We start from the raw sequence: 140,416 nt of genomic DNA on the forward strand, positions 1-140,416 counted from the left end.
ACTAGGATGCTGGGGACAGTTTGGAATTGGGGAGAGGTGCATTTTTGATGGCAGGGGTCAGGGAGGCTCCTAGGATGGTGGAAGAAGCCCCGGCATGGGGCTAAGGAGTTCATTTTGCCTTGTGGATGCTAAGGAGTGGCTGGAGGTTTCTGAGCCAGGGCTCTGCTGGACTGGGGGAGGCGTTGCTAGTGAATGGCATGGACTGGAAAAAGCCAGACAGGAGGTGGGGGCAGGGCCAACTATGGAACTAGACTGTAGGTGAAGCAGGAGGCGAGGAGTTGGCAAGAAGGCCCGTGTGCCCCCAGGTGATGTGAAGGCCATGAGCACTGCAGCCAGGTGAGGTGGGAACAAGTTTGAGGAGGGGAAGGCAGGCAGACAAAGCTCTGGTGCAGGTCCAAGTCTGGACCACAACAAATGTAGCAGAAGTCCGCAGTTGGGCTGAGGAGGGATTTGAATTCCTAACACCCAAGTTTATCCCTCACCTGCCCCTTGAGGAACGCATAGTTTCCTCCCGAGGCTCATAGTAGATACTGGCTGCCTTTGCCAGTTGCATTCCCCTCTTCTTCCAGTAGGGGTCCTCCTGACCCACTCTCAGCCCCAAGAGTGGCTGGGCGATCTGGGTCCGTCTCCCTGGCAACTACGATTGGTTCAAGGATGATCACCTGGCCCAATGAGAGTCAGCCCTGGAATTGTTGTGGGACCTGTTGGGAAACACTTCCCCTAGAGTGTTGGCTGGAGTTGTTAAGTGGAGCTGCTGGAGCCACTTTCACTCCAAGGCAGAGAGAAGCCTGCGGGGAATGAAGCCAACACAGGTGAGACAGGAGAGAGTTGAAAGACGGTGAGTGTGAGCTTCCTGAGAGCAGCACCTGGACCCAAAGTGTTAGTCACTCAGTCGTGTCCAACTCTTTGTAACCTCATGGACTGTCGCCCACTGGGCTCCTCTGTCCGTGGAGTTCTCCAGGCAAGAATACTGCAGTAGGTTGCCATTTCCTTCTCCAGTTAAGTTGCTCAGTCGTGTCCGACTCTTTGTGATCCCATGGACTATAGCCTACCAGATTCCTCTGTCCATGGGATTTTCCAGGCAAGAATACTGGAGTAGATTGCCATTTCCTTCTCCATATTATCTTCCCAGCCCAGGGCTTGAACCCAGGTCTCCCACACTGCAGGCAGACTCTTTACTGACTGAACCACCAGGGAAGTCAACAGCCGGCCCTGAAACCAGCCCTCCTGAACTTTTCAAGTTCTTGAGCCAGTAAATGCCTGTGATAGTTTAGGTTAGTTTTCACTTGGTCTTTCCGCTACCGGAGCCCCTACCCACTCCATCCAAGAGCTTGGAGGGTCTCCTGGACAAATCCAGAAGGAGGGATGGTTGTTGAGATGGTAGCTCTGACCCTGTTTTTCTCTTGGAAGGACTGTCTCTTTCCTCCTGACTTTGTTTTTTCAATGCTCCCACGTGACAGGGACTTGGAAGTTTCACAGCTGAGCACAAGGAAATAAAGGCTAACATAGACCTGATTTGGACTTTGGAAGCAGACTTTTCTAGAATCCTCAGAGCTCCAACACTTCAGAGCTGTGTGACCTCAAGTAAGTATCTTAACCTCTCTGGGCCCCAGCATCCTCATCTGTAAAATGGAAAGAATAATGGTGCCTCCTCAGGTTGTTGTGAGGATTAATACATGTGAATTACCGAATACATGTAAAGTGCTCCGGACAGGCCCTGAAAGTGAATGTGTCCGTTGCTCAGTGGTGTCCGACTTTGTGACCTCATGAACTGTAGCCCGCCAGGCTCCTCTGTCCATGGAATTCACCAGGCCAGAATACTGGAGTGGGTTGCCATTCCCTTCTCCAGGGTATCTTCCTGACCTAGGGATCAAACCCAGGCCTCCCGTGTTGAAGGCAGATTCTTTACCGTCTGAGCCACCAGGGAAGCCCATGGCACATAGTAAATCTCAATAAATGGTGACTGCTCTTGTTACTGCCATTATTAGTGTAGTTATCCTCAAGCACTTCTAGACCCCAGAGCTCCAGTTGCTAGACCATGAAGCACCAGGAAAGGCAGAATCACCCAGCCGCAGCTGCTTTGGGCTTGCCCTCTGAGTTACACTTTGCTCCCTGAAGACTCGCCTCTCCCCCAAATGAGACCGACACTGGAGGTACCGCCCAGCTTGCCCCAGACGATCTGGAGCCTGAGTGGTGCCTTGTGGAATGACTAGAACCCCACCCGGAGACAGGCAAAGGGAAGACATTCCTGGCCAAGGCAAGGGCTTGAGTAAAGAGCTGCGATGTGACGATGCATCCCCGCTGGGGGCGTGTATGTCAGGCCCAAGAGGGACCTTCAGGCAGAAGAACAGCTCACTGGAGGCTCATTTTTCCAGCCTCTCTCCTTCATCATTGCCCTGCCTCTACAGGCCCTAGGGGAAAAGGCCTCTAGGAGGCAAGCACCAGGATGTGGTACCAGGCCTGTGGGTCCTATCTCCCTCTAGGGTACCCCTGGGACAGACACTTGTAGCCATGGATGCCCTGGGTGACTTGGGAGTCAATGGCTTTCTCTCTTTAGACTTGACCAGAGATAACAATCTGCTTTGCATCAAAGAATCTCAAGAGACTTAAATTCCGCTTTTCTCCCTCAGGGCTCTCTCAAAAGTATGAGCTCATTTGAACTCTTTGTCACCCTAAATGGTAGTTAGAGCAGGGATCAACCTCCCCATCATACAGATGAGAAAACTGAGGCCAGGGAAGTTGCTGAACAGGGTTCTGCAGGTTCTCAGTGAAGAATGCTTTGGAACCCAGCCTGTCTCCCACTAGACCCAGTGTCAGCAGATCCAGCCTGCCAGCTGTTATTATAAATAAAGTTTTATTGGCACACAGCCATGCTCATTCACTTACATTGTCCCTGTGTCTGCTTTCACAGTTGGGAGAAGGCAATGGCAACCCTCTCCAATACTCTTGCCTGGAAAATCTCTTGGACCGAGGAGCCTGGTAGGCTGCAGTCCATGGGGTCGCTAAGAGTCGGAAACGACTGAGCAACTTCACTTTCATTTTTCACTTTCATGCACTGGAGAAGGAAATGGCAACCCACTCCAGTGTTCTTGCCTGGAGAATCCCAGGGATGGGGGAGCCTGGTGGGCTGCCGTCTATGGGGTCACACAGAGTCGGACACGACTGAAGTGACTTAGCAGCAGCAGCAGCAGCTTTCACAATACAACAGCAGAATTGAGTAGTTGCTATAGAGATTGACTTGCAAAGTTGAAACTATTTACCATCTGGCCAACTGCTGCACCTGACCACACTTCCCTGTTGAAACTTTGTGGTTGAAAGAATATGATAAAAAATATTGACACTAATGGTAATAACAATAATAATTGCCTACTATGTGCCAGGGGCTTCCCAGGTGGCACTAGTGTTAAAGAACTTGACTACGGAATGCAGCTAGATGTAAGAGATGTGGGTTCAGTCCCTGGGTTGGGAAGATCCCCTGGAGGAGGGCATGGCAACCCACTCCAGTATTCTTGCCTGGAGAATCCGATGGACAGAGGAGCCTGGTGGGCTACAATCCTTAGAGTGGCAAAGAGTCAGACACTACTGAAGCGACTTTGCACGCATGCTCAATGTGCCAGGTACCATGCAAGACTTCCCTGAATTTTTTATTGATATGAAAGGGTGTTGCTCAATGAATTTTCACTGAGTACACCTGCAAAACCAGCACCTGGATCAAGAAACAGAATAATACTTATTCTCTGGATGCCCCCTGCCCACCCCTTGCAGTCACTGCCCTCTGAAGAGTAATTACTATCCTGACGTCTCTCCGCAAACATGTTTTCTAAATGTTTGTAACATTTTCTGAACTTTCTATTCATGGAATCATACAGAATGTGCCCTTTTGTGTCTGGCTTCTTTCACTTGGTAAGATGTTTGTGAGATTCATCCATATTGCATGTCAGTGGCGTCACGACACGCTTCTGCTGGTGGGCGTCTGGTCTGTTTCCAGTCTCCATGGAGTTTTATGAATATGCAAGATACTGGACCCCATTTCACCCCAGCTCCAATGTGAGAGGGGGACCAATTAGCCTGCTGTGCAGATGTGAAGAAAAAGGTTAGGTACTGTGGTGCCCATGAAGTGGCACAGCAGGTAGGAAGGGCCACGAGCGCAGGTGTCCCTGGCGTCCTGGCTCTCTGACTTCCTCATTAGTTTCTGGCTTGACATCCCACCGTGACTAACGACTGTTGTGGCCTCATTTATACGAAGACATTTCTAGAAAAAGCAAAAGTATGGAGACAAGGTAGAGGCTGAGTTGTCTAGGGCTGGGAGCAAAAGATTGACCATAAGGAGGTCGAAGGGAATGATTTGAGGCACCTGGGTTGTGGGGATAATTATACAACTGTGTGTGAACTTATTTGACTAGTTGTTTAGTCGCTAAAGTTGCAAGGGTCACTTCAGTCATGTCCAACTCTTTTGCAACCCTATGAACTGCAGCCCACCAGGCTCCTCTGTCCATGGGATTTCCCAGGCACTTGGAGGCTCGGTGGTGAATTCGCCTACCAATGAGGGAGCTGTGGGTTCCATCCCTGGGTCTGGAAGATCCCCTGGAGAAGGAAATGGCAATCCATCCAGTATTGTTGCCTGGGAAATTGCATGGACAGAGGAGCCTAGTGGGCTGCAGTCCATGGGGTCGCAAAGAGTTGGACACAATGAGCAACTAAACCAGAACAACAGTGAACTTACTAAAGCTCATTGAATTGAAAACTTAAAATTGGTGAATTTTATGGGAAGTAGATTACACCTCAGTAAAGCTTAAAAATTAAAAAACCCAAACCCACAGCCATCTATTTCTCCACCCTCTACCCACACACACCCCCATCCCCACTCCGCCTCCCCCTGTGTCTGAATTTCCCTTAGAGGTGTGAAGCTGGCTGTGCAAACTGCCCAGAGTTGTTGAGCCATGGAACTCTGGCAGCTCCCCACCAGCCCTCCTCTCCCTGCAAAGACACAGGGGTCTCCTTGGCCAGAGGTGACATCTGAAGCAATCACGATCCTCTTTGGCTTTACTATATCCGACCTGCCGCCTGCCAGGGGCCAGCGAGCCACGCGCAGCGGATGCACCGGCCCCAAACTGTTTCTCCAAGTAGTCCCCAGAGATGGTCGCTGCCTTTCAGTTTCTGCACTTGTTTATTTTCAAAGGGACGTTGCCAGACCGCTAGGCCACCCCTGCCCTTTCATGGTTTGTTTTATGCAAGAGATTTCAGGAAGAAAGAGAGGAGGTAGAGCAACCTGAAAGCAATCACTCTGCTGGCGGAGAACAGCCACAGGCCCAGCTGTGAGGTTTGAGGCATGTGTGTGAGGCCGAGATGCCCCTCTGTTACCCCGCCACCCCAAGAACAGGAATCCTGAGGGGGTTAATAACCATTGCAGGGGATTTTCTGGCGGTCCAGGGGTTAAGGCTCTGCATTTCCACTGCAGTGGGCACGGGTTCGATCCCTGGCCAGGGAACTAAGATTCCGCATGCTGTGCAACCATAAAAAAGAAAGAAAAAAGAAAGAAAAGGAAAAAATAATAATCATTGCAAATATTCAAGAAGAAGAAGAAAGAAAAGAAAAAAATAATAATCATTGCAAATATTCAAAGTGGACATTGGAATAGTTTGACACCCGTGTGCAAAAAAGAATAACCGTCAGCCCATACCTCACATCACAAAGTGCACTCCAAATGGCTCGCAGACCAAAATGTCACTCTAAAGATTCTAGGAAAATACAGGAGAAGATCTTTGTGACCTTGGGTTAGGCAATTATTTTTTAAACATGACATCACAGCACTAACTGTAGAAAAAAGAATTGGTAAATTGGATTTCATCAATATTTAAAATTCAGGCTCTGCTAAAGACACTGTTAGAAGAATGAAAAAAAAAATGATGGGCAGACGATCTTTGCAAAACACTTACCTGATAAAGGACTTCTATCTAGAATATATGAAAAACTCTCAAAACTCAGTGATAAGAAAGCAATCCCACCCCCACCCCTGCCAAAAAAGAACTAGCCAAATATTTGCATAGACATTTCATCAAAGAAAATATACGGAAGGCAAATGAGCACATGAAAGATGCTGAACATCATTAATTATTAGGGAAGTGCAAATTAAAACCACAGTAAGATACCATTACACTCCCACTAGAATAGATGAAAAGGCCAGAATACCAAGTGCTAGTGAAGATGCAGAGCAACAAGAGCCCTCCTCCACTGCTGGTAGGAAGGTAAAACAAATACAGTCATTTGGAAAATAGTTTGGCAGATCTTTGTATGGTTAAGCCTGAACTTACCCTACAACCTGGTCATCCCACTCCTAGGTACTTACCTAAGAGAAAATGTACAAAAGTCTATTGTGAATGTTTATAGTGGCCTTATTTGTAATCACCAAAAGCTGGAAGCAACTAAATTGGCCCTAAATTGTGGTACAGTCATAAGATGAATGCAGCAATAAAAGAGGAATGAACTACAGACACCCTCGGCAATAAGGAAGCCTCTCAGATGCGTCATGCTGTGAAAGAAGCCAGACCCAAGGCTGTTCACTGAATGATTCCATTTATTCATATGTGACATTCTGAAAAGGGCAAAACAATAGGAACACGAAGCAGATCAGTGGTTGCCAGGGGCTGGGGTGGAAAGGGGGATTGATTGCAAGGGGTTGAGAAGGAATCTGTGTTGTGAGAGAGTGTTGGGACTATTCCACATCTTTTATTTTTTTTAATTTGGCCAAGCAGCATGTGGGATCTTAGTTCCCCAACCAGGGATTGAACTTGTGCCCTCTGCATTGGAAGCATGGAATCTTAACCCCTGGACTGCCAGGGAAGTCCCACCACATTCGCTTGTGGTGGTGATTACATGATGGAGTATGTGCGTCCAAAATCATGAAACAATACACTAAAAAGAGAGAACTTCAGGTAAGTTATTCCCCAACACAACAAAGCAAAAATAATAATAATAGCCAACCAAGCATCACATACTATGTGTGAGAGACTCTTGAAGCACTTTCCATATAGTAACTCAGGCAGTCCTCACGACAACCCAGAGAAGCAAGTATTAATTATCCCCAGGCTGTGAAAGTTTTGTGTCCAGAGATCTCTCACCTTCTCAATTTTCTCCCCTTCCTCAGTCAGATCTGTAGGGCCTTCCTCCTTCTGTAACCTTCACTTTATCCTGTGGCTATCCTTCTCCCATATCTATACAGGAAAGCTTTCCACCTCACCGGTTCCAGTGAGAGATGCAAAACCACTAACAAGGTTTAGCAGAGCAGAGACTTCAAACTTTGCCTACAGGAACCAGGCAGGTCATGGAAATAGCAAAGCAGACTGGGAACAATAGGGAGTGGTGGGGACTGGGGAAAACTGGAGAGCCAGGCTGGGTCTAAAGGACACTGTCCCTCCTCAGCTCCAGCTTCTACCATATGGACCTAGTAAGAGCCCAGTATTGCCAGATCTTCTGATAGTTCAGGAAGGTTCTAACACCCTCACGTTTATATGACATGTTGTGATTTTTTCAATGTTAGCAAGTAAGTCAAATTAAAAAAAAAAAAAACTTGTTTAGATATTAGTTTTTACTGTGGTAAAGACATGTTCATCCTTTTCTTTTCACCCCAAGTACAAGACGCAGAAGCAGAAAAGCTGTACTTAGTAAAATAAGGCAACATCTGAAGCCTCAAACCACCATATACAAAGTAGACAGAAGAGTTCTTCCCTGGTGGCCCAGTGGTTAAGAATTCCTTGGGGAAGGGTGGGGGCAAAGTGGGGCTGGGCAGGAAGAATCCACCTGTCAATACAGGGGACACAGGTTTGGCCCCTGGTCCAGGGAGATCCCACATGCCATGGGTCAACTCAGCCGGTGCACCCCAACAAGAGAAGCTGCTGTAACCAGAAGTCCACCACCACAACTAGAGAGAGTCTGCACACAGCTTCGAAGACCCAATGCAAGCAAAAATAAATCCATTTTTTTAAATAAAAAAAAAGAATCGAGTATGATCAGAATAGGTAGGTATTTTAATAAGAAAAGAAAATGAGGTTTGGTTTAAAAAGTCTGTATATAAGATAGTCAGACCTCTACACCCCTGAATTCTGCACACATCCCCATCCTGCATAATCTCTACTGACTGCCCCTCTCTCCCTTCTGCTGCAGACAGGATATTTAGCAGTTGGAGAAATTAAATTAGAAATTGGACCAGAGAAGCTCCAGAATCAGAGGCAGTAGGCATGGAGGCATGCAGGGAGTGAGAGGCTGGCAGAGAGTTTTTAATAAGCTATCTAACATGGTTTAACTTTCAAAACTTTTTATTTTATGTTTATAAAATGTTCAAAAATCATAATTTAAAAATTCAATTTTAAGTTTGATTTCATTTGTTTGCTCTGTTTCTTGTGTCTCATATCTTTCTTTTCTGCACTGTGCTAAGTCACTTCAGTCATGTCTGACTCTTTGGGACCCTATGGACTGTATAGCCCATCAGGCTCCTCTGTCTATGGGATTCTCTAGGCATGAATACCTGAGTGGGTTACCACACCCTCCTCCAGGGGATCTTCCTGACCCAGAGATCGAACCAGCATCTCTAATGTCTCTTGAATTGGTAGGTGGGTTCTTTACCACTAGCACCACCTGGAAAGCCCATCTTTCTCTTACTTGAATTTAATTTTTCTTTTGCTGGAGAATAACCTCTAGTAATTCTTTCAAACATAGCCTATGCAGGAAAAGGACATTTAACCTGTATCCTCCAAGATTTGAGGTATAATTTATAAAGTGAAATTCACCCTTTTTAGGTATACATCTATGCTGCTGCTAAGTCACTTCAGTTGTGTCCAACTCTGTACATCTACATGGATTTTTAAAAATAAATATTTATTTATTTATTTTTGTCTGTGCTGGGTCTTCATTGCTTTTTGGTCTTTCTCTAGTTTCGGTGCCCAGATTTCTCATTGCGGTGACTTGTCTTATTGTAGAGCATGGGCTCTTGGGCGTGAGGACTTCAGTAGTTGTGGTTCAGTTCAGTTGAGTGGCTCAGTCATGTCCAATTCTTTGCGACCCCATGGACTGCAGCACACCACACTTCCCTATCTATCACCAACTCCTGGAGCTTGCTCAAACTCAGGTCCATCAAGTCGGTGATGCCATCCAACCATCTCATCCTCTGTCATCCCCTTCTCCTCTCACCTTCGGTCTTTCCCAGCATCAGGGTCTTTTTCAATGGGTCAGTTCTTCGAATCAGGTGGCCAAAGTATTGGAGTTTTAACTTCAGCATCAGTCCTTCCAATGAATATATTCAGGACTGATTTCCTTTAGGATGGACTGGTTTGATCTCCTTGCAGTCCAAGGGACTCTCAAGAGTCTTCTCCAACACCACAGTTCAAAAACATCAATTCTTTGGCACTCAGCTTTCTTGATGGTCCAACTCTTACATCCATACATGACTACTGGAAAGACCATAGCTTTGACCAGATGGACCTTTGTTAGCAGAGTAATGTCTCTGCTTTTTGATATGCTGTCTAGGTTGGTCATAGCTTTTCTTCCAAGGAGCAAGCGTCTTTTAATTTCATGGCTGCAGTCACCATGTGCAGTGATTTTGGAGCCCCCCAAAATAAAGTCTCTCACTGTTTCCATTGTTTCCCCATCTATTTACCATGAAATGATGGGACTGGATGCCATGATCTTAGTTTTCTGAATGTTGAGTTTTAAGCCAGCTTTTTCACTCTCCTTCTTTCACTTTCATCAAGAGGCTCTTTAGTTCTTTGCTTTCTGCCATAAGGATGGTGTCATCTGTAGTTTCGGTACACAGGCTTAATTGCCCCATGGTATGTGGGATCTTCCCGAGCCACGGATCGAACCAGTGTCCCCTGCTCAGCAAAGGCAGATTCTTACCACTGGACCACCAGGGAAGCCTTCTGTGGATTCTGAGAAACTTACACAGTCATGTAACCACCACCTATAATCAAGAGATATTTTCATCACTCCAGATAGTTCCCTTGTTCCTCTTTGTAGTTAGTTCCTGACCCTCTAACTCTTGGCAAGCTCTAATCTGGTTTCTGTTCCTATCATTTTGCCTTTTCCCAGATGCCATATAAATCAAATCAAACAATATATGGCTTTTAAAGTCCAACTTCTCTGACTCAGCATAATGCTTTCAAAAGTCATCTATAGTATTGCATTTTTGGAAACCTTTGAAATCCAGAGCTATAGTCATCAGTGGTCACCAGTGTGTGTGTGTGTGCACGCTCATTTGGTCACCAGTGCTGGCCACCAAATATTTCTGGCTGGCTGGATTCTGGTCTTATGATTGTGTTGTACTTCCTAATTCCCTTGTGCTTGGGCGGGGCCATGTGATTAGTTCTGGCGGGTGAGTTGTGAGTACACATCCCTTCTGGGCAGCATTTGCCACAGTGGCTGCTCTGTGGCCCGAGTCTGGGAGCGACTCTGACCGGCAGAGCACACTGTCAGCCTATAATGGATGTGTAGTCAATACACAGGTGGCTTTCAGTAGAAGCACACCTTTGTGGTTTTAAGCCTTTGCAACTTGGGGTGTGGTTTATCACAGCACTTTCAGCCTGTGTTTGACCCATATGAAATGTTTGCCTCTTTAGCACTGGGAAATTTTTTCTTTTACTGCTGCTTTATTTCCTCTTTCCAATTTTTCGTCTCTCTTTTACTTTCTTCTTCTTCCTTTCTGGAACTATTAGGCAGGTGCTGGAACTTTGGCTGGAAGAATCCTCCACGTCACTTAATTTGCCTTTGTCCTTTTGGCAGTCTTTGGGAATAAATTCTCAGATCAGTCTTTCAGTTTACGACTGTGTTTTCCAGTCATTTTGCTATTCAACTTGACTTTTCTACAGAATCATAATTTTATATTCATATTGTTTTCCCAGGACCTCTGTTTGCTTCTTTTGCATATTGGTTGTTGCTTAATGTGTTCAGAATCTTCTGTATTCTTTTTTTCGGTTTTTTTTTCATTTATTTTTATTAGTTGGAGGCTAATTACTTCACAACATTTCAGTGGGTTTTGTCATACATTGACATGAATCAGCCATGGAGTTACATGTATTCCCCATCCCGATCCCCCCTCCCACCTCCCTCTCCACCCGATTCCTCTGGGTCTTCCCAGTGCACCAGGCCCGAGCACTTGTCTCATACATCCCACCTGGGCTGGTGATCTGTTTCACTATAGATAATATACATGCTGAGAATCTTCTGTATTCTTTCCAGGGCTATTTCTTTTTTAAAGTCTTCTGTTTGTTCTGTTAACTTTTCCCTTTCACTTTTTAGTTCCCAGGTAGCTTTCCTCCAGACTGCTGACTTTCCTTAATTGTTTGCTGACCTTTGCTGGTCTGTAACATTTCGTATTTGGGGTTTTTTTGTTTTATTTTTTGGCTGTGTTGCAAGGCTCGTGGGATCTTGTTTCCCTGACCGGGGATTGAATCCGAGACCTCGGCAGTGAAAGTGTGGAGACCTAACCACCGACTGCCAGGGAATTCCCTGTATTTGGGAATTCTTATCTGCCTGTTTGCTGGTTTGATTACCATGGAATGCTGCTTCTTACTTTTGGTTGAAGATGGTTATCCTATGAGGTTCTGGTGGAAGATGCTTATCCTGTGAGATTGTGTGTTCTAGTGGTTTGCTGGGTGTGGAAGCTCTTTGTCCTTCATGGAGTTGCTGGCTCCCCTGGGACACTGCCCTCTGTGTCCCCCTGTGTGCTTGCTCTTGCTGTCCACTACTTAGTAGGAGGGAGGAGGCAGTCATCAGCCTAGATCCTTGGCAAATATTTCCACATTTTCCCAAAAACTGCCCTTGAGACTTTTTTCCAGCCAATGACTGGGAGCTTGGAGCAACCTGCAGCTCTCACTCTTGGTGGTCCTCTGCTTTTAACTGCATTTTAAACTGCTTTTCCTCAAGTCTTGCTTCTTTTCTAATGTGATCTTTAGGAAATTATGGGGAGGATTAAACAAAGCATGTTGGTGTACAGAGTAAGGCCTGTAGGTTGCCAGTTTTCAACTTCAGCCTTAAGAGTGTATCTCCCCCCAGGAAATTGATGGGGTTTGTTTTTTGTTTGTTTGCTTTTGCTTTTTAAAGTATATATCCTTGGGACCGCCCTATATCCTTGGGACCGCCCTAGCGATCCAGTGGTTAAGACTCTGTGCTTCCACTGAAGGGAGCATGGGTTCAGTCCCTGGTCAGGGAACAATTAATAAGGTCCGCACGCCACATGGAAGGGCCTTAAATTTTTTTTTTTTTTTTTTTAAGTAGAGACTTCCCTGGCAGTCCAGTGGTTAAGACTTCACTTTCCAATGCCAAGGGTATAGGGTTTAAACCCTGGTTGGGGAGCTAAGATCCCACATGCCTCATGGCCAAAAAGTCAACATAAACAACAGAAGCAATATTGTAACACATTCAATCAAGACTTTTAAAAAATGGTCAACATAAAAAAAAAAACTACATATAAAAATATCTGTCAGGCGAGTGTATGCTCCTTGGTTCTTTGTCTCGTCACAACAAAGATTTGGAGTGACGGACATTAAAGCCAGACCGTGTTATAGCTCTTAAATAAATCACTGTTACAGCTCAGTGTTACAGCTCTATTTATTTGGATGATAGCAGGAAAAGCCATCTTCGAGGTGTGAGGGCACTTCGATCCAAAGACGGGAAGAGAAGATCGCCCCATCGTGTGGGGGAGAGAGAGAAGAGGGCTTTGGCTCCTCTTTTTATGTGTTGTTTTGTTCCCCCTGGGCCTGTCCTATGCAAATTGGGCTTAGGCAGGAGCATTGTTTGTTTTACCTGAGGTTCTCACTCAGGTCCTCGGACCTTCCTTTCTTCTATTTTAGCGGGCTTTCCCTTCCAGGTCTTTTAGCCACCGCCATTTTGGACTCCTTTTCCCTATTCTAACTACCTAACATATCCTTTCACATAGATATCTTTTGTGTTAAGAAACCAAAGAGAAATAAAGAGTACACTGCAAAGAAAAAAGTATACAAGTAATAATTATCTCTTTTGGGAATTAGAAAATAGTTGCCCCACCCAGAGATAACCAGTGTTAACATTATGGTACACTTCTGACATACACACATAAATATATGAATTTTTTAAAACTGACATCAAGCTACTGATAACTTTTTATTTTTTGGCTGTGCCGTGTGGCTTGTAGGATCCTAGTTCCCCAACCAGGGATTGAACCCCCTGCCCCTTGGAGTGAAAGTTTGGAGTCCTCCCCACCACTGAACCACCAGAGAATTCCTCTGATAAATTTTTAAAAATTTATTTATTTTTAATTGGAGGATAATTGCTTTACAATATTGTGTTGGTTTCTGCCACACATCAACATGAATCATCCATAGGTATATGTCCCCTCCCTCTTGAACTTCTCTCCCACCTCCCACCCCTTGATAACTTTTTAAAAGTTGTCTTTCCACCCAACAACATATGATATCTTCCAATGTCAATAAAAATACATTTGCATCATTTAAAATGTAGTATTTCATTATATTAGGGACTATGTTATATTCAATGTATGCCCTCTTGTTAGACATCATGTTGTTTATAACGTCCACTCTTTACAAATGATGCACACACAGACTTTAGGATAAAATTATAGAAGTGGAATTGCCATATCAAAAGAGGCTGGGCATTTAAGTGTTTATCAGGAAGAAAAGTCTTCAGATAAAGAAAGGCAACTCAAAGAGTTGCCCTTCAGACATTTGCAACCAGAGTTGGGAGTGGTGGTTTGGACAAGGGAGGAGACTTCAAACTCACACCAGCTGCCGGTCCCTCTGGCCTCTCCCTCCTTGAAGACACCCAGGGATGGAGTTTGCACAGTTGCTTTGATAAGAGCCATTTGTCCCTTTCACTCCCAACATGCTCCCTGGCAGGAAGAAGGTGTGGTATCGAGCTGAGATCCCACCCAAATCTGGAAGCGAAACTGGCTTCAGAGCAGAGCACTGGAGCAGTGGTAGAAGACTCTGGAGGCCCTGCAGACACTAGGATGCGAGCGCCTGCCCCAGGGGCCCCACTGGCCCTCTAGTTAGTTGCCCTGCCTTCCCTACATGGCCACTGCCAGCTGCCTTTGAGCCCCTTGACAACTTTCTATACATGTCAACTATTATGTTGGGCCATATGAAATCGCTGTTTCTATAGTCAAAAGTGGTTGAGTACTGGCAATTTCTAGATGCCTTTGGTCTGGCTGGTTCAGTCCCTTCAGCCTGTATTCTGTTTATTTAGTTGCTCATTCTTTGCTTGGCACTGTGCAAAGCATTTTATAGTCATTTTTCAATTGTCACAACTTTCTGAGGCAAAGGAATCCCCATTTGACAGAGAAGACAATTATGGCTCCGAATCCCCACTTTTAGAAGGGTTTAGGTGCTGGTTATAATGACAGTATTTTGAGTTGTAGTTAACGGAGCTAGTGGCTGGCTCTGCCACTGACAGATTGCGATGTCCTGGGAAAGTACCTTAACTAAAGAGCTAGTTTCTACCTCTGCAGAGGTGAGAAGTGTTAATGACCTTGCTTTAGCGTTAGAAAATCCCTTTGGCATTCAGCGACTCTGTCTTTTCATCAATAAAATGGGGACGAAACCTTCAGGGCCCAGCAATATCTCGGAAGAGCCATCAGGACACAGTTCCGGGCCCTGCAGGAGAAAGCGGGGCCTGAGAGGGTGAAGGAGCGCCACCCCCACCCAACACGTGGAGCGCCCGTCCGGCCGCGGCGAGGCGGCAGTGCCATTCCCCGGAGTGCGAGGCGGGATCTGCACGACCTGCTTGGCCAATGCCTCTCCTAGGCCAAGACACTGGCGAGTGACACCACCTGGCCACCCTGTCCCGCAGCACCCCGAAGGGAATGGGATGGCGAGGGGAGGGGCCGGGAGGCGTGGCCTCCCGCTCCCCCCTCCCCCCCCTTTTTTGTCCGCCCAGCTACGGAAAGGACCCCTGCGCCTTTAAGAGGCCGACGAGGGCGCCCAATTGGTCGAGACGCGCCAGTGACGTCACGCCGGGGCCGGCGCCGAGGCGGCCCTGTCGGCCCGCGCCCTCCCCCTCCCGCCCCGCCGCGCGCTCGCGGACAGTCGGCGCGCGGGCCGGCCCGGGCCGGCGCCCAGTCTCGCCAGCTGCCCTGCGTCTCCCCGCTTCCCGGGGGATGCCCCCGGCCGGGCCCCCCCCATGGCCGCCGACGTCTTCATGTGCTCTCAGAGCCGGCCCCGCAGCCGGGGCCGCGCCGTGCTGCTGAAGCCCCAGGTGCCCGAGGACGACGACGACTCTGACACGGATGAACCGTCCCCGCCGCCCGCCTCCGGCGCAGCCACCCCGGCCAGGGGCCAGGCGAGCGCCGCGCTACCGCCGCCCAAGGCCGGGTCGGGCCGCGAGGAGGCTCCGCGCCGCCAGCAGATCATCCACAGCGGCCACTTCATGGTGTCGTCGCCGCACCGGGAGCACCCGCCCAAGAAGGGCTACGATTTCGACACGGTCAACAAGCAGACGTGCCAGACCTACAGCTTCGGCAAGACCAGCTCCTGCCACCTGTCCATCGACGCCTCGCTCACCAAGCTCTTCGAGTGCATGACCCTGGCCTACAGGTAGGAACCCGGCCGGCCCCACCTCTCGAGCGGGGCTCCTTTGACAAAACAAGCGTGGAGGGCTGCCGCCGGGGGACTTCTTAGCTTCAGGCATTCCCTTTGGGTCTTCCCCCATCCGGCGGGTTTATGGGTCTGGGGTCCCGAGTGGAAACGAGAGGGATGGAGGTCCTGGCCTCTTCCCTGTCTGCCAGGGCTTAAGTTCTTCCGGCTTCACGTTCCCCAGCTAGGCACCCCCCGCCCCCCCTCAATGTCCTGAGGCCACTGATTTCAGACTAGAAAAAGGTGTAAATACAGGCTGTACCTCGTGTTACTTGACTTTATCCACCCTTCCCCCCAAAGCTTTATGTGTTTCCGGCGACAGGGAGAAGTGGTTGGGACCACCTGTCCTGGGTGCTGGTTTACTGATTGTGTAAAATCTGCGAGCCCGTTTCCTCCTCTTATAGAGGGTGACAGCATTACCTGCCTCCGTTGACTGCTGTGGGGATGGGATGAGATAGGTAAAGTGCTTATTTCAGTGCCTGGCATATATTTAATTGCTCCCTAAGTGTAAGCTAGTTTTCTTATCGTGAGGGAGGCTGGGTTCCCTCACACTCTCTTGATTGGGAAGCCCTCCCCCCACCCACACTTGGGAGGGGCCCTGAGTGCCTCCTAAGAAGACTTGAAGCCCTAGCCCTTGGTGGTGGAGGCTGTCCCCCTGGCAAGTTGGAGAGGCTCCTTGGGCTGGCCCTGAAACATTGTTTGGAGATGTTTAGGGCAGGCATCCCAGACACCATCCTGACCTATGGCTCTGGCTCTAGGCGGAGATCTCTTTTTTTCCCTCAAGTCACAGAAGTGCCTGGGTTTAACCTCCTGGCTTAAAATGCCTTTCCACTCTCCCTTTCTTGGTGTGTTTGTCAGGTATTTGCTTCGGATAACTTCTGCCTCGGGAACAGAACTTCTTTGGAGGAGCTGCAGTGCGGAGCAGCCCAGCCCTGCACAAAGCTCACGATAGGATCTCGGCAGAGTGGAGATTACTGCATTAGTAACTGGACTGGCTGGGGCTGTCTTAGGTGTCTGCTGCAGGCAGCGCAGACAAAGTTTCCTTGGAGATTCCAGAAACAGTATCAAGAGGAGTAGGAACGTTTCCCTCCCTCCCCCCCCCTTTTTTTGGAAAGCAGTGAGCCCCGAATATACCCAAGTTATACATTTACCTGAAGCTGAAACACTAGATATACATAGCTCCCGGTGGCATTTTCCCCCTCTGGAATAAATGATTAGTCAACTTGTTCCTTTGTTATGTTCCTGAAACGCACCCCCACTCTGCCCGCCCCCATTTCCTCTCTTGAAGGCTTCCCTGATGGTTTGTTTGCCACATGGCTGCAGAACGTTACCCAGAGCTCTCCTCCCACCCCCTTTGCGTGGCACATTGGTTAGGCTCCGCTCTGATTCTCTGGTCTTGCCAGTTTGAGCTGGCACCAAGCCTGTGAAGATTTTTTTTTTTTTTAAACCCAAATGGTATTGAGTTCTCAGCTCTCTGCCCGCTTTTAGCCCTGCTTCATGTGTGCGTGCGTGCGTGCATGCTCACTCGTGTCTGACTCTTGGCGACCCCATGGACTGTAACCCGCCAGGATCCTCTGTCCGTGGGATTTTCCAGGCAAGAATACGGGAGCGGAGCGGGTTGCCATTTCCTCCTCCAGGGTTAGCCCTGCTTACTAATTTTGAGCGCTTCATTGGAATCACACTCAACTCGACTGTAGCATACGGTGCAGTGAGAGAGAGAGGGCTTTCAAACAAACCTGGAGGTGAAAGATAGGAATGTGTTCTATTAAGCAAACTTAATCCTCGCCTTTATTTTAATATAAACTTCTCCGCATACAAAGAGAGAATGGGCGATGGAGTGGCAGGAGGCATGGGCCGAAGTGCTCACCTAAGCTCTGCTAAAGGGTAAATAAACCAGTCTGCCCTCTGCCCTCAGTTTGGATAACCTGAAGGCGTATTATTAAATGACACCAAAGAATTTTAGCAATGGTATTTTTTTTCCACTTCTTTCAAAAATATTTTGGCAGCCAGCCATTGCTCATTTAATTTTCTTGGTTGCAAAATACACCCTTAGTTTGATTTGAGGCTTACCTTGTTCTTTGAGACCTCCAGCCCTGCTGGTTCTCCGTCCGGCTTTGCTGTCACTCCCTGTGCAGAGTCTCCTGCCACTGCTGGTCCCCCAGTGGGCATCTGCCTAGTAATTTCTCATGAAGATGCTCTTCGTGTCCCTCTCTGCGTGAGGCTAATCTGGGTGGCCCCAGAATTTAGTTGGCAGCGTGGAACGTGGGTACAAATTGACAGGAGAAGGACTCAAAACCAGTTATTTGGGCCGCAACCTCTGGCCCAGAAAGCAGCGTGAGAACAGAAATGTTTCTGACCTCAGCTATCCTATGAAAACTGCTCACTGGCTTTCAGAGAAGGAGGGTTGTGATATGCGGGGCAGGGAGGAAAGAAAACAACCCCAGAGGTGGCCTCACTTCCCTTTCAGGGCCATTTAGAGCTTTCACCCCCATTTTCCAGGTTTTCTCCCTCTCCTGGACAGCTGGGCCTCCGCCTCTTCTGTCTCTTTCTGGCCTGGGCTCTTTCTGACTTCAGCTTCCTGTCAGTCCCCCGGCCTCTTCGTTCTAGCCGCCTAACTCTCCCTGGTACACTCTGTACTTTTTTTTTGGGGGGGGGTTTGGTTTCCTGTTAACTGCTGCCTCCCAGCTGTTTCCAGATGAGGTTCAGCAGCTCTTTCGGAGGAGGAACTAAGGGCAGGGGAAGTTGTGGTTGTTTTTTCCCCAGTCGTGTGAAGTGGACTAGGGACTCTGATATGATCTGTCCCTGAACTTGCAGAGTCGTGAATTGCTGAAGAGTTTGGCAAGAGTGACTTCAGCTGGGGAAAGTGTGGGGTGCCCCGTGGTCCACCTGGACAGGTAACAGTGTGGACAGATTCCAGCTTCCAGTAGCTGGCCTTAAAATCCATGTTCTTCCCACACCATGATGCTAAGAAAAGCCCCCTGTAGTGAAATGTCTTGATTTGGTCCTACAGTGTGAGGTCAATTGTTGGGATGTTTGGAAGAGTAAGAAGTTGCCTCTCCCCAAGGCAGAGCTTAGAAATTCATGGCTTGCCTTCTCTAAAGCTTCCTGTCCGCTACTGGGGTTGTGGGGAGAGTCTGGTGTCCCTGCAGAATGGAAGTGAGGGTTAACTGAGATAATGTCTATAAATGGGTCTGCCTGCCTTCTTAGTCATGTCCGATTCTTTGCAGCCCCATGGACTGTAGCCTGCCAGGGTCCTCTGTCTATGGGATTTTCCAGGCAAGAATACTGGAGTGGGTTGCCATTTCCTCCTCCAGGGGATCTTCCTGGCCCAGGGACTGAACCCACGTCTCCTGTGTCTCCTGCATTGCAGGCGGATTCTTTACTGCTGAGCCATCAGGGAAACCCCGTGAATGGGTCTAGTACCTGGCAAATAAGAAGCAACAGGAGGTTTAATGAGCTGAATCCCTTCTGCATCATCATTCAGTTGACATTTTTTAGGAGCCCAAGTTTCTCATCCATAAACTAAGGGAAATAACATATCTGACTGGGGTCTTTAATGTGGCTTTTAAATGCCTGCTTGACAGATGCTAAATGGATGCATTCTTGGCTTGTCCATACTCTCTGAAGCCTCACAGTGGAGCTATGTCCTCTAGAACATAGTTCATGGTTCTTTCCCTCTTAACATTGTGAGGAATGTCACACATGTAAATCACCCACGCAGATTCTGAACACATCTAGTAGGTAGCTTTCTGGGCTTGGTTTTGGTTTCACTTTCTACCTTTTTATGTAACTTTATTAGGGACCTTTGTGAATATCTGTGGGGTGAGGGGAGAGATGATTCTTTTATGTATTTAGAGATAAACAGTAGCTTTCTGGACAGTAGATTTCTTTCTTTTTTTTAAATTATTTTTCTTTCTTTCTTTTTTAACATTTATTTTGGCTACACCGGCTCTTAGTTGCAACATATGAACTCTTAGTTGCTAGATCATGTGGGATCTAGTTCCCTGACCAGGGATCGAACCTGGGCCCCCTCCATTGGGAGTGTGATGTATTAGCTGCTGGACCCCCAGGGAAGTCCCTGGACAGTGGATCTCCACTCCAGTGGATAATCGAGGAGACCTTTAAATTTGGATCTGTAAGATAGCCTTGGAATACAAGTTTCTAAACTGTAGCCCTGTATATGTATGTATCAGTTCAGTTCAGTCACTCAGTTGTGTCCAGCTCTTCGCGACTCCATGCACTGCAGTACACCAGGCCATCACCAACTCTTGGAGTTTGCTCAAACTCATGTCCATCGAGTTGGTGATGCCATCCAACCATCTCATCCTCTGTCATCCCCTTCTCCTTGTGCCTTCTATCTTTTCCCAGCATCAGGGTCTTTTCTGATGAGTCACTTCTTTACATCAGGTGGCCAAAGTGTTGGAGCTTCAGCTTCAGCATCAGTCCTTCCAACGCATATTCAGTCCTAATTTCCTTTAGGATTGACTATACATACTATAGTTACCCACTATTCCTGACAGCCAGGGATTAAAGGTTTAAAGCAACGTGTCCTCTAAATGTTAAGTTTTCCAAGGAAGAACTTTCTAGTCCTGGGCATGGTAACTAGTTGTAAACGAGGACCGTGCACACAGATGACTAAACTGGTTTTTCTCTTCTGCAGTCATGCCGAAGAGAAGCAGTTTCTCTCCTCTTGGGCTTTCTTTGGTCTTGAGTCATTAAGTAGTGTCCATTAAAGGGCCGTGCTGGGATGGAGTGAGGGCTACAGAGATGAGAAAGAATAGTCTCTGTCCTCCAGGAGGTCACAGACTTGGAGTGGGGGAGGGATAACAAGGCAGTTGTAGAACAGTTAGCAAGGGCTGTCATAAACAACGTGAACCAGGTCTAACAGCAGCAGTGAGGACAGTCCCGAAGTGTGTGTGTGTGTGTGTGTGTGTGTGTGTGTGTGTGTGTGTGTGCAGAATCAGGATCAGTGTGGACAGTTTCCTGTGTCATCAGGGTTTCGTACATATCCCCCCCTCCCTGTGTTACCTGTCATAAGTTACAGTTCACCTTCTTACGGTTCACCTTTTACCTGTCTTCTTCTCGTTGGTAGTCCAGGACAAATTTCCTGTTTGTGTAGAGGCTGGCTGGCTGATTGCCATCCAGATGGAAGGGCAAAGAAGGGTGATCAGATTGGGAAGAGCCTGGGGAAAGGGGTGGTAGAGAGGATGGAGGGAAGTAATTCGCTGGTGGGAAGGAAATTCACACTAACTGAGCAACTACTGTGTTCTAGAGTCTCTATGTTATCCTAAGTAGCAGTAGCCCTCTCAGGCAGGTGCTGGTGGAATTTGTATTTTAAAAAAAAAAAAGGGCACAAAGTTAATTTGCCCTGTTGCTGGGATGTGAGGCAGCTTATCCAAGGTGGTGTCTCTGGAGCTGAAAAGTCTCCTCGTCTGCTCACAGAAGCACGCAGCTCTGTAAGAGAGAAGGTAGAAGTGCTAGTTCCCGTGGATTGGAAGAGGGGAACCGAGATGGGAAACCAGTGCCTTTAGGCCACCCCGTGCCCTTCTTCCTGCCGCCCTTCCCCACAGGTGAAATCCTGCCCTTCCTGCAAGCCTCAGCTCAAGTGCCCATGGCACAGTGGTGCCTCTCAAAGGGAGGGAACCCCTCGATGCCAGGCAAATCCATGACCTTGCTGATTGTGCCTCGTATCTTTATTTACGTAGACGTGATTTTCCTGCTGTCTTCACTTTTGACTTTCCCATGGAGTCTCACAGTGTCTGGAATATACTAGGCGGTTAAGATAAATATATGGAATTGAACAGGGAAACCCAGGGGCCTAGTGGCCAACATCATAAACTCTCCTCTGGTAGACCTTGTTTCTCTTCAGCTGCGTGAAGAGAAACCCCCTCTGTGGAACCCTGCTCTAGAGGTGCTGGTGTGGAGTGGAACCACGGGGTGGTGTTTGTGTGGGGGGGCCCACACAACCTGAGATGGGAGGCAGATGAGTGGTGCCCCAGGATGTCCACGTGCTCATTCCCAGGACCTGCGATACGGTAGGTCACATAACAGAGAGGAAGTAGGATTGCTAATCAGCTGCCTCTAAAATGGGGAGATTATTTTGGATTGCCTGGGTGGGTCCAGTGTAGTCACAAGGGTCCTTAAAAGAAGAAGAAAGCAGAAGAGAGAACTAGCAGGAGAAGGAGTTGGCCTGAAGTCGCTGACTTTGAAAATGGAGGAAGGGGCTGTGAGCTAAGGAACATGGGTAGCGTCTAGGAGCTAGAAAAGTTAAGGAACCAGATTCTCCCCTTGAGGTCTAGAAGCCAGTGCTGTGGACATCTTGCTTTTAGCCCCAGTTCTAGAGACCCCTTCTAGAACTGTGAGACAGTAACTTTGCATTGTTCTAAGCCACTAATTTTGTGGCCATTTGTTACAGCAGCAGTTGGAAACTAATACAGACTGGTTTCAATAATTTTCTTGTTTTTAATTAATTTTATTTTTGGCTACGCTAGGTCTTCGTTACTTTGCGTGGGCCTTCTCTAGTCTTCATGGGCTTCTCATTGCAGAGGCTCCTCTTACTGTGGAGCACGAGCTCTAGGCAAGCAGCCTTCAGTAGTTGTGGCCCACAGACTTTGTTGCTCTGCAGCATGTGGAATCTTCCCGGAGCAGGGATTGAACCCATGTCCCCTGCATTGACAGGTGAGTTTCTAACCACTCTGCCACTCGGGGATGTCCTCAATAGTTTCTCCAAGTGATGTTTTTAAGCATATAACCCAGGTCTAAAAGTCTTTCTTCAGGCTCCTTCCCCCGCAGAAGAGCTGAGCAGTCCACTCTGTGGCTTTGTCAAACTGTGCGAAGCATATTAGGCCCTGACTGCTTCAGGGGATCTAATGATAGGAGGCCCCTCATTATAAAAGGAAGTCTATAAAGTGGTCTTATCCTGTTGCCCCAGCACAGTTCCTAGAATAGTGTATTGTAGAAAGTTAACAGCGCGTGTCTTTAAGGATTCATATACAGCTGATGAAAAATTCAGAGTGTGAGCTCCTATTGCCCATAATTGAGTTACTTCTTGGGTCTAATATGTGCAGTTCAGACAGCAGATATCTTAGGTGATATTTTTCTATCTTGTTGGAATTCTGTCTGTGGTTAGAATTCTGGGCCACAGGGCTTAAGTTTTAGGCAGAGCCCTTTTGGCCTCAGGAATCAGGGCCCCTCTCAAGCTGGCCCTTGCAATGGGGGTTTACTGCGGGGATCAGGAAGTGTGTTTATGAACCTCCAGGATTCCCAGGACTGCGAGACCTCGGTGGATTCTGGAGGGCTCCCGGGCTGGGTGGTCCCTCAGCATGGGGAGCTTGCCCTTTCCTTAGGGCTCACCCCCATCAAGTGACTCAGCTCCTCTCTCAGACCCTGCTTTGCTTTGGGGTCTTACTTCTGCTGCCAGCTGGCGCTCTCACCTGCCCCTGTCCTCCTCTGCTTCAAAACCCCTGCCTATGGGGGCTTCTGCAGCTGCCCCACACGAGCTCGCGGTGGCCTGAGTTTCGCACACAGACCTGCTCAGAGCTTCCTGTTACCGTCAGTGCTCTGTGCCAGTTGTCTGCTTGAATTAGCCCGCAGTCTCCAGTTTAAGTGCTGGAGAGGGAGACCAGCAGGCCCCACCCTCTCTGATCAGAATCTCAGGGACCCCAGAGGGTGCGTCTAGCCCCAGAGCGTCTAATGTGTCTTGCACTGGATGCCCTTTCCTTTCAAAAGTATTAATCAGGCCTCTGATGGGTGCCAGGCCCTGTTCTCGCCCTTGGGGATGCAGCAGTAAACAAGACATGACCTGTGCGTTCTTTTTGTGTTTTCAGTTTTATTGAGATGTAGGTGGCATACAGCTATGTGTGTGCTTAAGGCGTCCGGCACAGTGACCTGACTTATAGGTATTGTAAAGTCATGGAGTCTATAGTCAGTTGAAGGAATCAGTAAGCAAATCAGATTTATATCGTTCCTACCTCAAAGAACATCAACCACACCAGAAGATGGAAAGTGATAGCGGGTGGGGGAGGGTAGGTGGACACTGTATCTTGGCAGGTTGGAGTCGTCTTCTGAGGGGCTGACATTTCAGGTTGAACTGAAACCCGAGTGGTGAGTGGGAGCCAGCCGAGGGCAGTCATTCCAGGCGGTGGACGAGCCTGAGGCAGAGGCCCAAGGTGGAAGGAATCAGGCACATTCCAGGGCTGGGAAGAACGCCAGGGTGGCCAGCAGGTTGAGGGCAGGGCGAGTGGGGGAGGAGAAGGGGAGATGGGTTTGGTTGGGAGGTGGGAGGTTAGGATATTCCGTTCATTGCTTTGGGGAGCCAGCTTGTTGAGTCTGCGCAGTGGGGGCCAGGGGACAGGAGGGCCGGGGGAAGCACTGATACCAGAATGGTGGCCGGGGAGGTGGTGAGACGTGCGTGGATGCAGGGAGGGTTTGGGCTTGCTGGTGGAAAGGATGTGGGGGTGTAAGCAAAGAATCAGCAGTGACCCTGAGGGTTTTGGTCTGAGCCGTGGGGGCCCCGTCAGCTGTGTGACTAACGTGAGCTGTGTCGAGGACCCGAGCTGTGCGCTTGACTTGGCTGCATGGGCTATGGGTGGGGCAGCTCCCTCAGAGGGGCTGTGAGCTGCTGTCAGTTTTGGGGGCTCTGCAGTCCAGGGTGGTCCTCACTGTCACCAGAGTACCGGGATTCTGTCCTGGCTGCTCTGTCTCATCTCCCTAACCTCTCTTGTGCCTCATAAGGGACCCGTTGGCCATGGGAGGTTTTGGCGTTTTGAGCTTGTATTTGGAATGGCAGTGGTTTTTGTTTTTGCTTTCTGTGAAACAGACACTCTCATAGCCTGAACGAGAATTTTACTCCCTTTGGTTTGGTTGTGGTAGAGGAGTACTACCTGGTCCTGGAGGCCCTACGAGCAAACGTCTCTGAATCGAGCATCCTTAGTGTGTTTGGGGTCGGACTGCACCCTGAGAAAAGCCTTCTAGGAGGCAGGGCGGAAGGGCTTATTTGGTAGCTCCAGAAGGACGTCCAAGATCTGGAGGAGTAATTCCAGAAACAGAATTCCTTGTCTATAGCTTTTGAGTCTCAGAAGTGATGGTGTAACAATTAAAAAGAAAAGAAAACAAAAAAGAATCCAGTTGAGGAACAGTGAAGAGTGAGGCCTGGAAGTAAAGAGCTCAGAAAGGGATATCAGGGAGAACCAGGCTGCTGGTGGGAACGGCACTGGAGAGGGGACCCGCGGGGACTTGGTTCGCACTGCTTCACTGTTGAGGACTATTGTGCGCGTAGGAGGGTCTGTTCTGAAAGCTAGTTACCACTCCTTCCCTCTGTGGCTTGTGGGCACAGGCCCATCAGGGAAGACGATGGCCTCTTGTGCTCCGTCACCATGGGACAGTCATCAAACAAAAAACAGCTGGTTTGGTAGAAAGTAAGAGAATTAAACTAGTTTCCAGATATTTCCCCAATGTTCTGGCTTTTTAAAAAACAACCTAAAGAGCCTCTTCTTGTGCTCAGGTGGTCACTGGCCCATTTGCAAACAGACTGCCTCATCTTCTGGGACCAGCCCAGAGGGCTAGACACTACACTTTATAGAGAAAGTGAATTTATAAATCCCTCTTATTTATTAGAATGAAACCCTTTCAACAAGTTCTTAAAACAGTGCATGATTATATTAGCTTGCTGTTTGAAACAGCGATTTTCCAGCTGAGTAGCAGGGCCTTTTACCCAGGCTCCTCTGTTCTTTAAGTAATTATTATTTTGTTGTTGTTGTTTACATTGTTAAACGGATCTTTCTCTGCCTTGGAGCAGGACTTTCTTCCACTTGTGCAGATGAGTTTATGTTATCGTTAGTGTTAACAACTTTATCAAGATGGGATTCGTGTACCTTAAGATGCCGTCCTTTTGATTTCCTTTTTGTTGTATAGCCATAATAAGAATCCAGTTTTAGAACATTCCGTCACCCCACTAAGATCCCTCATGCTCTTTTATGTTTAATCCCAGGTCCTGCCTTCGCCCCAGACAACCGTTAATCTGCTTTCTGTGTCTGTAATCTGCTTGTCTGTGCCTTTTCTGGACATTTCATATAAATGGAATCATACTGTTTGTGGCCTTTTGTGTCTGGCTTTTTTCACTTGGCATGAGGTTGGCGAGGTTCATCCGTGTTTATAGTGTGCATCCATATTTTGTTCCTTTTGATTCCTGGACAGTATTCCGTTGTGTCATTTTACCACATTTTGTTTATCCATTCATTGACAGGCACGTTTTTGGGGGAAGCCTAGTAGCTTCGTTATTTGGATGTTGATATTCCATTTTCAGTAGTAAAGTTCTCTTACAGATTCAGCTCGGGACTTCCTTACAAGGTGAAACCAGGAACTGCAGTGAATATGGTGGAAAGATGATGGATCAGATACCAATAAACAGTGGTGCCGCTGGTTGCTAGCGTGTCACTCGGCCCTGTAAGTCGGGATGTCTTTAATTGTAAAGGAAGAGAAAAAGTGAGGGGACATGAGGGTTAGACTAAAATGACCAATCTTATTTTTATTTACCAATCTTGTTTTTCTTCCATGGTCCTTGTGTATTTGAGAGATACAGCCTTAGGAGTAAATTGTGTTGAGCGATAAAAAGGAACAAGCTTCTGGTATGTGTCAGAAACATTACGTTGAGTGACGCAAGTCTTACTCAAGAGATTAGATACTGATTCCATTTATGTGAAGTTCTAGAAAAGGCAGAGCTAATCTGAGGTGGAAAAAAATCAGATTAGTACTTGCCTGTGAGGGAGGTTAAAGAGGGAAATACTGGGGAAAAGCAGGAATCTTCTAGGATGATGGTCATGTTTTATAGTATTGTGATATACAATACAATATAGTATTGTGATATATACTAGAAACCAGTGAACATTTTTAAGAGGTGAATTTTTTGGTGTGTAAATCATGTCTCAATAAAGCTGTTATAAAAAAAAAAAACCCACCTCATTAGGACTGACCTGGATGCATTCTTTTTTTTTTTTTTTGGTCGCTGAATAGTATTCCATTGAGAGCCTGTTATACAAAGTGAAGTAAGTCAGAAAGAGAAGGACAGACATTGGACATTAACGCATGAATATGGAACCTAGAAAGATGGTACTGATGAACCTATCTGCAGGGCAGCAGTGGAGACACAGACATAGAGCAGACTTGTGGGCGCCCTGGGGAAGGGGAGGGTGGCACCGTATTTGAAACAGATAGCAAGTGGGGATTTGGTCTGTGACACAGGGAGCCCCACCCAGTGCTCTGTGACAACCCTCGGGGGTGGGATGGGGAGGGAGATGGCGGGGGTTCAGAAGGGGGGGACATATGTATCCTTGTGGCTGATTCATGTTGATGTACGGCAGAATATTGTAAAGCAGTTACCCTCCAATAAAAAAACACCACCAACAGAAAACCCAAACCATTTAGGTTTTCAGCATTATCTTTCGGGAGTCTTATTTGAGATCTTAAATGCCAAATATGTCAGTGTCTAGGAGTTTCAGGAGTCTCTGTCTTCCATCTCTTCTGTGTACAGTAAATGAGAGACTGCTTGGGAAGGTGACCTACCCTGAGCGTTTCCCCTAGATTAAAATCGACTCAGGAATTCGGCTCTCCAGTTTACCTCAAAGCTCCACAAATCACCCTAAGGTTATCCTGTTAAGGCCTTTTTTCCTTTTAACATTGTCTGGGTCAGGGGGTCACAAAGTCAAATGCCCACAAGGGTCAGGAGGTAAAAGTGTGGGTCATCGGTAAGGCAAAGAGGACGTTTGCTGTCTTTTATTTCCTGGCTTCTGATGGAGTCATGGTTACAGACAAGCACTTACTTATTATGAAAACCCTGCAACTATAAACTGCAGTTAACCAGGCCTGCCTGATGGAAGGGCAGCAGGGAGTGGGGGCGGGGGGGCCTGTGGTGAATTGGAGGGTACCTGCCAGCTCCACAGGGGGGCAACCATCACCTAGCTCCAGGTGATTCTAGCTGTTTGGGAACATGAGCTCAGTGTTACGAGCTCTGGCTTATTTGGAGATTGGAAGAACTCTGAATTTGTATGTGAACTCTACATTTCCATTTCTACCTTGGGTCTGAGTTCAAGTATTAGGAATTCTAGGGAAATGAGTTTAATCTCGGTTGCATCTGTTTATCTATTGGCCTTTCTTTTTATTTTTTAATTTATTCTTAAAATCTGTTTTGGCTGTGCCACACGATATGTGGGATCTTAGTTCTCCAACCAGGGATCGAACCCACACCCCCTTGCATTGGAAGTGCAGTCTTAACCACTGGACTGCCAGGGAAGTCCCACAGTTGCATCTCGTTTAGAACTGAGTCTTGGCCTAAGAGATGAAGAAGCGTGTGGTGCTCTTTGCCACAAGGGCAGCCCTGGCACAGGGGATATCTTTTGAGGTTTTCTCCTCTTAGGTGTACCTTCACGTCATGTTTATGTTCATATAGTCACAGGACCATCATCTTCTGAAAACAAAATCCAAGACTGTCCTCCTGGTAAACCCCAGAGGTGTGTGTGCTCCTGGTAGACAGTTACTTGTAGAGTTGTGAGGAACCAGGGCAGTTATTCTAAATGATCATGATTTGGGGGTGGAGAGTTGATTTCACTTCACTTCTCCACGGGAAGTTCTTGGACAGTGGGTTACTCATCATTTTACATTTCATTTCTGTTATTCCTTAACTTCACCACCAGACCTGCCTGGGGCAGAGCTGTTTTAATGGGGTGATTCCAGGGTGGAGGAACGGGATAATCATTTGACTTAACTCCAGACAGTTGATTTGGTTTTTGCTGAAACAAAATTATAGCTTGAAGTTAGACAGAAGAGGCTTCTCACTTGGCTGTTGTTCAAAGTTTCTAACCTGCACATTGGACGTTGTGTTACAAGCCTCTGGCTCTGCTTTGCAGTTGACTCTGTGTGTGTGTGTGTGTGTGTGTGTGTGTGTGTGTGTGTTTGAGGTGGTTAAGAAAGGAAGGAATGTCCTTGCTTTGAACCCTTCCCCCAGCGCGCGCGAGCACACACACACTCACACACACACACACACACACACTCCCGCGCAGCCACCTTCCGCACGATCTGAGGCTTTCCACTTCTTGGAGTTTTTTTCCGTATTTGATCTGATCTACAGAGGTGTTGGCAAGTAGCTTTATGGTTCTTAAAGGCCACGACTTTGCTCCTGAGCCAGATTGAAATAGAGTTTATACTTCTCAGAGCGACAGTGAGCATGCTTACTGAGAGGTTGGGGGTATTACTCTTTTAAGCTTGTGAAGTGAAGTGAAGTCGCCCAGTCATGTCCGACTCTTTGCGACCCCATGGACTGTAGCCTAACAGGATCCTCCATCCATGGGATTTTCCAGGCAAGAATACTGGAGTGGGTTGCCATTTCCTTCTCCAGGGGACCTTCCCGACCCAGGGATTGAACCCGAGTCTCCCGCACTGCAGGCAGCCGCTTTACCGTCTGAGTCACCGGGGAAGTCCAGGAAGCTTCTAAGCTTAGGACCTTACTTTTTGGATTTTGACTGTATTTCTGGGCCCCCTTCCAGGAAAAAAAAAACAAAACCAAACTTAATACCCACAGATAACCACCATTATTTCCCTGGCGTTTATTCTCTCAGACCTTGTGGGTTTTTATTTTTTGGGTGGAGTAAGTGTGTTTTGTTTTCGTATTTAATAGATCATGAATGCCTTTCCCAAATACTCATCTGCAGTATTTTTTAGTGGCTGAGTAGTATTTCATCTGTGGATATACTGTCACTTATGGAATCCCTCTCTGGTGGACCTTGAGACCATTTCACGTGATTTTTGTGTTCTGAGCCCCTGTTCCATTTCTCTTATCCCTACTTTCTCTGAAAACATCCTTCTGCCTCCTCCTCCTTCCTCACAGGAAGAACTCTCTCCCTGAGAGCCTTTCAGCAGGACCGTTGAAGAAAAGGGTCAGGGTTCCCCGGCCTGGCCTGTCCCCCGCCCCCACCCGCTTGGCTGAGGCGTGCGTGGAGGGCGGAGGTGAGCAGGTTGCAGCCCAGGAGCAGCCTTTGCTCTGCACCTTGCGCCGGAGATAGAAAGGCTGGCTGCACTGCCAGCCTGCAGAGGGGCAGGGGACACAGGGGAGGGGGTCCGACACAGCCCACGGCAGCATGCCTGGGCCCAGGCCGAGCTCGCACGTCCCCTCCCCGAGGCCAGGGCTCCTCACTCCTGCCAGCAGGTGGATGCCGGCCCTCGACCTTCTGTTGTTCCAGAGGCAGGGAAAGAGCGTTGAGCTTCAGGAAAGCTGGTGGTTCCAGCTGTGAGCCCGCCCAGCTGGGGCACGCTCACCTGAGACCAGGGGCCACGTGGATGCGTGTCCCTGCGAGTCACTGAGCAGATGCCGGTATGACTTGGTACATGGAAAGAAGAGCTCACTCAACTCTCTGGAAAAGTTTAAGTACTTTCCATCCCATCAAGTGCAGAGATGCTGATCTCTGGCTCTCTGGCATCCTTACTCGTCAGCCTGATCTCTTGTGGGGTTTCTGTGCTTCCATCTGTCTGCCCACCCACACTAGTGGCAAGAGCATGTGGTGAGGGGTCTGATCTAAGGCAGAGGACTTGGGTGATGTTTTAAACGCTGGATGAGGTTGTTACAATTCCCTTGGCCCAGTGGCAAGGCTTGGCTGCCCTTGGAGCATCCAGGTTCACTGGCTGCATCCTAGCCCAGAGCTCCTCACTGTGACCCCTGTCTCCTAGCCCAGCAGAGCCTGCCCTAGCCTCCCTGCTCTCTCCCAGCCTGGCTCCCTAGTGACTGGACCAGTTTTCAATTCTTCTTAGTTTTGAATTTCATAATTCTTTTTTCCCCCCACAAGAAACCTTGGCAGAAGACTTTGTTCCCTGGGGAAAAAAGCTCTCAGAAAAGCAGAGAACTCAGCTATCAGCTCAGCCCCTGGCTTGTCCTTGACGATGTCCTGGCACAGTACCTGCGAGCTGGCAGGCAGGTGGTGCTGAGGAAACTCACCTGGTGGGCACGGCCTTCTCCGGATGCTTCCCACAGCAGCCAGCCAGAGACCTGCTGATTACAGTCGAGCTGGCACAGCCTGTATGTAGCCAGCTGCTTTTTTGCCCGATAAGTTTGTTTGCTTATCTTTATTTTCATGCCAGTTGCTGGCTCCCTGGAGCCATGGGTGTGTTTGTGGTCATTTGAGGTGATTGACACGGATTGGTAAAGTATGGATGAAGTGAGCAGGGCGGGGTGGGGGATGAGAAATACTGTCATCTTCTGGTCTCTGTCACCCCCTGGCTCTCACCTGCAGAGAGAATTTTCTGCGGTTCCTGCCCTAGAGGGTGGCAGCTTTCAGACTTCCGGAAAGCTGGGAGCAGCCCCCTCGGCTCCGTGGCTCTAGCTGAGGTCTTGAGTGTGCTAATGCTCTGAGTGCTAAGTTGCTTCAGTCGTGTCCGACTCTTTGCAACCCCACGGACTGTAGCCCACCAGGCTCCTCTGTCTATGGGGTTCTCCAAGCAAGAATACTGGAGTGGGTTGCCATCTCCTTCTCCAGGGGATCTTCCCTACCCAGGGGTCGAACCTGTGCCTCTTACATCTCTTGCACTGGCAGGCGGGTTCTTTACCACTAGTGCCACCTGGGAAGCCAGAGTCCTTACAGCAGTGTCCATCTAAGGGCAAGTGAGTTTCCTTGGCTAAGGCAAACCAAGAGAGAAATAACAGCGTAGTCCAGACTGAACGCAAAAGCTATCCCGAGCAAGCTGTCCCCCTGGCGGGCTGGAGCAGTGACCCGGCAGCACTGTAAACAAGCTTGACGCCTCAGCCCTGTGCTCTCTGTTGGCCCGGATCCCTGGAAGCGCATCAGTATGTGAGACTCAGATATGTCCTGGGAGCAGTAGGAGCCCCACGACTGCAGAAGAGCCAGCCTGGGTGATGTGTCATTGCTGAATGGCAGCTGGCCTGCCTCTGTTGCATCACACAGTTAGTTTCTGAGTGTAACTTTCTTCCCTCTTTTTAGCCTGGTGTCTCCAAGTCCTGGGGACCAGCGATAGAAATGAGGAGGGGCGTGCAGGGTTTGTTGGGCTGTTGCAATCTTCCGACAAAGCCATCATTGTCTGGGATAAAGCACCAGTTGGTTCACTTTGAATTGCTCCATCGCTCCAGTGCTCAGTAACGGCTGTTTTTCTTCCACCTCAGCAGTGTTCCTGGGGGGATGTGAAAGATGGACTGCCTGATCCAGAGGGGAGAAACTGCTCTCCCTTGCTCTGTCTGCGCAGCAGCATCTCGGGTAATCAGTTAAGCATCCAGAGCAGACAGTCTGCTCCTGGTCAGCTGGTGTCCCAGGCTGCTGTTGCACCCTGGCTGGAATTCCGCTGTCTTGGCCTCTTGGAGGAAGTAGGCTTTTAGGAACCAGGCTGCTGCTCGTGGCCTCAACCTCCAATGGCGCTCGTCTGTCCCTGCCAGGCGCCCTACCCACAGCCTTGTTGCCGAGCTGACCTCTCCCCTCTGACCTTTTAGCTTACCGGCTCTCCCCCTTGTGTATGATGCCTCAAGCTGCGGAGTTAATGTGGAGAGTGAATCTTTCCTCTGGCTGGCTGGACTCCCAGATGCTATCCCTCGAGCCTGGGACAGACACCCAGAGTTTTGGTCCTTTCTGGTACCTCTGCCCCTCATTCAGTTCCACGTTTGTGTGGTCAGATTAGTCCAATCCGGCTGTCTTTGTGGAAATCCAAGCAGCTGGGATGAGGCCGCCAGGGACTCCTGAGGGAGTGAGGGAGCTCACACAGGAAAGCCTGAGCCTGAATTTGCTTCCAGGGCCAGGAATTTCATTTCCCTGCATCTGAATTGATAGCTCTCCAAGTCCAGTGTGATCACGAAATGACGTTTGAAGAGCTTAGGAGAAACGCAGAGTTTGAGAAACATTTTTTTTTTTAATGACCCTGACCCCAAACAGACAAGTTCAAGTGCTTGTTTTCTCAAAGATGGAGCTGCAAAGGCCAGAGATTCTATGAGGTGGACAAAGCTGGATGGACGGGAGGGGGTGATGTAAAATGCCCTTGTCCACATGTTAGTTCTTCCTTAGATACAGTCTTGGGAACCACCTCCATGGGGGGCTTGGGGAGAACAGAAGAACCTATCAGTGGAGCTGAATTGCTTCTTTAGTTCAGTCCTTTGAATTTTGTGGTATTAAAGTTGGGTGGGTAGCTATTAAAATATGTTTGCAAAAATGACTCATTTGTTTGCCCTTCTCTTAAGGATTAGAGCTTCCTTTGATACAAGCCAGTTTTCCAGATCACCGTTGTTTATTTCATTAATCATCATTAATCATCTCTTTTATAAAATCAGCCATTCTTAATGGGAAGTGGAAATCCCTCTCAAATGGATAATAATCTTCAGTGCTTTCTTTTTTAAAAAATATATATTTATTTATTTGACTGTGCTGGATCTTAGTTTTGGCACACAGGATCTTTAATCTTCGTTGCATTGTGTGGGGTTTTTAGTTGCCACATGGGAACTCTTAATTGTGGTGTGGGATCTGGTTCCTGGACCAGGGATCGAACCCAGGCCCTCTGCATTGGGAGCATAGAGTCTTAGCAGCCGGACCACCACAGAGGTCCCTGCACTGTTTCCTTGTACGTACTGAGTCTAATGTAATGTTTGATTATTTAGAAACCTATTTCTGAATGTTATTTCCTGTGTAGTCCTAGTACCATAGTGGCTTCTTGATGAAGTTGCACCGAGGCAGTATGTTCACTTCTCTACGCAACCATCCCAATCTCTCTTGTGAGCCGAGTTTTCAAATCTTCAGTGACCCGTCTCCTCCGGGCTGTTGGCTGCCACCCGTTCTGCAGTGACTTTGCCATTTCCGTTCCCTTTTTGTCCGGGGCCTCCCATTTTCCATTGGTTTGCATAACTTGTTAAATTGAGTGTAAAATGAGAGTAATTAACTTAGTGTGAGGGCTTAGAGACTCTCCTCTGAGTCAAGTGCACAGACCTTTACTATCTGTCTTGAATTATTTTCACTTTCTTCAGTATAACTAAATTAAGCTCCAGCTAGTTGTGAGATAATGCTATACTTCTAAACTTCTATTACAGAGTAATTTTAAGCCGTTATTATCCAGTTGCATCACTGAAATTTGTTGGCTGGGTTAACTTGTATGTATGAAAGAAATTATCTGCAGATCTTAAGAATATTAAGCTCTTAAGAGAATGCCAGTGTGTTCTCATTTCTGAAATGTGGCAAATTGAAAAAAAAACAACTCCAAATCAACATGATAAACCGAGTCCCCTGGCTAATTAAGTATTCCTTTCTAATAATTATGAGAAGGAAATTCACTTTTTCCCCTTTTCAAAGTGGAACTAGTTTTATGAAGATTCCTTTCCAACTCTCCTCCTTGTTATATAGAAATGCATACTCATTGTCAAATGGAGTATTCAGGCATTTCAGGAAGACAGAATTAGAGGAACAGAATCCTCTGAAACATTCTTCTTGGGTTTATTTATTTTGTCACTGTGCCCTTTTTACTTTTTTTCTATGCCTGCACAGGTAAAAATAGACCTGTACCATCATTGAGGAGCCAAAGTTTTTACTTTTGATAAAGGCCAATGCATGTTGTTTTTAAATGGTTCATGCTTTTTTTGTGTTCTATGTAATAAATCTTGCCAAACCCAGGATCTCTAAGATTTTTTCCCTAGGTTTTCTTCCGGAAGTTTTGTAGTTTTAGCTCTTATGTTTAGGATTGTGCTCCATTTTGAGTCAGTTTTTACATATGGTGTGAGGTAAGGGTTGAGATTCAGTTTAAGATGTACTTTGATGAGTGTTCTTATTTATACCTCTTCTCACTCTTATTTCTTTAGTTGTTTTCATAAGATACACTTCTAAAAGTAGAACTGTAAGATCAAAGATTCACACTAAAGTCTTTGATATATGTTGCCAGACTGGTTTTCAGAAGTTGTATCAGTTAGAAAAGACAACCCACAGAGAGCTCAAACCTGTGCTCCTTGACAACCAAGAGGGGGTGTGTGGGATGGGAGGGAGGGTCAAGAGGGCGGAGCCGTGTACACATGACTGATTCAGGTTGATGTATGGCGGAAACCAACACAATATTGTAAGGCAATTATCCTCCAATTAAAAATAAATAAATTAAAAAAGAAAGACAACCTCTATGATGGGAGAAAGAAAGTGGTAGTCGCTCAGTTGTATCTGACTCTTTGCGATCCCATGGATTGTATGTAGCCCACCAGGCTCTTCTGTCCATGGGATTCTCCAGGCAAGAATACTGGAGTGGGTAGCCATTCCCCTCTCCAGGGGATCATCCTGACCCCGGAATCGAACCTGGGTCTACTGTACTGCAGGCAGATTCTTTACCATCTGATTCACCAGGGAAGCCCATAATGGGAGAAAGTATTTGCAAATCATATATCCAATAAGGAATATGCATCTGGAGTATATAAAGAACTCTGCAACTCAAAAATAAAAAGACAAACAGCCCAGTTAAAAACAGGCAAAGGAGTTGAAGTTATTTTTCCAAAGATATTATAGATATATGGGCTTCCCTGGTGTAGATGGTAAAAAAAAAATCTGCCTTCAGTGTGGGAGAACCAGGTTCGATCCCTGGGTCAGGAAGATACCCTGGAGAAGAAAATAGCAACTCACTCCAGTATTCTTGCCTGGAAAATTCCATGGACAGAGGAGCCTGGTGGGCTGTAGTCCATGGGGTTGCAAAGAGTCAGACACAACTGAGCAGCTAGCACTTTCACAATAAGCACATGAAAAGATGTTCAACACTACTAATCATTAAAGAAATGAAAGTCAAACCCACATTGCAATACTGCTTTACACCTACTAGATTGTGATAAATGTTGGCGAGCAGGTAGACAGATTGGGATCTTCCTATAGTGCTGGTGGAAATGTGACATAGTGTAGCTGTTGTAGAAAGCAGCATAGTAGTTCCTAAAAAACTTAAACATAGAGGTGACATTTGCCCCAGCAATTGCACTCATAGGTATGGATCTGAGAGAAAGGAGAGCACTGCACACAGATGTTCTTAGCAGCAGTGTTCCTGGTATCCAAGAGGTATAAACAGTTCAAATGCCCATCAGCTAATGAATAAATAAACAAAGTGTTAATCTGTCCATTCAATGGAATATTAGTCAGCCACGAAGTGGAATGATATACTTGCTGCAACATGGATACAGACATGCTAAGTAGAAGAAGGCCGTCATAAAAACCCACATATTGTATGATTCCAGTTATATGAACCCTGCCGGATGAGCACATGTAGAGAAGGAAAAAGTGGATTAGTAGTTGTTTAGGATTGGGAAGTGATGACTAAGGGATACAGAATGTTGTTTTGAGGTCGTGAAGATGTTCTAAATTCGATTGTGGTGATAGTTGCACAACTCTGTGAGCACACTAAAACCATTGAATTGTATACTTCAAATAAGTGAATTGTATGTGAATTATGTCCCAATAAAGCTGTTACCCCTCAAAAAGAAAAGGTTGTACTGACTAGGATTTGCACTAACAATGTGTAAGAGCCCATTTGCCTGTATCCTCCCCAGCTCTGGGTGGTTCATTACTGTAATTTTAAATTCTAGATCAGCTCTGTTGAGGTTTAATATGTAAACAATAAAATGCACACTTTTAGATGTGCAGTTATGTGTGTGCTCAGTCAGTTGCTCAGTGGTGTCTTGTTTGTGACCCCATGGACTGAAGCCCACCAGGTTCCTCTGTCCATGGAATTTTCCAGGCAAGGATACTGGAGTGGGTTGCTTTTTCCTTCTCCAGGGAATCTTCCCAACCCCGGAATTGAACCCAAGTCATTCTAAATCAGCTCAATTGAGGTTTAATATGTAAACAATAAAATTCACCCTTTTAGATGTGCAGCTGTATAATTTAGACAAACATGCACACATGTGTACACGTGTATTATCACTGCGGCCCAGATACAGGACATTTCCACCACCCGAGAAGGTTTCCCCGGACCCTCCCCAGGTGTTCTGCCCCATCTCTGTCTCTCTCACTATAGCTTAAGTTTGTCCAGTGTTTTGTGTAAATGGAATCATACAGGATATACTCTTTCACCTGACTTCTTTTGTTCAGCATATATTTAACTCATCTGTCATACATGTTGCTCCAGGTATCAGTATTATTACCTGGATAGACCGCAACCTGTCTTATCCATTCACCTGTTGGTAGATATTTGGCTTGTCTTCCTTTCATTGTTTTCAGCTTTATCACGAATAAAGCTGCTATGAATGTTTATGTACAAGCCTTGGTGTGGACGTACATTTTTATTTCTCTTGGGGAAATGTTTGGTTATGTGTAAAGTGTATGTTTAACTTCATAAAAAACTGTCAAACAATTTCCAGAAATGGCTATACCTTTACAAAAATATCATGTACCATTATTACTGTGCACTCAAAACTCTGTTAATCTGATAGCCAAAAAGTGGCATCTCTGGTGTTTTAATTTGCAGCTCTTTGATCTCTAGTGTATCATTTGTTCCCTGAATTTGACCATTTATTTTATATTTGTGAGTTTCCTTTTAATTCTTTGGATTTGTTCTTTCTTTATTTTGGGGGGGATGTGGGTCTTTCCTTCTCCAGTTTTTTTTTCAAGTTTCTATTATAAAAAATGCTAACAGAAAAGTTGAAATAGTGGTGCAGCCATCATGTTTATAATCACTGCCCACACAGTTCACATTTGTTAACTTTTGCTATACTTGCTTAATGTGTCTGTATCTCTTACTTTCAAAACCCCCAATAATACAAGAGATTTCAAAACTTTCCTTTCCTAAACCCTACCCTCTTTTCTTTCCTTCCTCTCTCTCTTTCCCCTCTTTTTCATTCTGCTTTTTAAAATTTTTCTAATATTTTTTTTTTTTTTTTTACTGTGGACCATATTTAAAGTCTTTATTGAACTTGTTACAACATTGCTTCTGTTTTACATTTTGGTGTTTTGGCTGCAAGGCATGTGAGATCTAGTTCCCCGACCAGGGATTGAACCCACGCCCCCTGCATTGGAAGGCAAAGTCCTAACTGTTGGACCCCCAGGGAAGTACCCTCATTCTGCTTTATTTAAATACCTGGTATGAGAAGCTAGCTCTTCCTCCTGCTCTATCGTCTTTTTGGACTATAGATTCAGAAAATTACACTGAACCCGAGCGTGAGACAGAGACACACTCACTTTCCACGGCTCTCTTCTTTTCCCAAGAATATAACCACTGTAGCAGACTCCAGTCCATCAGAAAATGGGAGGCAACAGTGAGGTGGAGAATTTAAGGCTCCAAACAGTCAATGGTCTTAACTCCTGTCATCAAAGCTAAGAATGGAGGAGGCAGGGCACCAGAAGCCATAACTGCCAATATTTTGAGAAAGACCTCTTTATTCCTCCTGCCGGAAACCCTTTTCTCCACACTCCCTCTCCCGGGTTAACTCCTGCCCATCTTAGAGACTCGGCTCAGGCATCCTGCTTGAGGAAGCCATCCTGAAACCACCACTGGGCCCCCTGCTGTTTCCATGCCCTGCACACATGCCCTCGCTCCCTCGAAGCAAGACATATCTGACTTTCCCATTAGCTTGTGAGGTCTGAGGCCTGGAGCCTGGCTTTTGCACCCAGTCCTCCATGCAGAGTCTGACGCATCGCACACAGGCTCTTGGCAAGTGTTGCTGGGAGGCTTCACTTCCTGGCCGGCAGACGATTTCTCCCTACAGTTATGGCTGCCTTTGCTTCCCTGGTCGTGAGAGTACGGTGGACTCGCATGCTCTTCTTTATCAAAACACGTATTTTTCTGAGCCTTATAAAAAACTGAGGAATGAAAACTGTGGCCTTTCCCTTTTTATTTGTTCCAGCAGCTGCCTTCTCGTCATTTTAGGGCAGTCGTTTCTCACTTGGTACCTTTCATTCTTCTTTATTCTTTTAGATTCTTAGAATTATGGGCCCTGAACCAAAAGAGCCTTAGCCATCAGCTGCACAACCTAAAGGGCTTCCAGGTGGCTCGGTGGTACAGAATCCACCTGCCAATGCAAGAGATGCGAGTTCGATCTCGGGTTGGGAAGATTCCCCGGAGAGGGAAATGGCAACCCACTCCAGTATTCTTGCCAGGAAAACCCCATGGGCAGAGGAGTCTGGCAGGCTACAGTCCATGGGGTCGCAAAAGAGTTGGACACAACTGAGCAACTGAACAGCAGCAACAACACAGCTTAAAACATGAACCCAACTGGCCTGTCCACTTCTCCTGGAGTACCTGCAGCGTTTAGAACTGCACCCTTAGCATTCCTGCCTGGGTTTTCCCTCTCTCCCTCCCGTTGTCTCCCAGGTTTCCCGTTGCTGGCCTGCATGAGTGGTGCTTGATACGGGGCCTTGCCGTGAAGGGTGCCTGAGAGCTGAGGTGAGGGGTGAGTGATGGGTCCCTGGCAGCGTTTTCTTGCTCAGGAGGCTGGGAGCACGGGGAACGGCAGGCTTCAGTTCCTGTTGAAGAGCTCTTAGGCTTTTGTCCTATGTACAAACTTGTCTGGACTGGGAGAGTGAAATGGTGCTAATAAAAAAAGAGAGACAGCTGTGTTTGTGCTGCGAATTTGCCTTTTCATTGAAGAACCGCGTATCTAATCTCTAAGTGGTAGTTCTCTTTGGCTCTCAAGGACCTTTGCTCATCACCCACCCCTAACAGTCATTCTCTCCTTGTCCCCTGAGTCGAGTCGCTGGGAGGCTTGGCTGAGGCAGCCAAGAGTCCTTCAACTGTGCTTTCTCACAGCCTAGGGTCAGAACTGTTCTGAACGGCGTGGGAAATGTCAGCCAGATGCGTTCATCCGTTTTATCAAGAACCTCCTGTGTTCCACACCCTGTTAGTCCATTCTGAATACCTTCTTCACTTCATTCTTGCCACAGCTCTGTGAAACAGACTGTTTGTCTTTTCCCCAAAGAAAGCGAAGTTATGGAAGGCCAGCTGTCTGCCTGAGGCTGCATGGCCGGCAGGCGGGGACACGGATGGGTGAGTTGCAGGTGGTTAGGAAAGCGTCCTTCTAAGTAAAAGCTTCTGCTGTACTTCGGAGTCAGCCCTCACTGGGAGGCACGTGGTGTTTCCACCCATGAAGGTGGCCCGGCGTAAGATTCTGTTGATGGATTTTTCTGTCATCAGGACGGCACAGTGGACAGGATCAGATTTCCTCAGTAAAACCTGGAATTTCGACATGAGAGGAATCAGATGTTATCCTTCTTTCTTATGCCAAGAAAGTATAGCCAGCCCTTGCAATAATAGAAACACTCTGAAACTTAACAGTTAAAAAGTCCCTGTAGGGCTTTCTTGGCAGCTCAGTGGTGAAGCGTCTGCCTACCAATGCAGGGGACACAGGTTCGATCCCTGGTACTAGAAGATCCCACATACCGCAGAGCTACTAAGCCTGTGTGCCATAACTACTGAACTCACATGCCACAACTACTGAAGCCCATGTGACTAGAGCCCACACTCTGCAACAGGAGAAGCCCCTGCATTGAAGAGCAGCCCCCACTCGCTGCCGTTAGAGAAAACCCACCCTGTGTGCAACAATGAAGACCCAGCACAGCCAAAAAGAAATTAAAAAAAAAATTTTTTTTTAATCCTTCTAAATGGCCGACGTCAGGTTTTGTTCACAAGTACCTCTCCCCCAACGCCTCTTCCCTGCAAACGCACACTGGTCCCCAAAGATCTGTGGGATAAATAGCACAAAATCTTGCCATTTGATTCAGCCTGTCATTGCCCCACAAACTCCTGCCTGGCCCATTTGTTGCTTTTGTGTGTGATTGTGGAGCATAGTCCTCAGCATAGCAGGACTTCAATTTTGAGAAAATAAAATGTTTGTCACTTTTTGGGTGGACTTTACCCCCGGCCCTGCCATTTGTTGGATTATTTGTGCCTTAGATATTCCTATTTTATTTTCCTCTCTTCTCCCAGGAGGCCTTGAAGCAGGGGGAAATGAAAGAAATAAGTCACCCTGACCTTGATTTTTATAGCACTATAGTAGCTAAAGGTGTGTTTACCCTCTCAGGGAGCCATAAAAAAAACACTTTTCTTTTTAAGCATTTGCAACAGCAGTTAAGATGGCAAGTAGCTCTGCAGCTGGGTTTATAACACATAAAGATCGGAGGTTAAAATTGGGATATGGTAATAAATCAAAACCTCTTTTCTTCTCTCACCCCTGTTTTTAAGTTTGGTTTTATGAGTAACAAATTGTTGCTTCTGACCGAGAAGGCGTGGTGCAAATGAGTATATCAGAAAGGGAAAATGTAGGTATTTTGAAGGCGAGCAAGTATGTCTTGGGAGACAGTGTCAGCAGATGTCAGTGTCGTCTAAGCTGGCCAGGGTGGAGACGGACAGCATTTCTGAAGCAGAGACCAAGCAGAGATTATCCAGCTTGCCTTTGATTTAGGGTGTTAGTCTCCACCTCTCTTGCTTATCCCCAAAGCCTCCGCCACTTAGAAGGTTAATAAGTTGATTAAAAAGCATGCCTGGGAGGAGGATGAAAAGAGGGAGAGACGTAGGGTGACAACCGATTCTCAGCAGCAGACGAAAGGGAAAGTCTCTGTATAGGCTAAAGTAAAACAGATTTTATTTTGAAATGTCTCTTTTGGGAAGAGGGCTGTGTAGAGTTCTTCTGTTTGGTTGCTTTTTAAAGGGGCCATCCCTGGTGGCTCAGACAGTAAAGAGTCTGCCCGCAATGCAGGAGGCCCGGGTTCAATCCCTGGGTTGGGAAGATCCCCCGGAGAAGGGAATGGCTACCCACTCCAGTTTTCTTGCCTGGGAAAGCCCGTGGATGGAGGAGCCTGGCAGATTACAGTCCATGGGACAGAGTCAGACACAACTGAGTGACCAACACTTTCAGTTTTCATGCTTTTTATAGTCCCTCTCCTCAACAAGAGGTCAGAGGCCTGTGGTTGTGGTGGGGGTGCTGTAGATCTTTCTTATCCCTCTTTTGCTTAATGGTAGCTGGTGTTACCCCATCACCTCCTACTGTGGGTGCCTCTCAGTTGTATTCTTAGGGCCACCCTCTGGGGAGGGGTACAGTTCAGACCCTATGAACTGGAAGGGAAGTTGGGAGAAGCTAATTCAGTTCTCCCTCATCTAGAAAAGGGAATCTGAGGCCAGGGTAAAGGAATGACTTGTGGGGCAGAGATGGTGTCCCTTTGCCGTTTAGCATTAGAACTGGGACCAGGGGGCTGGAGCGGACCTCCTGGTTTCATCTTCTCCAGTTTTCAACAAAGCCTTCCCTTTCATCTAGGCATCTTCTCTAAAGTGAAGCAAGCCTGGAAAAAGTAGCAGTCAGTTAATTCACAAAGCCCTATGGCCCGATTTTAAATGGTGAGGGGAGGAGATGGGAGGTGGAATGGGGAGAGGGGGACATAAACTGAGAACAAATGGACAGTAATACATCCTGTGAGAGCCTGGACTTGAGGCCAAGGAGGACTTCACTGTGGGAGGGGGCAGGTATTGTGGGGGGGGGGCTGCTGGGAGGGTGGGCAGGTGTGGGTTGGGCGAAGGCAGGAATGGGGCTGGCGGGAGGTGGGGGGAAATTAGAGAAAATTAGAAATACCAGGGGAACATTTCATGCAAAGATGGGCACAATAAAGGACAGAAATGGTATGGACCTAATAGAAGCAGAAGATATTAAGAAGAGGTGGCAAGAATACACAGGAGAACTTTACAAAAAAGATCTTGATGACCCTGATAACCATGATGATGTGATCACTCACCTAGAGCCAGACATCCTGGAATGTGAAGTCAAGCGGGCCTTAGGAAGCATCACTATGAACAAAGCTAGTAGAGGTGATGGAATTTCAGTTGAGCTATTTCAAATCCTAAAAGATGATGCTGTTAAAGTGCTGCACTGAACATGCCAGCAAATTTGGAAAACTCAGCAGTGGCCACAGGACTGGAAAAAAGTCAGTTTTCGTTGCAATCCCAAAGAAAGGCCAGAGAATGTTCAAACTACCACACAATTGGACTCATCTCACATGCTAGCAAAGTAATGCTCAAAATTCTCCAAGCTCGGCTTCAACAGTATGTGAACCGAGAACTTTCAGATGTTCAGGCTGAATTCAGAAAAGGTGGAGGAACCAGAGATCAAATTGCCAGTGTCTGTTGGATCATAGAAAAGGGAGTTCCAGAAAAACTTCTGCTTCATTGACTACACCTTTGACTGTGTGGATCACAACAAACTGGAAAATTCTTAAAGAGATGGAAATACCAGACCACCTGACCTGCCTCCTGACAAGTCTGTATGCAGGTCAAGAAGCAACAGTTAGAATGGAACATGATAATGAACTGGTTCCAAATCGGGGAAAGGATTACGTCAAGGCTATATGTTGTCACCCTGCTTATTTAACTTATATGCAGAGTACATTATGTGAAATGCCAGGCTGGAACAAGCACAAGCTGGAATCAAGATTGCCAGGAGAAATATCAATAACCTCAGATATACAGATGACACCACCCTTATGGCAGAAAGTGAAGAGGAACTAAAGAGCCTCTTGATGAAAGTGAAAGAGGAGGGTGAAAAAGCTGGCTTAAAACTCAACATTCAAAAAACAAAGATCATGGCATCTGATCCCATCTCTGATGGCAAATAGATGAGGAAACAATGGAAACAGTATTTTCTTGGGCTCCAAAATCACTGCAGATGGTGACTGCAGCCATGAAATTAAAAGACTCCTTGGAAGTCTTGGAAGAAAAGTTGTGACCAACCTAGACAGCATATTAAGAAGCAGAGACATCACTTTGCCAACAAAGGTCTGTCTGGTCAAAGCTGTGGTCTTTCCAGTAGTCATGTATGGATGTAAGAGTTGAACCATAAAGAAAGCTGAGTACCAAAGAATTGATGCTTTTGAATTGTGGTGTTGGAGAAAACTCTTGAAAGCCCCTTGGACTGCAAGGAGATCCAACCAGTCCATCCTAAAGGAAATCATTCCTGAGTATTCATTGGAAGGACTGATGTTGAAGCTGAACCTTCAATACTTTGGCCACCTGATGTGAAGAACTGACTCATTGGAAAAGACCCTGATGCTAGGAAAGATTGAAGACAGGAGGAGAAGGGGATGACAGAGGATGAGATGGTTGTATGGCATCACCGACTCAGTGGACATGAGTTTGGGTAAACTCTGGGAGTTGGTGATGGACAGGGAGGCCTGATGTGCTGCTCTTCATGGGGTCGCAAAGAGTTGGACTCGACTGAGTAACTGAACTGAGCTGAACTGAGAGGTGGGGTTAGAGGGAAGACCGTTTTCCCTCTGGGGGGTGGGGGGGAGTACTAGTGAGCAAAGCAGATGAGTCACTACCCGCCTCATGGAAAATGCAGTTGGTTGTGAAGACACACCATCAGTCCACACACGCACATACACACACAGGTTACGGTCCATACAGGGGTAGCCAACGAAGTCATTTACACTGAGAGGTTGTTTACTCCAGAAGGGAGACAAGGAAGGTGAATAAGGTTCTTGTTTAACCCCAGATGTGTAGCTGCAGGAAACTGGACCTGGCTGAATATATAGGGATTCTCTCTAGCAAGCAGGGCAACCCCTGAAGGAGTCTCACCTGGGGAGAAATGTGAGCAGATCCTTGTTGTCCTGGTCCGGGTTGTTCTGGCCTCCTGGATGGGAGGGAGGCAGGCGGGGAGGAGCCCGGAGAGGAAGGCTGGGGGACCTTGGCGGGGGGGGGCCCTGTGTCAGCCCTGCCTTCCCGCTCCCCCTCCCCTTGCCTTTGCCCTGCACCACCGAGGGCCCCCTGCACAGCACACATGTGGTCTTCCGCCTGTCTGTCAGCCCCACGAGGCTGGGGACTTGGTTCTGTCTGCTCCTCTGGCCTTGCGCCTAATGCTGCTGCTGCTAAGTCGCTTCAGTCGTGTCCGACTCCGTGCGACCCCATAGACAGCAGCCCACCAGGCTCCCCCATCCCTGGGCTTCTCCACTCAAGAACACTGGAGTGGACTGCCATTTCCTTCTCCAATGCATGAAAGTGAAAAGTGAAAGTGACGTCGCTAAGTCGTGTCCGACTCTTCGTGACACCATGGACTGCAGCCTACCAGGCTTCTCTGCCCATGGGATTTTCCAGGCAAGAGTGTTGGAGTGGGTTGCCATTGCCTTCTCCGGTCCTTGCACCTAGAACCGCCCTAAATAACAGATCTGGGTGAGTGAATCAGGATTGTGTCCTGAAGAAAGTGATGTTTCAGCTGGATTAGTCTGCCCACAGTAGGGGTGCTGTATATAGCCCACATGTAACCCGAAGAGATTCCGTCTCTTGCCATCAACCCATTGCTGGTGTTAAGCCCCATTTTACACGGCATTATGCTGTGGTAGGTGCAACGTAGAATTAACTACTGGCTCCAGTTTCTGGCCCCAGAAAGGTTAGAACTTGATAAATGTACCCAGAGCAACTTTAGTTACCTTACTGTAGTGTCACTGTGACCCTAGTCACATTGCCAAAGGTTTGGAGTTTTGAATGCAGTAGAGAACAGAGTCCATCTTTTTTTTTCTTAATAGTCAACGTTGACTTTTAAAAATGTAGCCAATGCTTTTTAAAGCCTATTTATAGGTCTTGGCTACCTGAAGCGTGTCACCTTATCCTTTGAAATGCATCAGACAGCTTCAGATTTCTGTGCCTTTTAAGTAGGTTACGTAGCTGGCGGTACCTCAAAGATGGCTATGATGGTGATAATGACAAATTCGTTTCTTGCCAGCCTTCATGGGAACTCAGAAACATTTGCAAGTGTGACCTGTTCCCATTCCATCCCTGCCAGCCAGTCTCCTGTCTCCAGGTGTGTGCTCTGGCTGGGGACCTCTGCTGATTTATGTCCTCTGTGTGCCAGGTGTCTGCAGCGCGGTGCAGTTTTTCCGTTCTTTACACAAAAACCTTAACCTTGGTGAATTCTTGAACCTGCTAATTACCTTTTCCCATAGGCGAATGAAAGTGCTAGGGAAATAGCGTATTTCTTTGAGGGTGGTTAGTTATTCCTGGTACTGAATATAATAGAAACCCCTTACTTGTACCTGTGAGTTGGCCACTTTGATCAGGGTGAGGGTGGCAGTTACTGTATCAGTGAGGTGGGGCTGTACTGGAGACAATAAAATGTGAATAGCGCTCGTGTTTGGGTGTGTAACTATGCGACTTTGTTTTGTTTTGTTGGCTTTACCTTCTAAACTTCCTTTTGACATTAAGTGTTATGATTAGAAATGAAAGGGACATGTGCGAAGAAAATTAAGGCAGCTTCAGATTTCTCTTTTTAAATAGGTTAAGTTGTTCGAATAAGTAGAGAAACATACTCCATTCTGAGGTGGAGATGACCCAGCCGAAATGGTCACTGCTGTCCGCAGTAGTGTATTTGTTAAGGGCTACTCCAATCAAAATGCCAGAATAGTTTTCTTTTGAGATTTGACACCACGACTGTGAAGTTGGAACATGGAGGAATAAAGGATTCAAGGATTTGAAGCAAGGATTCAAAAAAAAAATGATGGGGACTAACTCTACTTAGTAAAGTGTATCACAAACTTCTAAGTATTAAATCACTATAGTACTAAGACAGGTGGACATGAATTAGTGATAGGAGGCCCCCCCCAGAACAGACCTTAATGTATATTATAACTTAATATATGTTAATAGAAGTGTCATCAACTAGTGAGGGAAGATGAGATAATCAGATAACCAGTCGAGTTTATTTTGGTGAGCTGTGTAAAGAGCGACATGAGTTAAATATAAAAAGTGAAACCATTTAAAACATAGGCACAAAACACCAAAGAACTGGGGTCCCGGGTATTATATGTGCAAATGTGGTTTGTGATGATGACAGTGTTTTACTCCGAGGGGAAAGGTGGATGATTGAGTGAACAGGTAGGACCCATTGACTGAAGCAGGATCCCAGTATCTTCATGACACCAAAACAACTTCCAGATGGAGGAAATGACTGATACAAAATGTGAAGCTGTGAAAGAAGACATAGATAAGTGTTTTCACAGTCTTTGGAAAAGCATGGAAAAGCCCTTTTAATTATGACATAGAAGATGGAAACATAAAAGACAGGACTTTAAAATTTTGATTGTATTAATGAACAGTTTTCAACTGAAAACAGTAACAACCCAAAAGTCATCATATATGAAAAAGTTAAGTAGAATGAACATGCAAAACAAAGCACGCTGAAAATACTCAAGACAAAGACAGTCAAGACAGACACACTGACTCTGCCGTGTACGCTGCGGACGTGTCTACCAAATTCAGAGCTCTCACAACGGGAAAGAACAGAAGACATGCAGACAGTTAACGTGAAAAACCCAAAGACCAATAAAGATGAAAAGATACTAATAAGTGGTAACTAAAAAATTAGTGATCTGAATTTCTTTTGTTTGTAAGATTAGCAAACATTAATAATAACTAATATGAGCAAGGGTTTGGGAAGTAGGCAGTGTTCACTGCTATTAAGAGTGTAAATTAGTATAACCTTTGAAAGTCTTTGACTAAAACAAAGTTACAAATGTACACATACCCTCTGATTCAGGTTTCCAATTTCTAGAAATTTATCTCACAGAAACAGTCACGCCATTGCACAGAAATGTAAGTAGCAATATGGTCATCTCAGCACTGTTCATAATAGTGAAAAACAGAAGCAACATATGTCCATTAATATAAACAAATGCCTGTTCATGGAAAAGTGGTTAGGTAGATTGTGATAAATATACACCATGGAATATTCTGTAACCAGTAAAAGCTATACCCAACTATAATAAGATGTCCATGACCTGTAAGTGAAAAATACACTATAAAACAGGATAATAATCCCATACATTTAAATATTTTTATAGGTTTTAATCTGAATGTATGGACACATATACATAATCAAATAAATATACATTACAAGGACTTCAGGCCAACTGCAAAGTGAGAAAGAACAGTCCACAAGACTTTCCCCACTTCTGACACCAACTGCAAGTTCCTAAAACCCTCCTCGGGTCCTCTAATTGCTAGAAAGACATGCATAACTCGCTGAATGCTGCTAGACTCAGTTTATCACAGGGACAAGACTCAGATTAAAGTCAGCCAAGGAAGCCATGCGTACGGCAAGGTCTAAGAGGGTCCAAGTGTGGTGCTTCTGTCCGTCCTCTCCCACTGGACAGCGTTACCTCCCTCCCACCACAGTGTGTGACGCTGCCCACCAGGGACGCTCACCTGAGTCTTTGGTCTTCAGAGTTTCTCCTGGGCTGGATCACTGCCCGTGTGACTGACCTCTAGTCTCCAGCCCCTCCCAGAGACTGCCGATACTTCTTAGTCATCACTTCCTCTGGAGATTGGAACCGATACCCCTGCTCTAGGGCCCCCATCCTCATCAGTGAGATTGTCCTGAGCCCCAGGCAAACTCAGATACAGCTGTTGGGCAGGACATTCCAGCGGCCTGGAGGTCACCCCCACCCCCACGAGCTGAGGGCAAGGGCTAGACTTCTCTTTGGATAAGGTTATTTCTCACTACACAATGTTATCACCAAAATTTAAATTAGGGTGATTTCTAGGTGGCAGAATTGCATTGACTTTGCTTTTGTTCTTGGTACTGTTCTGTGTTGTTTGAATTTTCTTTCATTGTGAGTATATAATTTATTTAAAAGTTAAATAAGACTAAAAAAGCTTAAAAAGAGGTTAAAGTTAAAAGTAAGTCTCTGGATAAGGTGGGGGTAGACAGGCATGCATGCGTGCTTAGTCGTGGCCTACTCTTTGTGACTCCATGGACTGTAGCTCGCCAGGCTCCTCTGTCCATGGGATTTCCCAGGCAAGAATATGGGAGTGGGTGGCCATTTCCTTCTCCAAGGGATCTTCCCAACCCAGGGGTTAAACCTGTGTCTCCTGCATTGGCAAGCAGATTCTTTACAGCTGCGCCACAGACATGCTATAAATGTTTCCCAAACCTAGGGGAAACATTTGCAGAGAAGTATCACAGAGTGTTAATATCATTACTATTACAGTATTACCAATATAAAATAGCAAAAAAAAAAACCAACTAACATTTCAACGGATGTTGAAAAGCGAGTTAAGATTTGTTGTCTAGGTAACAGCAGCGTCCCACAGCTGGCTTCCTGGCTTTGAGGGCTCCCGCTACAGAAGGTGTCGCCACTGGGGGAGGAGGGCGAGGAGTACCTGGGATGCTTTACAGTCTTTTTTTTAACTTTCTGTGAGTCTATGTAATTATTTCAAAATAATAAGTTCTTTAAAAGACAAAAGGCACAGATAGTTCATCAAAGAGACGCGTAGCTAGAACACAGATTTTTAAAAGCGTTTTACTAACAGGTAATACAGTTGAAGTCAGACTCCACTTTTTCCTATTGTAAGTCCAGTCCCATCCTCAGTCCAGAGGAGTTGGGAACACCCTGGGTTCTGGGTTCAAGTTTACACTCCTGGCAAATAGACATATGCTTATGGCTTTAACTGGTGCCCTGCCCAGCATCGCTGCTCCTGCCTCAAAGGCCAGTTATGGTTCGAGGCAGACAGGAAACACCAGGCTTTAACACCTAGAAATGTACCCAAGACTGAAGTTCAGTAATCAGTAACATGCCCCAGACTTGGGCATCACTTACTCTGCACCAGCCAGGTCCTTTCACAGCCCCTGTGGTCTCAGGCTCCCCTAAAGAGGAGGGGACATCGGCATCCTTTTTACCAAAGGTGGGACTCCGACAGCTTATGCCACCAGTCCAGAAAGGGAAACCACTCTTTCCTCGTTTGCTTGGGCATGGTGTAAGCATGGTGCTGTCTGTGCCCAGGTTGGCGGCCGGGACACAGAGGAGGTGCTCAGGCAAGGACACAAGCCACCGTCCTTCATGTTCAGGGCCAGGGGAGTCACTGCTGCCGCCAGCCCGATCTCAACTGTTTCAGCTCCATCAAGGTGCTCTAAGTTTTGATCATCACAGAAATGATCACTCCTGGCTAAGTACATGAAACAGACAACCACAGTCCTCACAAACATGCTCATACACGGCACCTGGACACAGTGGCACACGCGAGTGCATGCACACACTCACGCCACACGCACCACGCACACCACACCTGTACCCATGCACCACACACTCATGCATACACCATGCACACACACCCCAAGACACAGCTGCTCACCGCAAACCACAGTAAAGACATGCGCACATGCAAGTGCACTCACACACTCACGCCACACGCACCACGCACACCACACCGTACCCATGCACCACACACTCATGCGTACACCACGCGCACCTCCCGAGACACAACTGCTCACCGCACACCACAGTAAAGACACACACGCGTGAGTGCACGCACACTCACGCCACATGCACCACACACACCACACCCATACCCATGCATACACCACGCACACACACCCCGAGACACAGCTGCTCACCGCACACCACAATAAAGACACACACACACACAAGTGCACTCACACACTCACGCCACACATACCACGCACACCACACCCGTACCCATGTACCACACACTCATGCGTACACCACGCACACACACCTTGAGACACAGCTGCTCACCGCACACCACTATAAAGACACATGCGTGAGTGCACGCACACTCACGCCGCACGCACACTCACGCCACACACACCACACCACACCCATACCCATGCATATACCACGCACACACCCCCCGAGACACTGCTGCTCACCGCACACCACAATAAGGACACACACACATTCACCTTGTCAGTAGGACAGACCTGGAATGAAGCCCTCAGAAGCCCATATACCTGCCTGGTTGCCACCGCCCTCTGAGCCTGCTTCTCCAATAGGACTTTCTTTGAGTGTTAAAAAAAAAAAAAAAAAGATGCCAAGTGCCCCAGGAGGGGGATGAGTTTGGGGTGCAGGAGATAGGACCCATGCCTGGGCGTGGGAGCAGGCCCTGAAAACCTCACAGGCCCTGGACGGCGGCTCTGCTTGGGCAGGTGGCCTAGGGCGGAGGGCCCATGGCTCCAGGGCGATTCCCCTGAACACGGCGCCCTCCGCCTGCAGTGCCTCACGAGGGGCCGCTCCCCACGCCTCGGCTCCTCAATGAACCTTTGTCCGTCTGGAGCCTGTTAGTTTTGGCTCCTGGCAGCCCGTGGAACCAGGCCCAGATCCCAGGAAAAGCCAATGGAGACCGCTCTTTTGAAGAAAAAGAGTCGAAGTCCTGGAAGAGAGAGCAGTCTAGCATTATTCACTTATTCGCTCATGTAAGAAACCACTTATTCACCATTATCCTCATATTTGGATCTGGGGCACAAAGCTGACTTGTGCACAAGTTTCACGTCTGCTCATGTGATGAATCGCCTTCCCTAATTAACTGGCAGCCCTGTAAGGCTTTGGACTGTACCTGGTCTTGTTCCCTTGTTTATTTTGAAGGAGGAAAAAAAAAAAAAAATATATATATATGTATATATATAAAATACATTCCTATGTTATATTTGAGCAGTAGAAAACACAACGGTAAAGAGTGAAAACTAACTCACTGACTGAGGCTCCTTAATTCCTGATTCAGCTGTCCAAAGGGAAATCACTGTTTTTCCTCTTTCTGTTTTCTTGTGTGTCTTCCCTGAGATTGACTGGTCATTTTCTTCCCTCTTTTCCGGCGTGTGTGTGTGTGTGTGTGCACGTCTGTCTGTTGAAAATACAAATGGTGGCCATGCTGTGTATCTTGCACCGTTTTTTTTTTCCTTTCCCACTTAATACATCTTGCAGATCTTGCTGTTAGTTAGGTACTTAATGTTAGTCACTCAGTCATGTCTGACTCTTTGCGACCGCGTGGTCTGCAGCCTGACAGGCTCCTCTCTCCATGGAATTCTCTAGTTAAGAAGACTGGAGTGGGTTGCCATTTCCTCCTCCAGGGGATCTTCCCAACCCAGGGATCAAACTTGGGTCTCCTGCATTGCAGACAAATTCTTTACCGTCTGAGCCATCAGCACATGTAAATGTATGTTGTTCCCAGCTTTTTCCTCCCACCAGCAGGGCTGTAGTTTAATGTCTTCTATTTATGTCTTTGTGCCCATGTGCAAATGGGTCTGGAGTAGAGTCTACTCCTAACAGTGGGATTGGGAGTTGGGGGGATGCACATTTAAAATGTGATACACAGTTGCCCACTTGCCCTCCAACAAAGCTCACAGTTGTTTTTGCCCCTCATCACATCCCATCCCTGGTGCCAGTGTAATGATCACTCTCGCTTACCAGAATTCTGAGCTGACTAGGAAATCAAAGTGGAGTCAGCTTACAGCAGCGCTGTTCACAATGGCCAGAACATGAAACAACCCAAATGTCCATCAGCAGGTGAAGGAGTAAACAAAATGTGGTCTCTCCATCCAGTGGAATGTAATTCAGCCATGAGAAGGAAGGAAGTACTGACACGTGAACTACAGTGTGGGTGAACCTTGAAACTGTTGTGCAAAAGGTGAAAGAAGCCAGATAGACAAGGCCACATGTTTTATCATTTGGTTTATGTGAAATGTCCAGAAGAAACAAATCCACAGAAAAAGAAAGTAGATTATAGTTGCCAGAGGCCGGGGTAGGAAGTAAGAGGGAGTGACTGCTACTGGGTACAGGGCTTCCTTTTGGGGTGATGAAAACAGCACTGAAACTAAATAGCAGTGATGGTGACATGGCATTATGATCAGACTTTGTGCCAGTGAACTGTGCATTTTAAAATGGTCAAAGTGGTAACTTTTATGTTACATATATTTTACCACCACAAAAAAAGGTTCAGCAGATGTTGGCCAAATTATTCCCTGTATCGTTGATCAAGCTGTGGATGTGGCTTGTAAGAGAACCCCAGACTGTCTTTCTAAGCAGCCCCAGGCAGCCGAAAACTAGGAGAGGCCTCCCCCACCCCAGGCTCGCTCTCTAGGCGCAGAACAGGAGGGGCATGGGCCCTCAGTAGACAGCTTGTCCCCAAGAGGAAAGAAGGGCCTGCAACCCCCATGCCAGTCCCTTCTTCCACAGTCTTTAGCACACCAACTCAACCTCCCTGAGAAGGAGACAGATGTAGGAATGTGGTTTTGTTTTTGTTTTAATAAAAAATTATTGAAGTACAGTTGACGTACAATGTTACATTTAATTTCTGCTATATAGCAAAGCGACTCGGTTATATATACGCACACACACACATATATATGTATTCTTTTTCATATTCTTTTCCATTATGGTTTATCACAGGATATTCAATATAGTTCCCTGTGCTATACAGTAGGATCTTGTTTATCCATCCTGTATATACTAGTTTGCGTCTGCTAATCCCAGACTCCAAGTCCTTCTCTCCTCCACTCTGCTTCCCCCATGGCAACCACACATCTGTTCTATGTGAGTCTGTTATTCTTTCATGGATATGTTCATTTGTATTGTATTTTAGATTCCACATATAAGTGATATCATATGGTATTCGTCTTTCTCTTTCTGACTTACTTTGCTTAGTGTGATGAACTCTATTTGTATCCATGTTGCTGAAAATGACATTTTAATAGCTGAGTAATATTCCATTGTGTGTATGTACCACATCTCCTTTATCCATTTATCTGTTGATGGACATTTAGGTTATTTCTATGTCTTGGCTATTATAAATAGTGCTGCTGTGAACACTGGCGTGCATGAGTCTTTTCAAATGATAGTTTTCTATCGGTGTATGCCCAGGAGTGGGATTGGCACATCATGTGGCAACTCTATTTTTAGTTTGTTTTTTGAGGAACCTCCATACTGTTTTACATAGTGACTGTGCCAGTTTACATTCCTACCCACAGTGTACTCAGGTTCCCTTTTCTCCACATCCTCTCCAGCATTTATTATTTGCAGACTTTTTAATGATGACCATTCTGACTGGTGTGGGGTGATACCTTATTGTAGTTTTGATTCTCATTTCTCTAATAATTAATGATGATGAGCGTCTTTTCATGTGCCTAATGGCCATCTATATGTCTTTTTTTTTGAGCAATGTCTATTTAGATCTTCTGCCCATTTTTTGATTAGGTTGTTTGTGTTTTTTTGTTATTAAATTGTAGGAGCTATTTGTATATTTTGGAAGTTAAGCCCTTATCGGTTACATCATTTGCAGATATTTTCTCCCAGTCCTGAAGTTGTCTTTTTGTTTTGTTTATGGTTTACTGTGCAAAAGCTTGTAAGTTTGATTAGGTCCCATTTATTTATTTTTGCTTTTATTTCTATTGCCTTGGGAGACTGACCTCAGAAAACATTGGTATGATTTTTGTCAGAGAATGTTCTGCCTATGTGCTCTTTTAGGAATCTTATGATGTCTTATATTTAAGTCTTTAAGCCATTTTTGAATTAATCTTTGTGTGTGGTGTGAGGGAGTGTTATATTTTCATTGATTTATATGTGACTGTCTGACTTTCCCAGCACCACTTGCTGAAGAGGCGGTCTTTTCCCCCCTGTGCATTCTTGCCTCCTTTGTTGAAGGTTAATTGCCCATGGGTGTGTGGGTTTATTTCTGGGCTCTCTTTTGTTCCATTGATCCATAGGTCTCTTTTTGTGCCAATACCATGCTGTTTTGATTACTGTAGCTTTGAAGTATTATCTGAAGTCTGGGAGGGTTTTGCTTCCTGCTTTGTTCGTATTCCTCAAGGTTGCCTTTGCAGAACTGGGTCTTTTATGGTTCCATTTAAATTTTTAAGATTATTCTAGTTCTGTGAAAAATGTCATGGGTATTTTGATAGGTATTGCTTTAAGTCTGTGGGTTTTGGGTTGTATAGGCCTGGGAACATTTTGCTGGTGGGATTGCAGGAAGCATGAGGAATGGTGAAGAAATAATACCTTACAAGCAAATATGGTTGCATGACCAAATGAATGGACTCCACCATTGTCTGGGCCCCACAGCAGTAGATCTCGGAGCCCTGGCCTGCTTTCTTTTTCAAAGAATGCTCTGACCAGTTCAAAGCTCATCTTCCCTGGAACCAGCAGAACCCCAAATCCCCACCTCAGTTTCATCCTTACCCGTTCTTAATGCCAGCTCCTGTCTGTGCAGGGCTTGCATTTTACTTTTCATTCCAAAGCAGTCTCTTGCCAGACTGCCAGAGAATTCAGTTTGCCATTCCACTCAGCAGCAGTTTCGAGAGAGAGTTTGTTGTCTGTAGACTTCCTACCCCGTGTCATGAACCTGTCTTCTAGGAAGGACGGCTGTGGTAGTGGGTGTGTGAAGACTTTTCTTTATGGAAAAGTTTAGCTTTCACTTAGTCATTCCATATTTAATCACACCTCCCACATGCCAGGCACTGTGCTCGGATGAGTCAGACCCAGACCCTGGCCTTCCCAGAGTCAGATTGGGAGAGTAAGGGGTGAATCCAGGGTCCCTGTTCTAACCAGGAAGCCCAGGTGTTGGTGTGGGGGGGTGATGTTTAAGAAGGCAGGGTTGGGAGGTAAGGCACGAGGAGGTCTTTTGTTTATGGAGGGGGAAGCCAGTAGTCTCGGAGTTTTTTTCTTTTTTACATTTTAAAATTTTATTTGTTTGTGCCAGGTATTAGTTGTGGCACGTGGGATCTTTGATCTTCATTGTGGGCATGTGGGATCTAGTTCCCTGACCAGGGATCAGACCTGGGCCCCCTGTATTGGGAGAACAAAGTCTTAGCTGCTGGACTACCAGAGAAGACCTCAGAAATTTTACTAATGTGTTTCTGGTTACACTTTAAAGAAGGAGTATGGCAGAACCCTGAGTTAGGCAAAGAAGCATCCCACCCAACAGTGTCTGGAAGCCAAGTTAAGCTGGGGTGGGTTTGGGGGGAGTCTGATGGATGTTTTGTGGGAATCCTGCTCTAGGGATCCCTGCCAAGGAGCTGCCCATTAGAACTCCTTAGAGCAGCCTCTCTTGTACGTTCCGTGGGAAACTAGACTTGGGGTGCCTCCACAGAAAGGGTCCCTGTCCTTGTCTGTGGGTGTCTGCATAGGGAATGTCTCCTGCCCTCATCGAAGGTTAACAGTGACATCACAGCAAAGGCGGGAGAAGCCCTTTCAGTAAGGAAACGTCTAGATGTGTGTCCCGCATTTTTCTAACACTTTGCGTGTCCAGTCAAGTTGTGGTGTGTGGGTGAGTGTCCATCAACCATCGCCTCTGCTTTCACCCTCTCCACCTCTCTGGGCTGTTTAGGTTTTAGTTTTGGTTTCAGACTTGCTTGTTCGCGTCAGTCGAGCGCCGCCTGTCGACTGTTGAGGTATTACAGAAGCCCGGGGTGATGGGTGATAGCCGTTGGACATAAGGAGTGAACATCCCTACGGCAGGAAGAGGCAGACATCCAGCAGTTTGGGGGGGAAGAAGATGAGAACCTGAAAGTTACTTTATCAGAGTGGGTTTCTAGCCTCCAGGGTCTGACCTCTCTCTGAATCTTCCCACCCGTTTCATGGTAAGTAATTGAAGAGGTCGGTGTCATCTGACTTCTCTAAGACGCTCTTATTATGCTCACATCAGCCACTACGTCTTACGTAACAAAGCAGGAGTAAGGGTGGGTTTATATTTAAGCCTGCTGGTTAGTTTTGTGGGTTTTTTTTTTTTTTAATTTTCTTTAGGGTTACCTCTGCTGTGTGTCTTAAGAATGTGGCTGCGTGTGTGTACATTTAGTCTTTCTTGAAACACTCTGGAGGCAGTGGTATTATTGTGATTTTACCCAGGAAACTGACATGTCAGAGTTCGTGGCTTTAATAGTTCACTTCTAGTATGCAGTTGCACCACAGAGACTCAGAAACACTAGGCTGCTGGCTGTTGAATGTGGGTGACAGCTGAGGTTGAAGTGTCTTTGGACTGGGGGAGCAGGGGCAGAAAGGCATGTGACTGGCGTGAAGCCCCTGACCCTTTGAGCTGAGGCTGCTGCTGTCTATCTGTCCCTCCAGTTCTCAGAGGACTTGCTGTGATGTTTTCTCTGTGCGAGTCTCAGCCTTCTCTCCTACAATCCATAGCCTGTCCCGGTGCTGGGTTGGAGGATGGGGCATGAGATTTGCCAGGGGCTTCTGATGAAGAAACCAGGTGTTCAGGTTTGGGGAGTGTTTATTACTTAGGCGCTCTCTTTGAAGACCCCAGCTGTTGTGACTCCTGGCACATCTCTGCTTGTCACATGGCCTCTCTGAGTAGCTTTGGAGAAGGGAGCAGGGCTGTGGCCTGCAGTGATGTAGAACTCACAGAACCCCCTTTGGTACGGACCGGAAAGAGTGCCTTGCCCATCTTAGCCATCTGGAGAGGGGAAGCCCTATGCCAGCGGCTCAGAGGTGGCTCCTGGCACAGCCCATGGAAAACTAAACCATCTGAGCCGGCTGTACCACCAGGGAGCGTTCCTTGCCTGCCATTAGCTTTGTTGGCAAAGGCCCTTTAACTCATTCAGTGAAGAATTATTACACGAGCTCCTGCTCTGTGCCAAGTTCGGTGCTGGGTGGTTAGGGTGAGAATACTGGAAGGGCCCTCCCCTGAGAAGCTGCAGTCTGGTGGCCGGAGGTGTGGAGACACATTGCCGTATGGGGAGTGGATGAGTGTGTTGTTGAGGTGTGAACAGCACTCAGAGATCCTGAAGGGACTGGCAGCATCCTGGGAGAGGCCAGTGCCGGCTCGGAGGAGATGGTGTCTGAGCATCATTTGGAAGGATGAGCAGCTGGCCATGGGCGGAGGGAGCTCCGTGAAGAGTGGGGCCCTTGAGGCAGGAGAGGGCCCTGCGGGTTCCAGGGCCAGTGGGACATTTGTGCGCCTGGATTGTCGGTGCCTCCTGAGGACTGGTGGCCGAGAGCAGGTTCAAGGAGCCTGGCTTTCCTTCAGTGGTCAGCAGATTTCTTTTTTCCTCCCCCCAACTTTGTTGAAATAAAATTGACATGTGACATTAAGTTTAAGGTGTACAACATGGTGATTTGATACACATATAAGGCAAAATCCACAGATTTTTAGCTTTTAATTGTGGAAAAATTTGAAGATATGCAAAAGTCGACAAAATGGGATAGTGAAAGTGACTGTATATCCTATTGAGCCTAGCCTGTGACTTGCACGGATTAATCCAGAATTTTGAGGCTTGGGATGGTAGAGTGGCACATTTAATTGTCAGAGAAACCACTGAGTGTCCCCCTCCTCATTTTACCTTTCAGTGGGAAGTTGGTGTCTCCGAAGTGGAAGAATTTCAAGGGCCTGAAGCTCCAGTGGAGAGACAAGATCCGGCTCAACAACGCCATCTGGCGGGCCTGGTACATGCAGTGTGAGTGTCTTGTCGCTGGACCAACGATCCTGCAGGTTCTGCCACCGAGAGGCGTGTGCACCTTGGGGCACGGAGCCCAGTCTTGGAACCTTGTGTGTCAAACGGAAGTCTCTCTCGGACAGTCTGTGGAGAGAGGAGAACCAAACCAAATCCAAGCGTCCACAGGAGGCTCAGTGTTGTAAGGCAGAGGAGAAGGGATGGGTGTACAGCTGAGGGGTGACATTCAGAGAGTCGAGGAACAGTCCCCATTTTCAGCGGGTCTGAGAAGGTGCAGGCCTGGGCATGGCCTGTGTCCGGCTGGCGTGGGTGCTGGGGGGTCTGGTGATTCCTGCAGGTGACTGGCATGCTGGGGGTCCCCTAGGCTCAGGCTGGTGTTTCCTCTTGATCAGGCAGACTCCCTTTCTCACCCTCACATCACTGAGAGAGAGTTTTCCTTTGACCTGGACCCTTTATTTCCCCGAATCTTATTTTCCAAGAGAAGGAGGACACTTCAGGATCCTCCCGAGGGGCAGGGCTCCTCAGTGACAGTGTCCCACCCTCTCCCCGCCCAGATTTGGAGAAGCGCAAGAACCCCGTGTGCCACTTTGTCACTCCACTGGACGGCTCTGTGGATGTGGACGAGCACCGCCGTCCAGAGGTACTTGGCAGGTGATGGGCCCTCACTCGGGAGAAGGAGGTGACTCACGGGGACGGGCCCGAGGGCTGGACCCCACAGAGGAAGGCTGCGGGGCAGAGCCCTTGGGATGCTCTGACCTGGTGGCTGTCACACTGTGAGCTGTGATGGCGACGTAGAGGCACGTGGCCCCGGCACCCTGCAGAGGCTCCCCCTTCTCAGGCCAGGCTGCTCCAAGGACTTGGGGCTTCCTCCAAACAAGACTTACCCTCTGCTTTCCTTTAATGTCGGTGCTTCTCTGGAGGTCAGCTGGGGAGGTGGTGGGGGGACAAGGCAGACATCTTTAGCCAGTCTTTATATACTGCGAGGGAAAGATGGTGAAGACATAGTAAATGAAAAGAAGCAAGTTGCCCAACAGTATTTTAGTATCTTTAGGTTAATTTTTTGCCGCATGTATCTGTGTGATTATACATGCATAGGAAATGTCCCAAAGGATATACAGAACTCTTACTTGTGGGATTAGTGTGAGGAGAGAAGACTCCACTTTCACTTTCTACTCTTCTGTATTGTTTTAGTTTCATCCAAGCTTGTCTTACTGTTATGATGAAAAGGGAAAATTTGAAAAGTAACCTAACACAAGACAGCTTGGAGCCAAGGGACACGATCTGGTATCAGACAGTAATAAAGAATCTCGTCACTTTTCAGGTCTGGTAATAGTATTGTATTAGTCACTGTGGAGATTCTTCACTGTCTGAGACACACAGTGAAATATTTTAGGTGAAATTATATGACACTTATGATAGGATGACTGGGACTTGCTTTAATATTCTGCAGCCATCAAAAGAAAGGAATGTGAAAGTGAGGTGGTCTCTCTGAGGCTGTCATGATCCCTGGTCACCAGAATTCAGAGATAACCATGGAAGGGGCTCCCACCCTGCATGGTGGGGAGGTTGAGCTGGACCTTGGAGGTCACTTTCTGCCTGAACCTTCTGTGACTGGCTGTTTGTTTTCACCCTTTGGAAATGTGGCAGAGCCTCAGGGCATTTGAGAGCCAGCCAGTCTCTGGCGATTCCTCTAGCTCCGGGGTCTCTGCACTTCTGCCCTGCCGAGTACTTTGTCTGAGCCCTACTCCAGTCCAGCCTCCGGACCCTGGGCCCTCAAAGCCCCCTAGGTTATCTTTGAGGGGTAAGATAACCTAGTGAAAGCTCACCTTCACTCGGAGGCTGGGCATGGCCCAGCAGAGGCCAACACACCCTGTGGATGAAGCCGCAGGCAAGCGGCTAGTGACTCAGAGCTGGATTGCCCGGGCCTGACTTCTGGAGCCAGATGCTTGTTTGCTGGCAGGGTGAGCTCTGTGAATAAAACCCAACACCACCTCTTCCCTGTGCCCCGCGTCTCTCCCACAGGCCATCACCACAGAAGGAAAGTACTGGAAAAGCCGCATAGAGATCGTGATCCGGGAGTATCACAAGTGGAGAACCTACTTCAAGAAAAGGGTATCTGGAAACTTCCCTGGTGGTCCAGTGGCTAAGACACAGTGCTCCCCAGGCAGGAGACCTGGGTTCAATCCCTGGTCAGGGAACCATATAGATTCTACATGCCACAACTAAGACTTGGTGCAGCCAAATACATTTGAAAAGGACTTCCAGCCCATATTTACTCAGTACACTGACCCCTGAGGCTCTGGCTCAGAGCTGTCAACCCATTGCCCACCACCCTCCACCATTGCCCCTGAAGCCCCTTTCTAGCCCAGCCCAAGTGGTGACCTGCATTGGCTGTGTGACTTTTGTTCTGTCTGTCCAGCTTGGAGCTGAGGCTGTTTATTCCACAAACGCTGGTCAGGAATCTCGGAGCCCAGCTTCGGCCTGGGGATGGCAGGGGTAGGATCTTTCTTGCCACCTTCCTTCTAGAGAGAGAAGGTCTAGATGCTTCTGAAAGTGATCCTCTTCCAGGGAAGAGAGGCTGAGGGCCTTGTCCCCTCTCTGGGCCTTGGGGGACCACCTTGTCCCTCTCTCCTTTCTCCGCAGCTCCAGCAGCACAAGGATGAGGACCTTTCCAGCCTGGCCCAGGTAAGCGAGGGTGGGGGCCATGAGGACCCTCACGGGACCTCCCCCTTTACAAGAAACAGCAGTGACATGGGTGGCCAGCACCACAGCAGAATGTGGTGGGGACATGGACTCTCCCTGGGGCCAGAAGAGGGACATAAAGGAAAGAAGCCAGTTCTCTGCAGGTCCCTGTCCCCTGGCCTCATCTCTTACCTGGCAGCCCTTGCTGCTCTGAGAAACTGGGCCACATATCTCCTCAACGTGACTTGACAGAGAACTTGCGAGTCACTGGTGCCCATTTGGCTTTTCCTTCCCCCATTGGTGGTAGGATGATGACATGCTTTACTGGCACAAGCACCGGGATGGCTGGAAGACACCAGTCCCCATGGAGGAGGACACGCTGCTGGACACGGACATGCTCATGTCGGAATTCAGCGACACCCTCTTCTCCACACTCTCCTCCCACCCGCCCGTGGCCTGGCCCAATCCACGTGAAATAGGTAACCCGCCCCCAAGGGCGGCTCCTCCTTGCTGTGTGGGGGCCCCATCGGGCCCATGGTGCCCCTGCCAGGGAACAGTGGGGGGTTTGGTCTGAACGAACTTCACATTTCTGATCCTGTCCCCTCAGCTGAGGACATGGGCCTGGGCCAGTGCCAGGGCCTGAGACTCACTCTTGAGAAAATCATTTGCACTCCAATCATTTGGCCTCTCACCTGGGAGCATGCAGCTATCCAGTTAACCCTCCAGGAGGAGCCCACGGACTTAAGTCAGCACCGAGGGGTCTCTGCAGAGCTGTTCACAGTGGAGTGTCTGCTTCCAGATACTCATTTTACCTTTTCCCCTGAAAACTCACTTCCTTCCCCACCCTCTGAGGGTGGAAAATGCCCATGAACCCCCCAGAGAAATCCTAGCCAGTGGCCCACGTTCCCCCTGTTCCCAGGAGAATGCAAGCAGGGCCAGGAGGATCCAGTCTGGGCCCCTGACACACTCCCACAGCGTGGACTGGGAAGGCAAAACGGTCCCCGTCTCCTCTTATGCTCACAGCGCACCTGGGGAACGCGGACATGATTCAACCTGGCCTGATCCCTTTGCAGCCCAACCTGGACTTCATGGACACCTTCGAGCCCTTCCAGGGTGAGGACTTGGGGCAGAGAGAGAGCTTGGCTACCCGCGTCTCCCTTTGCCCAGGACAGAGTAGATTGGGCTTCCCTTTCATAGAGGGGAACTGTTAGAATGGGCCAGGGAGAGGACTTAGAATTCGTCCAAAACTTTCTTTTTTTTTTGTTTGGTAGTAGCTACAGGCCTGGACAGTGTTTCTCATCCTCCACGTCCCAGAGCCTCAGGTTTGGCCTTGACTGCAAGCAGTTCTCCCTCTAGGCAGCAGAGGGCGCTGGTGACACAGCTGCTGCCTTGCAGTTTCCTGCTGTTAGAAATGATCCTTGAGCTCCCACCATCATTAAATGCAGGTGCCACCGAGGCCTAGGGGTGTTTCAGAGCCCACACTGGTTGCCAGCATGTACAACTCCAATCAGAGGGCCTGTTTCAGCAGAGTTCCCTCAGTGGGGGTGGAGTTGTGCCCTCTGGCCTTGGCATTCCTCTGGGTAAGGTGGGGTTCAGTGCCCAGTTTGTTTGGATCTTAATTCAGTGAAATGACAGGCACAGAGCTCACAGGCCCCCGATGTTGTCTTTCAGACCTTTTCTCTTCCAGCCGCTCCATTTTTGGTTCCATGCTGCCTGCACCCGCCTCAACGCCTGCACCAGACCCCAACAGCCCACCTGCTCAGGTAGAGGGAACTTGGGGAAAGGGAAAGGGCACCGGGCTTCCAGTCATCAGACCTCTGCAGTGAAGTGCTAGGGGTCACTCAATCCGGTGCTGGACTCACATATAACGTGTAAAGAAGTTATTCTAGCCCTCCTAGAGAGCATCCGGAGGTGTCCATGAGGTGGGAGACTCTCTCAGTAAATGTATGCTCCCCGCTAAGGCCCCAGGTAACCTGTGTGTGGCGAGCTTCATCTTGACCAGTTAAGAAAGGACCAGTGAAATTATCTTTCAATTAAAAATAAATAATTTTTTTTGGAAAAGAAAGGACCAGTGAGATAGCAAAGAAAAATGTGGTTGCTGAGAAATTCCTTGTATTCCTTTTCCTTTTTGCTACGCACTCAGCACAAGTTGGCTGCCAGGTGCTGGGGCCGCTGAGCTGAGGGAGGCACGGCTCCTTGCCCTTAAGAGACTCTCAGTTAGTATCCAGTTAGTGTGCCCTGGCCCCTGCTTCTTCCATCTGGCTTGGGGAAGAGCTGCTTCTATAGTGACTAAGACCCGAACAATTGATTCCTTATAGCCTTTCCCTTTTAGGAGGAGGTGACCTCCCTAGAAGTTGATACAAGACAGTGTCCTGGGGGAGCCTCCTGAGCAGCTGCGAGCCAGGCTGCCCCTACTCTGTAACAGAAGATGGCAGGGACTTTGGGGGGACCCCTCCGGACTCCAGAAACAGGATATCCCCAGGCTGTGAGCCAAGTGTGTGCAGACAGTCACTGTGTCTGAGCCCTGTGTTATCACTGAGTCCCCAAAGGAAACAAGACCCCTGCTGGCACCCGGGGGGATCCAGCTCCATCTCCCCCAGATTAGGAGTCCTGGGGCTGGGAGACGTTGCCTCTGTCCCTTCTGCCCGGGGCTGCGTCCTAGGCGCACGGTGTACGTGTTGGGCTCCGTGGCGTGTAGCGCTGGAGAGTGGCGGCGAGCTGTGTGACTTTAGCATTCATTGCTCACTTCTTCCCTTCCTTCCTCAGGAGAGCATCCTGCCAACCACCGCTCTCCCCACTGCAAGCCTTCCCGACAGCTTCATCGCACCCCCCGCAGCCGCTGCCCTAGACCCCACGAGTGGGCAGGGCTGTGAACACCCGCCCCAACCTGGGGACCCCTTCATTCAGCCGGCAGACCTGGGTCCCTCGGCACCGCCCCTGAGCGTCCCCCAGCCTTTCCTGCCCGTGTTCACCATGCCCTTGCTCTCGCCCAGCCCCGCCCCGCCACCTCCTTCCCCCGTCTTGCCGTTAGGCCCCCCTCCCGCCACTGCCCTGAACCCCCCAACTCCCCCCGCCTTCCTGCAGCCCCAGAAGTTTGCTGAAGTCAGCAAGTCGCCCTCCGTCATCACCCACACAGCCTCCGCCACCCTCACCCACGACGCTGCCGCCACCACCTTCAGCCAGAGCCAGGGCCTCATTATCACCACGCGCTATCCGCCCCCCTCTGGGTCCCCCTATGGCCTGGCACTGTCTCCTGTCACCCGGCCGCCAACCGCCGGGCCTCCCCAACCCCGTATGACTTTCGTGCATCCCAAGCCCGTCTCCTTGTCTGGGGGGAGGCACAAGCAGCCCCCCAAAATAGTGCCTGCTCCCAAACCAGAGCCAGTGTCCGTGGTGTTGAAGAATGCTTGCCTCGCCCCAGGTGAGCCAGGTGCGCGGGAGGCAAGTGTGACCCCCCACCCCCACCCCCGGGACGTTTCCTGTCCCCAAGGCTGGCAAGCTCGTGACACACACACATCGTGATCTTGGAAGCAGAAGGGTTGTGAAAGGCAATGTATGTAGATTGAGTCTGTTTTCTATTCTATGGTGTTCTTCCAGTCTCAGCCCAGCGTGGGAAAAAACGTATCCCTGGTCATCTCTTGCCTGGGTCTGTAATCTGTCCCCACCAAGGAGAAGTTGCAAAAATCTAGCATCGTCTCTCCATGCCCTACAGTGAGGGGGCAACGTCTCAGTGGCAGCAGAGGGGTCGTGTGCTGCTCCTAAGGCTCCCCGCCCCCCAGCCCCCATGCAGCCTGGCTGGTCCAGGTTCAGTACCCGTGTCAGGCAGCAGGCGCATAGCTGGGCCTCCACCCTCACCTCCCCTTGTTCTGGCAGCTGCCTTCCCAGGACAGCCGCAGGCAGTGATCATGACATCTGGCCCTCTGAAGAGAGAAGGAATGCTGGCTTCCACCGTGTCCCAGTCCAGCGTGGTCCTCACGCCTGCTGCCCTCACCAGGGTGAGTGGCCGGGACAGGCCTTCAACATCTTATGACCTCAGGTGGCCCTCACCTGGCCTAACTGTGCTCGGGGGTGACCTTCCTCCTCTGTGTCCCCTTAGGCTCCTGGAGTCACAGAGTTCCCCAGCGGCATCCTGGTGACGGACCTCGGCCCCGGCCCGGGCAGCCAGCACACCCCCGTGTCCCGGCTCTTCCCTCCCAGCACAGTGCCCGACTCCCTGGTGAAGGGTGAGCAGGGCCCACTGCACGGGGGCATTGCCCAGGTCCCTGCTGCGGGCGCCAGTGACTCAGCTCTCCGCTTGGACCGCTTGGGACCGCGTGAGTGGAGTAGGGGGCCTGCTGCGGGACTGGGGAGGCTGCTGAGGGTACCCGGGCGGAGCCTGGGCTGCCAGGCCAAGCAGTGAGGGATCCGAAGCTGCCAGTGCCCCAGGCTAAGCACAGGATCAGTGAGGGAAAGCCACCAGCGCCTTGTGGTTCCAGCAGCTTGTGTGCTCACGGGGACACTGCTCAGCCTCCTTCAAAAGGGCCTGGCTCTGATGGGGACGTCCCTGGTCATCCGGGGGTCAAGACTGCTCTGCCACTGCAGAGAGTATTCATTCAATCCCTGGTCAGGGAACTAAGATCCTACATGTCGTGCAATGTGGCCAAAAAAGGTTTTAAAAAATAAAAAAGAAAGACCTGGCCGTGAGCTGCCAGTCCTGATCCACAAAAGGGATTGAGCAGTCATCAACAGTTTTCAGAAACTGCGAGCCTGCGGTTGCTGTGGCTGCGGGAGCCCCCAGCCTGTCTGGGTTTGGCTGGTTGTCCCTGGCCCGTGTGCTGGCAGCATACCTCAGGAGTACCCTTCCTTCCTCCCCGGCCTGGACTTCGGTTGGTGAGACGGCTGGGGTAGGACTGATGTTGCCCAGTGAGGTCTGAGAGGTCTGGGAAATGATGTTCCTAAGACTGCTGCTGGTGGGGGCGGGTGGGGCGTTGGGGAGGGGTGGAGCCAGATACCACCTTGGGAAGGGAGACCAGAGTGTCTTCCTGTCTTAGATAAAACCAGGGCAGCTGCTCCCAGAGCCCTCTGCAGAAGCATCTTTCTGAAGTGGAGAGAACATGATGAGAGGGAAGCTAGCTCTCTGCTTATAGGGGTCAGACAGGGACTCGTCCAAGGACAGGTTTTAAAGAATAAGGACTCTCGTGTGGGAAAATATAGACACGGACTGGCTATCGATTGGGCCCTGAAATGCCACGTGGGGCCTTGGGGAGACGTTGCCTCGTCCACTGAGGCGGATCCCCAAAGGTGAGAGCCATGCTGGGAGGCCTGAGAGCAGGGCAGGGAGGAGAGCAGTGTCGGGGGACAGCCTCAGGCATCCGTGGTCCATGCTGGGAGGCGGGCCTGGAAGGGGCTTCTTGGGCGCAGTTCCTGAGCCGGGGCCACACGTTTCCTCCACCGAGTTCATTTGTTTTCCTAGTTAAAAGATTTCTGGGGTGGGTAAAATTGAAGGAAGTATAAAAAAACACACATGTAGAGTTCAAAGAACAGATAGCTTAAGTGCTTGCCACCCAGGGTGAGCACCAGAGCTGTGCAGACGTGGAGGGGCCCCTGGTGCCCTGGGAGGCGGGCCTCTCTCCTCTCCCAGACCTGTGACCGCTGCACCGGCAGGCCTAGCCAGGACCGCCCCGCTGCCCCCTGCCCCGAGATGCTGGCAAGGATTCGCCTAGTTCTTGCTCTGGGCTGCCATGGGAGGTCAAGGGCGGGTTTCCCTTTGTGGGTGAGTCCCCGCGCTGCTGGCACAGCCTGGCCCCTAAGGGGAATCTCTGCTCTTCCCAGGTCGGGACTGCCCGAACTCTGGGCAGGCTTCTCCATGCGCGTCTGAGCAGAGTCCCAGTCCTCAGTCCCCCCAGAACAACTGCTCAGGGAAATCGCCTGCAGACCCCAAAAACGTGGCTGTTTTAAAGGTATCTCTCGGGTCTTGATTCCCTCAGAAGGCTGGGGAGGCAGGGAGAAGTGTATCCAGGGGCCATGGGGACAACTGTGTCCCTACTGGAGACATGCTGGGAAGACCCATGGGCTTGACAGGTGTCCCACACCTGAAATGGGGACATTCACCGCCTTGCCCTTGAGCATGTTGGCTCCTCCCCGCACCACCTGCCCCCAGCCCTGTGGTGACAGTGGCCCCGAGCTCTGTGGAGCGGGGGTGGCAGCTGTCACAACTGGGTCTGAGGTGTGGGGGTGGCCGGAAAGGGCTGGATCTGTAGCGCCAGGCCCTTGGCTATGCTCTGTTCTGTAGGGATGGTTCTCTGGCCCCCTCTTGTCCCCTCCTGGCTCCTCCTGGAGCCTCTTAGCTTCCTCTTGCCCCCTCCTTCCACATAGCTCTCTATAGAGAATCTGAGCAGCGGGTAGGGATGGGGAGGGGGGCCCTGTGGCGCAGTGATGGGCCGATTCCCCAGCAGAACCGGCAGATGAAGCACATCTCAGCCGAGCAGAAGAGGCGCTTCAACATCAAGATGGGCTTCGACACCCTGAACAGCTTGATCTCCAACAACACCAAGCTGGTGAGTGGCTGTGGGGGTTGGGGGAGAGGGTGGGTTGGGGCGGGACCGACAGGATGGGCACTTGGGGGCGCCTGGTGTGCTGTGCACCCTGACCCAGCCCCCTCGCAGGCCAGCCACGCCATCACGCTGCAGAAGACTGTGGAGTACATCACCAAGCTGCAGCAGGAGCGCAGTCAGATGCAGGAGGAGGCCCGGCGGCTGCGTGAGGAGATTGAGGAGCTCAATGCCACCATCCTGTGAGGCTGGGCCTGAGGGCAGAGGTGGGGGCTGGGGGTTGGGGGGTGCAGCTCATCCTACCCCGAATGGCAGGGAGGGAGGGTGGGGGGACTGGTAGAGGTCCCCTTACTTGGCACTGCAGCTTTTGTCCTCCCCCCCAATCTTGGGCCTGCCTGCTGGGCCCCCAGCCCTGCCGAGCTCCCCTGACTTCCTGTCGTTTCAGCTCCTGCCAGCAGCTGCTCCCTGCCACAGGTGTCCCCGTCACCCGGCGCCAGTTTGATCACATGCGAGACATGTTTGACGAATATGTGAAAAGCCGGACCCTGCAGAATTGGAAGTTCTGGATTGTATCTTTGGGTTTTCTTTGCTCATTCCCCCCATCCCTCCAACCCGTGACCTGAAACAGCAGACACTGACCCTTGGGTTCCTTTAGAAAGAGGCTCTCTAAATGGTCGTCATTGAGTTTGTCAAGACAGGTAATGCTAGTTTCTGTCTCAAGAGAGACAGGGGCCCGGCTAGGCCCGCAGTGTTGGAGGGGGCTGTCCTCAGTGAGTTTACTGGCTGAGGGCTTCCCGGGGACATGGAACCAGCCTGCTTTGCGCTGCCGAGTCCTTGAGAAGGGAAGAGGAGGCTGGAGCTGCTGGTGGGAGCCGTGAGGTGGGCAGGAGGTGGGATCTGCTCTGACATGTCCCAGCATCAGCTACGTCCTGCTACCCAAAACTGGGACTCACAGAGCGACTGTGTGGCAGAGCCTGGATTTGAAGCTGGTTCCCTCCAGGCTGTTCCCTGGGTTTATACCGCATGCCCTTGACAGCTGTTACCGAGGCAGGGATGCCTGGGTGCTGGGCTCTGGCCCTGGGGCCCAGGCCTCCCAGCACTTGGCCTTCCAAATGGCAGCACAGTCCTTACGGGGGTTGGCTCTGGCCCTGTCAGTCCCCACTCAGCCTCCGCTGTGCCCCTGAGTGGACAGGGCGCACATGCAGAGTCGGCCGCCGCACCCCCGGCCGTGGGTCTGACAGGCTGAGGAGGGATTCACGGGGGAGGAGAGCTGCGAGGGCGGGGGGCGTCCGTGTGCACCCCTGGGTGGGTTCTACAGGAGGAGGTGGCAGACAGCAGCTGCAGTCCGCTGTTCTCTGGTCCCCGAGTGGAGCGGGGACAAGTTGGAACCTCTGTGGTCAGTGTCAGGTTCCTCAGCATCAGGCTGGGCGCAGGGACGGTTAGGGACATCGCTCCCCAGCTGTGCACAGCACCCTGCCAGTCCCAAGGGGTGTCGGTCATGGGCACGCCTGTGACGACTCCGCTCTCTCTGCGCTCGCTTACGGTTTCTTTAACCTGAGTGCTGTGCAGTTCAGCGTCATCATCAAGCCGCTGTTCGAGTCCTTCCAGGGCGTGGTGTCCACCAGCAGCCTGGACGAGCTGCACCGGACGGCGCTGTCCTGGCTGGACGAGCACTGCTCCCTGCCCGTCCTCAGGCCGAGTGAGTGGGGGCTGCCCGCGGGGGGCTTAACCACGGACGCAGCTGCAGAAAACCCAGGCCCCGCCGTGGTTGGTCCGCACACACCAGGGGCAGGAGGGTGAGGCCCTGCAGGAGGGAGGGGGGGGAGCTCGCCTCGGCCTTCTGCCATCTCCGTGTGTCTGTCTGATGATCAGATCCAACTCGTGTCTACTGAGCACCTACTCTTCACCTGGCCTTGTATCCGGTGTTTTCAGATACACTTTCATGTTCAGTTCTTCTAATAAGGATCAAAGCTGTGTATTCAGGTCACAGGAACAAGCAGGAACGGCTCAGGGTGTTCCCCACTCTCCTGTGGGGTGGCAGATAGGATTGGGGCATCATCCTAAAGGCAGAGGTGTGAGTGTCCAGACCTCAGCAGAGGGGCTCCCCTGGGGTTCGTGCCCTTCCTGCTTTGGGGGGCCCTGAGGATCGCCCCTCAGGGTGCACATGTGTAACGGTGTGTTTTGTCTCTCGGGGGCTCAGAGCTGAACCTCCCCGGGCCACGTCTGCAGGCTCCCCCTTCTCTCTTGCAGCCGTGCTGAACACTCTCCGGCACCTGAGCACCACCACGTCCATCCTGACAGACCCGTCCCAGCTGCCCGAGCAGGCAGCCGAGGCCGTCACCAGAATCAGCCAGAGAGCTGGGGAGTCCTAGCAGCGCTTGGTGGGCACGCAGCCGCATGGGATGCCAAGGAGACCCTTCTCCGCCTGTGGAGAGGAGGCCGCGCCATCACCTCTCCCGCTTGAGGGCCTCCTAGCCTCCCTGCAACTGTGGCCTCGGCTGCTCCAAATGCCGCGCTCAGGTCTGAAGCAGGTTTGGGTCTTGCCAACAGCAATAGCCCAGCTCTGGGAACCCCTTGCTGTGAACTCTGACTCAGCGACCTCAGTCACTGACCCCTCGCCTCAGAGAAGCTCGGATGAAGGGAAACAAGGGAACACTGCCCCTCCCTGTCCTGTCCTGCTGGTGGGGTGTCGGGGGGATGGGGAGAGGGGCCGCGGCAGCAGTGCAGGGAGCCGACGGGGCAGGTGGAGGCCTTGCCCGCTCCCCAAGTTAGGACGCGTGAGGGTCCTTCCCAGCTGCTGTCTGGGACGTGCCCTCCTGTCACGTCTCGGGCACCCCTGGGCTGTTGGAAGGCCTCCTGCTTCCTCCCCTGGCTCTGACCTAATAGAGCGGATGTCGGCTCGGGCTTCGCAGGGCCGGGAAACCCTACAGCACATGTGTGCAAAGCAGTGGGCCTGTGTGCCCCAGAGGGTAACGGCAGCCCCAGGGAAGCGGTGCTGCTTCAGTCTTGGAGGTCCCCTGGGCGGCGCTGTGGTCTGTTTCTCAAGTGTTTCTGTTTCTACTTGGCGTTGCGGCAGTCATGGTGGCGCCGACCTGGGAATCACATGGCAGGGGCTCAGCCAGGCCCTGCCCCCTTGTGCCCTGCCTGCTTCCAAGCCATGAACAGCTGTGCTTGATGGACACCGCTAGCCCTGTGGGTGCAGTGTGTGAAACAACAGGCTCTGTGGTGCTGCCATCGACCGGGTCCCCTCACCTGGATTGTCCAGCTGGGAGCCCCAGCCCATCCATCCCAGCTCCTGGACCAAAGACGCCAACACCCCGGCATCTGCTGTGTCTTGCGTTTGAAGGCAGAAATTGACCGGTCGACAGGGAGCTCCGAGGTAGCTGCCTCGGAGCTGTCTCCAGGCAGCTCGGATCAGACAGACAGGAGCTGAATTCAGCTTTGGTCCAGGTGGAGGGCTGTGGGGGCGGCAGGCTGTTTCCAAAGGTGGGAGTTACACCTGGAAGGGTTCGGAGGAGGGGCCCGGGCCAATCCTCCTCTCGCTGCGTCTGCGGGAGCAGTTCCAGGCAGAAGGATGCTGTCTAACACTCAGGAAGCCCACCCAGGGCTACCTCCTCATTGAAAGAATGTGCTTTTCACGTCCTGCTGTGAAGTTCAGAGGCCGGCAGGCTTCCCCTTCAACCTCTGTCCTCCCTGCCAGGAGATGGAGACCTGCCTGAGTAAGGGGCAGGCCAGGAGTCCTGCTGGGCTTGGCAGAGCTGGGGCGGGGGCTGCTGTGGGCTGCCCGCTGAAGTTTGGATCCTTTTGGAGGCTCCCACTGGCTCCTGGAGACCTGTGGAAGGTGCCCCGGGGGCAGCCCCACCTCAGCTTCCGCTGCTGGAGGATGGAGGGCGGTCCTCCCCAGGGGGGCCAGCCGAGCCACTGCCTCCGCCCCAAGTTGCGACTGGTCACCCACTCCCTCATCTGTGCACCAGCCCCATCAGGAGCGCCCCGGCGGCCCCCTCTGCCTCCCCAGAACACGTGTTTACAGGTCCTCGGATGGCTCTCCTGAGGGGTGGGCACAAGACAGGCTGGGCCAGCCCTGCGTGTCCACTGGGAGGCGGGATGAGAGCGCAGCCTCCCCCGGGTGGACACGAGGTCTCCCTCCAAGAGGGAAGAGCACCGCGAGGCTTGAAAGGAAAAAAAAGGAAGATCAGAGACGTTCCCGGCCACGAGGGCTTGCAGAGGGTCCTGCTCTCAGCCTCGCCTCTGTTCCTGTGCCTTTGTCAACCGCGTGGGCGGCCGTGGAGCTCAGCCCAGCCACGACCTCTCTGAGATCAATAGCTTTCTCCCCACCCCATGTTGGGAGTCTTTTTTTTATTTTATTTTTTTAGCTCCATGGGATATAAAATTGGCCTCTTGCTTCTTTGGCCTACCTCTCCCGCCCTTTGGCTGACTTAATGTTCACGATTCTGTTTTTTTTAATATTTAAAGCTGTTAGGTTGTATGAGGCATTGAAGGGCGCGCGCGCGTGCGTGTTTGTGTGTGTGTCTGTGTGTGGGCGCACGCACGTGCGGGTGTGTCCCAGCAGAGGGTTAACTCGATGCATGTTTTGTTTTGAGATATTTACTTAAATCCATTTTTCTTGGTGCTCACCAGTATCACGGCTATAGGGCCACAAAGCTATGTCTCTTAGCACAGACACAATTGTTTCTTGCCCCGAAGTTTTCTTGTTTCGGAGTCTGACCCACTGAGTCTGGCCGGACGGGGCGGGGTGGGGGGTGGCCCTAGCTTTGACCCTTGTCCTGGGGTCCCCAGCCGGGGTGCGGGGACCCCCAGGGCCACTCTGCCAGCTGCCTCCAGTGAATGCTCTGATTTGTTTACACTCCCTTTCACCCCACCTCCTATCTCTTCTCCCGTAAAAGAGACTTAAAAACGCTGATTTTGGAGGATACGAAAATCAGTCTGAAAGAAAAAAAAAAAGTGTGCCTGGCACATAGTCTCTGAAAGTGTTTCTGTGAAATCTTTCTGTGCCATCAGCTCCCTTCCTACTGCTGGTTGCCCTTTGACGACGAGTGGGAAATGCAGGGAATGAGTGGGGCTTTCTGAAGTCGGCCAGCCTGTCCCTGCCTCCGTCTCAGGCAGATTACACACGAACCGGTCACCCCCCACACACACCCAGGAGGTCCCCGAGCCAGCAGGCCGGCGCTTTCCGGGGTCTTAGGGGCACAAGGGGAGTATTCCTATCATCAGGAGTCGGTGCTGATGTGAGCGCCGGTTCTCATGGGGGAGGGAGTGGTGGGGTGCCATGGGTGACCCCACACACCCAGCTCCCTCCGCTCTCTATCCTGGTGACCCGACCCCGCCTCCCTGACCAGACAGAGGTCCTCTAGGTTCTTTCACTCTGGCTACTAGAAAGAGAAAGTTCGATTCTGGGAGGACGTGGCACTGCAGGGTGGGGCCACTCCCTTGTCCCTCCCCAGGTGGAGGGGTGCAGTGATCTTACAGATCCCCTCACCAGGAGGGTGTGGTCCCAGACAGCACCCCTGTGTCTTCTTAGCCTGGGCCTCCCCTCTTTGCAAGCCTGTAGGAATCCTGAGTGGCAGGCCTGCTGTTACTGTCAAGGTGGTCACCGGTTTTCACGGCACAGCTAAATGAGGTCTTGTCAGGGTGGAGCTGGGATGGGGGCGGATTTCCGGGGGGCCCATCTGCACGGGGCCTCCTGCACACTTGTGCAGTGTGGACCTGACCCAGCGCTAGATGACCTGCCCCACTTGGGTTCTTTTATCTCGTCCAGTGGGCAGGCTTAGAACACTGCTCACTGGAGCAACTTTGCAAAGTGCCTCCCAGGTGGTGAGCTTGCTGAGGAAGGGAGCCGAGGAGCCCCAATGTGGGCACACGGGCAGCAATGGGCTGTGGTTTTTGGCTCTCTGTGCTCCACTGCCTCGTATCTTAAAAGAGGATTTTCACCTCATCTGAACATGAGCTGACAAGAGAGGAGAGCAAGTGTGGAGGGTGGAGGAGCTTGAACCTTCAACACATTGTACGTGTCAGTGGTTGCCATGGCCTTAACCACCTAGCAGACAGGTTTGGCGGTCGGAGGGGCTCCAGGAACAGAGAGAAGCCTTACGACCCCCCAGGTGCCTCCACACAGATCACCTGCCTGATTTTCTTTTCCTTCTAAGGGACTTGGCCTTCTCCGCTCACCATGCAGGGGGGCTGTTTTCTGTTGAGGCTTACGAAAAATCAGCCTTTGAGAAAGAAAAGGGAACTTTTCCTGTTGATTGTTGGCTTTGTGTGTGTGTGTACGTGTGTGTGCACAAGCCTGTGTGCGTGTGTGTGTACTCAATGGAATTCTATTTTTGTGAAATTTCTTTATGGTTATGTAGCAAAATTCACCTCCATCCCCTTTTAGTTTCAGAATCAACCCTGGGCCGCTCTTTTGAAGAATTCTCTCCTGGGTTTCTAAAATAGAGATGGGCCTCTCTCAAGGGCCGAGGTGGGGGAAAGGGTTGGGAGAAACTTAAGTCTGATGGCGTTTCCATTGAGTCGACATCCTGAAGCTACAAGTAGGAAGGGCTCCACCAGGGAGCCGCGATGCCCAGGCTGTGTTTCTCGCAAGGGAGGCAGACCGTGGCGCCCGGGGTCGCTTTATCTGAATCTGTTCACACCACTTGTTTCACTTGTGTAACGCCACGGCTGAAACAGCTCCTTCTTTTCCTTTCTCGGATTTCAGTTCACGGTGTAAGTGGTTCATTTTTTTTCTTTTTTCCATGTTGTGCTCTCTGGTGACTGTCAGGGCTCCCCACCCAGGAGACAAGTCACCCCTCGTGGGCAGAAAAAGCAAAACCCAAGAAGAGTGTTGTTCACCGCGGGCTCCCTCAGGCCTGCGCCACCCTGAGCTTGGCCCTTCACGCCCCACTGTCGAGACACACGGTTCCACCAGCTGTATCCAGCACTACAATGCATCCAAAACTATTTGCATCCGAGACAATAAAAAGCTGTATTTTTGGAAAAGCCTGTGGCATGTGGTCTTTGCTAGCTCGGTTGGAGCAGTGGAAGAGATGATGAAATGAGATGGGGCAGAGGGGTACCTGCGCCTGCCTCACTCGTGCTAGCTTTCTCAGGTGGACAGAGTCCAGAGGTACTTGAACAAAGTGCCCGTTTCCTCACTTGGCGCTTGGGCAAACAGCAGCCACCTGGAGTCTCTACAGGGTGGTCATCAGGGTCACGTGAAATCGTGAATGTCCAGCTCCCAGAAAGCACAGATTGCCACCAGCATGGCCAGCCCTAGGTCAGCACCCAGCGGGGTCTACGTCATGGTGATGCCCCAGGGGGCAAGGGCCTCTCTGCTGACTGTTGACATAATACCGTACACAGAAGATGCTGGAAAGTTGACCGGCAGAGATGTCCCTTTGTTGTGCTGAGGACTTTGATGATTTCTGCTTAATCTGAAAGCCCTTCTTTTTTGTCCTCCCATCTTCCTCTGCCCACACTCACCGTCCCCCCCCCAGTTCCTTGTGCCTGGGCAGCGTGACTCTTAAGATGAGCCGTGCCGGCCCCTTGGGCTGCCGGCCCCTCTCCAGAGCGGCTGTCTTGTTTCACTGAACAACTGTTCAGATCCGTATCTCTTGACTAAAATGCAGTGGGTTGATACGCAGGCTCTTGTCTGATCAAACCCCCACGCCTTCCCCGAGGAAAAACATCTTCATGACACAAAGCAAGATCTGGGGCCTTAAGAGTCGGGGGCCCCTGACAAATCGGTGAGTGGTTCATGGACTCCTTGGGGCGAGAAGGAACTTGGTTTCCGTTGAGATAATCAGTGGGTTCTTCTAGCTTTTTGAGTCTGGCCACATGTTAGGTCTGGAATCTCAAAAGATACTTGGGGCATAATTAGAAGAAGGGAGGCTTTGGATGTGGGGAAAGGAGGAACAGAGTGTCTCAAGGGAAGAGGCCAGGGTGCTGGAGCCTGCTTGCCTCAGTGTCAGGCACTGGGCCACCTCTAGGTAGTTCTCGAGTCAGTGGCGTGGTGTGCCTCATTTCACAGAGGAAGACATCAGTCATTTCTGAGACCCACGTGGTGGCCACGTGGGTCAAAGCTAGGAGGCTGGAGTTTTCATTTTTCATCCTCTAACAATGTCTGTATTTTATCCTCCATCCACTGAATCCAGGGGCTTATCTGTGCCATCCCCTCTCCTGCACCGAGGTCCTGTCTCACGTGTCCTCTTGAAGTCTTCCAAAGACACCATCTTCTTTCCAGCCCCACTGTCATCACCGACCACCCAAGTCCAAGTTGCCATCGTTCCTCAAGTTCACACGATGATGTCCTCTATCCCTTCTCTATCTTGTAGCCTCGACCTTACAGTCCATGGGAGCTTGAGGTGGTCCAAGGCCAGTCATGGCACTGACTCCTTCAAGGGCTTCCAGGGAAAGGTCAGTCCTCCACCCCTCTCTGTTGAGCCCGTCCTTCCTCTCCTTGCGTTTCCAATCTCATTTTTGCTCTTTTCCGTGCCTTGGGCAGGCCTGCTTGGTTTGGTTTGGTTTTTCTCTTCAGGTTTTCCCAAAGCCTCCTCCCTCTGCCCAAGACTTTTCCCATCTCCACCCCTCTTCTTGAATAGTTCCTGCTCTTTCTTCCAGTTTACTTATTTATTTTATTTTGGTTTGCTGAGTCTTCATTGTGGCATACAACCTTCTCTAGTTGTAGCATGCAAGCTTGGTTGATGCATGTGGGATCTTAGTTCCCCTTCCAGGGCTTGAACTCAGGCTTCCTGCATTGGGAGCTCAGAGCCTTAACCCCTGGACCACCAGGGAAGTCCCTCTTTCTTGCCAATATAATCCTTAAATGTCAGTTCTTCAGAAACCAGCCCTGATGTTCCTGCCCCCCTCCAACACACAGGTGCATGTGCGTTTTCACACACGTGAACACGTGAGCTTTCACACGTGTACACACATGCACACATCAAGTCAGACCTCAGACAACTGTATTTCCTCAGGATGCTGGTCATTACCGTGCATGTTCCCCGCCAGGTTTTGAGACCCGTCAGGACAAGGGGCCCACAGCCGCCACTGTGCCCAGCTCAGAACCAGCACAGCAGGTGCCCAGGGAACCTACCCAGTGACCCTCAGCCCCTCGCCCTTCCACCAACCCAGCTACCCCTTCCCCGACTCTGTGTCAGACAGGCAGAGGGTGTGGGGAGCCCGATGAGCTGGGGGTGGGGTGGGTGCAACCAGCAGATGCGGACATGTAGGTGTCCTGCAGGGTTCAGAGGTTGGCTACTACAAGTCTGTACTTAATATATAGCATCAACTTTAGTCATTTGGATTGTAAATGTGGTAAGAATAGTTTCCAAATGGCATTTGAGAGCACTTCGTCTTGGATTTGGACTCGATTCTATAGAACACAGTTTACCTTCTCAGTCGCTCTTTTCTGTATGTCAGATTCTGAATTTAGCCTTGTGTAGGCTGGTGTGGTTACACTCAATGTGTGCTTTTACCTTTTTATTTCAGAAAATCTCCAGCAAACACAGAAGTAGAGAGAACAGTACAATGAACCCCCATGTACCCAACCATCTACTTTAAAAGATGACCGACTCAGGGCCGGTTTTCTTTGGTATCTACCTCACCCCGCCCCCGTTATTTTGAAGCACATCCCAGACGCCATATGGATTTCATCTGTTAATAGTAAATGTGCTTTTGAGTACCATTTCCTAGAACTGCATCTACGCCTGCAGTGTCCGTCGTTTTAAAACTCCCAAAGGCTTTGTGTAAGACTGCAGTCAGAGTTAATGAGAACCCTGGGGAATGGGGAGATGTGATTGATCTGATTTTCTGTTTCACTGAATCATTAGCTAGAAAACCCTTGTTTAGGGAGTCGGCGGGGCGGGCGGTGGGGGGGGGGGGGGGAAGCTTTCTAAGATATGAGTCTACTTTCCTGCCTTAATGGGTTTGTACAGCAAACAATCTAATCTCTTGATCTAGCTTGTCTGATTGTCTTTCCCGCTGGTGTGACTAAGCGGGGCAGGTTGGTACCATTACAGGTTGGTGGAGAGGATGGGGCCATTCCCACCTGCCCCCTCACCTGTCACCTGTCTCACAGCCCGGATGCCAACCCGTTGGTGTCTCCTGAGTCCCCAGCCTAATTGACCATCCCCCCACACACCCTGGGATAGACAAAGCATCGATTTCGCACCTCCTCCCACCCCCAAAACTGCCAGAGGCTCACCCAACTTGCTCTCTTTCCTCCAGACTTTGATCAAGACACGTGTGCTGAAGGCTGAATTTGGACTCAGCTCAGAGGTCACACAGTGAGTTTATTGGAGACACAACAAAACCCGTCTTGATATGTAGGGATGGGGAGAAGCATGGGGTGCCCTAGAGGAGTGGCAGGGACCACCCCCGGGGTTGAAGGAGGGGGTTGGGGAGGGCCCCGCCCCCCCCCCCCCCCCAAACCAGGACCCAGCAGGACAAGCGTCAGCCAAGCAGAGGGGGCAAGACCCGCAGGGAAGAGCATATTTCACGGGAAGAGACGCTGGTCAGATGTAACACCTACCTTCGGGTCAACCCTGCCCACCCTCTCTGGGGCTTTGGCTTGGCTCTTGCCTCTTCTGTCTTGAGCAGTTTTCTCTTTGTCCAGCTGACTCCTTCCTGTCTCCCCACGAGCATGTCAAGTCTCTCCCCTCGTAACCAGCCTGCCTTTTATCTCTCACCCTCCCCAGCCTAGGATGCACTTCAGGATACTCAGCATCTCCTCACGTGATGCCACCACCTGCCCAGTCGCTCACACTGGAAATTCACACGGCCCCTTCGTTCTGCCCTATTCCCTCACTTCCCAACTCCGATCTACCAGGGAGTCCTGTCAGTGGGTTCCCCCAAATGATCAAGAATCCAACGACTTCTCCCCACCCTCAGCCCCCACCCTGACAGTGTAAAATTCCCAGGTTCCTCCTCTCCCTGCTTCTGCCTCAGTTCCCCACACAGGTAGCAGGATCCTTTTAAAGACACCTACCAACACTGGGCTTCCCGTGCTCAACCATCCAGTGGCTTCCTATAGCATTTAGAGAAAAATCCAGACTCTTCACCCTCTGGCTCCTCACTGCCTTGGGCAAGTGACAGCCCCTCTGGGCCCCCAAATCTTTCAGCTGTAAAATGTGGACACTAATTACACCAGCCTCACCGGATCGCTGTAAGGGTTCAATGTGCCAGTTTATGGGCAGCACCTCCAATGTCAGCCCTTTTTACTCTTCTTTCCTTCCTTCTTTTCTGACTTCTCCCCCAGCCCCTCTTCCCACGTTCCCTGTTTTTGTTAACGCATCACTGAGACCATCCTCCTTTTTAATACACTGGAGTCCTTTTGGTCCTTCTTTCCCTACATCATCCTGCCTTCCTCCTTTTCATCTGTCACATCCTTGTGCTATGAATTCTTTCTCCACAAAGTTGCTGACTGTGGTCCCAAGCCACACTGCAGGCACAGCTGGTACGGGTCAGAGTTGAGCTACTTCCCAACCAACCTCCCCAGCCCTGAAAATAGCAGGAAGATTTCCACCACCATCCCTTTTTCAAAAATCTTGAGGCCCCCTCCCAGCCCTCGAGAACTTATTCTTCAAGAACAAAGGCCCGCCCTTAGCCTGGCCTCCTGCTCGGCGTTAACACCGTCTCCCACAGCAGGTTCCAGGCACAGCGCACCCGCTGTGGTTATGCAGCTTCTCCACTCTGTGCCATCCTCCCCCCAACCCCACCCCGAAGGCCCAGTGCACACCTCTGTCTGTAGCCTGCCCTGGCCTGGGCCACCCCACTTTGGACCCCGAACTACCACTGGTGCTCCATTTCTGTCGCTGGCGTCACATGCCCCCTTCCACCTGGTGCAGTGAATGTCAAGACCGCATTCGCAACGTCAGCTCTTCCTAAAGACAGGAGCCGCATCTCGTTTTATCACTCATCTCCCCAAGCACGAAGATTTAGTGTCCTGAGCTTATGATCTAAGTTACATCTACCGTGACCTGCCAGGGACGATGCAACAACCCCACAAAACAGCTCCTCTGATTATCCCCGCTGTAGAGATAAGGAAATTGAGGCTTAGAGAGTCTCAGAACTTGCCCATGGGCATCATTGGTTGATGCCTGCGAAGCGGGGCTGCAGCCCCAGGTGAGTCTGACTCTGGGGCTTCCTGCAAATGATAACAGCCGATGGGTGCCAGGCCCCATGCTAGACATCATTATGTTACCCATTGTTATCCTCAAAAGACCCCATAAGGTGGGGATTATGATCCTCATCCTACACTAGAGATAGCAAAGGCTTACCTGCCATGATGAGAGCATCCAGGAACTGGCAGTGGAAGGGAAGTTCCTCCACCTGATAAAGACATCTGCGAAAGCCCCCAGTGAACATATGGGATGATGAAAGCCTGAATGCTTTCCATCTGTGAAGAAGAAGACAGAGATGTCCACTGTCTCCAGGACTGGACAACGCTGTCCTGGAGGGTGCAGTCAGGGCAGATCAGCAAGACGTAGAAACCCAAGACATTCCTATGAGGAAGGAGGGAGAAAAACACTCCCTCTGTGCAGATGACAAGATGCTTTATGTAGAAAACCCCGAGGGATACACACACATACTGCTAAGAGCTAGTCAATGAATTCAGCAAGGTCCCAGGACACAAAATCAATACACAAAAATCAGCTGTATTTCTGGACACTAACAATGAACACTCTAAAAATGAAATGAAGGAAACAAATCCCTGTAGGATAGTGTCAATGAGAATAAAATACGTAGGAATAAAGTTCATCAGAGAAGGGCAAGACTCTGACACCGAAAACTGTAAAACATTGTTGAGGAATATTATTCAGCCATAAAAAAGTAGTGAAGTACTGACAGAGGCTACAATGTAGGTGAACCTCAAAAATATGATATGTGAAGGGAACCAGACACAAAAGATCACATATTGTATGAGCCCATATAAATGGATCATCCAGAATAGGCAAATCCTTAGAGACAGAAAGTAGATTGGTGTTGGCAGGGGGAGAAGAACAGGAGTGTACTTAATGGATATGGGGTATTCTTTTGGTATAATGACACTGTTTGGGGACTTAATATAGATGGTGGTTACATGACATTATGACTACTAAATGCCACTGAATTTACATGTTAAGATGGTTCATCTCATGTAAATTTCACCTCAAATTTTTTTAATGTTGAAAAAAATGTAGAGAAGACCTAAGTAAATGGAAAGACATCCTGTGTTTATGGATTAGAAGACAATATTGCCAAGATGGTAACACTCCCTAAAGTGACCTATGGATTCAGTGCAGTCACTTTCAGAATCACAACTATGTTTTTGCAGAAATAACAAGTTGATCTTGAAATTCATATGGAAATGCAAGGGGCCCAGAACAGCCAAAACGATGTTGAAAAAGAAATACAAAGTGGGAGGGCTCACACTTCTCAATTCAAAAACTTACTGCAAAGCTACAGTCATCAAGAAGCGTGGTACCAGCATTAAAACAGCCATGGAGGGACTTCCTGGTGGTCTGGTGGTTAGGACTTTGCCTTCCAATGCAGGGGGTGGGTGTGGGTTCAATCCCTGGTCAGGGAGTTAAAATCCCACATGCTTCAAGGCCAATAAACCAAAACATAAAACAGAAACAGTATTATTACGAATTCAATAAAGACTTTTAAAAAATGGTCCATGTAAAAAAAAAAATCTTTAAAAAGATAAATTTACAAAAACAGACATGTAGATCAATGGAATTTTATTCTACTGAGAGTCCAGAAATAAACCTATAAATCCACTGTCAAATGGTTTTTGATAGGGATGCCAAGACTCTTGTGGGGAAAGAATAATCTTTTCAGCAGATGGTGTTGGGACTTAGTGACGGAAAAAGATGGATGTGAATCTTCATCACCATGGATAGGGCAACAGTTTCTTAGACTGATATCAAAAGTACAAGCAACCAAAGGAAAAACAGAGTACACTTTATTAAAAATAAAAATTGTGTGGATCAAGGATGCTATCAAGAAAGTGATAAGACAACCCACAGAATGGGGAAAACAATATTCGCAAGTCATATATAAGGCAATGGACTGGTATTCAGAACATATAAAAAAAACTTACAACTCGATAATAAAAAGACAATAAACAATTTGAATGGACCTTTATAGACAATTTTAAAATAGACAAAGGACTTGAATGGTATATGAATGGCCAAGAATTCCAAGAAAAGATGCTCAACATCACTAGTTAGTCATTAGGGAGATGCATGGGCTTCCCAGATGGTTCAGTGGTTAAGAATCTGCCTGCCAATGTGGGAGACTCAGGAGACTCAGGTTCAATCCCTGGGTCGGGAAAATCCCCTGGAGTAGAAAATGGCAACCCACTCCAGTATTCTTGCCTGGAGAATTCCATGGACAGAGGAGCCTGGCAGGCTACAGTCCATGGGGTTGCAAAGAGTTGGACACCATTGAGCGACTATGCACAGGGAGACGCATGTTAAAACTCACCGTGAGCGGTCCTTTCACGTCCACCAAGATGGTGATAATAAAAACAAAATAAATGGAAAATAAGAAGTGTTCTTGAGATGTGGTGACACTAGAATCCTTGCACAAGGCTGGTAGGAATGTAAAAAGGTGTGGCCTTCGTGGAGGAGTTTGGCAGTTCCTCCACAAGTCAGAGTTCCTATGGGGTTCAGCAGTTCCATTCCTTGGCATGTGCCCCAAAGAGATGGAAACTGACTCAAGCAGACAGTTGTGTGCAAATATCTATAGCAGCATTACTCATAATGGCCAAATGTGAAAATAGCCCAAATGCCCTTGAACTGATGAATATATAAACCAAATGTGGCATATCCATACAATGGAATATTATTCAGCCATAAAAAGGGATAAAGTACTGACACATAAAGTAGTTACAACTTGGATGGATCTTGAAAACATTATGCTGTGTAAAACAAGCCAGACTAAAAAGGCCACATATTGTATGATTCCATTTATGTGAAGTGTCCAGAATAAGCAAATCCATAAACAAAAAGTAAGTTAGTGGTTGCCAGGAGCTGAAGAAAAGGGAGAGTGAGAAGTGACTGCAATGGGGTACAAAGTTTCTTGAGGGGTGATAAAAATGTTCTGGAACGAGGTGGTGATGATGGTTACACAACTCTGTGAATACACATATATGCACATACACACACACCACACACACAACTGAATTGCATACTTTAAAGAACTGAAGTAGCTTACCGAAGGTTATATCTGGTCCTAAGTAGAGAAGAGACCAGAAACTAAAACCCAAGAATATCTGCTTTTACACCAAAGCTGTTGGAGGAAGAATTGTTCCAGGGCCCTCGAATAAGTAAATTAATAAAGTTGGGCTCTCACAGAGCCTCAGAATTGTCATTTTGAATATTTCTTCTCGTGATAAAGTACTACAGTTTTGGATAGCCCATAGAAAGGCTGAGAGAAGCAATATTGGATACACTGAGAAGTCAGTTATACTCTGCCAGGAATGATCGGTCCTGATGCTCTGCTTTGCTTGTGCCATTCAGCTGGGAGTCTGAAGAGCTGTGAACAGGAGACTCTAGCCTAATTTCAAAGTTCAGAGAGAAGAAACTACAAATTTCACAACCCACTACTTACTATGGTGAACAGCCTTGGGACAGCCAAAGAATTTTACCTTTTGACTGATATGTGTAAAACCCTTCAAAACTCTCCATTCTTCATCCTTTTTTCTCTGGCAGCTATTTCTTTCAAAATCTGAAGTGTATTTAATTTACTGATTTCTAAAATAACACACACACATCCGTCTGAAAAGAGACTCAGAGGATTTCCTGACAGGTGAGAAGCTACTCCCTACCCTCCTTCCTTCTCTGGTCCCTTCTGCAGGGGCCAGACCCGCCTCTTCTCCTGTTTCCTCCTCTCCTTCCCCTTCCCTTCTCCTCACAGGTTTGTCTGCAGAGCAACCTTTTTTTCACAGCGAATCCCGTCTAGGTATACACACCTCGGGTGGCCTGGACTAACACAAGTTGCTTCCGTTCTTGTTTCTCTATTCGTTTTCTTTTTCAGTTGATTTTATTTAAAAAAATTTTTGAGGGTCTTTTTTTTTTTAATGTGGACCAATATTAAATTTGTTACAATGTTGCTTCTGTTTTATGTTTTGGTTTTTTTGGCCACAAGGCCTGTGGGATCTTAGCTCGCCAACCAGGGATAGAGCCCATGGCCCCAGCATTGGAAGGCAAAGTCTTTTTATTTTTTTTTTTTAATTCATGATTGGCTGTGCTGAGTCTTTGTTGCTGTGCGTGGGCTTTCTCTAGTTGTGGGGAGCGGGGGCTACTCTTTGTTGCAGAGCACGTGCTCTAGGCGCAAGGACCTAGTTGCTCCATGGTATGTGGGATCTTCCCAGATCAGGGATCGAACCATGTCCCCTGCATTGGCAGGCAGATTCTTAACCACTGGACCACCAGGGAAGTCCCTCCCTGTTTATTTCGGATTTTCTCATTGATGCTGTTATGAACATGTCAGTTTGTATATCCTGTCCCAGCTATGATCATCTCCTTAGGAGGTTCCATGAGGATAGGATACCAAGAGAGGATTCCCGGAGAGGGGGAGAATCCTTTTATAAGATGGATACCTGTTTCCAGAAGTGGCTGAGGAGGACTTCCACTGCCTCACCACCAGGCCAAGCTGATTGGATGGGCAGGAAAGAGAACCTTCTGTTTATTTGCCTTTCTTGGTTACTTAGTGGGGTTCCCCCAAGTTTCACATTTACTGGACATTTGTTTTCTTGTTTTCACATTTACGCATTTCTTTCTCCTGTTCTCTCGGCTTCCCTCCTCCTCTCTTCATTTTCTTATTATCTGATTGCCTTTTCTATTTCCTTTTGATTTTTCTCTCACATTTTGAATCTCCAGAATAAGAAATTGACATTGCTTAAAAATTTTTCTTGCAGCTTTATATTCTTGACTCTTCTTTTATAAGCTGAGCAAGTTTTAAGCCTTTATGTTTAAGCTCAGTCCAAAAAATTCCCTCTGAAAACACTGAGTCCTATGACCATATTAGTGTTTTCTTCTCTGTGACCCTTGATGGCGTGTTTGTTTTCCTTTCCTCTGTAAATAAGCGGCACTTGATTTTTAAATGTTTTTACTTTGGAGTGTAACAACAGAATCAGACAATATGTCTCTATTTTTGTCCGGCTTCTTTCATTCAGCATCACGTTTTCAAGGTTAATCCATGTGGAAACCTGATTCGTAAGACAGACCCTGGAAATCATTTGGTGGAGGAGATGTTAAATTTGTCACCAGAATGTTAAGATCTGATCTTCTTTGGGCCTCTTTCTAGGTTTTGACAGGTTATCACCAAAAGAAATTCTAATTATTTGAGAGTTCTTGTTGATTGAGTTCCAGATAATTTAGGATTTATCATTCTTATCACTGTGGTCATCTCTGTCCTAGATCGGTGCTATCAGGAAAGACAGATGAATTGGATTTTTTTTTCCTCTTGCGTAGTGTTGCGGTAGGTGGTCTTGATTTAATGACAAATTTCTACCCCTAATCTCCTCCCTCATCTCCCCTCCAAATTTTTCTTGTTTCTGCGAAATGGGGAAAGTAGGCTTCAAGGCAAACGTCTCCGTACAGGTGAACCCACTACCTCAGACCTTGGCGGCTTGTTTAAAACATGCTGATCCCACAATGTTCAAGAGTGAAAAGGAATCAAACACTGGCACAGGCTACCACATGGATTAACATTGAAAACGTGACGCTGAATGAAAGAAGCCGGACGACAATGGAGATGTGTTGTCTGATTCTGTGTGTAGGAAACGTACAGAACAGACAAACACACAGCGACAGAAAGCGATCAAGATTTCCTGGAGGCTGGAGGGAGGGGGAAATGGGGAGTTTTTGGGGGGCATGAGAATTTTCTGGAATGAGATAGTGTTGATGGTTGCAGAACTCTGACTATACTTAAAATACGTTGAATTATACACTTGAAATGGGTGAACTTCAAGGCAGATAAGTTACATATCAGTGAAGCTGTTAGTAATACTGAGTCTAAGGCCCAGACCAGACCCGCCCAGTCAGAATCTTGGTGTAAAATCCAGAAATCTACAAACACCCCAGTGGGACCAAGTATGCAATTTGCAGGCTCAGTGCAAAATGAAAGCGTGGGTCCCCTTGTTCAAAAAAAATCATTCAGAATCATTCAGAATTTCGAGACAGAGGCCACACAGTATTGAAAATAAGCGTGGGGCCCTTCTAAGAGGGCCCTGGGCCACTGCCCAGGTTGCAGGCCTCCGAATCCAGCCCTGCAGCCCAGACTCGAGTTAGGGATGGTCCACCCAAAGGCAAGAGGGAATTCGGTGAGCAGATCCTCTGCCTCTTGGTCAGAGAAGCTGTAGGTGGAAGGGCTGGAAGTCCGAAAGGAGAAATCACAAAATTCAAGAGCATGTTTCCTCTCCTTCCAAGAGCCACGAGTTGGTTTTAGTTAGAAGACCACGGTGGAGTCCCCAGCCTGTGGCTGAGTCATCCCCCAAACTGCGGGCTTTCAGTAAAAAAAAGGGAGAAAGACTGGGGTTGTTGCCAGATCTCTCGGAGGCCCTGGGTTCCGCATCAACTGAACATTGACTGGTTCAAGCAGGACAGTAAGGAGACAGGCGAGGGACCTGTCTGGGGCAGGGTGGAGGCTTGGTAGGCACTAATGCCTCAGCCCCCGTGGCCCCTAGTCTGGACCTTATGGCAACTGCCTCCTCTCCTTGAGACCATCAACCTTCCAGCAGTTTGGAATTCCACCGAGTTCCCTCCTGCCTTTGAGTAGAGCATCCCCCCTGCCTCCTGATCCACAATCTGATGGAATTGAAACTTCCCTGGTGGTCCAGTGGTTAGGACTTCACCTTCCAATGCAAGAGATGCGGGTTCAACCCTGGTCAGGGCACTAAGATCCCATATGCCTCACGGCCGAAAAACCAGAGCAGAAAACAACAGAAGGGATATTGTAACAAGTTCTATGAAGACTGTAAAAGTGGCCCACTCTCTGGGGGGTGGGGGGTGGCGGGTGGGAGGGGACACAGGTACACTTATGGCTGATTCACGCTGTTGTGTGGCAGAAACAAACATGACATTACAAAGCAATTATCCTCCAATTAAAAATAAAAGAACGAAAAAGGTCCACATTTAAAAAAAAATCTAAGAACAACAAAAACAAAGTCTGAACTGCCTTGATCACCTGCGGAGACAGAGTAGAAATATATATTCAGTTTCTGCCCCCAATTCCTTTTGTAATTTCCTGAGTTTATGGGAACGCTGGGAGCATCTGACACAGAGCTCTTAAATCCCTGGGGATTTCCTCTGTGATAGGAGGTCTTGGTTCTAATGAAGGGACTCTGGGTGGTTCCTGGACATCTTCAGGATGCTTGTCAGAAACACCAAGCCATGATTACAAGTCAGTTCTTTGCATCAGGTGGCCAAAGTATGAGTTTCAGCTTCAGCATCAGTCTTTCCAATGAATATTCAGGCCTGATTTCCTTTAGGATGGACTGGTTGGATCTCCTTGCAGTCCAAGGGGCTCTCAAGAGTCTTCTCCAACACCACAGTTCAAAAACATCAATTTTTCAGGGCTCAGCTTTCTTTATAGTCCAACTCTCACATCCATACATGACTACTGGAAAAACCACAGCTTTGACTAGACAGACCTTTGTTGGCAAAGTAATGTCTCTGCTTTTTAATATGCTGTCTAGGTGGGTCATAGCTTTTCTTCAAAGGAGCAAGTGTCTTAATTTCATGACTGCAGTCAACATTTGCAGTGATTGTGGAGCCCAAGAAAATAGTCTCTCACTGTTTCCATTATTTTCCCATCTATTTGCCATGAAATGATGGGACCAGATGCCATGATCTTCGTTTTCTGAATGTTGAGTTTTAAGTCAGCTTTGTCACTCTCCTCTTTCACTTTCATCAAGAGGCTCTTTAGTTCTTCTTCACTTTCTGCCATAAGGGTGGTGTCATTACGTAGCTGAGGTTATTGATATTTCTCCTGGCAATCTTGATCCCAGCTTGTGCTTCATCCAGCCCAGCATTTCGCAGGATGAAACCTCTGTGTAAATCTGAATTGCAGGGGTTGGTGAACACATCCATGTGCCAGAGGAGGACAAACTCCAGCCCCACTGGGACAGAAGCTTCTGTGCTCAGGACCCTTGTAGATTTCACCCTTTGAACCTCTCCCTCTGGCTGTTCATTTGTATCCTTTATAGCATCCTTTATATAAACCAATAAACATAAGCAAAGTGTTCCCTGAGTTCTGGGAGCCATTCTAGCAAATCATTGAGCCTCAGCAGGGGGTTGTGGAAACCCCTGATTTGTAGCTGAGACAGACAGAAATGTGAGTAACTTGGGACCCACTCTCTGTGATTGGCATCTGAAGTAGAGGGAAGCCGTCTTGTGGGACTGAGCTTTTGACCGTAGGGTCTGTGCTAACCCCACAAAGTTAGTGTCAGAATTGAATTGACTTGTAGGACACCCAGATGGTGCCCATGGAGTAACTGAAGACTTGCCTGGAGGTGAAAATACACACTTTGCAGGGATAATTGTTTTAGGAGGGGGAAGCAGTTTTCCTTGATGCACCCACACTTCACCTGCCAATCTCTTTCCCTTCCAGCTTCAGTAGCAGGAGGCAGGCTCTGATTTCCACCAAACATAAGTCTCAGGCTATTTAAACTTAATTCTTATACAGAGAGTGAGCACATGTCAAGATTTTCCTTACCTCCTCCATGAATGAGTCAACGAGTCCAGCACGACCAACTCCACAGCCAGTACAAGAAAGGACCAACCCTCTGTTTACCCGCCATCCGTGAAGAAGATGAAAATTGGAAGACAACGCACAGGTAGCTGTTCACCTCGTTAATGCTCTGTAGTCAATAAAGCATCACCCAGAGATGTCTTCTCTACTGGACGGAAATCATCTTAGCAACTTTCTCCACATTCATAGACTCAGGGACCTAATCCATAATAAATTGTGCCAGAGCCCCATTTCCTGTGCTCCACAGAACTTTCTGTGGTGGTGGAGATGTTCTGAGCTGTCCCGTATAAGAGGAGCCTCAGCCACACGTAGCTATTGAGCACTTAAAATGCAGCCAGCATGACTGAGGAACTGGATTTTATTTTTAATGTTTTATTTTGAAATACATTCAGACATACAGCAAAGTTATAGATAGTACAGAGTTCTCATACACCCTTCTCCAGTTTCTGCTAAATGCGAACGTCTTACGTAACCATGGCGCACATCTATCAAAAGTAAGAAATTGGGATTTCCCCACAGTCCAGTGGTTAAAATTCCACACTTCCACTGCAAGGGGTGCAGGTTCAATCCCTGGTCAGGGAACTAACAGCCTGCATGCTGTGCAGCACGACTGAAAAAACAAAACAAAACTAAGAAATTAACACTAGGACAGGCTTGGTTTGGGTATCCACTAGTTTTTTTTTTTTTTTTCACTAATGCCTTTTTCAAATCCCTTCCAAGACTGTGTCCAAAGATCATCCCCTCTTGGTCTCTGCTCTGTGACAATTTCTTAGTCTTCCTTGATTTTCCTGACTCTCACACTTTTGAAGAGGTCAGGCAATCTTCAGAACATCCCCCAGTTTGCAGATGTGGTTGTGTCTGATATTTTTTCAGGAGGAGACTGGGCTTGTGGACTTGGGAGAAGAGGCCCCCAAAAGTGAGGGGGTGCCCTTCCCATCACGATACATCTGGGGCATCCAAGAACCCTGACTGGAGGTGCCTCTGTCACTACAGGTGGTATTGACCTTGCCCCCTTGGCTCAGGTAGGTGTCCACCATGTTTATCATCCAGTGGGTTGCTGTCTTTCCCATCCCTACTCTGTGATTTATTTTTTATTTTTTTAAGCATTTTTTGGGATGTTTTTGGACCATTTTTTTGGTCTTTATTGAATTTGTTACAATATTGTTTTGTTTTAGGTTTTTTTTTTTTTTTTTTTTTTTTGGCCAGGAGCCATGTGGGGGCCTTAGTTCCATGACCAGGGGTCAAACCTGCACCTGGTCTTTAAGAAGGTGAAGTCTTTTAACCATCGGACCAGCAGGGAAGTCCCTACTCTGCTTTAGAAGCAAGTCACTGTCAAGCCTACTGTCAAGGGGAGGGGAGGCCAGCGGGAGCACCTCCAGGAGATTCTGTGGATGCAAGGTAAAACCACCACAATGATTAGTGAAAATTGGGAGACAGATGCTGGAAGGCTGTGCACATTTCATGTTTCTCCTCCATTTCCCCCATTAATTTCAGCCTTCATCTCTCCATCTTGTCTTTAGCAGTTACCACTGTGGTGCTTAATAGTGATTTTCTATTTTCTTCTTTTATGTTTATTAACTAGAATTATGCAGGGAACATTTGTCCCTTTTCTCGTATTTATTTTTTTATATCTCCACAGAGTACTACACATTAATTTTATTCTTTGAATGGACATATGGTCATCTTTCTGCCTTATATCCCCATTTTTGGATGGTTTTTCTAACAATAGTAAGAGTGTTCCAATATAGGACAGTCAAAAAGAACAATAGATGGCCAAGCACATGGGTGTTTCTGGAAGGACTGATCAAAACATTGTCATTGGAGGCTAGGATATTCAAGGACTTTAAAAGCCTGGTGTGGGACTGGAGTAGAAATACCCACCAGAGGGAATTCCTGGAGGTCCAGTGGTTAGGACTTGGCACTTACACTGTGGTGGCCCAGGTTCATTCTCTGGTTGGGGAACTAAAATCCTGCAAGGCGAGCAACAGAACCAAAGAAGAAGAAGAAGAAAACACCCACAAAAATAAGAATGAGAAGAAGCCAAGGTTGGACTGCATATCTCAGAGTCCTAACCTCGTTTCTTTTACACGAGAACTTGGGCAAATTATACTCTCTCTCTGGCTTCAGTTTCCCCCCAGTTAAGGTGAAGATGAAGGTGCTGATCAACAGTGGTTCTCAGGCTGGTGCACATATATGGAGGTTTTGTTCAAACACAGGTTGCTGGCTGCACCCCCAGAGTGTCAGATTCAGTAGGCCTGGCTAGGTCTGGGGTGGGGCTCAGGGCTTTGTGTTTCTAACACATTGTCAGGCAATGCCGATGCTGTTGATCCGGAGACCATGCTTGGAGAACCATTTGTCCAGATGATCCCTGAGTACTGTGGACAGCTATGGACGCATCTCGTCATGAGGAAATCCTTGGCCGTGGCTATGTCACTGCTGAAATGATGGAACAGACCTTTGCAGGAGCCGGGACACTGGGAATCCAGTGGGGAGCTAGGCAGTAGACACGTGAATGATTGCTCTGTGCCAGGCATGGCGTTAAATGCCTGCCCAGGGAGGGACAAAGGTTGGCAGAGTGGTAAAGAGTAGGCTTGAGGGGCTTCCCTGGCGGTCCAGTGGTTAAGAATCTACCTGCCAAAGCAGGGCACACTGGTTTGATCCCTGATTCAGGAAGATCCCACATGTCATGGAGCAACTAAGCCTGTGCCCCACAACTTACTGAGCCCACATGCCTAGAGACTGTGCCCCAAAACAAGAGAAGCCCCTCAGCCAGAAGCCTGTGCATCACCGAAAGGAAGAGTAGCCCCCACTCGCCAAAATGAGAGAAAGCCTGAGGGCGGCAGTGAAGACTCAGCGCAGCCAAAAATAAATATATTTCTTTAAAGATGCTTGAATCTGTCCCCCCAACCACACACACTTAACAACTATGTAGCCTTGAGCAAGTGACTAAATGACTTCTTGCTTCAGTTTTCCCACCTATGCAGAGAGGAGAGAGTGAAACTTTCAGTGTCTGGCAAGAAGATGCCCAATGAACGCGTACTACTGCTAAAATTATCATCCTTTGCCACTAAGCCTTTCCAATGAGGAGAAACAGCAGTGACAGATATTATTTATTTCTACAGCACGTCTCAATCACCCTAAGCCCCAACACCACTTAGCCTGGATACCCTGGCTACCCCCTCAGTCACCACTCTTCACCCATGCACAAAATCCAAAACAGGTTATGAGAAAAATTCAGCATAATTTATTAAATAGTTTCCAAGGGCTCCTCCAAGGAGCATTAACAATCTAAGTATGATAAATATCAATAAATTAAAATAGCTGTCACCTTCTGCCCTCACAAGGGTATAATACAATTTAAGTCTTCCGAGAAAAACATTCTATAAATAACAAGACAAAGAACAATGACATAATTTGAAATCATTTTCAAGTTAGCTCAGACATTTATATCTCAGTCTTCCCAGGACTCGCAATTTTGAGGCTTCATTGAGATGATAACTAGAATGACTTACTTAACTCACAGCAGAATTCTCATACACAGCTGTCACTCACCATCTTTTTTTCTTTTTTTAAGGCTCCTTGCATTTCTGCCATTCAAAAGGAACAGGGTCAACCAGATGGTCTTCAGTGACCTCCTGGGTTTCAGTGCCCACTAATTTCAAGCACTTTGAAAACATTTCTAAAACACACTTGATGAACATTTTACGTTGAAAGTTGTCTGTAGGCACAGAAATGTCTGGTGCACGTTGTGATTCAAGTTTTTTGAGATGGTCCATGACATCAGTAAAATTTTTGTCATTGAAAAATGGTTCAATTGCTCTGAAATAAGGCAGGATGGCTGAGCTGTTGATGTTGTGTGGCGGTTGGGGGCTCACAGAAAAACACTGCATCTGGCACTTGCAGGATTTTGGCACTCCCTTCTCTTTCTGCTCCTGTGGAAGGAGGAGGGGAAATAGGTGAGCGTTAGTTTTGCAAAGCAGCCAGAAATCCTGACAGCTCCTGGGTCGGGAAGATCTCCTGGAGAAGGAAATGACAACCCACTCCAGTATTCTGGCCTAGAGATCCCATGGACTACAGACTGAATCCCTGACGGGTGACAGTCCAGGGAGTTGCAGAGTCAGACGTGACTGAGCAACTAAACATCAATAGCAAAGTCGAGAGTCCTGGGCAGTGCTTTCTCTTCAGCAGCTTATCTAATCAGTGCCACAAGCCTGCAAGGCTGTGATGGTCACTGTCCCCTCTCCCAGAAGAAACTAAAGCTCAGCTGGTTTGTGGAGCTGGTGCAAGATCAGGTGGTGGAGTAGTATTCCAACCCACATCAGGCAGCACTCCCAAAGCCTGTACTACTAACCACGGCTCCATCCTGCCTCTTCTGCACCATCTCTACCTCCTCTCCTCTAAGGACCATGCAGCCTTCTGGAATCCACTCTAAGCTGCTCAGGGGCCCAGAAAGGTGGAGAAGGGGAAGGCATCTGGGTTTCTAAGCTACTCCTGGTTCTCTGTGACTCCATGTAAAGTCAATATATCCCCCTCTCAATAGCATTGAAACATGTATATTACCACATGTGAAATAGATCACTGGTCCACGTTCGATGCATGAAACAGGGCACTCAAAGCCGGCGCACTGGGTACAACCCAGAGGGATGGGATGGGGAGGGAGGTGGGAGAGTGGAGTTCAGGAAGGGGGACACACGTACACCCATGGCTGATTCATGTCAGTGTATGGCAAAAACCACCACAATATTGTAAAGTAATTAGCCTCCAATTAAAATAAATTAATTTTAAAAAGTATCCCCCTCTCCTGGCCACGGTGGGAAGTGGTCTCCCACCTGGAAAGGTCTCCAAGATGCCAGAGAGATTTTACTCCAACACACCATGGACTCCAGACCACACCCTCTCCCATCTCTCTTCCTGGGGATTAGAAGCATCTCATGAACCTGAAGCTGCCTGATCACCAGAGCCAACAGCCTCATCCTTTGCATCTGTAGAAGGAAGTCAAGGCAGGAGCGTCCCTGGTGGCTCAGTGGTTAAGAACCCGCTGGCCAATGCAGAAAACACAGGTTCCATTCCTGGTCCGGGAAGGTCCCACAAGCTGCAGAGCAACTACGCGTGGATGCCGCAACGTCTGAACCCTTGCCCTAGAGCCTGTGCTCCACAACAAGAGAAGACACCGCCGTGAGAAGCCGGCATGCCGCAGCTAGAGGGTAGCCCCCACTGTTCGCAAATCGAGAAAGCCCATGTGCACCAATGAAGACCCAGCCCAGACAAAGTTAAATTAAAAAAAAAAAAGCCAAGGCTAAAGTTCAAATGCCAGGATGGAAGGGAAGAGCAAGGCCAATCTTACGAATCACTTCCACGTGTTGCTTTCTGTTTACTCAAAGCTATGTAAGAGCTCCTGTCTTGACCACAACCCTGAGAAACTGAAAGAGTATTTACATGTACACTTTCCCTGCCGTGGGTCAGGCTCAACCGGGCCTCTGCTAGAAGCTGACGGAGCCCTAATTCATAAGTAACACGTACACAGACATCTAATGTGTTAACCGCCCTTATCTGCCATAAGAGACGCTCCTTGTGACCCACACGAGGAATTTAGCATCCTATATTTGCTGGACTATCATGTACAGCTTAGGCTGAGATTGGCTGTTCCTTGAAGAGCAGGGAGGGAGGAACCTGTGAACCGAATATGTCAGGGATGAACAATCCCACAAAAGTAGGGGTACGTGAGAAATTGTTGAGCTTGGGGCTCTCTGGGCTAATCTCTATCTCTGACCCCCACCACCAACCTCACAAAAATCCCATCCAGCCTGTCTGTGCTGAAGCTGAAGCTCCAATACTCTGGCCACCTGATGTGAAGAGCCGACTCATCAGAAAAGAGCCTGATGCTTGGAAAGATTGAAGACAGGAGGAGAAGGGGGCGATAGAGGATGAGATGGTTAGATAGTATCACCTACTCAATGGACATGAATTTGAGCAAACTCCAGGAGATAGTGGAGGACAGAGGAGCCTGGTGTGCTGCCGTCCATGGGGTCACAAAGGGTTGGACACGACTGAGCAACTGAATGACAAGAACAACAAGAGCCTGTCTAGTCGTTCCCATCCCTTCTGGGTATGTCACAGGCTGCTTCTGGGGGCCAAGGAAGGCATTTTAAAGAAATGGCTTAAAAAAGAAATCTGGTGGGCACTTACATATTCTTCCATGAGTTTAGAAAATGAGAACTGCAATTCTGTGATTACATCTGATTGTATGTCTCGCCGTAGTGGATGGCTATGGGAGGAGAGCAAGGCTCCCGAACAGCAGAGCAGGAACAGGGCAAGCCCCGAGGATCCTGGAAAAAGAAAGTGAGGCTGTGAGATGCGGACCGTACACCCCCACCCACCCCAGCTCCCACCGCTGGAGCTGTGCCGGGCTGGGCCCCTCCAGTCCTCCTCTCCGTCTGGGGAGACCCGACCGTGCCCCCCAGCATCAGTGCCCGCGGGACCCGGTGATACCTGAGGAGGAGACCATGGCAGGAGAGAGCGAGGCTGCTTTGGCAACAGCTGCTGGAGTGAGATGTGCTCGCCATACTCAGGGAGGTATATATACGAAGGGCCAGTTGCGAGGAAGACGGACACTAAAAGTCCCACCCATGGCAAAATCATTACTCAGCTTTTCTCCAGAAAGCACTTTCAAATTTCTGCCATCCGAGCCTGGATGAAAGCAAGGCTGGAAGGAAATGCTGAGGTTACCCTCAAGGTGGGGAGATGCCTGACTCAGCGCAGATACACACAAGGCGCCCACAGGAAGGCATACACGTCTTTGCCATTTCTTCTTGGAAAGAGCTTGGTGATTTGACTAGAAGAAATTTTGAAGCCCCCAGGGTTGACAGGCAGAACCCCCAAGGAACGTATGACTAACTGGGGTTGAGGGTCAGTGCCCCATAGGAAACTTCTGGGGGGGTCATAGTGAGTGCGTGTAGGTGTAAAGCTGGTACAAAGCTTGTAAAATGTATTATCACTGGAAATTTCTGAAGCATGCCCATGCCAGAACTCGGGGACAGCCCTGAGAACCACCGTGAACTCAACTGCGTCAAAGGCACTGACTCCGCTCTGCTTGGCCTGGAACATCATTGGTTCCTCCACAGCATCTTTGCAACCTCAGGCCTCGAGCCAGAATCCGTGCTCCGGAGTTACCTGGTTCTTGTCAACTAGTTTTTTAATTTTTAGTTTTTATATATTCTGGCCGGGCTGCTCGCAGCATGTGGGATTTTAGTTCCATAACCAGGCCCAGTGCAAGGGAAGCACAAAGTCTTAACCACCACACCACCAGGAAAGTCCCGGAGTTATTTGTTGAAATCACTTACTCGTATTTTGAGCGCCAACTCTGACTTGATGTTCTTAGCTCTCAGAAATGATGGCCAAAAAGTTAGATGAGGTCTCTGCCTTCAGGAAACTGGTGATCTCAGGGGCAAGGAGCTGATAACAAACACCGTTAGTAAACAAGAGTGGATCAGAGATAGAGATAGGCAGAGAGTGATTGATGACATATGTAGTCAGGGGAGCAGGAAACGTCTCTCTAATGAGATATCACTGAAGCTGAGACCTAAAAGATGAGTAGCAGTCTGCTGTGGGAAGATCTGGTGAATGGGTGCTCCAAGCAGGGGGTCCCATGGTGCAAAAATGATCTTGATGTCACAGGTCACGGTAGCTGGAATGAACTGAGAGAAGGAGAGGGTGGTGGAGAGCTGGGCAGAGGCCAGGTCACAGAGGGCATAAGGAACTTAGCTTTAGGACTTCCCGGGAGGTTCAGTGGTTAAGACTCCGAGCTTCCAGTTCCTCTATTGCAGGGGGCATGGGTTCGATCCCTGATTGGGAAATTAGGATCCCACATGTCACATGTGGTGCATCCAAAGGAAAAAAAAAGAATTTGGGTTTAATTCTAAGTGTGATGAGGCACCGCTGCATGGCTGTATGTAGGGAAACATAGGCTCTGGTGTCCTTTAGAGAATGAGAAAGAGAGAGGCCGCTGAGTAGACAATGGATTGTGTGATCCAGGGTGGAAGCAGAGCACCCAGTTGGGTTATGCAGCCGTGCAGGTGAGAGGTGATGGTGACTTGGACCAGGATGCAGTAGTTGGAGATCTACGGGGCTGGCTGGTGGACTGGTATGGAGATGAACTGAAGAGAGGAGTCAAGGGTGACTCCAGGGGTTTAAATAAAGCCACTGAATGGTTAATGGGCCATGGGGGGAAAAGTGTGGAGACGAGAAATCAAGAGTCCTATTTGGAGTGAGGTAAGTTTGAGATGCCCGCTGGGCATCTATTTAATGTCAGGTCAGCCACTGGATAAAAGTCACAAGCTCAGGGATGAGGTCAGATCTGGGTGGTTCATAGACCCCAGTGTACACCAGAGGAGACAGTTGGCAACCCCCTTCCACCCTTAAGCCCAAGTACCCCTCTAGTCATTGCTGTCTCTTTCCTCTTCTTTTAAAAAATATTTAGTTTTATTTATTTGTTTGGCTGCACTGGGTCTTAGTTGCAAAATGTGGGATCCAGTTCGCTGGGATCACACCCAGGCCAACTGCATCGGGAGCACAGTCTTAGCCGCTGGACCACCAGGGAAGTCCCCTCTTTCCTCCTCTTATCCAAGCTTCTTCAGAGAGATCTAGGCTCACTTTTACCTCACAATATGGTTTTCACTCCAATGATTTATTCAAAACCGTCTAGAAAAGTCCACACTAGGTAACATTTTGCCCCCATGACTTACACCCTCTGGTGTTTACTCCCACAATGGTGTTCCATTACATGGCAGAGGAGACTTTGCAGATGTAATTCAGGTTACTAATCAGTTGACCCTAAGGTAAGTTGATTACCAGATGGGCCCAGTGTCATCACATGAGACTTAAAGAGGAAGGATAGAGGTAAGAGAGACTCAAAGTATGAGAATGACCCAACTTCCATTGCTAGCTTGAAGGTGGAGGGTCCGGGTGGAAAGCATGAGAAGAAAATGAGTTTGACCAACAACCAGTGAGTTGGGAAGAGGCCCCTGGGCCCCAGGTGAGAACTGCAGCCCCAGCTGATACCTTGACTTTAGTCTGGTAAGACCACAAGCAGAGAACAGAATCCAGTTACACCATACTGGATTCCTGACCTGCAGAAACATCACTTTGCCAACAGAGGTCTGTATAGTCAAAGCTATGGTTTTTGTACGGAGTGTGAGAGTTCAACCATAAAAAAGGCTGAGTACCAAAGAATTGATGTTTTCGAACTGTGCCACTGGAGAAGACTTGAGAGTCCCTTGGAGACTCTCTCAAGGAGATCAAACCAGTCAACCCTAAAGGGAGTCAACCCTGAATATTCATTGGAAGGACTGATGCTGAAACTGAAGCTCCAATACTTTGGCCACCTGATGTGAAGAGCTGACTCATCTGAAAAGACCCTGATGCTGGGAAAGATTGAGGGCAGGAGGAGACGGGGGCAATAGAGGATGAGATGGTTGGCTGGCATCATTGACTCAATGGACATGAGTTTGAGGAAACTCTGGGAGAGAGTGAAAGACAGGGAAGCCTGGCGTGCTGCAGTCCATGGGGTTGCAAGGAGTCAGACATGACTTAGGGACTGAACAGTAGCAAACTTTGTGGTTTTAAGCTGTTAAGTTTATGACTTTTGTGAGAACCCATATAGTGTCTAGTGACCTCATATTGCCAACCTTACTGGGTTCTTTTCAGTTATCATTTGACTTTATCCTTTCATGGCATGCAATAATGTCAACAACTTCCTCTTCTTGAGAACATTTTCCCCTCCGAAAATGTTATCCTGATATGTTTTGGATATCAGCCTCTCACAGTGCCTTCTGAGGCTGAATCATCTTCCTGCTTTGCTCTTTAGTGGATATGCCTCAAAGGGCCCAGTGCTTGGTCTATGTCCCTCACACTTTTATGTCTCTCTCCTTTTATCTAAATGTCCAGCTGCCTGATGGACATCTCCACCTGAATGGCCCACCTGGACCTCACATTCAACATAGCCAGAACGGAGGTTCATACCCTGTGAACCAGGGTGATAGTGAGAGCAGCAATGAAGACCTGTGGATGGATTGGCAAAATCTGTAGAAGACAGAATCCAGTCTTTAGGAGGTGATTGATTGATCTGGGGATAATGGAAAGGGAGGAATTGAGGATGACTTCCAGGTGTCTTGTTTGGGCAACTGGATAGATGTTGTTGGTCCATACTGGGAGAGGATTACAGGACTCAGGTGACATAAAGAATTTATTTCTTGATGTGGTAAGGTGGAAGTGTACAGAAGGCCACTGGTCATTTGGACTTGGAGCTTGAAGGAAGGAACCAGAGACATACATTGGGTACGAACTGTATATTGTGTTGATGAAACTGGACGTCTAAGAGGGAGGACCAATGTAAGTTGTGAATCAAGGGTGGAGACCTGGGACACATCTCCATTAATGGAACAGGTGCAGGAAGAGGATTTAGTCTAAAACACCGAGAAGACATCCTCAAGAGGGAAAGAAATGTACTAGAAAAACATGTGGTCATGGGACAAGATAAGAAGTGGTTTCAAGAAGGAGGAAATGATTGGCACCATCAAAAGGCATAGAGAGGTCAAATAAGATAAAGGCTGAAGAGATATACAGTAGGTTTGAGAACATGAGGTCACTGGGAAGTTTGCTAGTGGGTGTTGAATAAATTGTTGGGCAAAGGGAAGCCATACTGTGGTTTTGGAATGGGGGAAAAAGTAAAGCCACTCAGTCATGTCACTAGAATCCCAGGCATCCTCCCTGGTCCATCTCTTTGATGTGTTTATATCATTGTAGATTCTTGGATATTTGTTTTATTCTTTTAAAAGATGTATGGCTCCCTTTTTGTCTTATTTCCAAGTTCTGGGAAATTTTTCTAACAGTAGTAAAGGTGTTCTAAAATAGGACAATCAAAAAGAATGAAAGATGTCCAAAACAGTGGGTGTTTTTGGATCACAGTCAGTAAATTGGACTTCCTCAAAATTAAAAAAATATAATTCTCTTCTAAAAACCCTGTTGAGAGGATGAAAAGACAAGCCAAAACTAGGGAAAAAGAATGTTAACCAAATGCAAATCCAACAAAGGAATTCTGAGCAGAATATAGAAAGAATGCTCAAAACTCAGTTTTATGGATTAGGCAGTGGTTTCTTAAAATGACACCAAAGGCACAAACAACCAAAGGGGGAAAATAAAAACAGATAAATTACATCTCAGCAAAATTAAAACCTTTTGCTTGTCAAGGGACACTACCAAGAAAGTGAAAGACAACCTCCAGAATGGGAGAAAATCATGAACAAGACAGGGGGCTAGCATCCAGAACATATAAAAGCTCTTACAACTCAATGATAAAAAACAAACAGACCCAGTTTTAAAATGACCAAGGTATTTGAATAGACATTTCTCCAAAGAAGACAAATGGCCAATAAGCGCTTGAAAAGATGTTCAACATCATTAGTCGGGCATTGTTGTTGTTGTTGTTATTTAGTCACTCAGTCGTGTCCCATTCTTTTGGGACCCCATGGACTGTATGCCACCAGTCTCCTCTGTCCATGGAATTCTCCAGGCAAGATACTGGAGTGGGTTGCCATTTCCTTCTCCACGGGATCTTCCCAACTCAGGGATCGAATCCATGTCTCCTGCATTAGCAGGCGTATTCTTTACCACTGATCCACCAGGGGAGCCCAGTCAGGCATTCAGTTCAGTTCAGTTCAGTCCCTCAGTCTTGTCAGACTGAACTGAACTGTACTCTTTTGCTAATTTGGAACCAGTCTGTTGTTCCATGTCCAGTTCTAACTGTTGCTTCTTGACTTGCATAACGATTTCTCAGGAGGCAGGACAGGTGGTCTGGTATTCCCATCTCTTTGTCAGGCATTAGGAAAATGCAAATAAAAACCACAAAGAGATACTACTTTATACCTATTAAGATGGCTATAGTTTTTGTAAATGTAAAATAATTGGTGTTGGTGAGGATATGAAAAAAGTGGAACCCTCATATATTGCTGGTAGAAATGTAAAATGAATGGTACAGCTTCTGTGTAAAATAGTTTAGCAGGTCCTCAAAATGTGAAACGTTAAGTTACCATATGACCCAAAAATTTCATTCCTAAGTATCTACCCAAGAGAAATGAAAACTTATGTTCATACAAAACTTGTACATGAATGTTCATAGCTGCATTATTCATCAATCAAAAAGTAGAAACAACTCAGATGTCCTTCAACTGATGAATGGATAAACAAAAGTGCCTTATACCCATATATAGAATATTATCCAGCCATAAGAAGGAATGAAGTACAGACACGCTGCAACATATCTGAACCTTAAAACTATTATGCTGTGTGTCCTTTTGGGATGAAGAAAAAAGTTGAAAATTAGATTACAGTGAGAGCTGCACTATGGATATAGTGGCACTATGAATATACTTAAGAATTGTGCACTTTAAATGGGTGAATTTTAGTTACATACATTAGATCTCAGTCAAGATGTTGCATTTTCAAATTATAGGAACCAGAACCATCTCTTTTTATATATTTATTTTTATTTATTTGGCTGCACCAGGTCTTAGTTGCAGCATGCGGGATCTTTTGAGTTGCAGCATGTGAACTGTTAGCTGCAGCATATGGGATCTAGTTCCCTGGCCAGGGATGGAACACAGGCCCCCTGCATTAGGACTGTGGAATCTTAGCCACTGGACCACCAAGTAAGCCCCCACTCCCATCATCTTATCCCGTTAATTTCACAAACCGGTGCCCAGGAGTCCATTGCCAGCCGAGATTGGACCAGTCTAAAGTGGGGCCCTGGTGCTAAATCTGTTGTCTGGGTGGACAGTGATTAAAACTTCTGACGCGGGGATTAAAGGGATCCACCTTGGAATCCACTGATTAGAGAGGACTGTTCGTTCTTGGATTCATTTCTCCTCCCCAGCTCCGCCAAAGGGGGATAAGAATTAATACTTTATTCCGAGGGTGCTCCAGAGAAGAAACAGATTAGCAGCTGGGAAGCGCTCAATACCTGCCGGAGCCACCACAGTAATCACCCCCAGGCGGTGGTGGGAAGAGTATTGCTAACCCTGCGCAGTTGGGTCTCTGATTCCTGGCTGCCGGAAAACTTTGTCCGCAGGCGAAAATAGTGGGTTCCAGGAGCTCCTGCGCAACCGCGCCTCCGCCGCCTGGGGCGTCCCGGGGGTTGCCTAGCAACCAGCCGGCGTGGCGAACTCGCGAGCATGGAGCCGGAGACCCGGACCTTGAGCGCCGCGGTCCGGGAGCACCTGCGACAATTGTGTCTGCACGAGTTCCCGTGCGGCACCGGCAGCTGGGTGCGGGCCCTTGGCGGGGCGGCCGGGGGAGGGGCTCGGGGATCTGGGAAACGGAGGGCACCGACCCGGGGCCAGGCCAGGGCCTAGGGACGCAGAGCGGGGCTGGGGAAGGGCTGGCCCCGGGTGCTGAGGGCGCCACCAGCCCCAGGAGTTGGTTGATATGGAGAAGCCTGGAGAGGATGTTTGGATCTGGGCGTTTGGGGAGCGTCCTGACCTAGGGATGGGGATGGGGGTGGACTGTGGGAACAGGGACGCTGCAGGGGTGGAAGAGATAGGCCCCCACCTGTGGTCTGTGGGCGCTGACCCAGGGTAGAGGGCAGGGACCCCGGGACAGGCTCTCTTAAAGACACCAGCCTCCTTTAGGGGTGAAATATCGTCCTGAGAGCAGATTCACAGTTAGGACCCTGCCTGTGGTCTGTGGGCGCTGACCCAGGGTAGAGGGCAGGGACCCCGGGGCAGGCTCTCTTAAAGACACCAGCCTCCTTTAGGGGTGAAATATCGTCCTGAGAGCAGGTTTACAGTTAGGACCCTGCTGCGATGTGGCCAAAGGGGCCGTCCTCACCAGCTAAGTGCAGGAGGAGCATGACCCTCAGAACCAGGGGCTTCTCAAGTGTGCCAGGAAGTCTTGAGTCCTGAATGGTTCCCATGGGCTTGATGGGAAACTTTTTGGTGTTCCTGTCCAACTCTTTGAGACCCCATGGACTGCAGCACGCCAGGCTTCCCTGTCCTTCACTCTCTCCCAGAGTTTGATCACACTCAAGTCCAATAAGTCGGTGATGCCATCCAACCATCTCATCCTGTCGTCCCCTTCTTCTCCTGCCCTCAGTCTTTCCCAGCATCAGGGTCTTTTCCAGTGAGTCGGCTCTTTGCATCAGGTGACCAGAGTATTGGAGCTTCACTTTCAGCATCAGTCCTTCCAATGAATATTCAGGGCCGTTTTCCTTTAGGATTGACTAGTGCGAAGCTGGGACCCCACATTCCCTTGTCAGGCTGGTCCCCATTTTCACAGAAGAGAAAACCGAGATGTTAATCAAGGAACTAATTAACTTGTTTCATGAACAAACATTGACTGGGCCCCTACATTGTGCCTGCATTGTGCTGTGCTTTGGGGTTTCATAGGCAGACATCTCTCAAGACGAAGGGGTGGAAAACAGTAAACTCAAGGACCAAAATCTTTCATCTTCCACTTATGGCATCTAAAGGGCCAGATGTTCAGCCTTTGCCACCTCTGCTTCAGAAACCTTTCCTTGGCTAATTACCTCCCACAAATCGCCTTTTACACCTCCTGGCTTCTAAGCTCACCCTGATCGTCCTGTCTATTCCATTTTGAGAGTTTTGAATCCTTGAGAGAGGTTGAGTCATAAAGAAAGAAATTCTGTTCCTCCCCCCCACCCCCACCCCTACTGCAGAATAAGTCACGATTTCTTCCTCAAACTAGCCGAGCATGGCGGAAGCTGATCCCCAGAGAGGAGAGGGCCCTGAGCCCTGGGGAGGAGACGGTGGAGGATCTGCTGGGCCTAGTCCGCAGCGCCCACTCACCCTGGGCTCTGGTGGAGGGCTCAAGCGCAGAGGACCTTTTCCTGAAAGAGCTGGCCATCCAGAATCCACTGATGCTCAAAGACAGCTTCTTCTACACCTACTTCAGGTCGCTCCGGGTGGTGGACAAGGATGTGAGTGCTGGGAGTGAGCCTCAGGTACAGGGCTGATGAGAGGGGAGCCATTTGTCTTACGGGACCAGGTGGTAAGACCTAGCTCTGCCCTCCTCCTGATTAATCTCACCAGCTTGTCCACAGAGCAGGACTACCAAGCCTGGCAAACTGACCCAGTTTGTCGCCGCAGAGAAGGGAGGCCCAGCCAGGATGGCCCGTAATGTCCTTGGAGCCAAAGTCAACTGAGGATTCATAGACAGGCCCCTGAAATTTCTGGCCTGACTCTGCGGGATGGAAACTAGAGTGGTCCCTTAAGACCACAGGGTTCACCATGGCTCTGATTCCTGCCCTCGGGAGCTGACAGTCCCCCAGGGGACACAAGACAGCGAAGTTGGAAGGGTGTCAGAGGAGGGGTGAGGCTTGAGAGGTGGGAGGCCGCTGCAGGCCCTGGCAGAAGGCTGTAGGGAAGACACAAAGAGAGGAACGGGGTCAGGGTGTGGGGCAGTCACCCTCTGGGGCTGGATGCACCATTGCGGTCCTCCAGTAGACGCCAGGGCCGCCCTGGCCACTGCAGCTCCGATCTCCCTTTCCTCCCTTCCAGGTGAGCCTGGTGGACAAAGAGCTCCTGAAATTTGTGAAGCTAAAAGAGTTGGTGCTGAGTGCTAATCAAATCAAGGAGATTGACACCACCAACCTGCCCCCAACTCTCAAAGTAAAGGATCCCAGGTTCCATTCTGGGTCTTGGAGCCAGAGCTGCCCAGAGACCCTGCCCCTCCCTTGCCCACTCCCCAAGAGGTTTGACTATCATGTCTGTGTGCTAAGGGTGGGTCCAAGGCTTTTGAAAGGTTGGCCAGATCCCTTAAAAAGTGAAACACAGGATTTCCACGTGGCCCAGAAATTCCCTTCCTAGGTACACACCCCAAAGCCTCGAAGGCAGGGACTTAGATTCCTGTACGCCAGTGTTCACCAACCCAAAGGCTGTATTTACTTTATTATTATATTTTTACTTTATTTTTAAATATTTATGTACTTGGCTGCACTGGGTCTTAGTAGCAGCCTATGGGATCTAGTTCCCTGACCAGGAATTGAACCTGGACCCCCTGCACTGAGAGCGTGGAGTCTTAGCCACTGGACCACCAGGGAAGTCCCTCTTCCCAGATCCTTAGAAGGGAGTCCAGGTGGGCCCAGAGAGATAAGGCTTGAGTACTTCGCAGCTCCCCTCCTAAGTTGCCCAGGGCCGAGGGAGGGGGTGGACTCTGATCTCCCCGGGCTCACGGGCTGTCTGTCCGCTCGTCTCAGGTCCTGGAGCTGTATGGCAACAAGATAACCAGCATGCGGTGTCTGTGCCGTCACCCGCCCCCGCAGCTCCAGCACTTGGGGCTGGGCCACAACAAACTCCTGGGGCCCCTGGAGAGTCTGTACGTCACCAGCGACCACTGGTAACTTGGGAGCTTCCCGTGGGAAGAGGGGGGAGGGGATTGAGCGCGCCACATGGGCCCCTCTAAGCTGGGGGCTTGGAGAACTCAGCTTTGCTCTTTTCTATAATAACTCCTGGTTGGCTGCTAAGTTCAGACCTAGGGTTTTTTCCTCTGACCCCATAAACAAAAAATCCCACTGAGGCCCAGGGAAGGGCACCAAGAGCCGATGAGAGTGAGTGGACCTTTTGCTTTGAGGACGTGCTTCCAATTCAGGATTCCTGTTGCCGTTCGGGCCAGTGAATTCTTGGTTCTGAGGGCCATCCTGCAGCTCCCTGGCCTCCGCCCATCAGAGGCCAGGAGCGTCCACCCCAGGCCCGCTGTGGTGACCCAAAGTACCACATGGCCACTAGGGGGAAAAGCCACCCCCACCTGAGAACCACTGCCCTACAGACAAGTCTGCTTTGACTTTGTCTCCTTGGTGGATGAGCAGTAGGCAATCTGAGACGTCTGAGGGCAGCCGAGACCACCCGTGAAAGCCTATCAGAGGAGGGCCTTCCCCGGCAGTCCAGCAGTTAGGACTTTGCCTTCCAATGCAGGGCATTGCAGGTTCGATCCCTGGTCGGGGATTCCACATGCCTTGGGGCCGATAACCCCTAAAACATAAAACAGAAACAACATTGTAACATATTCAATAAAGACTTTAAAAATGATCCACATTTAAAAAAAAAAAAAAAAAAAACCCTCCCTCAGAGGAAGCGGGGCCAGAGAGACCTGTCAAAGCCTTTATGAGGATTCCCAGGACTCAGAATCCTGGGGAAGACCTCCCTGGGCTGAGGTTCACGAAAGATCTTTCCTCACAGCCCAGGAAGGCCTCGAGGAGCAGGACAGCTTTCCCAGGTGGCCTGGGAACGTGCTCGTGGAAGGCCTGTCTCTGACCCTAATTTCCTCCTTCCTCTTCTTTCTCTATCTTGGCAAAGCTGCCTCTGCACAGCCTTGACCATGCATGATTCCATATCCCTGACTTCCACTGACCTCCATCGTCAGGGAAGCTGCGAAGCGTAGAAAGAGAACACACAATTTGGGCTGTGTGTGACAGCTGAGTTCAGAACTCTGCCAGAGTTCTAAGCGTTCTGGTTATTTTTTGTAAATTTATTCATTTAAAATCTTTGGCCACACGGCATATAGGATCTTAGTTCCCCAACCAGGGACCAAACCCGTGCCGTGGAAGCGCGGAGTCTTAACCACTGGACCTCCAGGGACGTCCCTTAAGTGTTCTGGTCTTTGATTTGGAAAACAGGCTTAAGATAACGTCACCTGATTGATGCTGAGTGTGGACTTCATAGAAACATGTATGTGTGAAAGCTCCATCTTCTGTTGTTTTGAATTTAAAAGGAGGGCACATGTCCTGTGAATCCATCTTTCTGATGCTTTCACCAGTTCTCCTGAAGGAGGCTGGTATTGTGTAAAATCTGTGTGCCAGTCCAAACGAAGTATTCTTCTCGGATATTTCTGTGACTGGCTGGTCAACATCAGGACAGGATGAGAGGAGGGAAGAAGGGCAGGTGCGGCTGGGAGATGGTCACGTGTGACGGCGGGATTGTGCTGATGAGGTGTCCCCTTGTGAGCTGTTGCTATTGTCCCTACTCCAGAGCTGGAATCCGTTCACTTTCTGGTTTGCACAGTAGGGAGGCCTGCCACCAGGTGGAAGGTGCGGGGCGCCTCCTCTGTCCCTAGCGGCTGGTTCTTCTTCACCCACGTGCCCCAAGAAACAAACCAGGGACTTCCCTGGCAGTCCACTGGCTAAGACTCCACGCTTCCAAAGCAGGGGCCCTGGGTTTGATTCCTGGTCAGGAAACTAGATTCCGCATCCACGACCGAGACCTGGCGCAGTCAAATAAATGTGTCAATATAAAAAAATAAAAGGAACGAACCAGGCCACAGCTTCCCCTTGGTCGTGGCCTGGTCTGATTCTGGGGTACTTCTTCTAGCTTCTAGACCCTTCGAGCCTCACACCCCCTCTTCCCAGGCCCCCCTGTTTGTCGGACTCTCCTACCCCATCCCCACAGCTCCTCCGTACAGAGGCCTGCCTTCACCTTCCTCACCGGTCTGTCCATCTCTGCTGAGAAGCTTCTAGATGTATAGGAGATAGCCAGATGGTTAGCTGAGAAGAGGTCTATACACATACAAGTTGAGTGGAGGCAGGATGTGACAGCCACCTCTGTGCACAGCAAGAGCGAGGGGGTCGGGGGAGCCGGGGGCTCCATCCGGACAGGGAGCTAACTCAGGTCGAGAGCAGCCCGAGGCCTGGGTGTCAGGGTGGGCCACAGTCTCCCATCCCGCCCTCAGCACCGGGCCTTGTCCAGCCGGGACTCAGGCTGCTGGGGGTGCTGGCAGATGCAGGCGCAGTGCCAAGACCACAGCTGCCCGTCCCCACCCCTCTGCTCATCTGGCCTCGTGCTCCTGGGCCGTGCCGCTCACCTTTCAGGCCCAACCTCGTCTCCCTGGACCTGAGCTTCAACAACCTGACGGACCTGCAGAGCATGGTGGCCGGCCTGCAGACACTCCCGCACCTCAGGCTGCTGCTTCTCCAGGGCAATCCCCTGGCCCTGGTGCCCCACTACCGGGGCCTCACCATCGACAGCCTGGCCAGGCTCTGTGTGCTGGACGACATCACCGTGTCATCCAGCGAGAAGCATCTCTTCCGGGGGCTCAGCCACAGCGAGGGTGAGGGGGCCAAGGTGCAGGGCATGGGGGAATTGTCAAGGGGGGCCCCCCCGGCCCACCCACCACCCGACTGGGTACACATGTCTTGTGTGTCACCCAGCTCCTCAGGTGACTCAGACCCCGGTCAGGTGTAACTCACTTTCTTGGGCAGAGTTCTCTCCCAGATTTTGATCCACGTGATTGAGATTTGGGGACAAACGGTAGGGGGTCGGGACCATCACGGTCCCCTCCCTTCCTTCTGAGACAAATGGGAAGCATTCTTTACATCAGCTTCTTGGCTTGCTGGTGGCTTGAGATCACCCCCTTGTGGCTGTACCAGAGTCTTCTCAAGGTCAGGGTGATGAAACATGGCTAGTAATAGCTCTGCCTCCTGCGTGTCAGGCACCGGCTAAAGTCACGTAGCCTCCATCTGCAAGCATCCTGCAAAGCACCTCCTGCCGTTTCCATTATACAGATCAGGAAAACAAGGCTGAAGAGGGGCGTCTTGCCCAAAGGAAAGTGAAAGTGTTAGTCACTCAGTCGTGTCTTGACTGTTTGTGACCCCATGGACTGTAAATCTGTCCTTGGACTTCTCCAGGCAAGGATATTCAAGTGGGTAGCCATTCCCTTCTCCAGGGGATCTTCCCGACCCAGGGATCGAACCCAGGTCTCCCGCACTGCAGGCAGATTCTTTACTATCCGAGCCACCAGGGAAGCCCCTGAGACTTACCCCAATTCCCTGCGTGTTGAACTTGGCAGTGCTGGGGCATGAACCCAAGTCTGCAAAGCGAGGCTCAGCCCGGCTCAGAGCAGGAGGCAGGAGGCGTGCTCACCCGCCCTCATTGCCCTGTCTGTTCATCTCATCCCTCGGTTCCCCTCACCCCTGCCCGTTCCCTCCTGCAGATCTCCTGGCGCCCGAGGCACAGTTACTGGTGACTGTTGGCAACCTCCGAGGGGTGCTGGACTCCTCGGTCTTGGACCCAGAACCAGGGCCCCAAGGCCCTTTCATCACTTACAACTACTATGTGACATACGATTTTGTGGAAGATGAAGAAGGTGAAGGAAGTCAACATGGCGGTGTCCTGGCCGAGGTGGGTGCCTGGGGCAGCTCTGCTCTCGGGTTCTCAGTCCCCTGTGCAGACAGGATGGCTGTAGGGGTCCAGGAAGCCCCTTAACGTGGATCTCTCCAATTCGTACCCTCCTCTGAACAGGAAGGCAGCTTCTGCTCAGCCGCTTTCCTGAAGCTGGTGTTGCTGGTGTGGTCAGTCACTCCAGTCGTGATCCCCTGGACCGTAGCCTCCGGGCTCCTCTGTCCTTGGGCTTGTCCAGGCAAGAATACTGGAGTGGGTTGCCATCTCCTCCTCCAGGGGATCTTCCCGACCCAGGGATCAAACCCACATCTCTTACGTCTCCTGTATTGGCAAGTGGGTTGCTTACCACTAGCACCACCTGGGAAGCCCCTTGAAGCTGGAGTAATTCTCAGTCATGCTCACCCCTTCCTAATCCCCCTTGAAACGAAAGCAAAGGCCCTAACAAGGGAGCAGCCCAGATTCTTAGGACTAGGCTGCTAGCCTCCCAACCCTGTTCTCCAACTCCCCCCATACCTCCCCTCTCCCTTCCCGTCACAAGAAAACCCAACAGTGTCGTCCGACTAGGAGAAATGTGAGGGTTTCCTAACTTGTGAAGAAATTGTTACTATTTTGACTCTTTACTATTATTATTCATTTATTTATTTGTCTGTGCCGGGTCTTAGTTGCAGAATGTTGGATCTTCCATCTTTGTTCTGGCATGCAGGATCTTTAGTTGTGGCATGTGGGATCTAGTTCCCTGACCAGGGATTGAACCCAGGCCCTCTGCGTTGGGAGCTCGGAGTCTTAGCCACTGAACGTCCAGGGAAGTCCCTGTCTTTACTCTTAACATAGAACTTTCCGAAGAATCAAGACGAGGTGTTTTGTTTGTTTGTTTGTTTGTTTGGTTGGTTTTTAACTCCCTGCCCTCTAAGTCCGTGTGTTTCTTTGCTTCACGTCCGTCAAGCACAGGTGCCCGTTCACACGCTGTGCACGTCGTGTTGGGCGTGAGCTCTGAGGCTGGCAGTCTTGAATGTATTTTCACGTCTTTGACAGATCATCAAGCCTCCCAGCATGGAACAGTTGGATGAGGACATTCTGGAAGAAATCATCGAAGACATAGAAGAGTCCTTGGAATCTGGGCTGGCCTCCCTGTCCGAGTCGGGGGAGCTGGAGGAGTCCATTGTCTCTGGCGCTTCCGAGCCGTTGCCACGGTCCATAGACTCTGCAGAAGAGCTGGCAAAGCTGCGGCCGCTCCTGGATCCCCAGCTCTGCCCAACCCCAGGGTAAGGATGCTCACGTGGCTGGGGGCCGGGCCCAGACCACACCAGGTGTTGTGCCCCCATCCCTCCTGGCCTTCTGTCCCTGGCTGTACCCACATATTGCTGATCTTCTCAAAGCCCTCCCCGGATGGCACAGCCCCCCACCATATGGCCTTTCTCCTCCCAAGGACAGTGCTCTTCAGCACGGTCCCCAAGCCCTGGTCTGACGTCATCCCCTGCAACTACGAGATGCAGCACACGCTGAAGGACCTGGTGCCACTCAAGGCCTTCCTGCTCTCGGGGACCGTGGTCACCGTCGTGGAGGAGAAGGTGGGCGCCCGTGCTCCCCAGGGTTCATACGCTGCCCCTGTCTCCCGTGCTCTGCTTTTCTGTCGGGCATCTGTAGCCCTGCTCCCGCATTGGCAGGGTCTCTGTGCTTTTCCAGAAAGATCCTGGCTAGCCCCCTCCCCGCCTCCACCCGCTAGATTCTCTCCTGGCCTGTGGAGCAGCCATCTTCCGCAGACAGTCCCTTGGCTGCTAAGAAGGGCAAAGCAGAGAAGGACAAGAAGGAGAAGGAGAAAGACAAGAAAGACAAGAAGGGCAAAGACAAGGCAGGCAAAGGGGAGAAGGAGCCCCCCAAGGTACCTCCAGGTGGGAGCGGCGGCCTGGGTGGGGGGAGGCTGCTCCTGGCTCCTGCCCTCCCTGTCCACCCACCTGGCCTCTCTCCACAGGCGCAAAAAGGGAGCAAGAAGCAGAAGGAGCTTCCCAAGGAGCTGCACCAGGACCTGCCCGTCCTGCGGGTGCTGGGCAGCAGCCCAGTGGTCCTAGAGCCCCTGCTGGCGGGGGAGCCGTTCGTGTCGACCGTGTGCAACTTTGGGGTGATCCGGACCTTGGAAGCTGACCGGCTGACACTTAACAGGGTATAACGGCGCCCCCCAACAACACACACACCCCTCCCCCGCCCACAAATGCCTGGTTATGGGGGGGGGGAGGGGGAGGGAGGTGGGATGGGGAAGGGGGAGCAGAACCTCAAGAGGGCGGGGGTGGGGGCATGCAACAAGGGTCACCTGAGTTCGAGGGGCCAGGCAAGTGGGCAGGCCGGGCAGCTCCTCTGGAGGAGACCCTGCCTCACCTCTCTGGTCTAAGAGCCAGGGAGCTCTCACCCACCAGGGTCTGTACCCACCCCTCCTCTGGTACCCCCCCACTCCAGTGAGGAACTTATTCTGTGGTTCTCTCTCTCAGGATGCAAAGAAGAATAAGAAAGGTAAAAAAGGTAGGTGCTGAGGGGCAGAGGGCAGGGAGGGTTTACCGGGGACCAGCCCTGGTCCGTTAGGGTTGCTGTAAGTTGCCCCAGGGCGGGTGGCGAATAAACAGCAGATGTTGATTTTCAGCTGCTCTGGAGGTGAAGTCCAAGACCAAGATGCCAGCAGCACCAGGTGACAGTCCTCTTCCTGGTTGGCACCTTCTCCCTGGGTCCTCACCTGGTGAGAGGGGCCAGGGCCGCCACCGTCTTGCCCCACACCCCCCCCCCCCTGCCCTCATGACAAAATCGCCTTCCAAAGGCCCCACCTCCCAACAGCATCACCTTGGGGGGTTGGGATTTCCGTGCAGGAATTGGGGGAAGGGCACAAATATAGCAGGACTCCCTGAGGGGTCAGTCTGACTGGCGACTGAAGGGAGGAAAGATGGAGAATCCTATCTTCCAGCCAATGGGAGGGCCATGCCTGCTCTGAGGACCAAACCCTGAGTCTCCCCTGTGGCCCTGTGCACAGGGGCCTGCGGTGGTCAGGACCTGGGCGGGACAGGCATCCTGGGGTGGGGCCAGGATGGAGTAGGTGGGGGAGGCTCGGCTTCGGGGTGCCCGGTGTCCTTCTAGCTCAGCAGTAGTCTTGCTCCTGCAGGGCATGCTCAGTTGCTCAGTCATGTCTGACTCTTTGTGACCCCATGGACTATGGCCCGCCAGGCTCCTCTGTCCATGGGGATTCTCCAGGCAAGAATACTTAACCCTCCTCCAAGGGATCTTCCCCACCCAGGGATCGAACTTGTGTCTTATGTCTCCTGCATTGGCAGGCAGGTTCTTTTACCATGTGAGCCCCACCCGGAAAGCTCCTGCAGGGCATTAGCGCTTCTTTGCTGTATGAGAATCTTGGGCTTGTTGTGTGGGCAGTGGCAGCATTGAAATAGGTAAGTTTTAGATTTAATTTTTAGAACTGTTTGGCTTACAGGGAGAGATGGAAGACATTGCTCAGTTGGGAGACTGCTGCAAAAGTCTAAGGTAAGATCACAGCAGTGCTGTTAGCAGCAGGCAATGTGGAAACAGCCCAGATGACCATCAGTGAATGAACCGGATAAGCAAAATGTGATCTACCCATACATGGGATTTTTTAAAGAAAAAAATTATTTGCTGTGCTAGGTCTTAGTTGTAGCAGGCCAATTCTTCAGTTGCAGCATGCATGGTCTTTAGCTGTGGGACTTGAGACCTTTTAGTTGTGGCATGTGGGATCTAGTTCCCTGACCAGGGATTGAACCCGGGCCCCCTGCATTGAGAGCTCAGACTCAGCTTAGCCACTGGACCACCAAGAAGTCCCCACACAATGGGGAATTATTCCATCATGAAAAGGAATGAAGCCCTGACACACCCAACTCCATGGGTAAAGCTTGAAAACTCAGTGCTAAGGGAAAAAGTCAGACACCAAAGACTGCATAGTGTATGATTCCACTTTATATGAAATGTTGAGATTAGTCAAATCCATAGAGACAGAGAGTAGATCAGTGGTTGCCTGGAAGTGGGGGAGGGGAAAGGGGTGTGACTGCTTAATGGGTTTCCATTTGGGGTGATGAAAATGTTCTGGAATTAGTGGTGATGGATGCACAACATTGTAAATTTACTAAAAGTCACCGAACTGTATGCTTTTAAATGGTTTAAATGTTTTGAATTTTATGAGAATTTTCCCTTGCTGGAAAAAAAAGTCACCTTAAAAAAAAAAAAGCACTTAAGGCAAGAATCGGAGCCTGGGCTTAGGAATGTGTGGTGGGGATGGTGTGGAGAAGACGGAGCAGAGAGCCATGAGGAAGACGAAACAGGCCGACCTGGTGACTGGGAGCAGGTGTAGGTGGGACTTCTGCCTGGCAGAGATTGGGGCCCCCGGGGGGAAGATGAGCTCAACTTTGGGGACGTGAAGTTGAGAAGCTGAATCGAGTGGTGCATCCAGAGTTCCCGTGGTCGACAGTGCTGCTGAGTTGCCTCCTGTTCTTTGACTCCATCTTCTCTGCCCTGGTCAGACCACCTAGCGGTCTTCACTCAGAACGACTGCAGTTTCCTTAGCCTGCACAGGGGAAGTCTACTCAGAGTACTTACTTTACACTTCCCAATCACTCCGCGGCTGCTTCTTGGGTCAGTCAGCTTCAGTGGCCCTTCTTCAGGGAAGCTGATCATCTGGTTGGGGTTAGGTCCTTTGTCTTCTTCACAGCGTCCTGTTTTCCTTTACAGGAAATCACAGCGATCACAGGTATCACAATGATACCTACATAGATGTGAATCGTGTAGGTGCTTAATTTTAAAAACGTATTTATGTATGGCTGCACTGGGCCTTCATTGCTGCAGGCGGGCTTTCTCCAGTGGTGGCGCGTGGGGGCTACTCTGGTTGCAGTGCAAGGGCTTCTCACTGCGGTGTGCATGGGTTCTAGAGTGCGGGCTCAGTAGTTGCAGCACACGGGCTGAGTTTCCCCGCAGCATGTGAGATCTTGGGCTTCCCTGGTGGATCAGATGGTAAAGGATCTGCCTGCAATGTGGGAGACCTGGGTTCGATCCCTAGGTTAGGAAGATTCCCTGGAGCAGGGCATGGCAACTCACTCCCATATTCTTGCCTGGATAACCCATGGATAGAGGAGCCTGGTGGACGCAAAGAGTCCATGGGGTCGCAAAGAGTCAGACACGACTGAGCGACTAACACACACACACATACGTATGTGCACATGAGTAAGCTCTCGTAGGGCAGGAGCTATGCTTGTATTCTCTAAAGCCACACAATCTCCAGCTCCCAGCACATCGATGGAATGAACGAATCAGCTTATAGATGGTGTTTAAAGCCATGAAAATATGAGTTTGTTGATAGAAGAGTAAAGGGTTGAGCCCAGTACCCTGGGAAACACTACAGATTCTGAGCAGGAAGGGAAAGCAAGACCTGAAAGGGTCAGATTTAACTGTGTCCTAAAACAAAACCCAAGGATATTGATAAGAATACAGAAATAGCCAAGCCAAGGTGAGGTAGCCAGCCACTCAAGGTAAGTTCACAATGTCTGCCACCCAGTGAGAAATTACCAGGCATGTAAAAAAGCAAGATAATTCAGTATATAATGAAATTGAATCAATTGTAATTGACTCAGCAATGACATATATGATAGAATTCATAGATAAGGACATTAAAGCTGTCTTTGTCATTATATTCCATATAACCAAGAAGCTAGAGGAAAGATTGACCATGTTACATAGTGACATGGAAGATAAATCAGAATTTTAGAGATGAAAATCACAGTATCACTTGAAAAATGTACTCTGGGATTAATGGCAGATTAGACAATGCAGAAGGAAAACTGAGGAAACGAACTTGAAGCAGTAGAAACTATCCAGAGTTAAACTCAGAGAGAAAAATGGCTGGAAAAAAAAATGAACAGAGCATTAGTGATCAGTGACTTATAAATTCAAAGGAAATCACATTCACAGAGTTGGAGCCCCCAAAGGAGAGTGGGGAGGAAAGAGAGGAATTTAAACCGATAGTTTTTAAGTTTGAGTGTTTAAATGTCCACTGTTCTCCTGCTGTCCTCTGGCTTGCATTTTTTTTTCTGATGATAAATCTGTCATCTTTATTCTTTGTTCCTCTGTATATAATGTGTCCTTCTTTTTCTCTCTCTTTAAGCTTTAAAAGTTTTCTCTTTATCACTGATTTTAAGCAATTTTATCATTAAGCCCTCGGATTAAAATGAGCTTAAAGAAAGCTTTTACTTTTTACATTTTTGCTAATTTCTTTAATCTCTGGCTTAACTGAGAAAGCCACATATGCAGAGGTGCTTCTGCAGTCAGTCTCTGTGATGTTTGCTGTAGTTAAAGTGTATGAAGAAAATCTATTCTCACATGGACATGCAACTGGAAAAGAGGGAAATACCTTAATAGACTTTTAAATAATTGTGGATATTCTTTGACATTACATCAGGCTTGACAACCAGTAGTTTTTAAAAGAAGATTCTTACAACATGGAAACAATCTATATGGAAGAAGTTTTTCATAATAAGTTATGTTAAATTCATTCGTCTACATTGCCTTTTTAAAAAAAAAACAAAAAACACTGCATTTTGAACATCTGTCTTATGCATGAACAATTGCTAACATCTGGTCATTGTTTTTTGTAAAATACTGGTTCACTGAGTTACACATATTTTCCAACTGTTCACATATTTCTTTCTTTCTTTCTTTATTTCTATATTATCTCCAAATCACCTTCTTTATCATCAAACCTATCATTGGAAAGTCTTCCAGTATTGGAAAACTGTTAAGTTCATGGCGGCAGATACAATGTTACAAAGTTCTATTTGAAAGTGCAAATGTTATAAATGTATTTATCCAAATGCTTTCAGATGTTTTGCCTGGAGTGCCAGGCTTGCTTCATTCGTTTTTAGAAAATATTTGCCGAATATTCACGTTGAAATAACCATTAAAAAAAAAATATGTATTTATTTGGCTGCCCCAGGTCATGTGGGATTTAGTTCTCTGACCAGGAATGGACCTGGCCCCTTGCATTGGGAGTGTGGGGTCCTAGCCACTGGGCCCACCAAAGAAGTGCAGAAATAACTGTATTTTGTCAGCCTTCTTTCAAGTGAAAAAGATGTCCCAAGAAAAAGCAGCTAGTTCATCTTGTAACTCAAATTGAAGCTTGTTGAATGACTTGATTAGATGTGATTTATGCCTTATTACGGTTAAGACCCTAGGGCGATTCTGAAACCGTGCTGGCCTGGGGACCCAGATCAGGTTTGCATTTTGGGGACGGAGTCGCCCGGGTCGGCCGTGCACCGCCAACCCGCTCATCGCTCCAGATTCACATTTTCATATTCCCTCAGAAATAAAATCTTTGGTTTCAGTGTACGAAAGTGACTATCAGCCCGAGCCCCTGACGGTGGAGATCCAGATCCAGCTGATCCAGTGGCGCTCGACGGAGGAGGCGCTCCGGGGGCTCGTCATGTAGGGCGGGATTAAAGGTGGTTCTGACACCGTTGATGTCCGGCCGGTCCAGTTCTGACCCCGCGACTCTCCGGCCTGTCTGGTTCTGACACCGGTCTGTCCGGCTGCCGCCGTGCGTCCGGGGAGCGGGGTGCTGGCCAGAAGGAGCGGGGAATGCCTGGCTAGGGAGGAGCAGGAGGCTTGCACCGGGTTGGGGGGAGCTGACCAGGGAGGAACGGCGTTGCGGGTAGGGGTTGGCTTCGGGGAGGGGAGAAGGGGGTTGCTGGCCGGGGGAGCTGGGGTGGGGCTGGCCAGGGAGGAGCCGGGAACTGGCCGGAGGAAGCGGGTGCCTGGCCGGGTACAGCCAGGGAGAGCCGGGGAGGACCTCTTGGCCCGCAGGTGCGTGGGGTGGGAGGGGCCCCGTCCTCCAGAAGCCCCGCCCCCGAGCCCGACCTCCGCGGCCGAGGCGGCGGCGGTGCGCGGGCGTGGCCAGCGCTCGGGGGCGCCGCGGAGCCCCGCCCTCCGCCCGAGCCCAGAAGAGCGAACCGTGCTCACCTGGCGCCGCTGCGCGAGCTCCTCGCCTGAGCCGACGGCGTCACGGCTCAGGTAGGGCGGCGAGGGGCGGGCGGTCGGGTGTCGGGTCTAGGGCGCCGGGAGCCCCTCTGAGGGGAGGGGCCTATCCCAGGGTGAGCAGAGGGGTGCCGGGCCCCTGCCCAGGACGGGCCATGTGCCGACCTGGCTGCACTGGGGTCGTGGTCGCCCTGCCCGGCGGGAGCCGCTTCCTGCCCGCAGTGAACCTTCGGGGCCAGGGGTGGGGGCTCTCCTGATACCTCTTGGCTTCTGTTCGCCCCTCTGGGACAAAAATGCCGAATGGCCGGAGCTGGGGTTTGGCCGAGGGCAGCCCGGGGTCGCTTGCTCCGGACTCCCCGTCGCGCAGCGCTGCTCACTGTGCTCCGAGCCTGAGAGGGGTGCCCACCGCGAGGCTCTGGTCCCTGCTCTGGCGACCCCGCGGGACTTTGCGCCCCCACAACCGTCCTTTACGGACTGTCGTGTGGAGAATGAACCAGCCCTTGATCCTTTCATTCATCGAAGCATACCAGGTCAACGAGACCAGTGAGGATCCCAGAAGCAATTTTCAGACCCTTAGGGCTCAGCACCCACTTGAGGGTAGGGAGTGCATTCACCGAAGCTCGTGTCAGTTCGGGACCAGTCTTGGGAGCTCACAGATGGAGGGAGGCTTATGTTTAGCAGGTACTGAATTGGATTCACAGTAAGTGCAGTGGAGTGGGGAGCAGAACGGCCCCGTCCTTGCGGTGGGAAGTTGGGGGTTAGCTCCCGCAGTGGAGCGCCGAGGAATTGGGCGCACTGGGAGCGCTGTGGGCAAAGGGGCAATCAGGTCCACAGCGCCTCTGAAACGCGTAAGTCAAAACCGAACTGCTGGCTTTGCGCCCTTCTCGGTAAATTGCGCCACCAATCTGCCCCCACTCTCCCCCCTCCCCCGGCGTCCTCTCGCGCAGCCAGCGTATCTCCCACACCTGAAAGCCATTTTCCATGCCTGCAATCCATCTGGGCCTTCAGGCACCTCAAGGCCTCCACCCTAGTCTCAGCTGTACTCCCTTACTGACTAATGCAAGAGTTTGTGAGCTGCTTTCTTGTTTCCATTCTTGCCCTTCCATAAAACATCATCTAAGCATCAGCAGTAGTGACCTTTCAAACAATGTAAATTCTTTTACTGCCTCTGCTAAATCCTCTATGGGATCTCCGCAGTGCTTACAATAAAACCCAAGATCTTTCCCAGAAATTTCACTGTGGATCTTGTACATGACCTTCCTCACGCTTTTGCTCCTGCTTCACTACCTACCACTTTCCTCCTTGTTCTTTACACTCCAGCCACACCGCACACCTCCTGTCCTCTGTCAGGAGCTCTGCACTCAACTGTTCCCTCTGGCCCAGACCATGCTCTCCGCTCCTTGCCCCCCTCCTGCTCCCCAGATCTTTAATAAAAAGTTTATTTCTGGCTGCACTGGGTCTTCCTTGCTGCTCGCTTGCTTTCTCTGGTTGCGGTGAGCAGGGGCCACTCTCTAGTTGTGGTGCTCGGGCTTCTCATTGCAGTGACTTCTCTTGTTGTGGGTCACAGGCTCTAGGCATATGGGTGTAACTGCCCCACGCCAGGTGGAATCGTCCCGGGGCCAGGAATGGAACCCATGTCCCCTGCATTGGCAGGTGGATTCTTAATCACTGAACCACCAGGGAAGTCTCCCCCTCCTCCAGACCTTTATGTGGTTTGGATCCTTACTTTGTTCAGTTCTTGCTCAGGTGTTGTTTTTCAGGGAGGTCCTTCTAAACTACTGTTGGCTAAGACAGCCTTCCGGGTCACTATATTCCATCACACTGCTTTAATTTCTTCTCAGCACTCTCTGAGGTTTGTACTGGCTTCTTGGACTGTGAGAGCTGGTCCCCTGCCAGTTTTGCCTGCTACGGCAGCTGTCAGTTCAGGTCAGTCCCTCAGTCGTATCCGACTCTTTGCAACCATGGACTGCAGCACACCAGGCTTCCCTGTCCATCACCAGCTCCTGGAGCTTGCTTAAACTCATGTCCATTGAATCAGTGATGCCATCCAACCATCACATCCTCTGTCGTCCCCTTCTCTTCCTGCCTTCAATCTTTCCCAGCATTCGGGTCTTTTCCAATGAGTCAGTTCTTTGCATCAGGTGGCCAAAGTACTGGAGTTTCAGCTTCAGCCATCAGTCCTTCCAATGAATATTCAGGACTGATTTCCTTTAGGATTGACTGGTTTGATCTCCTTGCAGTCCAAGGGACTCTCGAGTCTTCTCCCACACCACAGTTCAAAAACACAGTTCTGGCAGCTGTAAGACATGCTTTTGGGGGAGTGGCAGCAGAGACAACAGCGATGAACTTAATGCAGGTAGACTGGATCGAAGTGATGGCTAGCCGGTCCAGGACATAGCAGGGAGGGGATAAGGAGGGAGACTGAGGCCTGGTTTTGCTACTGTGATCTGTGGGTAGGTTACTGTGCTAAGTTACCATTTCTCAGCCTTCTCTTTGGCTCACCGGGAGACTTGCCAAGAGAAAACCAGAACTCAGTAAGCAGTAGGAAACTGGCGAGAGGTGGCTGCAGGGGAGCCTGATACAAGTCTATGGCTTCCCTGTTTGTTTCATGCTCTTCCTGTGCATGTTTTTGTGTTTTTCCTAAAGCCCTGTTTAACTGACTCCCCAGGAAACCCACGCTCCGTGGGGCAGGTGTGGTTGGTGTGTTCTGTGGCCTCTGTCACCTGCTGCTGCCCTACAGTGGTTTCCTCCCCACCCCCCAGGGACCAGGCGCCCTAAGGACAGTGTCTGGGGCTGTCATCTCTTGAGACTGGGTCTTCCATCAACAGACCACTCTCGAGTTTCTTTCTGGAAATAAGCTGTGTCATTTTCACTGAAACTCATTAGGTACTCGAGTCTCTTGGGAAATATTGAAAACACTTGTGGCGTCTCAGTTATCTAAAGTGGCTGCAATCTTTTTGGAGAAAAAGTTGAGCCAAGTTCTCTAATGACAGCAGAAGGGAAGCAAGGGCTGGCATGGCAGGTGTGCTTGGTCTGTTCTGTGGGAGAGGGGGCTCTGCACAGAGCTAGAGGACACGCTGAAGAAAATAAAAGGACCCAGTTGCTGGGAGGCTCGGTGGTTGTGGCGCACAGGCTTAGTTGCTCTGAGGCATGTGGGATCATCCTGGACCAGGGATCGAACCCGTATCTCCTGCACTGGCAGATGGATTCTTTACCATTGAGCCACCAGGGAAGCAGAGATGCCAGAGACATAGATTCGGTCCCTGGGTGGGGAAGATCCCTTGGAGAAGGAAATGGCAACCCACTCCAGTATTCTTGCCTGGAGAATCCCATGGACAGAGGAGCCTGGTGGGCTACGGTCCATGGGGTCACAGAGAATCGGACATGACTGAGCAACTTAGCACGCACGTAGGATGGTGGGTTGCTCTTGGATGGAGAAGGTGGAGGCCGGGCCAGGACTGCGTCCGCTCACCGGCTCTCTCCTTGCAGGACCACCATGTTCCGCAGGGTGGGGTGGCTGGTGCCGTACTGCCTTGCACTGTTGCTGCTCAGCTGCCTGTTCTTTCTGAAGAAGGAGGCCCAGCCAGCGGGGGGCCCCATGGCCCGACAGCCCTTCTGGGCTCCCCCAGGGCTCCGGCGCAGCCCATGTCTACCCAACCACACAGTGGCTAATGCCTCCCTGTTCCTGCCCACCCGTCACCGCCTCTTCTTGACCTACCGCCACTGCCGCCACTTCTCCATCCTGCTGGAGCCTTCGGGCTGTGCCGAGAACACCTTTCTGCTCCTGGCCATCAAGTCGCAGCCCGGCCATGTGGAGCGGCGCACAGCCATCCGCAGCACGTGGGGCCGGGCGGGAAGCTGGGCTAAGGGCCAGCAGCTGAAGCTTGTGTTCCTCCTGGGGTTAGCAGGGCCTGCTCCCCCAGCCCAGCTGCTGGCCTACGAGAGCCGCGAGTTCGATGACATCCTGCAGTGGGACTTTGCTGAGGACTTCTTCAACCTGACACTCAAAGAGCTGCACCTGCAGCGCTGGGTGGCTGCTGCCTGCCCCCAGGCCCATTTCATACTAAAAGGAGATGACGACGTCTTTGTCCATGTCCCCAATGTGCTGGAGTTCCTGGATGGCTGGGACCCAGCCCAGGACCTCCTGGTGGGGGATGTCATCCGCCAGGCCCTGCCCAACAGGAACACCAAGGTCAAATATTTCATCCCACCCTCCATGTACAGGGCCCGCCACTACCCGCCCTATGCTGGGGGTGGGGGGTATGTCATGTCCAGAGCCACCGTGCAGCGCCTCCAGGTGGCTGTGGAAGAGGCTGAACTCTTCCCCATTGATGACGTCTTTGTGGGGATGTGCCTGAGAAAGCTGGGGGTGAGCCCCATGCACCACGCTGGCTTCAAGACTTTCGGAATCCGGCGGCCCCTGGACCCTCTAGACCCCTGTCTGTACCGAGGGCTCCTTCTGGTCCACCGCCTCAGCCCCCTGGAGATGTGGACCATGTGGGCACTGGTAACAGACGAGGGGCTCAAGTGTGCAGCTGCCCCCTTGTCCCAGCTTCCTGGGGCGGGCTGAGAGAGTGGACTGTTTAATTTTTCAATCATGATGAGAAATCAAGAACCCTGCAACCTGGCCCTTGACAGGCTACAGGGAACGCTGACTTTGTTTTCGTAAAGCCCTCCCAAACCTTGCTGACTTTGATTAAAACACTGAAATCTGGCTAACTTGTACCAATATGTGTTAAATGGGCAAAGCATGCAAATGCTGCCAGAACTCCAGGAGGCACCGCAGCACTCCTGGAGCCCTTGGACTCTTCTAGTCGGGCGGGGGCGGGGGGGTGCACAGCCGGCAAAGGAGGGCCACTGCAGAGGACTCCGGAAGACACACAGAAACATTTTCTCTTTTAAATGCAAAAAAAATTATTTTCCTTCAGATACAATAGAGAAACTCCAAGCAAAAAAGGAAATGAGAAGCGTGTGTTGGAGTAAGTCCTGTTGTGAGCACCAGGTAAACACCGCATATTCAGTCCCGTAAGAACAACGGACTTCTGGCTCCTCAGCCTGAGATATCCTTACAGGGCACTGAGGCCAGAAGGCATTAGAAACACCCAACACAAAGAAATCTTATAAACAGGACAGTCTCCCTTTTCCCCCCAAACTCACGTCCCTATGGAGGAAGCAAATACTGAATCATATTAGAAAATGTAAATAAGATGGGAAAACTGAGGTTAAACAGTTACTGAACTTGTGGACATGACAGAGAAGGCCCCCTCTCTCTGGTCAGGTTGGTGAAATGCTCTGGGTGGAAGGTAAAAAGATGCATGGATGGGTGAGAGGGTAACTCTGCTGAGTGGAGTGAAATGTTAAGTAGGGTGCTATTTAACCCATGGGCTAAGAGCCAGGTCCAGTACAAGCCTGAGACGGTGGGGACAGGGGTCAGGCACTCACAGCGACCTCTGGTCTGATGGGCCCGGGCAGGACCTGCCACTGCCTCTCTGTATAGAGGAAGCCGTGCTAACCCAGGGCCGGGTGGCGTCTGCCCTTGCCTTCCCCAGGCTGAGCGGGCAGTTCTGTGGGGCCTCAATCCTCACGCAGGTAGGCCTCCTGCTCCTCCGGCTCGGCCCTCTCATTCCCGTCCTCCTGGGTTTTCTGTCGGAGTTCTTCTGTCTGTGCTTCTGCCAACTTGGTTTCTGCCTTCTGGGAAAGCTGGCGTACCTCCTGCACCTGCGATTTCACCAGCTGGATGTGACTCCTGGCTGTTATGGAGGCCTGGTCCGCGCCTGCCGGAAGATGGGCCATTTATGCTGAGTGGACACAAGGAAAGCCTGGGGACTCTTTGTGGTTGTACCTGAGCCCTCCCCGCAGAGTAGAGAACCTTCTACCTATACAGGTCGGTTTTCCTCTCTATTGTCAAAACCCTGGCATTTTCCTCCAGCTATCAGCAGTCATCATAATTATAAAATGCAACTCCCACAATCATCTTTATAGCTGCACAACTCTTAGTATAGGCTTTTTAAGATTTTAATTTTTTAAACTATATTCAACTAATAAATTTCTACCTGACAAATGAAGAGATCACTAACAAAATTGTCAAAGCTCTATCTTTTGGAAGTTTAAAGAGCATCTTTCTCATCCTTTAAAATGTTACTATAAAGTAACATAATTAATACTAGATGGGCTGCTGTTCAACTCATGAACCACTAAGGCCAATTAATCTTTTTAAAAAATTACTGTATTCACATGGAATACACAGTAAAAAATTGACTCTAAATTGACATAATGGCATAAACAGTATTTACTGAACACATTTTGCAGTTTTATTTTTGAGTGCTATCATTTTTTGATACCCGTTGCTAGTGTATTTCATCATATGAAAGTGAGTCACTCAGTCGTGTCTGACTCTTTGTGACCACATGGACTACACAGTCCATGGAATTCTCCAGGCCAGAATACTGGAGTGGGTAGCCATTCCCTTCTCCAGGGGATCTTCCCAACTCAGGGATAGAATCCAGGTCTCCCGAATTGCAGGTGGATTCTTTACCAGCTGAGCCACCAGGAAAGCTCATATAGATGTGCATATTTAATTCATCTACAGAACACTCGAGCAGTTCTTTCCTATCTTACTGCATTAAAGAGAACCTTTAGTACAATGTTAAAAGGAAGTGGAGAACAGCAGGCACCCTTATTTCTGACATTGATGGAAATGTTTCTTATATTTCACTATGATGTACGGCTACTTTTATCATCTTAGGAAAACTATAGTTGTACTTAATTTAGATTTAAATCATAAATGGACACTACATTTTACTGAAGCTTCCTGGGGCATACATTGATATGATTACAGAGGTGGCTTTTCTCCTTAAATCTACTGTAGATAACCTTAAGCGGTGAATTAAATGTTGGTAGGTTTTGGGGTTTTTTCACTGTATGTACATAAGACCCTTTAAACTATATTTACTGAAGTCGAGTTGATTTACAATGTCTTAATTACCGCTGCACAGCAATGTGACTCAGTAATACAGATGTTCTTTTTGCAAATATTCTTTTCCATTACGGTTCATCATAGGATACTGAATATGGTTCTCTATGTAATGGAGTAGGACCTTGCTGTTTGTCCATTCTATACATAAAAGCTTTTACCTGCTAATCCCAACCTCCCAGTCCATCCCTCCCCCAGCCCCTCAGCAACCAGCAGCCTGTTCTGTGTCCATGTTTGTTTCATAGATAGGTTCATTTGTGTCATATTTTACATTCCACATGTAAGTGATATAGTATGTGTGTTTTTCTCCTTCTTAGTATGATAATCTCTAGTTGCATCCATGTTGTTGCAAATGGCATTCTTTCTTTTTTATGGCTGAGTAGTATTCTGCTGTATATATGTACCCCCATCTTCTTTCTCCATTCATCTGTTGATGGATATTTAGGTTGTTGCCATGTTTCGGCTATTGTAAATAGTGTTGCTATGAACACAGGATTGCATATATCTTTTGAATTATAGTTTTGTCTGGGTACATGCCCAGGAGTGGGATTGCTCCATCATATGTAGTTCTTACTTTTCTGAGTCATCTCCATTGTTTTCTGTAGTGGCTACATCAACTTACATTCCCACCAACAGTATACAAGGGTTCCCTTTTCTCCACACCCCCTCCAGCATTTGTTATTTGTAGACTTTTTAATGATGGCCATTCTGACTGGTGTGGGGTGGTACCTCATTATAGTTCTGATTTACATTTCTCTAATAATTAGTGATGTTGAGCATCTTTAAATGTGCCTGTTGGCCATATGTATTTCTTTGGAGAAATATCTTACATGTTCTGCCCATTTTCTGATTGGGTTTTCTTTTGTTGCTGTTGCTGCACTGTATGAGCTGTTTGTATATTTTGGAAATTAAGTCTTGTCGGTTCACACTGTTTGCAGTTATTTGCTACCATTCTGTAGGCTCTCTTTTTTGTTTGTTTCCTTTGTTGTGCAAAAGCTTCTAAGTTTGACTATGTCTCATTTATTTACTTATTTTTTTTTTTTGAGGTTCAACAAAGAGTTTATCAAAGAGGGGGAACATCCAGCTAAGACTAGAACCTCAGAAGGTTAGAAACACACCTATTTTAAGGTTTGCAGCCTAAACGTCAGATGGGAGTAATAAGGAACCCCAATGAAGGACTCCTCACATAGAATTCCATCACAAATTAACAACAGGTTATCATAAGTGAGGGAAATGGCAGTATAGCAGAAAGAATTTATTTTAACTTATACCTCTAATTAAGCAACATTTGAAACTTTTTTGTTTAGTGGAAAGTTTATCTACTGCTTAATAATAAAATACCCCCAAACACACACACACATATATATAACTCACATACCATTAAATTCCCCCTAAGGCATACAATTCAGTGGTTTTTTCAGTATAGTCACAAATTGGTCAGACCATCACCGCTAATTTCAGAACATACAGTGTCAAGTGTAAACTGTTAGTTGCTCAGCAGTGTCCAACTCTTTGCAACTCCATGACTGTAGCCTCCCAAGCTCCTTTGTCCATGGGATTCTCTAGGCAAGAATACTGGAGTGGGTTGCCATTTCCTTCTTCAGGTTTACTTTTGTTTTTATCTGTATTGCCTTGGGAGGCTGACCTAAGAAAACACTGGTATGATTTATGTCAGAGAATGTTTTGCCTATGTTCTCTTGATAGGTTTTTTTCCCCCCAATGTTGAATTAAAATTGTATTTTGAAGGTATATGGCTATTTTAAATTTATGTCTATCCACAAGTGATACTGAGCTGTAGGTTTTTGTTCTAGTGCTAGTCTAGTCCAGTCTGGGTTCAGGCCTATGGTGGCTTTGGTGGTGGTGGTTTAGTAATCAAGTTGTGACTTACTCTTTGCAGCCCCATGGACTGTAGCCCACCAGGCTCCTCTGTCCAGAGGATTTCTCAGGCAAGAGTAGCTATGCTCAACATCACATAATTATTAGAGAAATGTAAATCAAAACTATAATGAGGTACCACCTCACACCAGTGGGTTGCCATTTCCTTCTCCAGGGGGTCTTCCCAACCCAGGGATGGAACCCGTGTCTCCTGCATTGGCAAGCGTATTCTTCATACCATGGAAGCCCATGGTGGCTTTAGACAGTTATAACAGTTGGGAGCCTTGTCATCATTGTCTGGTACACTTCCTGTAACACAGGATTTGTTTCGTGAAGATTTGATAAAACTCTCGCACAAAACTACGTGGACTTAGTGTCTCATTTGGGGGCACAGATTTTTTTTTTTTATGAAAACTGCTTCGACTTTTGTGGCTGCTCCTCTTGCTTTGATTCTTCCTGGGCCAACTTAGGATTTACATAAATATCATAGTATTCTCTTATGATTAAAAAAAATTCTCTAACAGCCCTTTCTGGGCTTCCCTGGTGGTCCAGTGGTTAAGAATCCATTCGCCAATGCAGGGGACATAGGTTTGATCCTTGGTCGGGGAAGATTCCACATGCTGAGGGGTGACTAAGCCTCTGTGCTACAGCTACTGAGCCTGTGCTCTAGAACAAGAGAAGCCACCACAGTAAGAATCTTGAGTGCCAAAGACCGTGCACCAAAGACCCAGTGCAGCCAAAAATAGATAAAGCTATAATGGCTCTTTCTGATGTTACTTCTGCTCTCAAAGTTATACTTACTAAACCTTATTTTCTTTATTCTTGACAAGGAACCGGGTTTTTTGCCTTTTTGACTATTTAGTCTTCTTATACCTTTTATTTGGCACTGTCTGAATTTGCTTGCTTTTCCTAACTTTCTGGGCTAAAAGTTTATTTTCAGGACCTCTTGGCACAGGGAACATTACCTGTCATTTATGGTTGCTGTGTTTGTATTTATGACATGCACCTTGAAATAAGGGGTGCGCTTCTATTTAAGAGCTACTTTGTCTACAACGCTCTAGGTCTCTGCTATTAATGAGACTTGTTATGATAGTTCTGAGTACTTTCAAATTTCCATTTTTGTTTATTGAAGTACAGCTGATTTACAACAGTAGAGAAATTTTAGGTGTACAACATAACTATTCACAACTTTTAAAGGTTCTAAACCACTTAGTTATTATAATAATATTATGTACAGCTCTATTTCTCGTGCTGTACATCTCTGTAGTTTATTTATTTTATACATAGTAGTCTGTACCTCTTCATCCCCTAGTTTGATTTTTTAGATTCCACACGTAAGTGATATACAGTACTTGTTGGTGTCTGGCATTTTACTAAGCCTAAACCCTGCAAGTACATCCAGGGTTGCAAATGGCAAAACTTCATTCTTTTGTGGCAGAGTAGTATACACACACACATCTTTATTAATTCATCTGCTGATGGACACTTAGGTTGCTTTCAAATCTTGGCTATTGTAAATAATGCTATGAACATAGGAGTGCATACATCTTTTCAAATTCATAGTTTAGATTTCTTCAGATATATACCCAGGAGTAGAAAGTAATTAGGGCTTCCCAAGTGGCGCTAGTGGTTAAGAATCCACCTGCCAATGCATGAGATTTAAGAGAAATGGATTTGGTCCCTGGGTTGGAAAGAGCCCCTAGAGGAGGAAATAGCAACCCATGCCAGTATTCTTGCCTGGAGAATCCTCACGGACAGAGGAGCCTGGCAGGCTACAATCCATAGGGCTGCAGAGTTGGACACGACTGAAGCAACTTAACCCACATGCACACAGCACAGAAAGGAATTGCTGGATCATACAGTAGTGGGTTTTTTTGGCTGTGCTGCACACAGCAAAAAGAAAAAAAGAGATTGTGGGATTTTAGTTCCCTCACCAGGGACTGAACCTGTGCCCTTGGCAGTGAAAGCGTGGAGTCCTAACCACTGGGAAGCCACGGAATTCCCAGTTTTCAGTTTTATTATTTATTTTTACAATTCTTTTAAAAAAATGTTTTGAATAGTTGATTTACAATGGTGTGTTAGTTTCAGGTGTACAATAAAGTGAATCACCTGTACATATACATCTATCTACTCTTCTTTAGATCCTTTTCCCATATAGGTCACTACAGACTGTTGAGTTCCCTGTGCTATAGAGTAGGCCCTTATTAGTTACCTGTTTTATATACAGTAGTATGTATGTGTCACTCCTAAGCTTCCAATTTATCCCTACCCTCAACCTTTTCCTCTGAAAACTATAAGTTTGTTTTCTGTATTTGTGACTCTATTTCTCTTTCGTAAGTAAGTTACTTTGCTTTTTTTTTTGGTTCCATGTATAAGCGATACTGTATACTGTTTTCTCTAACTTGGCTAAGTATGACTCTCTCTAGGTCCATCCATATCGTTGCAGTATTATTTCATTCTTTATTATGGCTGAGTTATATTCCACTGCATATATGTACCACATCTTTCTCATTGCTGTAGCTGCTCCTATTGTGGAGCATGGGCTCTAGGGCATGTGGGCTCAATGACTGCAGTTCCCAAGCTCTAGAGCACAGGCTGAGTTGCTCCTTGACATGTGGGATCTTCCTAGACCAGGGAACAAACCTACGTGTCCTGAATTGGCAAACAGATTGTGCCTGTATTTTTTTGAATGATGGTTTTCTCCGGATATATACCCAAGAGTGGGATTGCTGGATCATATGGTAGTGCTATTTTTAGTTTTGTAAGGAACTGCCATGCTATTCTCCATAGTGGTTATACCAGTTTTTCATTCCCACCAATAGTGTAGGAGGGTTCCCTTTACCCTTTCAGCATTTATTGTTTGTCATTTTTTGATGACGGCCGGTGTGAAGCGACATCTCATTGCCGTTTTGATTTGTATTTCTCTAATTAGTGATGCTGAGCGTCTTTTCATATGCTATTGGCCATATGTATTTCTTTTTTGGAGAAATATCTACTTGACTGTTCTGCCCATTTTTTGATTGGGTTTTTTTGTTGTTGCATTGTATGAGATGTTCGTGTATTTTGGAGATTAATCCTTTGTGGGCTGCTTCATTTGCAAATATTTTCTCCCACACTGAGGGTTTTATTTTTGTTTGAGTTCCTTTACTATACAAAAGCTTTTATGTCTAATTAGATCCCATTTGTTTTTATTTTCATTATTCTAGGAGGTGGATCAAAAAAGATATTGCTGCAATTTATGTCAGAGAGTGTTCTGTGATTTCCTCTAAGAGTTTTATCATATCCAGCCTTACATTTAGGTCTTTAAATCCATTTTGAGGTTATTTTTGAGTATGGTGTTAGGGATTGTTCTAATTTCATTCATTTACTTGTAGATGTCGTTTTCCCAGCACCACTTCTTGAAGAGACTGTCTTTTCTCCACAGTATATTCTTGCCTCCTTTGTCATAGATTAGTTTGACCACAGGTGTGCAGGTTTATTTTTGAGGAACCACAATACTGTTTACCACAGTGGCTACACTGTTTTACATCATCACCAACAGTGTACTAGGGTTCCCTTTTTTCCACATTCTCACCAACATTTGTTATTTTGATCCTTTTTGATAATAGTGATGCTGACAGGTGTGAGGTGATAATCTCATCGTGGTTTTGATTTGCATTTCCCTTAGCGATGCTTAGCGACGCTGTGTATCATTTCATGCACCTGTTCGCCATCTATATGTCTCTGGAAAATTGTTCAGGTCTTCTGTCCATTTTAAAATCAGGTGTGTTTTTTATACTGAGTTGTGCAAGTTAAATTTCCATTTTTATTTTTGGTGAGGAAGGGGATATCAAGAAATATTTCTGAGTCTTTGTCACTTAGCATAAAAATCAATTTCTGTACATGTTTATATACTATTTGTATTGGAAGAGTTTTTTTTTTGGGGGGGGGGAAGGGCAACATTTTGTATTCAATATATATATATTTGGTCAGGCTTTAAAAAAATAAATCCTGTTCCAACACCTAATTGCTTTTTTTATGTTTTGACCTGTGATCCTGAGATGTGTGTAAAGCTCAATTTCTCCTTGTAAATCTATCAGATTTTGCCTTATTAGGCACACATTTCAAGAATGATGTCTTGATAAACTGTTCCGTCCCTTTTAATGCTTTCTGTCTTGAATCCCTCTTCTAACACTGCTGTCACCTTTTTGCTCAGCTTTTTTTATAATATTTCAGTTTATCTTCTTAAAATACCCAATCTTCCTATGTGTTGTTTTAGACGTGCCTTTGTAAACACTTTTAGCTAGAATTATTTTTTAATATGAAGTATCATTTAATAAGTAAATTTATTCTTTATTGTGATTACTGACGGTTGAATGTGTTCCTTTACTCTGCATTTTCTAATTAACAGGCTTTACTTCTTCAACCTTTAGCCTTAACTGGATTTATTAAGTTTTCTTTGTGCCCTCCCCCAATTCTCCTGAAGTGTTTAACAATGTCTAATGTTAAGCCAATGTCTCCCTTCTCAATGTCTCCCTGTCTCAAACAATGAAGCTTAGCATGCTTTCACTGCTTTCCCAAACTGATATGATTACTTAAAAATTTAACATTCAGAGCTTCTGACAAGTTGTACTAAATCTTGTTCATTATTTTTGTATCGCAGGTGCTTCTGATTTTTTTTTTTTGCAAAACACTTTTTCCAGAAAGCACATGCAGCTGGTAAACCTTGAGCCTCTGTAAAGGTCTTTCATGCTTACATTTTAATAATATTTGAATGGTTACTGATTTGTCACCTTTTATCTTAGGGTTGCAGATATCCTTCCTCTGGGGCTTTATCTTATGGCTCAGAAGGTAAAGAATCTGCCTGCGATGCAAGAGACCAATGGGTTTGATCACTGGATCAGGAAAACCCCCTGGAGAAGAATGGCTACCCACTCCAGCATTCTTGCCTGGAGAATTCCATGGACAGAGGAGCCTGGTGGGTTACAGTCCATGGGGTCACAAAGAGTTGGACACTACTGAAAGACTAATACACACACACACATATACTTCCTTTGTAAGTATTCTATTTTTTTCTTATAGTTCTCAGGATTTTTCTTTGTATATTTTACATTCTGAATTTTTTTTCTTTTCATTCTGAATATTTTTTTGCCATGTGAGATACACTTATATTTTAAATTCTGTTCAGAACCTTTGTGAGCCCTCTCAGTCAGTTCTGGGAAAATGTCTTTTTCTTAGATAATGCTTGTAGCTTACTTTCCCTCTCTTCCTGCTAGATCTTAAGCTGGCCTAGCGAGTGGCCAAAGCTGCCTGGCGATGTTCTCAGCAAGTCTCCCTCTTCACTGTACCTGGAAACCCTGCTCCCATCTTTGGTGTGCCATTAATGCTACTTTACGCTTCTGTTGTTTCGTTCTTCATTCCAGTCCTGTTTGCAGAATCTGTTGATTCCTTGGGCATTAGTTAACTAAGAATTCTTTCCGTATTTACTTAAAACATCTTTCACATCGTTAAGATTTCAGAAAACAAAAACATTTTAACAAATCAGTTTCTTAAAAATTTTTATGGTGACATAGTTTGGGACCATTCAGGTAAGATGTCAAATGAGGATTTCCCTCAAAATACATTAGAAAATCATTCAGCCTCAAGCCCACTGGATGGACAGTGATGGTTAAAAAACCCCTGGTGAATGGGGCACCATTCTATACTGGGAGGCACTAAGGTAGAGAGGATGACGCCCTGGCTACCAGAGACAAAGGCTTTAGGATTTGACCTAACTTGCTGAATCCCAGTTTGGCTGCTTATTTACTGGGTACCACAGCATGCTCGGTGAATTATTTAACCCCCTCTATCTGCCAGTTTCTTCATCTGTAAAGTGGGAATGATAATAATAACTCCTACTTTAAAAGAACTGCATGGATTAAAAGTATCTATAAAATGTTTACCACAAAGCCTGAGATATAGATAATATTCACAGATTATCTGGGCTGTTAAAAAGTAAAATCCTAACTATTTGGAAGCAATCAAAATTTCTAACTGACAGTTTTACTATTTTTCATTTTCGAGATACCACCTAGCTTCTACTGGTCTGGTCTGCAAGGGCATTAATTTTTTCTTTGTGTAAATGAAAACAATATTGATTAATATGTTGGAAACGGGAACATCTTCTCACAAAGTAAGAGCCACAGTATCCCTCATTTTTCAGCTAGATGAAAACTCCAACAGCACCTCTACAGTAAAAACTTTAACCTACCAGTTTGGTAGGCAGCTTCTGCTGCCATCTCTGAAAGACTGACGGCAGCCATCCAGGTGGTTTCCAACTTCAGGTACTCTTGCTGTTTTGAAGTCATCTATGAGTTAAACAAAAGCACTTCAGACAACATGACTCTTCATTAGTATTAAGCACATTTAAATGGACTTCTTCAGTTCAACAGCAGTTTGAGAGAACTGCTGCTGCTAAGTCACTTCAGTCGTGTCTGACTCTGTGTGACCCCACAGATGGCAGCCCACCAGGCTCCCCCGTCCCCGGGATTCTCCAGGCAAGAATACTGGAGTGGGTTGCCATTTCCTTTTCCAATGCATGAAAATGAAAAGTGAAAGGGAAGTCGCTCAGTCGTGTCCGACTCTTAGCAACCCCACGGACCGCAGCCTACCAGGCTCCTCAGTCCATGGGATTCTCCAGGCAAGAGTACCTGAGTGGGGTGCCATTGCCTTCTCCGGTTTGAGAGAACAGTTACTGGTAAAACACCTTCATTCAATAATTTAGATACCACAATGAGGTAAGAGCACTAACACAGAAGAATCCAAGTAACTCTTTGCTTACCTCAACTCTGGCTCCTATAATCACCTGCCACACTTCATCTTCCTCCTGTGAATTCATTTTCCCAAGTAAACTTGTGTATTGTCGGTACAGAGAAATTAAGGTATAAACAGCCTAAAAATACAGAACAAATTAGTGAAATAAGTGAGGCATATTAGGGTGAGACTTACATCTCAATGTGATGGAAGTCCCATTGCTGCAAACTGGCTGTTCAGTCCTCCTGTCTCATTGAACCTCACCACTGTATGAAGTAAAGGTGTTATCTTAGGACATCAGTATCTCTTGTTAACTTTTGTGTTTTAAAATCTTGTTAGCAATTCACACAAAGAGAACAAAATGCAGATGGAAAACTCAGAAGGCTGAGAATAAAGCTACTGGAAAATGAAGGTAAAGAAACATATATATTACTTTAAATGATTCTGATTATCCATATACTCTATTAGATCAGTGACTTTCAATACTATCCTCACCCAGAAACCCCTGGTGTTGCTGGTAGCCCCAACTGAACCAGATCAGCATGCTCCCCCTGTCTTATATACTGAGCTGCTATATTTAAGATTTTTCTTTTAAAAACGGTTCCTGGACAGTGAGGCCAACCAGAGCCCCTTCCCTGCGGGTAAGTGTCCCATTTGCAGGGGCCCTACATGAAATGAGGATCAGCAAAACTAATTTAAAAAGATATATGCACCCCTATGTCTACAGCAGTCCTGTTTACAGTAGCCAACGTATGGAAGCAACCTAAATGTCCACTGACAGATAATGCGTAACGAGGATGTGGATATACAATGAGCCACAAAAAGAATGGAATGATGCCATTTGCAGTAACATGGATGATCATACTAAGTGAAATAACCCAGAGAAAGACATATATCACATATATGTGGAGTCTAAAAAACAAAATGATACAAATGAACTTATTTACCAAAAGAAACAGACTTACAGATTTGGAGAACAGACTTGTGGTTGCCAATGGGGAGAGGATGGGTGGGTGAGGGATGGATTGGGAGTTTGGGATTAGCAGAAGCAAATCATTATAGAAAGAATGGATAAACAACAGAGTCCTACTATATAGCACAGGGAACTAAATTCACTATCCTGTGATAAACCATAATGGAGAAGAATATGAACAATGTTTGTGTGTATATATACATACATATATATATGCTAAATATGTACGTATATATACATATATATAAACCAACCACTTTGCTATATAGCAGTAAATAACACTAAATCAACTATACTTCAATAAAAAAACTAAAATGAATAAATAAAAGTAATAAAGGCCATATATGACAAACCTACAGCTAACATCATACTCGATGAAAAACTGAAAGCATTTCCTCTGAGATCAGGAACATTTACTCAACACAGTTTTGGAAGTCCTAGTCACAGCTATCAGAGAAGAAAAAGAAAAGGAATCCAAATTGGAAAAGAAGTAAAACTGTCACTGTTTACAGATGGCATGATACTATACAGAGAAAATCCTAAAGGTGCTACCAGAAAACTATCAGAGCTCATCCATAAATTTGGTAAAGTTGCAGGATACAAAATTAATACACAGAAATCCCTTGCATTCCTATACACTAACAGTAAAAGATGAGAAAGAGATTTAAGGAAACAATCCGATTTACCACTGCAACAAAAGGAATAAAATACCTGGCAATAAACTTAAGAAGGCAAAAGACCTGTACTCAGAAAATGTAAGATACTGACGAAAGATATCAAAGATGACACAAACAGATAAAGAGACATTCCTGGACTGGAAAAATCAGTACTGTGGAAATGACCATACTATCCAAAGCAACCTACAGATTCAATGCAATCCCAATCAAATTGCCAAGGGCATGTTCACAGAATAATTGGAATAAAAATTTTACATTTTATATGGAAACACAAAAAACCCCAAATAGTGAAAGCAATCTTGAGAAACAAGAATGGGGCTGGAGGAACCAGGCTCCCTGACCTCAGACTACTACAGAAAGTAATCAAAATAATATGGTACAGAAATATAGATAATGGAATAGGATTAGAAAGTTCAGAGACAAACCCACAAAACTATGACCACCTAACCTATGACAAAGAAGGCAAGAATATACAATGGAAAGAAGACAGTCTCTCTAATAACTGGTGCTGGGAAAACAGGACAGCCACATGCAAAAGAATGAGAACACTCCCTAACACCATACACAAAAAATAATCTCAAAATAGATTAAAGATCTAAATGTGAAGCCAAATACTATAAACTGTTCAGAGGAAAATATAGGAAGAACAGTCTTTAACATACATCACAGCAAGATCTTTTTGATCCACTGCCTAGAGTAATGAAAACAGGGTCTAATTAAAGCTTTTGCACAGCAAAGGAAACCATAAACAAACTAAAAGACAACCCTCAGCATGGAGAAAATATGTGCAAATGAAGCAACTGACAAGAGATTAATCTCCAAAGTATACAAATGGCTCATGCAGCTCAATATAAAAAAAAAAAACCCAATCAAAAAATGGACAACAGACCTAAATAGACATTTCTCCCAAAAAGACATACAGATGGCCAAAAAGCACATGAAAAGATGCTCAACAGTACTAATTAGAGAAATGGGGGGGGGGGGGGTGGGGGGGGTGGGGGTGGGGGGGTGGGATGCAAGCTACAATGAGGTATCACCTCACATTGTCAGAATGGCCATCATTAAAAAAATCTATAAACAAACTCTGGAGAGGGTGTGGAGAAAAGGGGACCCTCCTACACTGATGGTGGGAATGCAAACTGGTACAACCACTATGGAGAACAATAGGGAGGTTCCTTAAAAATCTAAAACTAGAACTACCATATGACCCAACAATCCCACTCTTAGGCATATATCCAGAGAAAGCCATAATTTAAAAGGTGGCATATACCTCAGTGTTCACTGCAGCGCTATTTACAACAGCCAGGACATGGAAGCAATCAACAGAGAAATAGATTAAAAAGATGCGGTACATATATACAATAGAATATTACTCAGTCATAAAAAGGAATGAAATAGTACCATTTGTAGGGATGTGGATGGATCGAGAGGGTGTCGTACAGAAGGAAGTAAGTCAGAAGGAGAAAAAAATCACCTAATATTGCTTATATGTGCAATCTAGAAAAATGGTACAGGTAAACTGATTTGCAAAGCAACTTTTTTTGGTCAAGGGCCAGAGAGTGGTCTGTTTGCAACTATTCAACTCATGAAAGCAGTCACAGACAATACACAAATGAACCTGGCCATGTTCCAATCAAACTACAAACACAGGCAAGACTGGATTTGATCTGTGAGCCATAGTTTGCTAATGATGGATTTAGATGATCAAGATTTAACGAGGAGACACTTACCTTAGTATATTCAGTGATTGCTTCAATCAATGCATATGTGGTCTGAGAGAGAAAGGTAGAGGTGCTATCTGTTACCAAAGACACAGCCCTCCTCATCAATGTATCGTTACTAAGAGAATGAGGCTCCGGTTTCTGAAAGACACAAACATTTTTACTTAACTTTTAACCTAAAGCTCAAGCTGAGATCACAGCCAAGGGAAAAACGTAATTCTCACACTGCAACTACACTCTGCTGCTTCTGTGTTAACTTTTTCTTTTAAAGCTTTATTTGTGCTATTAAAGACAACATATGAAAATGATTCTACTGTATGCTTTCTACCTACTTTTATTCATCATTCTCTGCTCCGAAGAGCAAAGTATTCCTTTTTATAAAAGGCTAGTACTTACAATCACAAATTTCACAAAGTTATGATTCTTCATTACCACAGTGCTAGATGCTTGGGATATAAAGATAAGAATCTTAAAGATTTCAGATGGAGGAGGAGGAGTTGAAGCTAAGAGTGAACTAGAAAATTAATACAATCAAGTACCATGGGTGCTATGGAAGAAGTCTGGAGGGGTGCACATAAGGAAGCAATCACATCTATGTTGAATGAGAATAGTTTAGAAAAGGTTTCACAGAGCTGATAAGGAGTTAAGTTGAGCCTAAGAAAGTATAAACGGCTGGTGGAGAGGGCGAATCCCTCTTGATTGAGCTGTACATGTACAGTCTTGGTTGGGGGGAGCAAGCATTCTTTCCTCTGACCTTAGCTGTTGTATTTCAAAAAAACAAAAACCAGTATAACCAGCTCATGAGTTAAGGGGGCTGTGACCACCTTGATTAAATACTAGCAACTGTGATGACTCTCCCCTTTTTCTCCCTCAGCAGAGGACTTATTGTATCAGAACTAACAAACCAATCCCTCTATCATCTGTTATCTCATTTTTGCTATTTAGAGCATAAACACATTGAGGGGGCCTGGGTTTGATCCCTGATCCGGAAACTAGATCCAACATGTGGCAACTAAGAGTTCACATGCCACCATAAAGATCAAAGATCTCATGTACTGTAACTAAGACCTGGTGCAGCCAAAAAAAGATACATGAATAAATCATGAATTATATTTATCACAGTTATATTTCATTCGATCAAATAAACAAGAATTTATTATGTACCTCTTGCATTGAGGAGCTATAGAGCAAAGAATGATATCCCCTCTGCTCATGAAAAGCTAATTTTGACTTATTCTGGTAAGTTAAGTCTTCATAATACCCTCCTTTTTTAAAATACAAATTTATTTTTATACCACGCTCAGTTGTGTCTGACTCTTTGCAACCCCATGGACTGTAGCCCACCGGACTCTTCTGTCCATGGGATTTCCTAGGCAAGAATACTGGAGTGTGTTGCCATTTCCTCCTCCAGGGGACGTTCCCAACCCTGTGTCTCCTTGACCTGCTGAGCCATCAGGAAAGCCTATCTATTTTTGGTTTCATCAAATGCCTTCCATTCTACAATGCTTATTTACTTGTCCCTCACCACAGTCCAGGTATTATTACTCTGGTTGGGGAAGATTCCACATGCCCGTGAGGCAACTAAGCCGCAGTGTCACAACTACTGAGCCCGCGCTCCGCAACATGAGAAGCCTATATACAGCTACAGAGTAGCCCCTGCTCACCGAAACCAGAGAAACCCCGAGTGCAGCAGTGAAGACCCAGCACAGCCAGAATGAATAAAGAAGTTAAAAAAAAAAACACAGGGGGTGGGGTCTGTGTCTGAAGACAAGCAGGATTAGAATGGACAGGTATCCTGGGTTAGATAAAACAAGGAGGAAAATACATATGATGCAAGCAGGGCATGTTTGGGAATCCAGCCTGGTTGCTGAACTATGAGGAAGTTCTCTGGATTTTAGTTTTTTGACACAGAATGGAGAGCCACTGTAGGCTCTGAAGAACGGAAGTGGCAACGCTATTCCTGCAGGAGAGTGAGTTGAGGCTCCTGTCTACCAAAGGCTCCTGACATCTGACCTAGAACTGAGTGAGGTAACTAGGGCTTAAGAACAAGATGCAAACTAGAAAGGACAAACAAAAAAATCTTTTGGAGGAAGAAAGAAAAGGCTGTCCTAACTGTGACTGAAAATGACCTGGTGTCCCAAGTAAGCCTTTTTAGGTTAAAGACTATCAGTCTGCAGAGATGAGGGCCGAAGTAAGGCACCGAAAGGAAAGGGCTCATGAGTGAGCCTCAGAAGATGCTGAAAATAATTGTGAAAAAGGGAATTAATCTTGCTGTCATGATTAAACACACATTTAAGTATCAAGTACATTTTGCCAAAATGTTTGCTGGTTTCCTATTCAGTCCTTCCTGATAAAGTATATAACCAATGGTTTTAAAATAAGATATCACTTCCCTATCAGCTGTCTACTTGACAGCTCCACTTAGACGTCATTTCCAAAACTGAACTCTTCAATTTTCTCCTCCCAAAACCCACTCCTCTCCATCCCAGTATCTGGCAACACCATTCTTTCAGTTGCTGAGGCCTTTTAAAACCACTGGAAATTAAGTTCTATACTTCACATCTAACCCAACAGCAACACCTGCTGACCGTCAGCCCACTTCTCCCCACCTGATTCAGGCCCAGGATCATCTCATGCCTGGACCCCAACTGGTCTTTTTAGTTCCACACAACAACCTTTAAAAACTTATGTCAGTGTGGGAGAAGGCGAGGGTGGGATGTTTCAAGAGAACAGCATCGAAACATGTATATTATCTAGGGTGAAACAGATCACCAGCCCAGGTTGGATGCATGAGACAAGTGCTCGGGCCTGGTGCACTGGGAAGACCCAGAGGGATCGGGTGGAGAGGGAGGTGGGAGGGGGGACCGGGATGGGGAATACATGTAAATCCATGGCTAATTCATTTCAATGTATGACAAAAACCACTGCAATGTTGTAAAGTAATTAGCCTCCAACTAAAAAAAAACAAACCTTATGTCAAAAAAACACACAAAACACCTTATGTCAGGGGTGGGAGGGAGGCTCAAGAAGGAAGGTATATATGTATACTTATAGCTGATTCACATTGTATGGGAGAAACCAACACAACAGTGTAAAGAAACTATCCTCCAATTAAAGATACAATTTAAAAAAATGTCAGACCATAATAATCTTATGTTAAAACCCCGTGGCTTCTTTATCATAATAAATCCCAATGCTTACAACGGCCCACAAAGTACAAACGTCGAAGTACATTTTGACCCGCCGCTATCTGTGAGCTTATCTGTTTTTCTCTCATTCCACTTTTTCCTCCTCCTCCTCTCCAGAATGTGAGATTTACAAAAGCAGAAATCTTCTTGTGTATGACACATAAAAGTTGCCCCATAAAGTTTTTCTGAATGAAAAGATTATTGTTCTGTAATACATTCTTTTCTTTCTTCCCTCTTTATACAATTTGACCAACTTGACATACCAGTTTCTACCAAATGAGACCATCAAAATGAGGATATTAATATACCTGCTCAGCCATGAAACGACGCTGATACAGCATACCATCGCCTGGGGCTGGGGAGGGCGCTGGGCGAAAGCCATTAGAGCCTGTCAGACGCTTCATTGCCTGTTTGAGACTTCAGAGGACACAGTACACAAAAACCCGAAACACTGAGTGACAGACGGTACTTCACCTGGGCAATAGGGACTGCACACAGAGTGACCCCGAATCCCACAGCCACCGTTTTGTGCCATGGTCTTAGCAATTCCGAGAAACAGCGCTTCTTAAAGTTAGCCACGACAGGAACACACTGTCTGTACCTAGAAACAGAGTTCAGTAAGTTTAATAAGGCACAACCACCCATCTGGAAGAACCTCTTCAATTTACGTGGAGGGGTTGGAGACTCAAAGTGGGGCCAGGCTGGAACCCAAATGATGACATAGGGTGACTTTTCACAGGACGGGACTCAGTAGGCAACGGGGCGGACAAAAAGGCCTGGACTCGCACAAACAGGCAATCACTACTTGGCTCCCCCCGCGAGGGAATGCGGGCGGATGGTGGTGGAGTTTAAGAGGTACCAGGTGCAGACGTGTAAATAGTGGTCTCAAAGCTTTTTAAAAAACTAAGGCCCAAATAAAACGCTTCTGCAGGCAGGATTTAGCGCTGGTCCTCTGGCCTAGGCTGCAAGGGATCTGCTGGTTCCTGCGATACGAGGTTGAGCCCACAGGCGCTGCGAGGGAAACAAGGCCGGCTTGGAAGCCGACCACTTCCGGAACTCCTCCGCCCTCAGGGAAAACTCCCTCCGGCAAGCCATCGCCGGCCAAGGCCTCTCCCCTTAATTATCCCTTGTGACTTCGAGAGGCCAACCGAAGTCACTTTGCGGGCAGACCGAGACGCCCTCAAAAGACAGACCGAAGTGGGGGAATGCTCTCTCGCCAGGTGAACAACGAAAAAGCCGTCAGTGGGACGTGAAGTCCGGGCTAGTCCCGGGAGGCTGGAGGTCTCAGAGCCGGAGTAGGGGCGGGGCGTCCTCAAAACTCCGAGAGGGGTGGGAAGCCGTGACCCGCTCGGCCGAGCAGCGAAGCGCGAGCCCGCAACGCTGGGGGTGCAGTCTAGTTACGGCGCTCTCAACGTTCCCACTCTCCGTCCGACCCTGACCTCCTACACAACCGCAGCGGTACCTGAAAAGCGAGGATACGCTCCGAGAAAGCCAACTCTGTAGAGCCGCCATTCCGCGGCGGCAGGACTCCAGAAGCACACGCCGGAAGTGATGGCACTCCGCAAGCAGGGGCCGAGGAGCGGCCGCCTCTTGAGAGGGCTTAGTCCCATGGCCACGCCCCCGCCCGAGAGCGCAGTCGGGATTGGACAGACGAGGAAAGGGGCGGGGCTGGAAGTAAAGGCAGAAACCGCGTGGCCAGACACCTAACCGCCGGAGCTTCCGCGTGGGGCGGGGCGGACCCTGGGCTAGGGGAAGCCGAGCGAAGTCGGCCGTCGTGAGGGGTGTTTGGACAGGTTGTCGGGAGAATTCTCTCGTGGCCGTGCGGGCCCGTCAGGACAGAGGTCGGAGGCGGAGCAGCGCCCGGGAGGGCAGGTGGTTGGGGCCGCGGGCGGGGCGGGAGGTGGGAGGGGCAGGGAGCCGGGCCGGCGGCGCTGTCACTTCAGCACCAGGAAGTAGGTGGTCCAACCGGCCAGCAGCAGCGCCCCGATGAGCACCGTGTAGCTGAGGAGCACGAAGGCCAGCAGCTCTCGCAGGAGCTGCAGCACGTGGATGGTGGACGAGGTCGGCATCGCCCTACACGGGAGGCCCGAGGACCTGCGGAGTGGGGGCACGCAGGAGACCCTGAGCACGCCAAGAGGACGGTTCTCTCTCTAGACCAACCTCTGCTGGACACTAAGCAAGCGCTACCGAGTCCGGCACCGTTAGAGGCAGTGTGGACACGGGGCTAGACTAGGACCTCTAAAAAGTAAACACACCTTCCTAAGGCTAAGGAAGCCCGAAGTGCTGATTTTCTCCGTAACAACCACGTGGACACTGTCTGTATTTACATTATGTAGTTCTTTTAAACCGA

At 48.3% G+C, this 140,416-nt stretch overlaps 5 protein-coding genes and 2 long non-coding RNA genes across 11 annotated transcripts in view; 4 read left to right on the top strand and 3 right to left on the bottom strand.

Annotated features, from left to right (window-relative positions):
• The first annotated feature begins 15,039 nt into the window (after positions 1-15,039).
• On the top strand, positions 15,040-73,946 carry MLXIP (MLX interacting protein). 3 transcript variants are annotated; one of them, XR_011490685.1, is made up of 18 exons: positions 15,040-15,575; positions 57,635-57,741; positions 58,293-58,378; positions 59,761-59,850; positions 60,382-60,423; positions 60,728-60,899; positions 61,444-61,533; positions 62,092-62,183; positions 63,187-63,841; positions 64,294-64,415; positions 64,517-64,733; positions 66,232-66,359; positions 66,852-66,956; positions 67,065-67,192; positions 67,396-67,519; positions 68,520-68,649; positions 69,201-70,329; positions 73,729-73,946. XR_011490685.1 is itself a non-coding variant. In XM_020882546.2 (17 exons), the coding sequence occupies exons 1-17, from the start codon at positions 15,163-15,165 to the stop codon at positions 69,320-69,322; spliced, it is 2,823 nt and encodes a 940-aa protein (XP_020738205.1). In that variant the 5' UTR covers positions 15,040-15,162; the 3' UTR covers positions 69,323-73,946. The 3 variants fall into 3 exon arrangements, 2 of the variants coding, with proteins under 2 accessions (XP_020738205.1, XP_020738206.1); XM_020882546.2 differs by having other exon boundaries at positions 69,201-73,946; XM_020882547.2 differs by having other exon boundaries at positions 66,855-66,956; positions 69,201-73,946.
• A 20,261-nt stretch (positions 73,947-94,207) lies between these two features.
• LOC110130527 (uncharacterized) lies at positions 94,208-100,847 on the bottom strand. The gene is made up of 3 exons (XR_002311872.2): positions 100,762-100,847; positions 95,033-95,144; positions 94,208-94,395 (listed from the first exon to the last, which is right to left on the bottom strand). It is a non-coding gene; the product is annotated as an uncharacterized lncRNA (long non-coding RNA).
• A 59-nt stretch (positions 100,848-100,906) lies between these two features.
• Positions 100,907-115,465, top strand: LRRC43 (leucine rich repeat containing 43). Of its 2 annotated transcripts, none has more exons than XM_020882602.2 (13): positions 100,907-101,008; positions 102,418-102,678; positions 103,259-103,369; positions 103,957-104,096; positions 106,561-106,799; positions 107,682-107,869; positions 108,902-109,131; positions 109,296-109,437; positions 109,593-109,748; positions 109,839-110,027; positions 110,350-110,380; positions 110,499-110,543; positions 115,240-115,465. In XM_020882602.2, exons 1-13 carry the CDS (start codon positions 100,916-100,918, stop codon positions 115,341-115,343), a joined length of 1,929 nt encoding a protein of 642 aa, XP_020738261.2. In that variant the 5' UTR covers positions 100,907-100,915; the 3' UTR covers positions 115,344-115,465. The 2 variants fall into 2 exon arrangements, with proteins under 2 accessions (XP_020738261.2, XP_020738268.2); XM_020882609.2 differs by lacking the exon at positions 110,499-110,543 and adding an exon at positions 111,869-111,871 and having other exon boundaries at positions 115,219-115,465.
• Positions 115,466-115,726: 261 nt separating this feature from the next.
• B3GNT4 (UDP-GlcNAc:betaGal beta-1,3-N-acetylglucosaminyltransferase 4) lies at positions 115,727-120,601 on the top strand. Its single transcript, XM_020882610.2, has 2 exons — positions 115,727-115,924; positions 119,378-120,601. Exon 2 carries the CDS (start codon positions 119,385-119,387, stop codon positions 120,456-120,458), a length of 1,074 nt encoding a protein of 357 aa, XP_020738269.2. The 5' UTR covers positions 115,727-115,924; positions 119,378-119,384; the 3' UTR covers positions 120,459-120,601.
• A 176-nt stretch (positions 120,602-120,777) lies between these two features.
• Positions 120,778-139,608, bottom strand: DIABLO (diablo IAP-binding mitochondrial protein). 2 transcript variants are annotated; one of them, XM_070475247.1, is made up of 6 exons: positions 139,529-139,608; positions 138,541-138,667; positions 134,888-135,019; positions 131,536-131,646; positions 130,966-131,062; positions 120,778-121,662 (listed from the first exon to the last, which is right to left on the bottom strand). In XM_070475247.1, the coding sequence occupies exons 1-6, from the start codon at positions 139,576-139,578 to the stop codon at positions 121,463-121,465; spliced, it is 717 nt and encodes a 238-aa protein (XP_070331348.1). In that variant the 5' UTR covers positions 139,579-139,608; the 3' UTR covers positions 120,778-121,462. The 2 variants fall into 2 exon arrangements, with proteins under 2 accessions (XP_070331348.1, XP_070331349.1); XM_070475248.1 differs by lacking the exons at positions 138,541-138,667; positions 139,529-139,608 and adding an exon at positions 138,375-138,534.
• The window catches only part of LOC139037787 (uncharacterized), a 13,946-nt gene continuing 5,175 nt past the window's right edge, over positions 131,646-140,416 (top strand). Inside the window, exons 1-2 of the long non-coding RNA XR_011490686.1 lie at positions 131,646-131,919; positions 136,409-140,416. The exon at positions 136,409-140,416 is cut by the window's right edge and continues 5,175 nt beyond it. This is a non-coding gene — a long non-coding RNA (uncharacterized lncRNA). The remainder of the gene's footprint in view (positions 131,920-136,408) is intronic.
• Positions 139,974-140,416, bottom strand: part of LOC139037786 (uncharacterized) — a 3,579-nt gene continuing 3,136 nt past the window's right edge. The window contains exon 2 of the mRNA XM_070475250.1: positions 139,974-140,160. Within this exon, the coding sequence (XP_070331351.1) occupies positions 140,001-140,135 (135 nt within the window). The 5' untranslated portion in view covers positions 140,136-140,160 and the 3' untranslated portion in view covers positions 139,974-140,000. The remainder of the gene's footprint in view (positions 140,161-140,416) is intronic.

The sequence above is a fragment of the Odocoileus virginianus genome, chromosome 12 (genome assembly GCF_023699985.2).
Source record: "Odocoileus virginianus isolate 20LAN1187 ecotype Illinois chromosome 12, Ovbor_1.2, whole genome shotgun sequence".
Lineage (NCBI taxonomy): Eukaryota > Metazoa > Chordata > Mammalia > Artiodactyla > Cervidae > Odocoileus > Odocoileus virginianus.

What these genes read in the sequence shown, in the direction of transcription:
- LRRC43 (XM_020882602.2), top strand. Translation starts at nt 100,916, where the DNA reads ATGGAGCCGGAGACCCGGACCTTGAGCGCCGCGGTCCGGGAGCACCTG. An exon ending in ACCTGCCCCCAACTCTCAAA is followed by an intron (nt 103,370 to 103,956) that starts GTAAAGGATCCC and finishes CGCTCGTCTCAG; the next exon opens with GTCCTGGAGCTGTATGGCAA. An exon ending in ACCGGCTGACACTTAACAGG is followed by an intron (nt 110,028 to 110,349) that starts GTATAACGGCGC and finishes TCTCTCTCTCAG; the next exon opens with GATGCAAAGAAGAATAAGAA.
- MLXIP (XM_020882546.2), top strand. Translation starts at nt 15,163, where the DNA reads ATGGCCGCCGACGTCTTCATGTGCTCTCAGAGCCGGCCCCGCAGCCGG. An exon ending in CTTGGACCGCTTGGGACCGC is followed by an intron (nt 64,734 to 66,231) that starts GTGAGTGGAGTA and finishes TGCTCTTCCCAG; the next exon opens with GTCGGGACTGCCCGAACTCT. An exon ending in TCTCCAACAACACCAAGCTG is followed by an intron (nt 66,957 to 67,064) that starts GTGAGTGGCTGT and finishes GCCCCCTCGCAG; the next exon opens with GCCAGCCACGCCATCACGCT.
- DIABLO (XM_070475247.1), bottom strand. Translation starts at nt 139,578, where the DNA reads ATGGCGGCTCTACAGAGTTGGCTTTCTCGGAGCGTATCCTCGCTTTTC. An exon ending in GTGCAGTCCCTATTGCCCAG is followed by an intron (nt 135,020 to 138,540) that starts GTGAAGTACCGT and finishes TGTGTCTTTCAG; the next exon opens with AAACCGGAGCCTCATTCTCT. An exon ending in AGAAGCTGCCTACCAAACTG is followed by an intron (nt 121,663 to 130,965) that starts GTAGGTTAAAGT and finishes ATCTTCCGGCAG; the next exon opens with GCGCGGACCAGGCCTCCATA.
- B3GNT4 (XM_020882610.2), top strand. Translation starts at nt 119,385, where the DNA reads ATGTTCCGCAGGGTGGGGTGGCTGGTGCCGTACTGCCTTGCACTGTTG.